General features: G+C 42.4%; 1 protein-coding gene across 2 annotated transcripts; it reads left to right on the top strand.

Annotated features, from left to right (window-relative positions):
- Window positions 1-82,312: 82,312 nt before the first annotated feature.
- On the top strand, window positions 82,313-142,606 carry RAD50 (RAD50 double strand break repair protein). Of its 2 annotated transcripts, none has more exons than XM_075900349.1 (26): window positions 82,313-82,556; window positions 86,431-86,614; window positions 90,931-91,014; window positions 94,969-95,120; window positions 96,252-96,437; window positions 96,604-96,808; window positions 98,634-98,762; window positions 100,709-100,874; window positions 104,478-104,671; window positions 105,694-105,900; window positions 107,103-107,285; window positions 107,843-108,000; window positions 111,175-111,350; window positions 112,845-113,082; window positions 118,108-118,297; window positions 118,988-119,114; window positions 119,384-119,577; window positions 119,992-120,102; window positions 120,688-120,780; window positions 121,358-121,471; window positions 127,916-128,043; window positions 130,854-131,078; window positions 138,206-138,291; window positions 138,693-138,835; window positions 140,032-140,165; window positions 142,118-142,606. In XM_075900349.1, the coding sequence occupies exons 2-26, from the start codon at window positions 86,486-86,488 to the stop codon at window positions 142,293-142,295; spliced, it is 3,930 nt and encodes a 1,309-aa protein (XP_075756464.1). In that variant the 5' UTR covers window positions 82,313-82,556; window positions 86,431-86,485; the 3' UTR covers window positions 142,296-142,606. The 2 variants fall into 2 exon arrangements, with proteins under 2 accessions (XP_075756464.1, XP_006128577.2); XM_006128515.4 differs by lacking the exon at window positions 82,313-82,556 and adding an exon at window positions 82,627-82,998.
- The last annotated feature ends 1,573 nt before the right edge of the window (window positions 142,607-144,179 follow it).

Here is a 144,179-nt window from a genome sequence, read left to right as displayed (position 1 = left end):
CAACCCAGGGCCCTAGCTGGCCCTAGCTGGGTCAGTGGGGATCTGACCTTGTGCTGGCCAGCTCTTAACCAAACTGTTGTCTAGTTTCCTGGCTCCCTGGATCTGCAGGGGGTCCTCTGAGTCTTCAGTATGGAAGGGCTGCAGCAGTCCCAGCAGCTCCTCTGTGGCTTGCTTAGCTCAGTGGGTGGTTCTAGTAGCTTTGGCCTATGCTCAGTACTGCAGGAGCCTGGAGCAGTCTCCCAGCAATCTCCCTGCTGTGGTGCCTGGAGTCAGAGTACCACACAGCACACTCCAGGCAGCTCTGAGCACTGTGGGGCATGCTGCAGTCTGGGTGGTGCTGAGAGCTGACTGGCCTGGCCTAGCCCTGCCCCTTCCAGGAGTACAGAGCTGTCCCCCCCCCTCCACACACATACACACACACACACTGCCCAAGGGCCTGCGAGGCTGTTTGCTCCACTGGCCACTCAACCTCACTACACCTCTCCCCACATCAAGTCCAGCTCCCGGCCTTTGAGGCTGGCCTCTTGGTTTCCCCCTAGATAAGATAAAAATTGGACATTGGCATTTTCCTTACCTACCTGGTGTCTGACTATAAAGGTGTATTGCTGGAGAGTAAAATACCAGTACATCAGCTTAGTGTTGGCGTTCTTCCTTGTTTTTAGTCACTTGAGAGGCACATGTTTGGTGATTAGCATGAAGAGGGGCCCCAAGAAGGTAATGTCCGAGTGTGTCAATGGCCCACTTGATGGTGAGGGTCTCCTTCTTGATGACCGAGTACTTACGTTCTCAGGGGAAGAGTTTTTGACTGAGATAGAGGATAGGATGCTTGTCTACATTCACCCCCTGAGAGAGGACTGACCCGAGCCCCACCTCCGAAGTGTCTGAACCAGAAACTCACGGTTGAAGGTCGGGCTGAAGAAGATGGGTTCCTAACACAGTTTTACTTGAAGCTCCAGAAGTCGTTTCTGCACTTGACTGACCAACACACCCAGCAAAGGCTGTCCTTGGTCAGGAGTGCCATGAGGGGCACCATGACTGATGTAAGTTGGGGCAAAACTATTGGCACACCCAGGAATTGCTGCATCTGGCGCTTTGTCATTGGCATTAGGCATCATAAGCACCTTGAAGGTCTCAGAACAGTCATGTACCTCATGGCTGTGTCTAGACTGCATCCCTTTTCTGTAAAAGGGATGCAAATTAGACATATCGCAATTGCAAATTAAGCGGGGATTTAAATCCCCCCCACTTCATTTGCATAAAAATGTCTGCCGCTTTTTTCCAGCTCAGAGCTTTGCCGGAAAAAAGTGCCAGTCTAGATGCGGATCTTTCAGAAAATAAAGCCTTTTCCAAAAGCTCCCTTATTCCTCTTAAAATAAGGAATAAGGGATCTTTCAGAAAAGGCTTTATTTTCCGAAAGATCCACGTCTAGACTGGCACTTTTTTCCGGCAAAGCTCTGAGCTGGAAAAAAGAGGCAGCCATTTTTATGCAAATGAAGCGGGGGGGATTTAAATCCCCGCTTCATTTGCAATTGCGATGTGTCTAATTTGCATCCCTTTTACGGAAAAAGGATGCAGTCTAGACACAGCCATGATGTACATGACTGTTCTGAGACCTTCAAAGTGCTTATGGTCCTATATATTTCATAGAATCATAGAATAATAGGACTGGAAGGGACCTCAAGAGGTCATCGAGTCCAGCCCCCCGCCCTCAAGGCAGGACCAAGCTCCACCTACACCATCCCTGACAGATGTCTATCTAACCTGTTCTTAAATATCTCCAGAGAGGGAGATTCCACCACCTCCCTTGGCAATTTATTCCAATATTTGACCACCCTGACAGTTAGGAATTTTTTCCTAATGTCCAATCTAAACCTCCCCTGCTGCACTTTAAGCCCATTACTCCTTGTCCTGTCCTCAGAAACCAAGAGGAACAAATTTTCTCCTTCCTCCTTGTGACACCCTTTTAGATATTTGAAAACCGCTATCATGTCCCCCCTTAATCTTCTTTTTCCAAACTAAACAAGCCCAGTTCATGAAGCCTGGCTTCATAGGTCATGTTCTCTAGACCTTTAATCATTCTTGTCGCTCTTCTCTGTACCCTTTCCAATTTCTCCACATCTTTCTTGAAATGTGGAGCCCAGAACTGGACACAGTACTCCAGCTGAGGCCTAACTAGTGCAGAGTAGAGCGGCAGAATGACTTCACGAGTTTTGCTTACAACACACCTGTTGATACAACCTAGAATCATATTTGCTTTTTTTGCAACAGCATCACACTGTTGACTCATATTCAACTTGTGGTCCACTATGACCCCTAGATCCCTTTCTGCCATGCTCCTTCCTAGACAGTCGCTTCCCATCTTGTATGTATGGAACTGATTGTTCCTTCCTAAGTGGAGCACTTTGCATTTCTCTTTATTAAACCTCATCCTGTTTACCTCTGACCATTTCTCTAACTTGCTAAGGTCATTTTGAATTATGTCCCTATCCTCCAAAGAAGTTGCAACCCCACCCAGTTTGGTATCATCTGCAAACTTAATAAGCGTACTCTCTATCCCAATATCTACATCATTGATGAAGATATTGAACAGTATGGGTCCCAAAACAGACCCTTGCGGAACTCCACTTGTTATCCCTTTCCAGCAGGATTTAGAACCGTTAACAACAACTCTCTGACTACGGTAATCCAGCCAATTATGCACCCACCTTATCGTGGCCCTATCTAAGTTATATTTGCCTAGTTTATCAATAAGAATATCATGCGAGACCGTATCAAATGCCTTACTAAAGTCTAGGTATATGACATCCACCGCTTCTCCCTTATCCACAAGGCTCGTTATCTTATCAAAGAAAAGAAATTTGTTAGTCTCTAAGGGTATGTCTACACTACCACCCTAGTTTGAACTAGGGTGGTTAATGTAGGCAACCGAAGTTGCAAATGAAGCCCGGGATTTAAATATCCCAGGCTTCATTTGCATCTTGCCGGGCGCCACCATTTTTAAAGCCCCGGTAGTGCGGACTCCATGCCCGCGGCTACACGCAGCACGGAGTAGGTAGTTCGGATTAGGCTCTCTAATCTGATTTACCGGTACACCTCGTTCCACGAGGAGTAACAGTAGTTCGGATTAGAGAGTCTAATCCGAACTACCTACTCCGTGCCGCGTGTAGCCGCGGGCACGGACTCCGAACTACCGGGGCTTTGAAAATGGCGGCGCCCAGCAAGATGCAAATGAAGCCCGGGAAATTTAAATCCCAGGCTTCATTTGCAACTTCGGTTGCCTACATTAACCACCCTAGTTCGAACTAGGGTGGTAGTGTAGACATACCCTAAGTTAGGCCTGGTTAAAACGCCATCTGTGGGCTGGATTCGGCCCACCAAGCCACTGGATCCAGTCTGTGGTTGCAGCAGGGAGCCTCAGGCAGAATCCCCTGCTTGCTCTACCCCTGCACACCTCTAAGAAAAGCTGCTGCCAGGCCATTTGTTTTTCACAAACTGTGAGCAGGAAGGAGTGGGGAGTGGTGCTTCACAAGTTGCTCCCACCCCCAGCACAGTTCCATTAGCCAGTTTCTGGCCAGTGGCAGCTGTCTGTTTCAAGAATAGGAAACATGCAAAGGCACCCCTTCTCCCTCCCCTCAGGCTCTTATTCACAGAGCACATGGCCTTGCAGCCTGTTTGGTGGGAGGGCAGGTTCCTGCCTCAGAAATGTGCTGGGCTGCTGGCTGAGAATCTCACTGATAAGTATTCCAGCTAGAGCCTGTCTCTGGCACATCAGCTTTTCCCTCCCCCCGAGCCCTCTACTCCCCTAACCCACGAAACCCAAATTCTCTGTCCCCCTCCTGAGCCCATACCCCCATCCAGACCCTGCACCCCAATCCCCTGCCCTAGATCACAATCCCCTCCTGCCCTAGGTCACAACCACTGTTCCCTCTAACATTTTCCATCCTTGGGTGGGTTGAATTTTCTTATGTGCACCACCAATACTGAGGTTGTGTGTTTGTGGATGTGCAAAACAAACAAAACACACGCACAATTTTAAGCAGTCCATATGTGTGGAAGAAAATATATTAAAACAAGGGATATTTAACAAGGAGCAATGCATACAATATTTAATATGAAATTGATTAAAAAAAGAAAATTAACACTACCCTTGGAGAGTACATGTATCAAGCTTTCGAAGGGTATGTCTACACTGCCACCCTAGTTTGAACTAGGGTGGCTAATATAGGCATTCGAATTTGCAAATGAAGCCCGGGATTTAAATTTCCTGGGCTTTCTTTGCATGTTCCCAGGTGCCGCCATTTTTAAATGCCCCGTACTTCGAACTATCTGCCCGCGGCTACACGCGGCACGGACTAGGTAGTTCAAATTAAAGCTCCTAATTCGAACTACCGTTATTCCTCCTGCAAGGAGGTTTAATGGTGGTTTGAATTAGGAGCTTTAATTCGAACTACTTAGTCCGTGCTGCGTGTAGCCGCAGGCAGGTAGTTCGAACTACAGGGCATTAAAAAATGGCGGCGCCCGGGAACATGCAAAGAAAGCCTGGTATATTTAAATCCAGGGTTTCATTTGCAAGTTCGAATGCCTATATTAGCCACCCTAGTTCGAACGAGGGTGGCAGTGTAGACATACCCTAACAGCTCAAACCAGTGCTTGCTGCTTCTGACTCATAAGAGCCAGGACGCTACCAAACAGCAGAGATCTGGTCTTCATGCAATACAATATACCATGTATTAATTAGTAACACAGATTTTTAAAAAATCATTAAGTTTAGAGTTTTAGATATCTGTAAGACTCCAAAAACATGCTATTAAAAGAATCTTTTTCTTTCTTAAGCCATTAACAACTATGCAAACTTTGTTTGAAATGTAATCATGCAAATGTCCTGGCACACACACACACACACACACACACACACACACACACACTTCCCTTGAAGCCTGCTCCCCCCCGCCCCTTAACTCAGTCAGACAGAGAGAGCTGCAGTGAGTCAGACACCCCAAACAAACTGCTCCCTGCCTCTACCTCACAGCACAGACACCAGCACCCGCCCACCCTTTCTTCCCCCCATTTACCTAACCTCATACAGTCAGCCCCTTAACCCCCTCTTCGCAGGAGGCTTGAGAGTGAGTTTCTGCCTCTCTCTCCTCCTGCAGAGGGGATGCTCTAAACTCCTTTCCTCTTGACTCCTCATCAGCCAGTTACTTATTTACTCACTCTCTTCCCATCCCCCCCAGCCACTAATTTTCTCATTATCTCCCTCTTTACTGCTAAGGTTGCCAGGTATCTGGTTTTGAACCGCACAGTCCAGTATTTGAGCTTTCTGTCCGGGAAACAAACTGAGAAAATATAAATGAGACAATATAAATGACAATATAATTTTCTAAATCAGATGTAATGTAAATTGTGATGTAATGTCAAGCGTGTCTGGTCTTTTTGTTGAAACCATCTGGCAACCCTATTTATTGGCTCTGGGAGCGCCTCAGTTCAAGCAGGCAGCAAGCTCCCTTTAGCTGCTTGCTCAGTGAGATGCCCCTCCCCCAATCAGCTGAGCTCCCAGCCTGTGCGGGAGCTTTGAACTTCTGAGCGGAGATTAGAAAGCTGCTGCGCAAGTGCACGGGTGCACAGCTTAGTGGGAACCTTGGTCACAACCCAAACCACTGCACTGTAATCCCCTGCCCTAGGTAACAACCCAAATCCCTGCACCGTCTCCTGCATCCCAACCTCTGCCCTAGGTCACAACTGCCTCCTTCACCCAAACTCCCTCCCAGACCTCACAGGCCCTCCTGCACCTGAATCCCTTATCCAGGGGCAGATGACGATTTTGCGGGGCCCAGGGCAGCACAATTTCACGGGGCCTCCACTTTGACACGGCACATGCGCGGGGCTCACCCTGCCCTATATCCGGCCCTGCCCTTACCCCAAGCTCTAAGCCTTGGTCTACACTAGGGTATGTCTACACTGCCACCCTAGTTCAAACTAGGGTGGCTAATGTAGGCATTTGAAGTTGCAAATGAAGCCTGGGATTTAAATATCCTGGGCTTCATTTGCATCTTGCCGGGCGCCACCATTTTTAAATCCCCCGTAGTGTGGACTCCGTGCCCGCGGCTACAAGCGGCACAGAGTAGGTAGTTCGAATTAGGCTCTCTAGTTAGAGAGCCTAATTCGAACTACCGTTACTCCTCATGGAACGAGGTGTACCAGTAAGTAGTTCAAATTAGAGAGCCTAATTCGAACTACCTACTCCATGCCGCGTGTAGCCACGGGCACGGAGTCTGCACTAAGGGGGATTTAAAAATGGCGGCGCCCTGCAAGATGCCAATGAAACCCGGGATATTTAAATCCCGGGCTTCATTTGCAACTTCGAATGCCTACATTAGCCACCCTAGTTCGAACTAAGTTGGCAGTGTAGACATACCCCTAGGGAGTTATTTTGAAATATCTCCCCTTATTTTTAAAGAACAAGTGGAGCATCCATACTACCAAGCCCATTATTTTGAAACTAGCCAATTAGCCTGTAATAAAACGGGATTTTCAGGTCTTCTCTCCTGAGCTCTCTCGCTCCGTGTCTCTCTCCTCCTACTGCCTTTCCCCCCTCCTCAGCTCTCCTCCACCTCCTGCCTCTCTCTCCATCTCTTTCTTTCTCTTCTTCCCCTCCTGCCTCTCTCTCCCCTCCAGTCTCTCCCTGCCCCCCTTCCCCTCCCCTTCCCTCCCGCTGTGGCGCTCGCCGCTCAGCTGGGCCCCGGCCGGAGGTTAAGGGGGGTGGGGCGCTGACGTACACGGCCGGGGGCGTGGCCATGTATGTCAACGCCCCCCATTCCCATCCCGCCGTGTCGCTGAGTGCTGCGCCCCTCAGCCGGGCCCCGGTGGGAGAGCAAGCAGCGGCAAGTGGCCGTTTGGGGTCCGCGCTCCCCATCCATGGGAAGCGTGGACCCCAAACGGCTGCTTACCGCCGCTTGCTCCCTCTCCGGGGCCCAGCTGAGCGGTGCAGAGTGCCACGGCGGAAGGGAAAGGGGGGCGTGGCCGTGTACGTCAGCGTTACAGATGCACAGACACTGGGCTGCTATATATTTTGAAATAATGGGCAGGTTATTGTGCAATAACAACTCCTGCTTTCCATGAGGAATAGCGCTTATTTCGAAATAGCAGTAGTGTGGTTGCTCCTACTGCTGCTATTTCAAAATAACCACTCCCCAGAGTAATTCAAAGTAATTAGTCCCCAGTGCTTCCTGGGGCTCTAAGTCGAAGTAGCTCATCCACATTAATGGAGCCTGCCTTGGACTAATTTCAAGGCTTCCCTGTAGTGTGGACATGCTATTTCAATTTTGTTATTTCAGGAGTTATTATTCAAATTTAATTATTTCAAAATAATTTCCTAGTGTAGACATACCGTAAGGTGCCACAGGACTACTTCTTGCTAGTAACTGTATGAATATAAAGATACTAACAACATTGCTCAGCTCTGCATATGGATTCATTGTGTTGACAGTGATCTGAAAGTGTCAGAAGAATTTTTAGATCTCTTGGGCACACACAGGCAAGCATAAGGCTCGGCATTTTCTGAAGCATTTACTGGTTTTTCAAAGAGTTATCTTTGGGGGGAAATGTACTAGTTGCAATAGATGGGTGCCCCTCCAAGACAGGAATACACCATGGATTTGTGGCTTTGTTGTATACCTGACATATTTGGTGTGCATTGCATAATATACCAAGAAGTGTTCTGCGCACTTGACAAGGGAAACAGACTGAAAACTGTAATGAACAAAGTGGTTCAGACTGTTAACTTCTTACGTGCTTGTCCCCTACATTGCCGTCAGTTTGTGGAACTTGTGGACAAAATTGAAACAGAATATGGAGACCTCATTATGCACGCTGAAGTATGCCGAGTAAGCCATGGTAAAGTTCTGAACCACTTCCTGGCACTTGTACCAAAAATCAAGCAATTTCTTGCTCAGAAATCTCAAATGTACCTAGAGTTAGAAGATGAAAACAGGATTTTGGATGTGGTTTTTCTCATTGACCTCACTGGTCACCTGAACATGTTGAATGAGACGTTGCAGGGGAAAGATCACCTCTTGGCCACACAAATTGCTAATGTTAGAAAATTCATGCTACACCTGTAGCTAATGTCAGCTCAGTTACCTTCATGTACCTACTATACTCATTTCTAAATTTGAAAAAAATGTTAGACAAACATTCTGATCAAGGAAATGAATATAATCCATCATTTCACATACAAGTGCTGTCTACATTGGCAAAGTATTTCGAGACCCACTTTTCTTCTCTGAGAGATCCGAAGCCCTTCCTTTCATTGCTCTCAAATCCTTTAGAATTTGATATGAGCAAATGCAGAGAAGCATGTCAAAGGCTTGGGGTTGGTAAAAGGAAGTTTGAGGAGGAATTAATTCATGTCCATGCCCTGGATGAAGATGAAATTAACCAGCTAAAGAGAAAAGATGTATGAGAACTTTGTTTGAACACCCCTGGTCTAGTTCTCTGGCATTGGATTGCAAAGCTGATGTCAATTTTTGGATCAACATACACATGCAAGCGGACTTTTTCTGCTATGGGATACATGAAATGCAAGAAGTGTAAGAGACAAATGGATGGAAACCTCAGTGCTGAATCTCAAAGCATCTGTATATCCCTTACTCCTAATCTAAGAACGCTTGTGGAGGCCAGATCCAACTGGAAGTGGTACTGAGTATGATGTAAAATAAGCATACATGTTTCCTTTTGTATTATTTGAAGTGGATGACAGTTCTATTAATATATAAATGATTAAAGCATTTCTACTTGTTTTGAAATAGTGGGCTGTGTATTAATGTATTTAGTCTTTTTCTTGAGGTTATGGTTAGTGCACTTGACCAGTTTCAATCTTGCAGCCCTCTGTGATGGAGGGCCACTCATGTAGCCCCCTCACTAGCCTGAGTTGCCTGTTGATGGTGGAAGACATATTGCAAGAGCCCTTGGGAGGCTGACAGGGTGTGTTTCCAGTCCTCTCTCATTAGATCAAGAATCCCATGGGATTGTCAGCCATACAGGAGTTCAAAGGGTCAGAATTTGGTGGACTGGGGTATTCGTTGGATGTCTAACAGCAAAGGCACTGCCTTCCCCAATGGGGTCTCCTCCCAGGACCATCTAGGGAGGGGCCTCCCTAAGCCTGGCCTCACACAGAAAATGGGTAAAGTTCCTGCTCCTGCACTAAACTGTTAACACTTTGTGCGGATAGGCAGACATCAGGTTGGTTGTCCTCCATTGTTTTCTATGTTTGTTTGGAAACGGATGTTTAACAATCGGGTGCACCAGCAGATGGCAGACTTGTGCACTCTTGTCTTTGATCTGCACAATTCTTTATCTTGCCTCAGGTGCTGTTCCACAAGGTTAGTGGTCGAATTGCCCGTTATGATTTCTAAGAATGTTGACTCATAGATTTGGTTTTGCACTGGAGCAGGATGTACAACAATGTTCACAGCCAGCAGCTGGAAAGGCATAGAGTGACCCAGTTGCTGAACTTTTCTGACTAGATTGTTCTCTTCCTTCGAGGGCCTAATTGAAAGCACATTAAAGTCACTATGAGTCTTTCCACTAACTTGCTGTTTGAATCTTAAACTTCTTAAACCGCTGTCACTGGCTCACTCTCTGTGATAAGGTACAATACAAATTCGGTAAGTGTTAAATCAGTGTTTTTCAACCTTTTTTTTTATAAAGTACTCCTTTTAAAAAAAATTATAAGAAGCCCCTTAAAAAAAATTACAAGTACCCCCAGTAACGACAGTTTTCAGACACACAATTTTTTTCTACCATTGCAACACATTTGTTTAAACAACTTAATAGTAGCCAGGTGGGCGATGAAATTTGTGGGTGTAAAAAGTACAAAAATAATAAAGCACTCTAAAACTTAAAACAAAAATTCAGTTTTCTCAAAGTTTTAGTAGTGTTGATGTAACCCCCCCCCTCCCCCAGACTTCTCTCGAGTACCCCTAAGGGTACTCGTACCAATGGTTGAGAAACACTGTATTAAATCACCAGGTACTGTTTTTTTTACTAGTGACTAGCAGATTTGCCTGGTCGTGCCAAAACAGCACTACTCTAAATTTCTCCATTTTATCTTGTTTCCGTAAGGGATATTGAGAAGCAATCCTCCCAGTTCATCCTATTTTCCTGGCTCATCTTGGTTCAGTCTCTTTTAACATTCGCTTAGTTATGTCAGTTATTAAGACTGTACTTGCTTTGGTGATTCTGTCTCTTTTCTGTTTGGTTTTATGAGAAGCAATTCCATTTCAGGCACATTCCAAACCAAACACTTACATTGCTTTAAGTTATGATCAGAGCAACAGTTCCCAACTGCTGATCTGTGGACCAGTGCCGGTCTGAGAACTGCTGGCTGCTGGGCTATGGCACCTGCCAGAGATTTTGCCCACCGGTGGCGCTGAGGTGACGGTAGGAGGAGGCAGAGCAGGAGGCATCTCCCTTTCTCCTCCTCCCATCCAGGTAAGATGGCAGCCTAGCTTGGGCTCCACACTCTCCCCACCCCGCTTCTACCCTTGGGGGCGTGAGATGTACTTGGGGAAAGAGGGGTGTGAAGGAGAAGGGAATGTGCGCACTGCCAACGGCCGCTCCCCCTGCCCGTGTGGGCAATTTTGCTCAGTGGCGGTGCTGGGGCTGAGGCAGCAGCAGAAGGAGGCGGAATAGGAGGCACCTCCCTCCTGCCTTCCCCCTCCCACCCAGGTAAGATGGCAGCCCAGTCGGGGATCCGCACTCTCCCCCCCCCCCCCACACCTCTACTGCAGAGGGACACACAGTCACAAGCACGGAGGTGACTGAGAGTCAGTAGGTTGGCGGCTCCTAAGTGCCTCAGTCACTTGTGGAAAATTTTACCCTACATGACTTGCCAAAGGGCACTCAGGAAGTTTGTGGCAAAACAGGGAATCCAACTCCATGGGCATCTTTCTGCTGACTGGATGGGGAATTGGACACGCTTGAGGAGGAAGGGAATGCAAAGGAGAAGGAGGGAATGCACGTGCTGCCAACGGCCACTTCCTTCACCCACTTGGCAGTTATGGCCATGCTCCCTAGAGGGGTCAGAAGTTAAAAGGTCAAAGGACCCGGGGCATAAGGGTGGGGGGCCAAAGGGTGCTAGACTCTGGGGAGCAAGGGGCTGAGTTGGGGATAAGCAGATAGGTAACATTTTATTTGTATAGTTATTATTTGCATAACGAATATGCACATGTGCAAATATAACGTTACTGGTCTGCCAAAAGTTTGTGAATGGGTTTGTTGGTCTGTGGTATAAAAAAGGTTGGGAGGGAACCACTGGATCAGAGGAAGCTGTATACTGAATTTGGTGGTCCTAGCTCTGACCGTTTAGGCGTTCTTGATCAGACAGACAGACAGCTCTCTAAAGTATATAGATGACCACAAATGAGAACAATGGTCATAATCCTCCTGAACTTTGGTGAGATTTGGATCTAAATCTGAATTTCAAAGCTTCAAAATCAGAATAGAAAATGTTTATTTAAAATTGGTTTGAATAGCAACTCTCTGTCTTCTCATTTCTAATCTCATCTAATGTTTGTACATTCTCCTTTCCTTAGATTGTGGAGGGAAACTGTATAGCTTATAAATTCTTCAGTGCAGGGGAAGTCTTCTGTACAAGAAAGTCCAAAATTCAGAAGAGATGGGGAAGGAATATAAGCAAATTATAGCAGTTACTTCAGCTTTTCTTTAAAACTCTTTCGTGTTTCAGAGTCTGTGCAACTGCCACAAGACAAATAAGTCTAATATTAACAGTGTAAATGTTTGTTTCACTTGCTTGTCAATATTTCAGCATAAATTGTTACATTTATTTCATAGTGGATGTTATATCTTATTCATATAACCTTTAAAAAAATCAGGTTCCATTTGTGCAGTATGAAACAATTCACAGCTTTATACCTATAAAAAGTGGTACATGCTACCCCATGCTATTTAGTTGTACCTCAGAGGCCAAGATAGCCATTGCTTTCTTGTCATTAGCCATGAGCTCATGATTAATGAAACAAATAGTGTTTATATTAAATAATCATAAGTATCAATGAATAGGGACCATTTTATTTCAACAGCCACACAGAAATGCCCTACTATATCCTTGCTGGTGATGTGTTTTCCCATGCTCATGGCAAGGACTTCTGGGGACTTCCATGGTTCTTTACGCTACAGTGAACACTCAGGATTTTTTTACATTCTTTCAGCAAAAGGTGCATGTTACTAGCCTGAGTGAAATCAGCACTCTGGTTTTAATTGATAACCCAAGTAGGGCCATGCAGCCTGAGCTGAAAGCACCACTCATTTCAGGTGTGTGTTTTGTGTAGCGACTTGAAGGGAGTTAGAGGAAACTCCAAGTCAGAGCCTCTGTTAACTGCAGTAATTTGAAGGAAATCCTCCGCAGGCATTTTTCTTGATTGCTGTTTACATTGGCTGCTGGAAAAAAATGAACTCACTTGAACAAGTGTGGTTTTGTTAGTGAAATCCCCAGGACCACATATACTGTCTATGTGGCCTCTCAGAATAGTTTTGTTGTCTCACACCTCTGCCCTATCCCTGCTTCTCACCTCCGAGCAGTGTTTGGTGCCATTTTGGCAGGGGCTGCAGGAAATGTTAGATGTACTGATTTAAATGTAGCCTTTTACTGTCTGTGAATCACTTGACATTTGAAAAATACTTTAATTCTCTTGTGCTTGTCAAGAATCAACACTCCACTGGTTCTGTAGGAATGTGAGTCTGAGGCTATTAGATTTTTTAATCTGTGTATTGATGTCAGACTGCTGAGTAGTGAGCATCCTCATTGCATGTGAATAAAGGCTACATTCAGCAGTTATTAGCAAAAGGGAAATACAAACCCCATGTTAGAATTCTGTACTTTTGACGAAGTTCCAGACTATTCAGGCTCTAGATCCCACTGACCATCATGCTGTCAAAGTGTCCTGCAGTCATTGTGTAACAACCAGGACCAGCCCAACTATATAGGTGAACTATGCGGTCACTAGAGCACCAGGCTTCAAGAGGGCAGGGGGCCAATTCAACGGACATGAATTTTTTTCTCTATTTAAAAATATATATTAATGTTATCTCTTATCAATGAAAATGTCAAATACTGTAATTGTAAAACAGTGCATCATTGCCATGCCGGAAGTTGAGTTATAGTATTTATTTCACATTGTGGAGCATGCCTGTTTATGTAAATACAGTTAAAATATGTCACAGGATTACTCCAAAAGAGTTAGCTGCGGGGGATGGGATCTGGCAGTTCCGCCATTCTCAGTAGCCCCGTGTTGGCCAATCATATAGTTGAGATGGTGTTGCTCGACACTTAGTGAACACCAATTATTAACCCACAACAGTTGTTCTGCCATGATCTTGAAGATGCTGTGCCCACAAAGAATTTGTATTGTGTTGGACTTGGAAAAATTTGGTAAGAGATTTTCTCAAGATTATAAAAGGAGAATCACAAATATTTGTAAGATTAAGATTGTGTATTTATTGCAGACTGTAACTGCTAAAGTAAGAGTAAAGCCCTGTTTTTTGAACACCTGACTGCTAATGTTAACAAATAACACTTAACATATATATCCCTTTGCTTGCGCCAATGTTTGATAATAATAGAGATTCTGGACTTTCATTCTAGCCTTCTCATTTTTCTCTATATTGAATATGGGGGAGGGGAATCGCCAAAGTCATAATTTGCAAAGATCACCAGAAACCTTTGGGCCAGCTCTGGAAACAAGTCATGTCTCTCAAGTGAAGTTCTCCGTTCCTCTTGGAAATGGGATGCTCAGTTACTTGATACTTCTCTCCTTTAACCTACCAAGAAGGATAGAGGTCTGTGTCACAGCTAGTGGGCCACATCTTTTTTAGAGGATCTGCTTTTTGGGACTTCCATAAAGCTCCTCATTTCTATTCTGTCCAAAGCCATGGCCTTGTTGGTATAACTGCTGCAGCAAAACCTGCTTGGATCAGAAAATGTTCTGAGGAAATTGTAAAAAGTGACACGAATTCCTAGAAAATCCGTTAAAATTCTGCCAACCTAATGAAGGGAACTTTGGGTTGAAATCCCCAAGAAGGATGGAGAGAGGACCTAGCCCTTTAGAATAGCTGTTCACCTGACTGTATCAAATGGAAGGTATTTTCAAAACTCTTTCCTGAAATAGAATCTGTCCTCCAAGTCTCCCTGAAGGCTTTACATCTTCCCTACATTGACCCAACCAGTGTCAAATAATCAAAGCTGATTCTTCTGCTATTCTGTGACTATTTTTAATATGTATTTTCAGGAATAAATATGTATTTTCATTTCCAGGGAGATGCTTTTAGCAAAAGGCTGGCTATTTGCCTGCCGACTGTGCTATGTTGAAATAAGAAAATAAATGAATAGATCAAACAAATGGCCCAGTCCCTCATTAGTCCTGCCTGGAGGTATGTTCATGTACAAATATTCAGGCTTATAGCTCAGAACACGTGAGGGAGAAAATTTTGGTGGAATCTGTGACAGTTTCCCCTCACTGTGTCACCTAGAACTGGGGTACACCAGGGGTGAAATTAACTTAAATTTCTTATGGCTATTGTTGTATCGCACCCCCCCCCCCCGGGGGAGGTCAGGGTTGGGGGATGAGGGTGCGATACAACAGTACCTGTAAGAAATTTAAGTGTGGGGGGCTTGGGGCAGGCGGTTAGAGTTGGGGGGTTTAGAGTGAGAGTACAGGAGTCAGGGTTGTGAGGTATGAGGGGGGCTTAGGGCAGAGGGTTGAGTGTGGGGGTGCAGGAGTCAGGGTTGGAGGTGAAGAGGGGTTTGGTGCAGAGGGCTGGGTGTGGGGGGCAAGGCATCATGGTTTGGATGTGAGGCCTCAGCATTACACTGGGGTGCATATAGAGGGTAGAGCAGTGCAAAAGGGCTCCATTTTGGGAGAACGGTGTGGGTGAGATGCAGCCACACAAACCAGGAGGTTGCTGCTTTTCTTCCCCTTCCCCTGATAATCAGGGAGTGAGGGGAATGTGCACAGCTTGTGTGCACTCCTTCCCTTGTGTGTCCCTACCCTTGCCAGCCAGGAGGAATGCAGCAAACGGGGCACTTCGCTCACTCCCTGATTATCAGGGGAAGAGGGAAGAAGAGTAACAGAGTCCTGGGTACACATGGCTGCAGGCCCAGCTCCTCCTCCCCTTCTCCTCCTCCCCTCGCTAAATGACATCTGGGGTCAGTGCTGAGGCAACCCTGGATAGGGAGCACACCCTCAGCCAGCCCCTTTCACCTGCCTGCTGGTTAGCATGGCAACCTGCAGAAGAGCCCCCAGAACCCATCTGGAAGCACTACTCTTCCTCCTGCAGCCAAGTGCCCCAGCCAGCTCTTACTGGAGTGGCCCATTGGGTTGCACCAATTTATTTCACCCATGCCACTGAACCTTCTGACCCACCAGCCTGGGTTCCCTTTCACACTGTACTGCTGCAAAGCCCTTCAGCCTGCACTTTCACTAGTATTCACGCAGTAGGGATGCACCCAGTTTGCAGTTACACACAGAGTCTGTAACTACCAGCTTCCCAGCCTAAGACCCCGTAGCTGCACCTTCCTGCCCTGGTCAAATCTGGCCACTATATATGGATTTAATACCCAAGGTATGTCTATACTGCAGAGTTTTTTCAGAAAAACGGCAATCACTTACAATCACACTGTAATCACATTCTTTCGAAAAAATGGAAAGAACAGAGGGGGTTTTTTGACATTGGTAAACCTCTTTCTACGAGGAAGAAGCCTTTTTCCGAAAGAAGTCTTTCAGAAAAAGGCATGTGTGGACAGGGAAGAGGGAGTTCTTTCACAAGAAGAGGAAAGAGGAAAAATCACTGGTGCCCTGGTGGCCACTCTGTCCATAGTAATCACAGCTTAAATGTGAGATAGCGTCCATTCAGCGTGGACGCTATCTTTCGAAAAAGCAGATTGCTTTTTTGATGCGCTTTTGCTGTGTAGATGCTCTCTTTTGGAAGATCTTTTCTGGAAAAGCTTCTTCTGAAAGAAGCCTGCAGTCTAGACATAGCCCCAGTCTGCTCCTCCATCAATGTGAAGAGAACAACGTACACTTGTGGTAACTAAGCAGAGATTTATCCCATGCACTCCAGTCACAGATCACCAAGTTTATTACTGTAAAAATAGATTTGAAGTGATTATAAGTGATAGCAAACAGATCAAAGAGATTGCTGGTAAATAAACAAAAAACACAAAGTAAGCTTAAAATACCAAATAGATTAGATATGAATGATCAGATTCTCACCGTGAGAAATTATACAAGTAGGCTGCAGATTCTTAAGGGCAAATTACACTTGCTTTACAGCGTGGAGTCCCCAGATGATTGATACATACATTAGAAATCCCTTTAGCATGGGTCCAGCACCTCCTCCTGTTCAGTCTTTGTTCCTTAGCTGTTTCCAGAAGTCTTCTTGTGTGGGGACTGAAGAATCATGGGTGATGTCACTGCCTGCCTTATATAGCTTTTGCATATGGCAGGAACCCTTTGTTTCAAAGCTTGCTTCCCAGACCAGTTTGTGGAAAAATACTTCTATCCCAAGATGGAGTCCATTGTCATGCAGCCTGGTAACATGTCCTTGTAGTAGCATAGTGGCCAGTACTCATAGGCTGTCTATAGCATTCTCAGGAAGGCTCACCAGGTGGAAGATAAGCTTCTCCCAGGGCATATTGTTTTTCCTAATGCCCTATTATGTTGAATAGGCCCTTTCCCACCTTCTATCTGGACTGAAAGCATATTGTCTAGTGCAGTGGTGGCCTGAGGGCCGTGTGTAGCCTGTTGGGTTCTAAGTGTGGCCCATGAGACATTTTATGTACTGTTGACCATGGGCAGGGTTGCCAGATTATGCTGGTTTTCATCTGTGCAGGTTTTTTGCTACCAGTATTACTAAAGTGACACACACATGCAACAAGGGTATGTGAAGTGAGGTGCATGCTGATTACACACAACATTGCAAGAGCCATGTGTTTCTTCTGCATCCAGTCAAAGTGCTGCTACGGTTTAATCAGCACACGCCACAAATTGTAGATGCACAAGTGCAGTTAGCAAAACTACTCTGTTCTAGGAGACTGTCTTGGTTATGACAGTCTTGTGGCAGTCTTGGTGATGACAATCTTTAAAGTACAGATACATAGTCAATATTCATAACTTGTATGACATGTTCATACAAATAAGATAATCATATTCAGCAAACCATAACTTTTCCAGTGACAACTCACATGACTTGTTTTGCAGAAATACATCACAATTATGCTATAATCATAAAATATCACTATGAAGAATAGGGGCTGCAGTGTCATGGAATCCCTTTTTAAAAAATTGGCAGCAACTCACTGGGAGGGAAACAATAGGGATGCGTCTACACTGCACTATTATTTCGAGATAACTAGCTTTTTTTTCAAAATAACAATGCGAGCATCTACACAGCCATTCTGTTATTTTGAAATAATTTCGAAATAACAGACGGCTTATTCCGAAATCTGTAAACCTCATTCTACGAGGAATAAGGCCTATTCTGAAATAGCTATTTCGAAATAAGGTGTATGTAGACATTCCACTTCTGGTATTTCAAAATAGCCCCTCACCAGGGTCATTCTAAGTTATTCCTCCCCAGTGCCTTTTGGGACTCTAAATCGAGATAGCACATCTACATTTAGGGAAGCCTGTCTCGGACTAATTCCCTGCAGTGTAGACATGCTATTTCAAAATAAGATATTTCGGAATAACTATTCTGGAATAGCTTATTTCGAAATAAGCATGCAATGTAGCTGTACCCTAGGGCTACGTCTAGATTGGATCCCTTTTTCGTAAAAGGGATGCAAATTAGACGTATCGCAATTGCTAATGAAGCGGGGATTTAAATCTCCCCCACTTCATTAGCATAAAAATGGCTGCCGCTTTTTCGGCACGGAGCTTTGCCGGAAAAAAGCGCCAGTCTAGACGCGGATCTTTCGGAAAATAAAGCCTTTTCTGAAAGATCCCTTATCCCTTATTTTAAGAGGAATAAGAGATCTTTCGGAAAAGGCTTTATTTTCCGAAAGATCCGTGTCTAGACTGGTGCTTTTTTCCAGCAAAGCTCCGTGCTGAAAAAAAGCGGCAGCCATTTTTATGCTAATGAAGCGGGGGAGATTTAAATCCCCGCTTCATTAGCAATTGCGATACGTCTAATTTGCATCCCTTTTAGGAAAAAGGGATGCAATCTAGATGTACCCTAGGTGATTAGAACATGGGAATTAAGGACTGTGCAGACCTGAGGGCCTTTACAGAGTGCCAACAGCTATAAACAGGGTCAAGAAACAAGCCAAGCCATCTGTCCCTATGGCGAGTTGCTGGAGACCACACCAGAAATGTGGTGGAGTATCACGACCTGCTGTTATACCATAAGAAAGGGAAAAAAGGACCAGGAAAAAAAGCAGACACACATACCATATATCCCTCTAAGCAGTGAGATACAAGAGCACAACCAGCAGCGCAGATCTAGTCTTTAGTGTACTGAGTGTCTAAGCTATGCAGCAGCTCGTTCTGATAGCTTGATTGCTAATGATAATACTAGGTAACAGATGTGCTGTGGCCACGTATTATCAGTTTGTGTTCTTAGCTGTGTAATCTAGCATTGTTCCCACATCCCTTTAGCGTGCATATGCTCTCTTAACAAAATTCCAAAACAAAACACTTCCCTGCACACACTTCTCTTCCAGGAAGGAGGATGACAAAACAAACACATGGCAGGTTCAGGAGATAGCCAAGTTAGTCTGTACAGAAAAAAACAACAAATGGTTTGGTAGCACTTTATAGACTTACAAAACACGTAGATGTTATCATGAGCTTTTGTGGACACAGCCTACTTCTTCAGATGACCGGAGTTTTGAGGTTAGGATGTGCAGACCCAAAATAAATAGGAGAGAAGTGGGGGAGGAAAAAAAAGGAGGGGTGGGAGACAGGGAGCAGAGGATTTCGAAAATTCAGGAAGGTAGAGGGAATCAGTAAGTATCTGAAGATTGGGTAGTTAAAATGAAGTAGATAAGAATCAAAGTCAACATGTGGCAGGTATTAGTCACAACACGTATGCTAGAGTAATGAGTGCAGTATGAGAACTTATCAAGGATAGACTAGAGTTCACCTGAAGGTATATAGTAAGTATGCCTACCAGATGGGGCTTTTTCTTCTTTTTTCTTTTGGCAACATCTACTTTTCTGGAGTGCTGCTGCAGAGTGCCCTCTTCCTTGCAATGTGTCAATCTGGAGCAGCAAAGCAGGATGGTACTGCTAATTTAGCCAAAGTTGCTCATATTATTCTGTGTGCTAGTTCACCTCACATTTGTATCCTCAATCCATGTGAGATTCTGTTAGGAAATCAGATTGCTTCCTAGTTAGAAATAGCTTTTTGCCTTGTTGAGGTACAGTGGAGAAAGGTCTGAAAATTCCACATACACTTCCAAAGATAATTTTCTTTGGAACTAATTTCTTACGTTGAATATATTCATTGCCTAGAAGATTTGCTTGGTGTTGTTCGGGTCCTTAACTCAAATACATTTTGTTTTTCTTCGTTTAAATCAATGCTCTGGGGTGGGACTGGGGATGAGGGGTTCAGGATGCAGGCTGCCCGGGGGAGAGAGGACTACTCTGGCCCTCTCTCATGGTATCAGCTTGGAGCCAGGTGAGAAATGCCCATCCCTGGCTAATGCAGCTGCAGCAGGCTCAACAGGGGGAAGGGTGCATGTCCCCCAGCTGGGAGACAGACAGACATATAAACAGACAAACTCACCCCCCGCTGGCCCAATGGGTTATAGTTGCCCCAGTCCCCATCTCTGGCCCCTGTGGTCATATAGGGTACATGTACACAACCGGGCTAAAGTCAAATTAAGCGGCACAATTCAGCTATGTCAATTGCATAGCGTAAGTCAAAATAGCTTATGCTATTTACTTGGCTTTAGGTGCTGTCTACAGAACAGGAAGTCGAAGGAAGAACATGCTTCCTTTGACTTCCCTCACTCCTCATGAAATGAGAGTTACCACAAGTAAGAGTAAGAAGTCCTCCAGCTTGATACTATTTTGAAATAAAGGTTTCTGAAATAAAGGCTCTTTGCTATTTCAGAAAAACATCAGTTATTCCCAAATAACACTGCTGTGTAGCTGTACTACAGGCTATGTCTATACTGCGCTGTATTGCACAAGAAATATGCAAATGAGGCGAAGCGTGGAATATCACCGTACCTCATTTGCATAATTAATAAGTGACTGCTTTTTGCACAAGAGGTTTTTGCGCAAGAACTGTTCTTCCTGAAAACAATGTGGAAGAGCAGCTCTTGCGCAAGAGGAGGTAAAATACAGAGGGATGGCTCTTGCTTAAGAGGGGGATTTTGCACAAAAGCCTCTTGCTCAAAAAGCAGCCGCTCATTAATTATGCAAATGAGGTGTGGTGATATTTCATGCTTTGCCTCATTTGCATATTTATTGTACAAAATAGCACAGTATAGACATAGCCCTGGGCTGCGTCTAGTCTGGCCAGTTTTTCCGGAAAATCAGCCGCTTTTCCGGAAAAACTTGCCAGCTATCTACACTGGCCGCTTGAATTTCCGCAAAAACACTGACTTCCTAGTGTAAGAAATCAGTGCTTCTTGCGAAATACTATGCTGCTCCCGTTCAGGCAAAAGTCCTTTTGCACAAAAGGGCCAGTGCAGACAGCTCAGATTTGTTTTCCACAAAAAAGCCCTGATCTCAAAAATGGTGATCGGGGCTTTTTTGTGGAAAAGCGCATCTAGATTGGCCATGGATGCTTTTCCGCAAAAAGTGCTTTTGCGGAAAAGTGTCCGTGCCAATCTAGACGCTCTTTTCTAAAAATGCTTTTAATGGAAAACTTTTCCGTTAAAAGTATTTCCGGAAAATCATGCCAGTCTAGACGTAGCCCTGGAGTATAACTGTCCCTCTTACCAGACCCTTCCCTTTCCATTTAATTAGAAACAATCAAATTCCAGGAACTTCCCATTGTCCTGGCACAACCAAACCCTGACCCTGCTTTGAGTTATGATAAGAAGAAGCTGCAACCCAAATTTGGTGGCCCTCTTTCTTACTGGTTAGGCGGAGTTCTTCAACAAATGAACTCACAGACGGAACACAAACAGATGCACAAACTCTCTCAAGTATAGAGTAGATTATTATGATAAATTGGGGGGAAGGGAATAGGTTCTAAAGCATTTTCTTTGTACAATATATAATCTTAGGGTGTAAGATTAAACATCTATTGTACAGAAAAGATAGCTTTAACTAGCTACATGGGAGTGTATATCCATATCTTAAAAGCTGAATTACTTCATATTGGTGTCTGTCATTAGAGGAGCTGTTTTAGTGCAACTGTCTTTGGATTCTCTTTCAAGTCTTCAAAGTAGCTAATAGAGGAGACAGTTATGGTCAAAACCATAAAATAAGTACCTCTTTTGACAAGCATAGAGACTGGCATTTCAGTTGCATCTGATAAAAGCCAAAGGAAGAGGAAATTATGAATTCTTTTCTTAACCATTACTAAATAAGGAATTATTTTTTATAGAATAATAGCAAATCTTTTTGACAGTGCACTCAGGTCCAAATTTTCAAAGCTGCATTCCTAAAGCATATTCCTAAATATATAAAGGAGAATGTTTATAAGTTTATGCGCTAATAACTTGGACACTATAAGAGCTACCGCAACCAAACTGCATGGGATAACCTTTTATCCAGGAGAAGGTTTTAAGGTACTGTGGGAGGGAAGAGATGAGAGGCGGATGCCTCCCCCCTGGGCTGCATGGAGCTTGGCAGTGCGGGGAGCATCGTGCTTCAGTGTCATACTTCGGTCTGTACTTCGGTACCTTTGGTGGTCTGAACTGTCAGTGTCAGCGTTGTCTGGCCTGGGTCACCCTGGTGCGCTCCTGACAGGACCTCTACACCGTTGGTGATGATAAACTTTCGGCTGTGTGCGTAACAATCGGTGCTCCCTTTATCTAAAGTGTTAGACCACATGCACTTGGGACAACACAGGAGATCTCTGAAAGCCCCCAGAAACGACAGATGCAGGCAAGATTTGAAATCAATTGAGCAGGTTTATTGTCAAATGCGAAGCTCTAACAGTTGGTAACAGAGATCCTACAATGTTACACCACTGTGCATTATGGCCTGCGTTGACAAGGTACCAACACTGCGCAGGCCTATTGCCATATAACAGATATTAACAGCGGTTAGTCAGAGTTAAGCTACTGTGCATTCTGGAAGTTTAGGCAATGACACATGCCGTTCAGGCACCTAGCGCGTCGTCCCCCCCAAGGTCAGCCGGAGAGCACCCTTTGAGATGTTCTTTTATAGATAGGTACAAACAACTTACATCACTTCTTTAAGTTCCAGGTTGCCGCCCTCTGTTGCCTAGTTACCACCCCTTACCTGGTGCAAAGGGGGCTTGCCTTCTGTTCATCATCTTGTCAGTTCTGACCTGGTCCTGAACCTAGGTTGGTATGTGCATAACTCCTAGGGAGTTCTTGTACCAGGACATTCCTTGAGATGTTCCGTTACTCCCTTTTGGCTTCCAGTCTGTACTTGGTGCTTCCCTGTGTCCTTACAAGCTTCATCTAACTCTTACAATTATGTTATCAGTAGGGCCTCTTTCTTGGCTCCTGTGTTTCTGAACCAAATTCTTGCTTACTAGATTCTAGGCCTGTTACTGCTTTCATGTTACAGGTCTCTATTCAGTCCTGCTGACTCCATGTTACCGACCCCCAACTTACTACATTCCCCCACTTTTTGTCCTTTTATGGGGAGGATGTTTACACATCGTCCCAGAAAAGCATAATGCATGAACTGAAGGTGACCCAGTGGGCTAAACACTGTTATGTGGACACCTTGTTTTCCTGTTCGCACATTCATGCCCCATATGTCCCTTAGTCTGCACATTCCGTCGTACGACTGATGGACAGATTTTATTTCCCAATTCTGTTAGGTCCCCTATGGTGGGCCTGGGAATGTTAGGCCTGGGACCATACTGAGGAATGCCATTTTTTGATTGAGTTTTAACAGCCTTCTCAAATAATTAATATGGAAATGGTGTATCTTTTTGTAGAGTATTTAGGCATTTTTGCACAGTGTGTATATGTATAAATGGCACAACCTTATAACAATTTGTTTTGTGACTTGGTATTGTGATTTAGCCTTGTGGTATTGCTGATAGCAACACACTTTAATTAGGGCATTATAGTTACCGTTTGTACTATTATTAATAGTAGACTGTGTGTTTTTTAGTGATTTCAAATACTGGTATGGGTATTGTTACAGTGTGTCCCACAAGATTATGTATATAAGAAGAAAACAGAAATTTGGAGTAGACACATTATAAATGAGGCCTTTTATAATAAATGTTTTGTATACTACCCAGTACTGTCCATTCAAGTTATATATCAACTTTACTGCTGGTGGTCACCCTCTGGAATAAGCTTTGCTGGATAGGAACCAGGAATGGCTAGAATCTCTGTTTCAGTGGTTGCAATGCTTTGTGACACACCAGTCAGTTGTTTCTTATGGATGCTGTCTTCCTGACAGTTTCCTGAATGGACAGAGACCAATTTATTAATTATTGCTGTGTCAGGATTTAGTGTTGGTTCCTAGACACTGAACAAAATTGTTTGGAATAATATGTGCCTCAGTTTGGGTCCAATGTCACTGATCCAAATCATGATGGGTAATAACAGGGATTTTATTTTAACCCAAGTTGTAGTTTTATGCAATTAATTTCCTTTTGTGTTTCTTTCTCTATCCCTTTTTTAACCCATTTTTTAATTTTTGCTTCTATTTGTTTGTTGATTTTTCACCTATGATGGTTAAACAGTTTAGCAATGCTATGCATGTTGTAAGTGGTGTACAGCAAAAATATAACAATAATACAGTGATACAGCAGCAATAGTGGTACAGCAAACAACAATTGGTTTTACATTATAGCCAAGTTTAAATTAACTAACAATGATTTCTAGCTGATTGCCAACTTAATTGTCCATATATGGGACACTGAAGTGAACAGTCTTTTATTTGTAGAGCACTTCATTTTTCTTTTCTTTTCTTGATGCTTAGACATTTCTTCATTGTGTGCTGATATCTTCTAGTATTTTTGTGCTGTGGTATCTTCTGGTGTTTTTGATCTGTAGGATAAAACCTTAAAACACTTCAGTTAGTTGAAATAATACAAGTTTTTGCTTTACATCTATCTTGTTTTTAGTAACCCAAATTTAATAAACAGGTTAGTTGAGTTTGTTTATAATAGGGACCAAGTCTTTTATAATACAAACTAAACTTTTGCAATTGTTGTATAGACATCTATTTTCTCTTGAGATTTATTACCAATGTTGACCTTCAAACATAACGCTTAACTGCTAAAATAGATACTCACAATGTTCCATGAGATGGTGTATTGCTTTTCCCTCAAAGTGTTTAGCAATTTTACCAAGTTTATAGAGTAAATGTGCTTGTGATACCAATTCCATTTTTGTTAACTGTTTAAAAGCACAAAAGTTAACTGCTATTTTCCTTTAACATGCTATAAAAGAAAACAGAATTTATTTCAAAATGAATTTTTAAAACAGGTGTACGTAAATACTTTGAGGATATTAAACATGCATAATGGTTTGTTGTGTTAGGTGTTCAAGGTGGAAACCTGTTGAAAAAGTTTGGTTAGCTTTAAGCATTATTGCTATACCATTCTTTTAACTGCATTTAGAAGTAAAAACAAGATTATAAAATCCACACCAAAATTGATATTTTGTCAATATCATCTGAACCTTAATATTGGACCTTTAATGTTAAGGGTCCGGATTCCTTTACATTTTCTTTGAATTAAAAAAAACAACCTTTGATTAATAAAAGAAAAAAAATGGTTCGCAATTGCATTCTTTGTTGTGGCATGAAATATATGTACATATATTGTACCTGAAATCTTTTTGAACTTTGAAAAAAATTGTATTCATAAAATGATTATACGCCAAATATGGTAATAAAATAGCGTGGTACCACATTTTTTTTAAAAAGTATAAAAATTGACTTTTGTTGCAACACAGTAAAAATATATATTTTAAAAAAGTCACGTGACATACAACGTACCAAAAAAACAACATATATGACTTACAGGACAACTTACAATTAAAAACAAATGGCGCCATTATTACATTTATATTTATACAAAATAATAAAATAAAAGAGAAAAAATAAAGGGTTAAACATTTAAATCAGCAAGTCATTTAAAACTATTAATAAAAATCCTTATTTAAAACTATTAATAAAAATTATATAAATTTCTATTAATATTTGCCAAATATGTTGTATCAATTTAGTAACTTATGGCATTGCCCATGATTTTATATTAAGCTTTATTTTAAAACTCTGCTATACAGTTGTATTGAAATAAAATAAGCCCATGTTCCAAATAAAAGTTAATAGTTAGGATTAGAAGCAGAGTCTGCATGTCTGTTACCTAACAATCTTATCTTCAGGAAATTTGGGAGTCATTCTAGCTGTTGCATTCCTGAAGGGTTAAAATAATTAATTTATGGGAATTGTTTTTAAAATAAAGTTTTACCTTATTTTTTTCTTATTTTGTTCTATTTTTAACCACTTTATAGTTTAAAGATTTCTATAAAAACTAACTTTTAACAGAAAGAGAAAAAATCAAAAGGCGGAGGGTTCGGAGATGAAGATAAAGAGACTCGAGTCAAGAGAGTTTAACTCTTAAAGTTCTCATAAAGTACAGGCAGTAGCAAATTAAGCAAACTAAAAAAAGGCTATAAAGGAAAACATACCTGTACATAAAAATATCTCAAAAAGAAGAATGCATTTTTGCTGAGCGCAGAGTATTCTTCCATGGATTAGAGTAGTTGGAAACCTGCACCCTGGATTTTTATCCTGACTCTAAGATGAGAGTGAGGGTTCTTACCTGCTGTTCTAAAAAATGAATTTGTTCCCCCAGTGGCTGTTGCTGTTGTCTGCATGTTAGATCAATTGCAGGAGTGCTCATTCATGATGCACTCAACTGTTTTGGGGCAACTTCATGAGTTAATGCATCAATTATTGCTAGCCTGCTTAATCTTGCTTTTTCACTTTGAAATTCTTTTTTACTCACATTCCTGTGAGCAAGTCGCAGCTCCTGTCTCTTAGTGTGCTCTGTGAACTGATCCATTTTTTCCTTCATTTTATTGACCAATTTAGTGAAAGTATTGTTTGCTACTTCTCCCTCCTGTGAACTTCATTTTCCCATTCTGACAGGCACTAGTCTAGTTCTTAGTTTAAGTTCAACTGGAACCTGGCTTTTATCATATGGTTGTGGTTACAATGCAGTGGACCCCATCTCATCTTTCAAATTTGCCAGGGCCATCGTTGTTAATTTCTGTCCCATGGCTTCAGGTACTGTGAAAGTTCCCAAAGGCTGTTGCTATGCAAGGGATGGCACTTCTCTCTTTTGCAAGGTTCCTTCTTTTACTTACCTAGTCTGTTCCATTACTCAGGAGGCTAGCAGTGTTGCATCCTCCTTAACCCATCTCACTGCCATAGACATAAGTTGCAAAATCCTAGGCATTTTAGTACTATTACTCTTTTTCAGTGCTTCAGTTTCTGCCATGGCTTCACATACACTGGTTTCTCCATACTCTTTTTTAAATTCAAAACCTGTCGGGATTTTAAGGGTATGTAGATGGGGGTTACCTAACTTGTGATTTTTTGCCATTTTAAATGTTAGATTGCAAACAGATAAACAGAAATGTTCGCCTTCTTACCAGATCAGCGGTCGGGGTCACCAGTGTCGTACTTTGGTTTAGTACTTTGTTGTCGTACTTCGGTACCTTCAGTGGTCTGAACTGTCAGTGTCAGTGTCATCTGGCCCGGGTCATCCTGGCATGCTCCTGATAGGACCTCTACTCCATCGGTGATGATAAACTTTCAGCAATCGGTAACAATTGTAACAATCGGTGCTCCCTTTATCTAAAGTGTTAGACCCCATGCACTTGGGTCAACACGGGAGATCTCTGAAAGCCCCCGGAAATGACAAATGCAGGCAAGGTTTGAAATCAGTTGAGCAGGTTTATTGTCAAATACGAAGCTCTAACAGTTGGTAACAGAGATCCTACAATGTTACACCACTGTGCATTATGGCCCGCGTTGACAAGGTACCAACACTGCTCAGGCCTATTGCCATATAAGAGATATTAACGTTACTCAGAGTTAAGCTACTGTGCATTCTGGAAGTTTAGGCAATGACACATGCCGTTCAGGCACCTAGCACTTCGTCCCACCCCCCCCCAAGGTCGGCCGGAGAGCACCCTTTGAAATGTCCTTTTATAGATAGGTACAAACAACTTACATCACTTCTTTATGTTCCAGGTTGCAACCCTCTGTTGCCTAGTTACCACCCCTTACCTTGTGCAAGGGGGGGGCTTACCTTCTGTTCATCATCTTGTCAGTTCCGACCTGGTCCTGAACCTAGGTTGGTATGTGCATAACTCCTAGGGAGTTCTTGTACCAGGACATTCCTTGAGATGTTCCGTTACTCCCTTTTGGCTTCCAGTCTGTACTTGGTGCTTCCCTGTGTCCTTCCATGCTTCACCTAACTCATACAATTACACAGTTATCAGTAGGGCCTCTTTCTTGGCTCCTGTGTTCCTGAACCAAAGTCTTGTTTACTAGATTCTAGGGCTGTTACTGCTTTCATGTTACAGGCCTCTAGTCAGGCCTGCTGACTCCATGTTACCGACCCTCAGCTTCCTGGAAGAAGTGGCGGGGCCAGTCACTCACTAAGGCTGACCTAGGGATAACCTGTCATCCAGGAGAAGGTTTTAAGGGATTGTGGGAGGGAAGAGATGAGAGACTGTGGCTCCGTTCCCCCTCCCTCTCCTCAGGCTGCTCACCACAGTTATATCAACTGTCGTGAGCAACGCCAGGTAACTCCAGCTAGTATATATATATATATATATATTTTAGAAGGTGTCTGTCTGTATTTCTGTCTGCAAGTCTGTTTGTTCAAGAACTCTTCCTAAACGGTTAATGCTAGAGTTACCAAATTTGGTATGCAGCTTCCTCTTCTCCTGACTTTAAGCAAGGTCAGGGTTTGGTTGTGCCAGAAAAACCAGAAGTCCAGGAAAAAGAATTGTTTTCTATAACATGGAAAAGGAGTAGGGCTCGGACTTGACTGTTCAGATGGACACAATACTCAGAGTGACTTCTAGGAGCAGTGAGCCTGCAGGGAAGAGCTATCCTGTAGGGAAGGGTTACTCGATTTTGGAAGCCCTGGTGGCCACAATGATACCCAGAGCACTTGCCGAGGGCTGCAACTTAAATGTGGTTGCATATACATAAAAATATATATGCAAATAGCTTCTTTTGCACAATAGAATCATAGAGCTGGAGGAGACCTCAGGAGGTCAAGTCCAGCCTCCTTCCCAAGGCAGGACCAATCCCAACTAAATCAACCCAGCCAGGACTTGTCAAGCCGAGACTTAAACACCTCTAGGGATGGAGATTCCACCACCTCCCTAGGTAACCCATTCCAGTGCTTCATCACACCCTCCTAGTGAAATTGTTTTCCTAATATCCAACCTAGACCTCCCCCAGTGTAACTTGAGACCATTGCTCCTTGTTCTGCCATCTGTCACTACTGTGAACAGCCTTTCTCTATCCTCTTTGGAAACTCCCTTCAGGAAGTTGAAGGCTGCTCTCAAATCCCCCCTCACTCTTCTCTTCTGCAGACTAAACAAGCCCAAATCCCTCAGGGTATGTCTACACTACCCCGCTAGTTCGAACTAGCGGGGTAATGTATGCATACCGCACTTGCTAATGAAGCCCGGGATTTGAATTTCCCGGGCTTCATTAGCATAAGCGGGGAGCCGCCATTTTTAAATCCCCGCTGCTTCGAACCCCGTGTAGCGCGGCTACACGGGGCTCGAACTAGGTAGTTTGGACTAGGGTGCCTATTCCGAACTACCGGTACACCTCGTTTCACGAGGAGTAACGGTAGTTCGGAATAGGACCCTAGTCCGAACTACCTAGTTCGAGCCCCGTGTAGCCGCACTACACGGGGTTCGAAGCAGCGGGGATTTAAAAATGGCGGCTCCCCGCTTATGCTAATGAAGCCCGGGAAATTCAAATCCCGGGCTTCATTAGCAAGTGCGGTATGCATACATTACCCCGCTAGTTCGAACTAGCGGGGTAGTGTAGACATACCCTCAGTCTCTCCTCATAGGTCATGCGCTCCAGCCTCCTAATAATTTTGGTCACTCTCTGCTAGACCCCCTCCAATGCATCCACATTCTTTCTATAGTGGGGGCCCCAGAACTGGACACAATACTCCAGATGTGGCCTCACCAGAGCTGAATAAAGGGGAATAATCACTTCTCTGGATCTTTTGGCAATGTTCCTCCTAATGCACTCTAATATGCCATTAGCCTTCTTGGCTACCAGGGCACACTGTTGACTCATATCCAGCTTCTCATCCACTGTAATCCCCAGGTCGTTTTCTGCAGAACTGCTACTTAGCCATTCGGTCCCCAGCCTGTAGCAATGCTTGGGATTCTTCCATCCCAAGTGCAGGACTCAGCACTTATCCTTGTTGAACCTCATAAGATTTCTTTTGGCCCAATCCTCTAATCTGTCCAGGTCACTCTGGACACTATCCCTGCCCTCCAGCTTATCTACCTTTCTGTGGCAGCGCGTTGGGGTTCCCTCGCCTCCTGCACCCCCATAGTGGCACGAACATACTCCACCAGCCTGTTGAATAGAGGGAGTTTATTGCTTGTCCAGGATACAGCACAGCATAGATGTAATCTGGTTACAGGGCAGGCCTAGGATGCCACAGCCCCCCTTGAGATGGGGGAGACTGGGCCCCTAAATCCCAGACCCTTTCCTAGACTGCTTCCTCCATGATATCAGACAGACACTAAAAAATCCCTTCCAGTTCTGCCCCCCAGCCAGGGTTTGGCCTCCCCTCCTTCCTTTGTTTCTCTCCCTTGGAGGTAACTGGTCGAACAGGTTACCTCCCTGTTCCATCAGCTACTCTGCAGGGCCGTGGTACAGACAGCAGCCAGTGGGGGTCACCCACAGCCCCAGCCTAGCAACCAGCAAGGTACCAACACTACATCACACTCCCCCCTAGCTTAGTGTAATTTGCAAACTTGCTGAGGGTGCAATCCATCCCCTCATCCAAGTCATTAATAAAGATGTTGAACAAAACCGGTTCAAGAACCGATCCTTGGGGCACTCTGCTAGAAACCAACTGCCAACCTGACATCGAGCTGTTGATCACTACCCGTTGGACCCGACAGTCTAGCCAGCTTTCTATCCATCTTACAGACCATTTATCCAATCCATACTCCCTTAACTTGCTGGCAAGAATATTGTTGGAGACCATACCAAAAGCTTTGCTAAAGTGCATATCACATCCACTGACTTTCCCATATCCACAGAGCCAGTTACCTCATCATAGAAGCTAATCATATTGGTCAGGCACAACTTGCCCTTCGTGAATCCATGTTGACTATTCCTGATCACTTTCCCCACTTCCAAGTGCTTCAAAATGGATTCCTTGAGGATCCCCTCCATGATTTTTCCAGAGATTGAGGTAAGGCTGAATGGTCTGTAGTTCCCTGGATTGTCCTCCTTCCTTTTTTAAAGATGGACATTACATTTGCCTTTTTCCATTCACCCGGGATTTTTCCAATCTCCACGAGTTTTCAAAGATAATGGCCAAAGGCTCTGCAATGACATTTGCCAACTCCCTCAGTACCCTTAGGTGCATTAACTCTGGGCCCATGGATTTGTGTATGTTTAGCTTTTCTAAATAGTTCCTAACTTGTTCTTTTCCGACCAAGGGCTGTCCACCTCCTTCCCATACTTTGTTGCTTAGTGCAGCTGTCTGGGAGCTGACCTTGTCCATGAAGACCGAGGCAAAGGAAGCATTGAGTACTTCAGTTTTTCCCACATCATCTGTCACGAGGTTACTTTCCTTATCCAGTAAGGGCCCCAAACCCTCTCTGATCATAGGTTGTGAATTATATGGGCTCGTGGTGCTCATGCTCCAGGAATATTCAGAGCCAGGGGCTCTGCTCCACCAATATTTGGATCTGGGTCTCTCCCCCGGTCCTGCCTGGAGTTGACCCCGGACCCCACCTGCCAGCTCCCCCGCTCTCCCGTGTATCCTCCCCCCACCCCAGAGCATCCCCCCCCCCAGCCTTGGAGCTCATGCGCTGCATGCTGAAACTCCATGCAACAGCTGAGAGGGGAGACGCCTGGGCGTGGTGCAATGTCACGGCTCTGGACTTTATAACCGCGCAACCCAGCTCCAGGCCCAGCAAGTGGTCTGGAGCCCCGGAAGCAGCTGGGGCCTGATCACAGACTCCAGCACTGCAAACTGGAAGGAAGAAGGTAAGGTGGGGTGGGGTGGAGGAAAAATAGGGGGATGGGGTGGAAGAGGAAGGGGCTTGTGCTGAGGAGAAGGGGGCAGGTCAGGAGAAGAAAGGGGAAGGTACCAAAGGACAGGGTGGAGGAGAGACAAATGTGAGGCGTAGGGTTGCCAGGTGTCCGGTATTCTTCCGGACAGTCTGGTATTTTCACTTCCTGTCCTGTAAAAAAATTCAGAGAATACTGGACGGTATCTTCTGATTTTTTCCCCGGCCAGGAGGCAAAAATGCCGGGCACCTGGCAAACATACAAACACTCAGTGCCTGGCCTCCCCCACGAGCTGCCTCCCCGGCCCCCAACACCTCCAGCCCCATGCTTACCTGGTTCCCCAAGGCTGCCGGCACAAAATGGCTGCCAGCCAAAAGACCTAGAGGAACCAATTCTTCCCATTCTGGGCACCACCAAAAATTATACAAACCTGCCACTCCTGTCTCTGATCACTCTCTTATCACTAACATGCCTGCAGAAACTTTTCTTGTTACCCTTCACATCCCTTGCCAGATGCAATTCCAATTGCGCTTTCACCTTCCTGATAACTCCCCTGCATTCTCAAGCAATATATTTATACTCCTCCCTAGTCATCTGTCCAAGTTTCCACTTCTTGTAAGCTTTCTTTTTGTGTTTAAGTTCACCAGGGTTGTCCCCGGTAAGCCAATCTGGTCACCTACCATATTTGCTTTTCTTGCTGAGCAATGGGATGGTTTCTTCCTTTGCCTTTAATAAGGCTTCTTTAAAATGTTCCAGTGCTCCCAGAACCTCCTCCCTGGGGACTAGAAATGCTGGCACTCTGTACCCATCTGTTCCACCAGCCCATCTGCTTACGTCTTTTAATGCTCCTCCCCCGCCCCCTCAGGGAGAGACCTCACCGTTGTGAAGTGTGTACCCAGTGGAGGCCATGTTCGAAGGATCCCACATGTGGGCCACTTGTTGAGCCCCACATAAACCCAAATTGCAACACGGGCCACAAACAAATGGGAGCTCTTTTGGAAAAAGTCTTCTTCCTCGTAGAAAGAGGTTTACCAATGTCAGAAAAACCCCTCAATTCTTTCGATTTTTTTCAAACGAACATGATTGCAGTGTGGACATAAGTGAAGTTTATTTGGAAAAAGCACTGTTTTCCCAAGAAAACTCCGTAGTGTAGACATACCCTTAGGGCTAAATTAGAGCTAAATAACAGCACAGAACACTGAGAGCCAGAACTGGTGGCTATAAACAAATTTTATGGAACTGCAGGAAACTTGGCTACACCCATTATAAGTGGACATTCTGCTAACTAAAATTATGCCAGATCATGGATGTTGCTGGACCAGAGAGTGCTGGACTAGAGGGGTATGTCTAGACTACATGGCTCCATCGACGGACCCATGTAAACTAGTTTACCCGACATTGTCAATGAAGCGGGGATTTAAATAATCCCCGCTTCATTAAAATAAAAATGGCCACCGTGCTTTGCCGACAATCAGCTGATCCGGCACAGCGCGGCAGTCTAGACGTGGATTGGTTGATAAGGGAAGCCTTTGTCGACCGCTCCTTTAAATCTCGTTTCATGAGGCATAAGGGAGCAGTCGACAAAGGCTTCCCTTGTCGACCGAGCCGCATCTAGACTGCCGCGCCATGCTGGATCAGTTGATTGTCAGCACAGCACGGTGGCGATTTTTATTTTAATGAAGCAGGGTTTATTTAAATCCCTGCTTCATTGACTATGTCGGGTAAACTAGTTTACATGGCTCCGTCAACAGAGCCATGTAGTCTAGACATACCCGAGAGGTTCAACTTGTACTGCATTCTCTTAGGCTGTGTTTACACTGGCAAGATTTAGCACAAAAGCAGCCACTTTTATGCAAAATCTTGCCACCTGTCTACACTGGCCGCGAGTATTTGCACAAGAATACTGACATTCTTCTGTATGAAATCAGTGCTTCTTGCGCAAATACTCTGACGCTCCCGCTCAGGGATAAGTCCTCTTGCGCAAGTGTTCTTGTGCAAGAGGCCAGTGTGGACAGGTAACATCAATTTCTTGCACAAGAAAGCCCGATGGCTAAAATGGCCATCAGAGCTTTCTTGCGCAAGAGAGCGTCTACACTGGCATGGATGCTTTTGCGCAAAGGCACATGCCAGTATAGATGCTCTCTTACTCAAATACTCTAACGCAAAAACTCTTGGGTTTAGATTATTTGCACTAAATCCTGCCAGTCTAGACATAGCCTTAATGTGTCTCTGTCAAGTGTCTTCCTTCCAGCACTTACTGCCTGCTTCTAGCTCCCTCTCAAAAGGGTTTTAATGATTTAGTGTCCTTTGACCTTAGGTGCTGGTCTTGAGAAAACAAATCTGTTTAATTGTTTGGACCCAGTTAGGTGGCATTTCCTAATTAATAACCCTCCATGTTCTCTTAAGGACCATTGGTATTCTCTGTGGAGGAATCTAACCTTTGTCATTGTTTTGTTGCTTGTATGGGTCCGCCCTCCCCAACCATTTCCTTTAATTTAATTCTATTCATTCATATAGAATAGTATCAAACAGATAAGCTGAAGTGCATATAATAATCATGGAGATCTCCCACCTTCTTCCCTATTAGCCTTCTACATATTATAGGCAAATGCTAATTCTGGTAATGTTAAAAGGCCACTCTGAAAATCACATTTCCTTGAAAATTCTAGTGACACATAGGATAACTAAAACTGAAAGATGGTAATAAGAAAAACATTTTTTCCCATGTTCTGTGTGGTTGTCTTGAGTTTTTAAACTCTGTGCATTTCCTGGGTAGTCTCTGTCTCTGGATTCCCCTTTATAGTCCCTCTGTTGCTGAGAAGACTCTTATAAATATCAGCAGAGCTGGAATAAACTTTTTAAACAATTTAGAAATATACATAGCCTAAGAAGAGACTGCTTCGTATTCAGCAACATACTGAACCAGGTGTCTAACTTGAATGACTCTAATGTAGTGGGACTGCTCACAGGCATTAGGTTGGGTATATGCATAGTAACTCATGGAATCAGAAACAAAATACAGGACTATGTAGCACTTTAAAGTCTAACAAGATGGTTTATTAGATGATGAGCTTTCGTGGGCCAGACCCACTTCCTCAGATCAAATAGTGGAAGAAAATAGTCACAACCATATATACCAAAGGATACAATTAAAAAAAAAAAAGAACACTTATAAAAAGGACAAATCAAATTTCAGAACAGAAGAGGGATGCGGGGGAGGGAGGTAAGGTAAATGTCTGTGAGCTAATGGTACTAGAGGTGATAATTGGGGAAGCTATCTTTGTAATGGGTAAGATAACTGGGGTCTTTGTTGAGACCCACGCGTAGAGTGTCGAATTTTAGCATGAATGACAGTTCAGAGGATTCCCTTTCAAGTGCAGATTTAAAAGGCTTCTGTACTGAAATTTAATTTGTCCTTTTCATATGTATTCTTTTTTTTTTAATTGTATCCTTTGGTATATATGGTTGTGACTATTTTCTTCCTCTATTTGATCTGAGGAAGTGGGTCTGGCCCACAAAAGCTCATCATCTAATAAACCATCTTGTTAGTCTTTAAAGTGCTACATAGTCCTGTATTTTGTTTCAGCTACACCAGACTAACATGGCTACATTTCTATCATTATGGAATTAGGACCACCATATGGATAGTACTTAAGCAGGAACTGTGATGCTTTAAATTAGTTCATTTAAAAATTCAAGTTGACAGCACCCTTTACATTTTGCCCCCATAATAGTTTTGTTCTAACCCCTTTTATTATGACAAGGCTTCACTTACTAGCCCTGTATCCACCTGCTAAAGAGTGATAGAGACAGTTTAATGCCCCAGAAGTAATGCTGGCAGTAAATTTGCTTTAATGGGTTTTTGCAAATGTGTTTTCAACTAACTTAGGTACTTCAGACTGAAAGCTGAGCATTTGAAATGCTTATTTAAGCATGCTTTGAAGTGTTCTATTGATATAAGGTTACTGCCAACCAGTTTATCTAATCTCTTGAGGTGATTATGAAATGAACAATGGATTTAAACAGTTCTAGTATGGTTTTGGATCTATTGACAAGTTTAATGAATATTATACCTTTTAAACTGCCCCTCCCATCGGGTTTAGATACCATGTTATCTTAGACACATCCAAGATAGATTTACCCATGCCTTTCAGCATAAGAGTCTCTTATAGTTGTATGCATGCTACCACAAATCACTGGTGAAGGATAACATTTTAAAAAGTGGAACGAGGTGTACCGGTAGTTCGGAATAGGAAGCCTAGTCCGAACTACCTAGTTCGAGCCCCGTGTAGCCGCGCTGCACGGGGTTCGAACCAGAGGGGTTTTAAAAATGGCGGCTCCCCGCTTATGCAAATGAAGCCCGGGAAATTCAAATCCCGGGCTTCATTTGCAAGTGCGGTATGCCTACATTACCCCGCTAGTTCGAACTAGCGGGGTAGTGTAGACATACCCTCAGTTACTTGTCAAAATGACATGTGGGTTCTTAAGAGCCATATTTTCAAAGGTATTTAAATGCCTAGAGATGCAGATAGAGGCCTTGTGGGATCTGTAAAGATCCAAAATACATAAGCAGATTAGGTGACTACATCCCATTTGAACATGTTCAAAACCTAGTAGTTTTTGGTTCCGTGCAGTGTTTGGGAATTTTCTTTCTTTGTGTATTGTACATAGAGCTAGAGAATAAGTATTCCCACTGAGTCATCATTCCTGATAGAATTTCATTAGAAAGTTATCTGATTCTGGGCCTTTCTTTGACATGGCATCATCAGACTCATAGACTTTAAGGTCAGAAGGGACCATTATGATCATCTAGTCTGACCCCCTGCACAGTGCAGGCCACAAAATCTCACCCACCCCTCCTAGAATAATCCTCTCACCTATATCTCAGATATTGAAGGCTTCAAATACTTTGAAGACCCCAAGATGCAGAGAATCCTCTAGCTGTGATCTGTACCCCATGCTACAGAGGAAGGCGGAAAACCTCCAGGGCCTCTGCCAATCTACCCTGGAGGAAAATTCCTTCCCGACCCCAAATATGGCGATCAGCTAAACCCTGAGCATGTGGGCAAGACTCATCAGCCAGACACCCAGAAAGTTCTCTATAGTAACTCCTATCATCCCTCCATTGACCTATTTCCCACTGATAATGAATGGTCAATTAGTTACCAAGATCATGTTATCTCATCAAACCATCCCCTTCATAAACCCATCTAGTTTAATCTTGAAACCAGATAGATCTTTTGCCCCCACTACTTCCCTTGGAAGGCCGTTCCAGAACTTCACTCCTCTAATGGTTAGAAACCTTCGTCTAATCTCAAGTCTAAACTTCCTACTAGCCAGCTTATATCCATTTGTTCTTGTGTCCACATTGGTATTAAACTTAAATAATTCCTCTCCCTCCCTGGTATTTATCCCTCTAATATATTTAAAAAGTGCAATCATGTCCCCCCTCATCCTTCTTTTGGTTAAAGTAAACAAGCCAAGCTCCTTGAGTCTCCTTTCATAAGACAGGTTTTCCATTCCTCGGATCATCCTAGTGGCCCTTCTTTGTATCTGTTCCAGTTTGAATTCATCCTTCTTAAACATGGGAGACCAGAACTGCACACAGTATTCCAAATGGGGTCTCACCAATGCCTTGTATAATGGCACTAACACCTCCTTATCCCTACTGGAAATACCTCACCTAATACATCCCAAGATCGTATTAGCCTTTTTCACGGCCATGTCACAATGGCGGCTCAGAGTCATTCTATAATCAACCAGGACTCCGAGGTCCTTCTCCTCCTCCGTTACTTCCAACTGATGTGTCCCCAGCTTATAACTAAAATTCTTGTTATTAATCCCTAAATGCATAACCTTACACTTCTCACTATTAAATTTCATCCTATTGCTATCACTCCAATTTACAAGATCATCCAGATCTTCCTGTATGATATCCCGATCCTTTTCTGAATTGGCAATAGCTCCCAACTTTGTGTCATCTGCAAATTTTATTAGGACACTTTCACTTTTGGTGCCAAGATCAGCAATAAAAAGATTAAATAAAATTGGCCCCAAAACTGATCCCTGAGGAACTCCGCTAGTAACCTTCCTCCAACCTGACAGTTCACCTTTCAGTATGACCCGCTGTAGTCTCCCCTTTAACCAGTTGCTTATCCACCTCTCAACTTCATATTAATCCCTATCTTTTCCAATTTAACCAATAATTCCCCATGTGGTACTGTATCAAATGCCTTACTAAAGTCGAGGTAGATTAGATCCACTGCATTTCCTTTATCTAAAAAATCTGTTACTTTCTCAAAAAAGGAGATCAGGTTGGTTTGGCACGATCTACCTTTTGTAAAACCATGTTGTAATTTGTCCCAATTGCCATTAGCCTCAATGTCTCTAACTACTTTCTCCTTCAAAATTTATTCCAGGATCTTACATACTACAGATGTCAAACTAACAGGCCTATAGTTACCCGGGTCGCTTTTTTTCCCTTTCTTAAAAATCGGAACTATATTAGCAATTCTCCAGTCAAATGGTACAACCCCTGAGTTTAGAGATTTATTAAAAATTTTTGCTAATGGACTTGCAAGTTCATGTGCCAATTCCTTTAATATTCTTGGATGAAGACCATCTGGGCCCTCCGATTTACTCCCATTAAGCTGTTCAAGTTTGGCTTTCACCTCGGATATGGTAATATCTACCTCCTTATCCTCAGTCCCATTTGTTAACTTACCATTATCCCTAAGATCTTCGTTAGCCTCATTAAAGACTGAAGCAAAGTATTTGTTCAAATATTGGGCCATTCCTAGATTATCCTTAACCTCCACTCCATCCTTAGTAATTAGTGGTCCTACTTCTTCTTTTTTTGTTTTTTTCCTATTTATATGCTTTCTGCTTTTTCTTAATCACCTCTCTGAGATGCTTGCTCATCCAGCTTGGTCTAACACACCTGCCTATAATTTTTTTCCCTTTTCTAGGGATACAGGCTTCTGACAGCTTCTGCAATTTTAACTTAAAATAATTCCAGGCCTCCTCCACTTTAAGATCCATAATTTCTTTAGTCCAATCAACTTCCCTAACGAATTTCCTTAATTTACTAAAGTTAGCCCTTTTGAAATAAAAAACCCTAGTCTCAGATTTATTTTTGTTTATCCTTCCATTTAATTTAAACTGAATTAGCTCATGATCACTCAAGCAAAGGTAGTCTCCTACAACCATTTCATCTATGAGGTCCTCGCTACTCACCAAAACCAAATCTAAAATAGCATCCCCCCTTGCTGGTTCAGCAACTACTTGATGAAGGAATTCATCAGCTATCACATCTAGTAAAATCTGAGTCCTATTACTATTACTAGCACTTGTTCTCCAGTCTATATCTGGAAAGTTGAAATCTCCCATGATTACACAGTTTCCATGAGTATTTACTTCATTAAAAACATTAAAGAGGTCTCTATCCATATCCAAATTGGATCCTGGTGGTCTATAACACACCCCAAGCACTATCCCAGGGGAGGATCTGATAGTTTTCTTCCCCAATGTGATTTTTGCCCAAACGGACTCTGTCTTCTCCATTCCATCACTTTTTATTTCTTTTACAATCTACTTCATCTTTGATATACAATGCTACTCCACCACCTTTACCCTTATTTCTGTCTTTCCTAAACAGCACATACCCTTCAATACCTGTACTCCAGTCATGCCTAGTATTCCACTATGTTTCTGTTATTCCTATAATATCTGGTTTCACTTCCTGGACCAATAGCTCTAGTTCCTCCTTTTTGTTACCTAGGCTCCTCGCATTGGTGTACAAACATCTTAATTTTTGCTGTTTGGCCTCATTCACATTCTTTACCCAATTTGGCACAGATGTTATACCTCCAATATGACCTATTAGATTAGTATCCACCCCACCCTTCCTCATGTTCATTCTCCTACCCCCAGCTATATCCTTTCTTACTTCGTTTTCCTCCCTCTCAGTGTTAAAATCTGGCGTAGAGATTACCTTGGCATCTCCCAACCATCTCCCCCAAATTCCTAGTTTAAAGCTCTCTTAGGGTATGTCTACACTACCCTCCTAGTTCGAACTAGGAGGGTAATGTAGGCATACCGCACTTGCAAATGAAGCCCGGGATTTGAATTTCCCGGGCTTCATTTGCATAAGCGGGGAGCCGCCATTTTTAAAACCCCGCTGGTTCGAACTCCGTGCAGCGCGGCTACACGGGGCTCGAACTAGGTAGTTCGGACTAGGCTTCGTGGAACAAGGTGTACCGGTAGTTCGGAATAGGAAACTTAGTCCGAACTACCTAGTTCGAGCCCCGTGTAGCCGCGCTGCACGGGGTTCGAACCAGCGGGGTTTTAAAAATGGCGGCTTCCCGCTTATGCAAATGAAGCCCGGGAAATTCAAATCCCGGGCTTCATTTGCAAGTGCGGTATGCCTACATTACCCTCCTAGTTCGAACTAGTGGGGTAGTGTAGACATACCCTTAATAAGTTGAGCCAGCCTCCATCCTAGAAGTCTATTTCCCTCCCTACTTAGGTGAAGCCCATCTCTAGAGAACAGTCCTCTTTCCATAAATGCCTCTCAGTGACCATACATCCCAAAGCCCTCCTTATAGCACCACTGCCTAAGCCATCTATTGATCATCATAATCCTGTCACATCTTTGTTGCCCTTCTCTAGGAACAGGCAGAATTCAACTAAAGATCACCTGAGCCTCAATTTCCTTGAGCATCCTCCCCAGCCTAGCATAGTCTCCCTTAATTCGTTCCAGCGAGAATCTAGCCGTATCATTTGTTCCTACATGAAGGATGATCAATGGATTCCTTCCTGCTCCCTTAATAATTCTCTTCAACCTCAGTTCCACATCTCGTATCTTAGCACCTGGTAGACAGCACACCCTTCTATTCTCTGGATCAGCTCTGCTTACAGGCCTATCTATTCTTCTCAATAAGGAGTCCCCAATCACATAGACCTGCCTTTTCCTAGTGACAGTGAAATTCTCTGGTCTATCTCTAGCTTCCTCTGGCTGCAAGTCCTTACCATTCCTATTTTCCCTTGTAATCCTAATGCTCATTATTGGTGTTGTCTCCATTAAGTCTTCCCCTTTATCTATGGGACTAGCCACTCTTCTCTTCTTCCTTACCCTTCCATCTTCATTATCTACCTGCTGTACCCCTTCTTCATTTTCCAACTCCACATACCTGTTCTTGAGCTCTATTTTTCCTTCACTGACCCATCTTTTCCTCTGCCTGGTCCTCTGAGTCACATGCTTCCACTGTCCATTTTCTTTCTCACCAAAGCCTATTAATCCGGTGAACACAAAAACAAACCAAAACACCCCCTCCACAGCAAAAACAAACTCCAAACAAGTTCCAATATCCAAGCTTCACCTCCAACAGAACTCCCACTCAAACTCCCCTGTTTACAGCTCTGTTTGTTTGGCTCCTGTGCTGCTGCAGCTATCTGATTATACAATATTTCAGAATAGCAATACCTCAGAATGGTAGAAGATGCACACAATTTAGACACAGTGAGACTAATTCAGTTCTTCTAAAGCAGGGGTTCCCAAACTTTTTGACACGGGGACCTGTAAATCCATTCATGAGGTTTTGGAGGACCAGTAACGTTCCTTTGCATATTTGCATATTCATTAAGCAAATGATGAATATTCAAATATAAGTTGTTTCTGGTCCTCCCAAAGCCCCCGTGCCAGCTTTAGCAAAACTTTTGATACAGTCACCCATAATATTCTTGCCAACAAGTTAAGGGAATATGGATTGGATAAATGAACTGTAAGATGGATCGAAAGATGGTTAGACCAGGGTTTCCCAAACTTTATACTTTAGTTGGAACTCGTTTTTTTTCAGTACTGTTTTTTGCAGCCCAAAAATATAAACGCATATAAAAAAGAGAATTAAAAATGAATAAATTTTCAGTGTTTCACCTGGCTGCATCCTCTGCCCAGACTGGGCCAGGGCTTAGGGGACCCGGCGCCACATGGGCACTCCAGGAGGCAGGAGCAGGAGCAAATTGGGGGTAGGATATCTGGCTAGGAGACAGGGTGCAAGGAGGGGTAGGGTTGCCAGGTGTCCAGCTTTGTACCAGACAGTCCAGTATTTGAGGGTTCTGTCTGGGAAACAAATTGAGAAAATACCGGACATATAAAATGTCCGGTATTTTCTAATTAGGTACATTTTTTTATTATTAGGTGTATCAGTCCATAGCTGCGAACTGCCTGGCTGGTAGATGTGCTCATGCTGCACGAGTGTGTCTACCAGCCAGGCAGTTCGCAACTACTCGAGGGAGGGTATGTGGGATGGGCGGCAAAATGGAATCCCCAGAGCTGGAATCACTTGTGTGCCCAGGTCTGCATGTGCCTGGGTCAGTCCCGCTTCCTATTCGCTCTACCCCCCACTTCTCCTCCCGATTTCCCCCGTCCAGCCCTGCTTCTCTCAGCCGGTTCCCTCCCCCCCTGCACTCCACTGATCTCCTCCGGCCAGCCCTGCTCCCCCCGACAGCACCCCTGACCAGCCCCGCTTCCCCCGACCCGCTCCCAGCCAGCAGGTTCTCCCCCACTTCTCCTCCTAATCTTCCCTGGCCAGCCCCATCCACACCCACCCCGGCCAGCCCTGCTTCTGCTGGCCATCTGCCCACACCCCAATCTCTGCAGTACAGCCCCACTACCTCCAACCCTGCTTCCTGGAGGCTATTTCCCCCCCACACACACACGCCTTCTCCCAGCCCATCCCGCTCCCCTCCCGTCAGCCATGCTGAGGCCTGGTATTTTTTTCCTGCAGCCCAGTACCGGGCCGCAGCCCATAATTTGGGAAACGCTGTTCTAAAGGAAGAAGGTAGATCATCACATAAACAGCACATGAAAAGAAGTGGATCAATGCTAACACAGAGCGGATATGATAAACAAGGATTTGCAGTGTCCAGATTCAAGTATTGAATCCAGTATTGAGTACTCACATATGCATACATACATACTCACATGCACACATATTTGGTTTGTAGTCCCAAAATAAGTACATGTAGAAAATTAAAGATGTTTTTGCAATTCTGCAGGAACAGTTAAAAATCAAGTCCTCCTTGTCCCAATCTGTGCTGTAACGGCCTTTCCTGTGGTCTTTTGGAAATGTCAGAGCGGTACACCAACTTCCAGGGTATGTCCACACTACAGAGTTTTCGGAAAAACAAACGTTTTTCCGAAAAACTTCCATTATGTCCACACTGCAATTGCGTTCTTTCAAAAGAAAATCGAAAGAACAGAGGGGGGTTTTCTGACATTGGTACACCTCTTTCTATGAGGAAGCAAGTGTTTTCTGAAAGAGCTCTTTCTTAAAAACCATGTGTGGACGGGGAAGAGGGAGTTCTTTCTCAAGAAGAGGAAAGAGGAAAAAGCACAGGTGCCATGGTAGCCATTCTACCCAGGGCCAGCTCGAGCCCTTTTGGCGGCCTGGGCCCAGGCACGTGACACCGCTCCTGGGCACATGGCGCATGCGCGGGCCAGCCATAGCCATTGGTGCGCAGCCTGGGGCCCGCCCCTGTGGCGCACGGCGCATGCACTGCCCAACCCGGCCAGCGCTGCTGGCGCAAGCACCAGGCCATGCAGGGCCCCGCGGCCATGGGGGGGAAGGGCGCTATTGGCTGGCACCACAGGGCCGGTGCTGCAGGAGCTGGGCGTGTGGCGCCTGATGGCAGCTGTAAGAGACGCCGCACGCCCTTTGCAGCTGCCATCAGGCGCCTCCCATTGGTTGGTGCCCTGGGCAACTGCCTGGCTCGCCCATGCCTCCGTCCAGCCCTGATTCTGCCCATAGTAATCACAGTGTGAATGTTATCTGTCGAAAAAGCAGATGTGCTTTCGCAATGTGGATGCTCTCTTTTGGAAGAAGTGTTTTTGGAAGATCTCGTCCGGAAAAGCTTCTTCTGAAAGAAGCCAGCAGTCTAGACATAGCCCCAGCAATTTCAAATGATGAAAGGAGTCACAAACTCAGTCAATGTGCCTTAGTTTAATTTCCAACACCACAATATTCCCCTGCTGTTTTCCAATCTCCTTCCATAGGGCTATTTTGTGCTACAAACCTGTAAAGTGATAGAATTGCTCATATGAGCACTGCATTAAGCTTCTACTACTCAGTCTTTGTTTGGTGGACTTCAACCCCTCGTTGGATGCTGCTTAGTTATGTATGCCAAATAACTCACCCTTGGGTCTCCTAAGAATACCACACAAATTTTGCCCATGGAATTGACCAGAATGTACAAAGTGGCAAGGGGTTTTCCCGACTTTTCTTGGAGCAGTGGATCCTTAGAATATCCCATGTGTTCTTCATACCTGTCCCATACTTCCAACCATGTAAGTTGGATGTTGTGCTGAATTTACCAACAAACTCAGTGCTGGTCTCTGAGACCCATGAAGCTATTTCAAGGAGTTTGTGGCACAAAGATTCAGCTTCTTGCCTTATTGTGGGTGCAAGACTCCTTTTTTACAGTATCTGCAAACCTATTGCATTGCATATACTAAAGCAGGGATGAAGAAGCTAACGGCTTGGGGCTGGATGTGGCCTCCGGCTTGCCAGCAAGGCGCAGGGCTCTTCCTTCCCCCCAGCATTGGGGAGCCCATGCTGGCACTCCAGTCCCTCCCGCCATCCCCCTGCGAGACTGGAGCACACAAAATCTACTAGCCTGAGACCCCCCAGGCTCTGGTGTGTATAGAGAATGTGGGAAGTATCTTTCTCCTTCTCAGTAGGGAGAGACGGGGAGCATGCACCATAGTGTACATCCTCTTGTTACCTATTGCTTAATCTGTGCCTCCCTAAAACTCTAGCAACCACTTGACTCGTGTGTCTCAAAAACCAAAAGTCTAATGCATGGAAGTGATTTGACAATTGCTAGACATGAACATATAGAACAGCAGATTTGTTGAGAGGCAGAACCATTTTATTCAGTATTTAAAAAATAGCAAAATATAGAATAAATATTTATCCACAAAATACATATACCTGTAAAACATAAAATAATTAAGTTAACTTAATAAAATAAGGTTTCTCTTATCTGAGTGAGCTGAGCACTTAGAATCATAGAATCATAGAATACTAGAACTGGAAGGGACCTCAAGACGTCATCAAGTCCAGTCCCCTGTCCTCATGATGGCATCAAGCACTGTCTAGCTCATCCCTGACAGATGTTTTTCTAACTCACTCTTAAATATCTCCAATGATGGAGATTCGACAACCTCCCTAGGCAATTTATTCCAGTGTTTAACCACCCTGACAGTTAGGAAGTTTTTCCTAATGTCCAAACTAAACTGCCCATGCTGCGATTTAAGCCCATTGCTTCTTGTCCTATCGTTTGCAGTTAAAGAGACTTATTTTTCTTCCTCCTCCTTGTAACATACTTTTAGGCCTGGTCTACATTCCAGCAGAAGGTCAAATTAAGATATGCAGTGCCAGGTATGTTAATTACATAGCTGGAGTCAATGTACTTAAATGGTGTTTCTGCACCTTCCACACAGTGGGAGGTCTATGGGAATATTTGCACCCATCGGCTTCCCTTACTCCTCATAAGGAACAGGAGTACTGGCACCAAAGGGGGGTGCCAGCTGAGTTCAATTTAGTGGGTCTTCACTAAGACCCGCTAAATCGAACTGGGAATATTGACCGCAGCAACATTGATCTTCTGTGTAGTGAAGATGTGGCCTTCGGTATTTGAAAGCTATTATCATATCCCCTCTCAGTATTCTCTTTTCCAAACTAAACAAACCCAGTTCTTTTAATCTTCCCTCACTAGTCATGTTTTCTAGACCTTTCATCATTTTTGTTGCTCTTCTCTGGACCTTTTCCAATTTGTCCACATTTTTCCTGAAATGTGCCCAGAACTGGACACAATACTCCAGTTGAGGCCTAATCAGCTCAGAGTGGAGCAAAAGAATGACTCCTGTTGATGCATCCCAGAATCATGTTTGCTTTTTTTCCCCCTCTGTTGTTCATATTTAGTTTGCGGTCCACTATGACCCCTATATCTCTTTCTGCAGTACTCCTTCCTAGACAGTAACTTTCCATTTTGTATGTGTGAAACTGATCTTTCCTAAATGGAGTACTTTACATTTGCCTTTATGAAATTTCATCCTGTTTATCTCAGACTATTTCTCCAGTTTGTCTAGTATCATATAACTCTATCCTCCAAAGCACTTGCAACCCCTCCCAGCTTGGAATCATCTGGTAAGTGTACTCTTTATATTATACTTATATTATACATATTATATACTTATATTATTTCATTGCATTCTAAGGATATGTCTACACTACACACTTATTTCAAAATAGGCTATTTCAGAAAAAATACTCCAAAATAGCTTATTTTGAAATAGCACGTCTACACAACAGGGAAGCCTCAAAATTAGTCTGATGCAGCCATCCTTAATGTGGATGTGCTGCCTCGATTTAGAGCCTAAGGCGGCACTGAGGAGTAATTACTTTGAATGGCTCTGGGGAGAAACTATTTCAAAATAGCAGCAGTGAAGCGTCCGTACTACTTGGATTCTAAAATAGATAATTTGGAATAGGCCTTATTCCTAGTGGAATTTATTTCAAAATAATGGAATTGCTGTGTAGACGCTCACATTGTTATTTCGGAATAACGACTGTTGTTCCAAAATCACACTGCTGTGCAGACACACCCTAAGTCATTTAGTGCTTATGAAAGTTGTACATCTGACAGCTGAGTTCTCCATTTCCCCACAGAATTGGTAGAATGCAAGCTTTCCCCCACCCAAGGTGCTGTCCATCTCTTTCTTGAAAGACCTTTTCTGGAGGAGTTCAGTCTTGATGTCTCATTCAGTCCCTGACTCCCCTGAAGAGACTGCTGCCGACAGTTGGTTTAGTGGTGGAAAGTTCTATAAGGTGGCACATGTCCTTTAGCACACAGTCTGTACTTGCTCTTCATCAGTGGATACTGTAGCACCACCTTCAACATCTAAAACAGTCAAATCTTTTTGACGCAGGTCTGCAACAGGCTAACACTGACTATGCCAACACCTAAGCCATTGTTAACAGCTGTGTTCTTTTACACTTTGCTGGTCATTGTACAAAATAAGTTCTACAATCAAGGCTAGTGAGACCACCAAACAAATAGCAAGTGAAAATGAATTTTTCTTGTTATCCTCAGTTCATTTCAAACCAGTAACTGAGGCCAAATCTACCATAGAAAAGTTTTGCCAGTACAGCCATACTGATTAACTCTCCTAATACAGTCTGCATCAGCAAAAGAATTCTTTAACTAGTATAGCTTATACCTGTTCACTGTAAATATATAGTTATAAGTATACCAGAAAAAGCACTACAATTAATTAAGTTATACCAGAAAAAACACCTTTATGCTGGTTTAACTTTATCAACTGCTGGGGTTTTGTTAGTGTAAAAATACAGCAAAAAAATCACATCCCCCTTAATGATACTGCTACATACTCAGGCACATATTTCTAATGTAGACTTGGCCTCAAACTTGAAAGTTTCTGAATCCATTCACACCCTCCTCTACATTTGGGCCCTTCATGAAACATATCTCAGTAAATAAATAATCTCTGTAAGATTAAAATGCAAAGTAAGTATATTTATATCACAGTTTATTATCCAAATCATTGTGTAAGACGGAAACTTTATGCTGTAGTTTACATAACACAAGAGTTTATGCAATAGTTCTCATAATAATGTAAGTTGTATAAATATAATTTGTTTGTTTGTGTATGTGTAATATTCAAGTGGAATTTATACTGCATTTGTGGGCATTTCTAAGCCCACAACAGTTACATTATGGTTTCTGTCATAAATAACGCTATTCAAAATCAAGAAAAATATAAATATTTTACACAATACTAAGCCAAATTCATTCTCTGAGTATCTGTGCTGAAATTATAGTTATACCAAAGTGAGTTTGACACATTTCATGAGATAAAGCAGGTATTCTGAGCAGGACATGATAATATGCCACACTTGTATTTTTCTGTAACTGCAGCATTAAAAATTCCATTTAAAAGCAAAAATTACATCTTTGGTCCAGAGGGTTGCAAAGGTAATATTCCAAATACAAATCAGTACAATGCCTGTAATGGTGAACATAAACATGTCTCCTATGTCTTCAGACAGAGAAAGAGCAACTCTAAAAGAAATAGGAATATCCACTGTTCATTTAAGTTTGTGTTGACTCCAGAATCTAACAATGTCATTCTGAACGTGTTCTTAACAAATATTTTACTCTGATGAACTGTTGTAGTTTGAGTATGAATTTACTCACGGTCACATTTTCTGTATCACAACTTTCCTGCAAAATGAACCCAAAATTAGAAATTACCTAATAAATATTTGACACTTACAATACTTTATTTCTTGAAAAATTGGACAAACATTCATGAGTACTAATAAACTTTACAGTCATGTATGTAAGCACACAAGTACAGCAGAATCCTATTTATTTGATCTATTTGGGACTAGATTAGATTATTAAAATTATGGATAATCCAGAGAAGGGGCAAAGAGATTTCTAGTTGTTATTTTAAGAATTAGAGTTCCTTTTAAACTACTTGACCCCTGTCAGAAAAACATGAAAACTGACCCTTTCTTTATTTACAGGATGCATGAACTAGTATATCTAGTAAAGAGTACAGTATCACTTTTTAAAAATGCAAAAATGATCATTTTAATTTGCAACAACCACAATCCTGAGCTATTTTTGAGTTGCTTCAGTTTATTATTTCTTCATTTTTAAAAAGTTGTACTGTACTCTTTACTAGACATAATAATTTGTGTACACTGTAAGTGAAGAGGGGGAGCTAGGTTTTACTGTTTTTTGATTATCCTGTGTATACACTGACTGTCAGTTAGGATTGCCAGATACTTAAAAAAAAAAAAAACCGAACACAGCAGGAAAAAAATTGATTGAGGAAAAAAAAATGGGGGACCAAAGTTATTAAGCAAAAAAAAAAAAAAAACAAGGCACAAAAGAAAGAGGCACTGCACCTTTAAATCCCCACACTGACCGCTCCCCTCGGCCCCACCAGACACGCTAGAGGGGGAATGTCCCAAGCAGCCTTCTGTCTGAGAAAAGTAGAAAATACCGGATATTTTACATGTCTGGTATTTTCTGTTTTTTCTTTTACTGGACAGAGGCCACAAATATCAGACTATCCGGGCCAGTACTGGACTCCTGGCAACCCTATTGTCTGTATAAAGAGCCAGATAATTGAGAGTCACAGGAACTGAGCTCTACTGTATTTATACTATTCCCTCTTTCTGCAGAGAAGTCAAAGTGAGGTGTAGAAAAAGGGGGCTAGAAATACAGTCTGACACGGTAGCAGAAATAACTGAAATTCATGAAGTGCTTTAAACTTTTAGTAGAAAGAGAGAAAGAGCAACTAAAAGAGGAAAAAAGACAACTAAATATTCTGTCCAACTACAACAATCTATACTGTGATCAGCTGAAGCTGGAGTCACGAGCGGTTTAGTGACTTGTGCATGCTACAGAAACCACAGAGCAGAGTCAAAATTTGCTATCTTATTCCACACGACTTAGTATTCACTCAGTCTGCAAGTCAATTATATGCTAAGTCCCTAGAAGTTTCTGATCAATCCACTAAATTATGCTACCTATTAAGAATGTGTGATCTCTGGAAGAATAAACATAGCCAGGAAACTAAAACCTACCTGAGTTTTCATCTTCTGTTGGAATGTTTTTAGTATTTTGACATTGAGAAAAAAATTTGAGAATTTTCCCATTTCAGGATGTTTTTCCAGGTGGTCCACACCTTTAAAGATTATGCTGGCACAATCTCTAATCTAAGGGGGAAAAGTTAAAAGAAAAAGTAGATTTATTCAAAACGAATACAAGAATTGACAACTGTTAAATGGCAAGGTGTAGTTAAAAGTATTGACTTCGATTTTACACAAAAGGATGCCAAATGGATTGTGATATTTGAGGAGCATATTTTCAAATAATTGAGGCAATAAATTGTGAGCCTAACTTGTATACATATTTACCGAGCCTGCGGGGACAAATTAAATACAATGTGAAAATGGCTAATTTGGCATGCAGGTTTTGTGGTAATTTCTTAAGCAATTTAGGTGCATGACTACTTGAAAACATGGTCCTCAGTCACTGCCTCAAGGTCAGATGAATTAAAAGCACTACAGTTTATATCACAGGAGGTTATGGCCTAGTGGCTGCAGTTTCAATTTAAGGGTCTTCACATATTTTAAATTGACAATGACTGATAAAATACTACATGGAGTTTTAAAGGATAGAATGTGTGAGAGAGGAATTAAATTATTTGAAATTAATCAGTACTATTGAAATAACAACATTACATACAGAAGACTTAGCAATGTTTTACAAATATCTTTAAGCCACATATCTATTACTTAGGGAAAAAATGTCAATGTCTAATACACCTTGATATCTCATTTTTTTACAATTACTTTATTAAACCCTCTCTTGGGTGTCAGCATACCACTAGCTAAGCAATATTAAAACTACACTAAACAATTTGAGGCTCTGTAGTTTTTTGAATTATACTGAAAATATATTCGCGTGTGCAGAACATCTATGCATATGCAGGGAAATGTGATGACATTTTTAATTCTTATTTTCCTTTTTGCTTGCCTTTTGTTGTGATAAGTATTTTATAATGTGGTTGTCTTCTGGGAGCTGACTCAAGATATCTGCATTTAAAAGTGTAACTTCACATAATCACTTCTATACAAAATATGGGTGAATGTTTATGTAAAATATAGAAACAAGATGTTCACTGTCCTTGCTTTTCTTTCTTACCTCCAAATATTTTTCTTTGAATTAATACTTATTCAAGGTTTATTTGGAGCGAGTACTTTTTAATTTTAGGAAACTAATAAAATAACTGCCTTAAAAAGGCAAATATTAATTTGAAAATTAAATTGAAATAATCCGTTATTCTAAAATACTGGCTGTATAATAGCACTTTACAACTTAATAATGCATACTCCTTTGTGTCATGAAGCTCATTTTAATCAAACATTTACTTACATTTAGATGAACTGGGGTTGGTATCCTGAACTTCTGAAAGAGAAAATAGTAAGTAAAGTCTTAAAATACTGTTTTCACGAACACAGATAAAACATGTGACAGCTTCAGTAAGTTGGTTAACATCCTCATGTCTCAGTAAAAATTAAATAATACAAAGATAACAATGACTGCATGTATCAAATCATAGAAATATTTAAGTAGAAAGTTACCTCATCTTTTATGGAACTTCTAATCATTTCTGTTGTATTCAGAATTTCTTGAACTGCTGTCATCAATTCAGGAGCAGCATAGACACTCAAAGCTAGCAAAAGAAAATATACATTCACCATCATTGTTCTGAAATGCTCAAAGAGGGTCTGAAAATGCATGCTCCTAGACTTATTCGCTACCATTTTATGGCTTCTCTATAAGGAAATGAATAATTTCTCTTGATTTTGAGGCTGATAAAACAATCATCTGGTGGCATTTTCTAGAACAAAAGATTTCCAGTTAATTTTTTTTCCACCTTCATGTTCATGCCTTACTCAGGTAAAACTTCCAATGAAGTGACTAGCAAAATGTGAGGAACTAGATGTTTGCTCTACTTATTGTCAGTTAAATAAAATATTGACCTGAACTGTGGTTGAGCTGCTGCCACTCTGATTCATTTCTCAAAACACCAAGCCAACCTATTTAGTAATGAGCAGCAGAGCACAATGGTTTTAATGAGTAAAGAGGCTGTGCCAAAAAGGAATTTTATGCAAAACACATGGAATGTTGTCCAAGGGAAAAGAGTAAGGTAGCAACAGCCATTTGAGAGGGTTTTGCGAAATTTCTGTTGGACTAGCAGAAAATTTGCAAAATCTCACATTTTACAAAAACTAACATACAGCCCAGAATTTGGAAGAGGTGGGGAAAGTAAGGCACAATGCCCAATGTCCCTAAGGATAAGGGACTTGCCTGGGATCACACAGGAAGCCTATAGAACGCTAGTCTCCCTCGTGCTAGTGCCCTAACCACTGGACTGTCCTTCTTTAGGGGATAGTTAGAGGGCACTCCTTGAGTCACATCCTTTTCACCAGTTACACTACTGCCCAGCAACCTGCTCCTCCATTGTAAAGGGTGAAGCTCAAGGACTGTTGGGTTCTGGCAATCCTAAGTTTGTGGATCCACCCATTTGGGTCAATACAAATCAGTGCAACTTGTAGCAGATCTCAAGTAACTACAGGAATATGTTCACCCGGCAGTCATTCTGTGTGGTCACAGTTCATGCAGACATACCGAAACTAGCTTTCATCTGGTAGAGAAGCTATAGCAGCACAGGTTTCTCTATGGACTAGCCACCTGATTAATTACCCAGGGTTCCAGGTGGGTTTGTAGAGCCCATGTCATGGCTCTGATGTTATTGGGACCAGAACTAACTAGCTAAAAGCTAAGTCAAGGTATGTATATGTGGCAATCAAGGCGTGCACCTGCAGCTCCTACAGACCTGTCTGAGTTGTGCTAAGAGGCAAAGCATCTATCAACTTATAGCCACCTTTGCCCCCACTTGCTCAACTCTGCCAAATACATCTTGGATACTACAGGGGCTCCATCTTAAGACCTTAAGCTTCAGCATGGTCTTGTTTGGACAGTGTTCTTGACACCACCATTGCTTGGGGGCAGTTTGGGATGGAAAAATTACAGCTGTAGTACAGAAAGACTCTTGAAGTTACTTAAGAACCATGAATTTATCATCACGACACCCTATTGAGAAAGGGAATTAATTGGTACCCACATCTACCTGATCATGAGAGCTGTTGCAGTGGCTGGGTTTGTGATCCCTTGTTCTTTAGGAGGAGCACTATATTTCATTTATTCATGCTTTGGGCTGTGATCAGGAATTGGCCCTTCTTTTTCATCAGCACAGGCGCTGATGGGAGCAACATATAAAAAAGCAAGGCCACTGGATTGGAACTATAACACCACCTGAAAGCAGAAAAAGCTCTTGTGCAGGCATTTGAAAGGTAAATAGATGTTCACGGGAGAATGGCCTCCACTCTCACTGCTGGAGGTGTTGCTTTCAAGGCATATTGGTGGGGCAGCTGAGCAGGATACATACGAATGTGAGCCCAGTGCAAAGTGTGGATTGAAATGTATGACTCTTAAGTCTTTTATTGTTAGTGTCCTAAGAAATCCCCTGTTCTTGTTTTTGTGCAATGCTTAAATGCAGACATAGACAAAACCAGCAGTGCAGTATGAGCAAGCACAGACCCCATCCTTGCTGACACTTGTGCATGTAAGTGAATGTAAGCACAGTGATAGTCCCATTGAACTTGATGGTGTGTAAAGCTATTCTGATGTATAGGGTCAGCAGGATCAGGGTCTTAAAGCCCCAGACCCATAGAAATAGGAAGGAAAAAGAAATGTTTCCAAGTTGAAAAGCAGAAAAAGGAGCACAGGGCCCCAATGGAGGCTGGCATTTTGGCCCGTGATGATCCAAAGAAAATTCTGAATGAACCACAATATTATATAAACTAGTGAATGATACCAAGACCTTAGTAATTGGTGTCAAATGAAAAAGTTCATAAAGGGAAACTGATAAACATCAACTCAAGTACGGATGAGTGATTTCCAGAGCTGATAAAACTGTGTGACATAAAAGAAATCAGATAATGATCGAAATACGAAAATTATACAGGGATTGGATGTCTGATAAATGCATGTGATGCCAGCTTCAGGGGCATGTGGGGCAAACTGCTGCCTGAGATCAGAAGTCTTGGATACAGCAGTGAATCAAACATAATAGAAGCTCAGCAGGAGTACATCCAAGAAGTTTGATATACTCAGTATAATTGAAATAAGAATATACTTAGTAGTCAACTAATTTAAATCTGACACTGAGTTTTATTTACAAAATCTTCGTAACTATAAAAACTAGGCAGCTAAAGTATAGGGCCCAATCTTGCTAACATTAAAGATAGGGCATTTGGCTGAAACAGAAGCATGCTTGGTCCCTAACATATTGGTCTGACCCTTTTAGTGCCAGTTGCCTGGGATAGTAGAGTGTGCAAGCTTCTTGAACTCTAACACCTACATGTCATAAGAACAGCCATACTGGGTCAGACCAAAGATCCATCTAGCCCAGTGTCCTGTCTGCCAACAGTGGCCAATACCAGATGCCCCAGAGGGAGGGATCATGACAGGTAATCCCCATGTGATCCTTCCCTGTCACCCACTTCCAGAGAAACAGAGGCTAGGAACACCATTCCTACCCATCCTGTCTAATAGCCATTGATGGACCTAACCTCCATTAATCTATCTAGCTTTTTTTTTGAACCCTGTTAAAGTTCTGGCCTTCACCGTATCCTCTGGCAAGGATCCACAGGTTGACTGTGCGCTGAGTGAAGTAAAACTTCCTTTTGTTTGTTTTCAACCTGCTGCTTATTAATTTCATTTGGTGACTGTCGAAGCAAAACAGTGACCCCTAGTTCTTATATTGTGGGAATAAGTAAATAACTTTTCCATTTTCACTTTTTCCCTACCAGTCATGATTTTCTAGATCTCTATTATATCTCCCCTTAGGGTGTGTCTAGACTACAGGGTTTTGTCAACAAAAGTGGACTTCTGTCGACAAAACTATACCTGCGTCTACACTGCCGCTGAGTTCTGTTGACATAACGTCAACAGAACTCATTAGTTTTGTCGATGGCTGTAAACCTCATTTTATGAGGAATAACTCCTTTTGTCGACAGAGTTCTTTCAATTGAAGGCGTTATTGCATCTACACTGTCCTTTGCGTCTACACTGTCATGTTGACAAAGCAGTTTGCTTTGTCGACAGAACTGGATGTAGTCTAGATGCTCTTTGTTGACAGACGCTTTGTCGACAGCATCTGTTGACAAAACTTCTGTTGATAAAAGCCTGTAGTTTAGCCGTACCCCTAGTCTCCTCTCTTCTAAGATGAAAAGTCCAAGTCTTTTTAATCTGTCTTCATATGGGACCCATTCCAAACCCCTAATGATTTTTGTTGCCCTTTTCTGAACCTTTTCCAATGCCAATATATATTTTTTGAGATGAGGCGACCACATCTGTACACAGTATTCAATATGTGGGTGTACCATGGTTTTATATAGAGGCAATAAAGTATTTTCTGTCTATTCTCTATCCCTTTTTTAATTACTCCTAACATTCTATTTGCTTTTTTCACTGCCGCTGCACACTGAGTGGAGGTTTTCAGAGAACTATTCACAATGACTCCAAGATCTCTTTCTTGAGTAATTGTAACCAAATTAGTCCCCATCATATTGTAGATATAATTGGGATTATGTTTTCCAATGTGTATTACTTTACATTTATCAACATTCAATTTCATTTGCCATTTTGTTGCCCTTAGGCTGTGTCTACATCACTTAGGCTGTGTCTACATTGGCACCCCTTTCCGGAAAAGGGATGCTAATGAGACCAGTCAGAATTGCAAATGCCACGGGGGATTTAAATATCTCCCGCGGCATTTGCATGAACATGGCTGCCGCTTTTTTCCAGCTCGGGGTTTTGCCGGAGAAAAGCGCCAGTCTAGACGGGATCTTGCGGAAAATAAGCCCTTTTCCGCAAGATCCCTTATTCCTACTAGGAATTCCCTACTAGGAATAAGGGATCTTCAGGAAAAGGGCTTATTTTCCGCAAGATCCTGTCTAGACTGGTGCTTTTCTCTGGCAAAACCCCAAGCTGGAAAAAAGCGGCAGCCATGTTCATGCAAATGCTGCGGGGGATATTTAAATCCCCTGCGGCATTTGCAATTCCGACTGGTCTCATTAGCATCCCTTTTCCAGAAAGGGGTGCCAATGTAGACACAGCCTTAGGGTATGTCTACACTTTCACCCTAGTTCAAACTAGGGATGCAAATGTAGGCATTCAAAATAGTCAATGAAGCTGAGATTTAAATATCTCGTGCTTCATTAGCATAATCTCGCCCGCGCGCTATTCCATACGCCAGCAGATTTGAAAGTGAAAGCGCGCTCTGGGCCATGTTAGTTCTAATCAAATCCCTTGGTTCGAACTAATGTTACTCCTCATTTTTTGAGGAGTAACGTTAGTTCGAGCCAAGGGGTTTGATTCGAACTAACGCGGCCTGGAGCACACTTCCTGGCTCAAATCAGATGGCGATCGGAATAGCGAGATTATGCTAATGAAGTGCAGGATATTTAAATCCCCGGTTCAGTAGCAATTTCGGTCAGCTACATTTGCATCCCTATCTCGGGTTAGGAAGCAGGTGTAGACGTACCCTCAGTTTGGCAAGATCTTTTTGAAGCTCTTCATAGTCTGCTTTGGTCTTAACTATCTTGATCAGTTTGGTATCATCTGCAAATTTTGTCACCTGACTGTTTATCCCTTTCCTCTAGATCATTTATAAATAAGTTGAATAGGATGGGTTCCAGGACAGACCCTTGGGGGATCCCACTAGTTATCTCTCTCCACTCGGAAAACTTACCATTTATTCCTACCCTATGTTTCCTGTCTTTTAACTAGTTATCAATCCACAAAAGGACCTTCTCTCTTATCCCATGACAACTTACTTTATTAAGAGCCTTTGGTGAGGGACCTTGTCAAAAGCTTTCTGGAAATCTATGTATACTATATCCACTAGAGCCCCATTTTCCACACATTTGTTGACCCCTTCAAAGAATGTTTTCATATTTTCAAAATAATGTCAATACAGTTTTGTAATAACGATTTTTGGAGTCATGAAATACTCAAGTGCTCCTCCTTCTGGATCCTTATTTTGAAAGGTCCCATCCAAGTCATAGGTTCACTGGAACTCTGCTGTAATGGCACAATATGACAAGTGCTGGCTTTGAGCAATGGTTGAGATAAAGCAGGTCAGCTCTATGACAAGAATGAACAAGAGTATATGAAACCTAAGCAGTATACTTCTGACACATCTTTTGTATGGTAGAACTTCAGCATGATGAACAACAGGGTTGTGAACTGACTGGTTGACCTCATTTGGCACCAGAAGGTCACAATCAAGTCACAAACAAGTTCTGTGCTTGTTTCATTTAAATGAATATGGTTAAAAGCAGCATTTTCCTTCTGCAGAGTAATGTTTCAAAGCTGTGTTAATTCAATGTTCAGTTGTAAAGTTTTGAAAGGCCAGCTATAATGCTTTGGATAGTTATCAACAACCTCCAGCATCAGAAACCCCCTGGCGTGCAGGGGAACTACCAGGATGCTGGGCACAGGGCTGGCAGCAGAGCTCCCTGGCACATAGGGCCAGCAGCCAGGACCTGCATGCTAGACCAGGAGCCTGGGGGTGCCCCAGATCACTAGTTCACAGCTTACGACCACTATATGGAAATTGCAACTATATGCAATGGCAGATTTTGCTCACTTCATCTAGATAAGCATACAGTTTTGTGGGTGAGATAAAGTATACCCACTGACAAAAAAACACTTAGTCAACACAAAGTTAAAGTTGGCCCAGGGATATCTTATGCCCTTCCAAAATACTGATTTTAGCACAACACAAACCTCTGGAAAACAGGAAATAAGGTTTCAGTACATGCTAATGCAAACTTATCTGTACCTGTGACGAGGTGTCTGCTCCTCACTGGCCCTTTAAGGGTTAAAACCCAGCCCTGGGAGCGGTTTGGCACTGTGGAGCTTGCAGCTGTGGCAAGTATTAGCCGATTAGAGCCCAGCTGAGGACAGTATAAATAAAGGCTCTTGGAGGGGCAGATAGTCTCAGACTAGGTCTTGCTTCAGCTGCAGAGCAGGAGGGACTTAGCTGCCAGAGACCTGGAGGTTTCCTGACTTAGAGCAGGGCTGGGAAAAGGCAGGCAGAGTTGGGGAAGCTCTGGCTAAGCAAGCTCCCAGGCTGCAGGGCCTGAAGCAAGGCCTGAGGATACTAAGGGACACAAGCAGGATAGGCAAAAGCAGCAGGTCTATACCCTCAGGCAAAAGATGAGTGGCCTGCGGTAAGGGGCTAGATAAAGATTGGCAGTCACTAAGGCAAGGTGGGCATAAGGGTTTGGGGATGCCCTGAGGGGGAGGGCCCCAGAGTGTGGGGGCACTGTGGAAGGGCAGTATCCAGAGGTGGAGGAAAAACAGGTAACAGTGGGTGAGACACCAGACGAAAGGGGCTGCTCCAGAGTTGAACAACTAATTCCCAGTGTGTCCAGTAGGAGGTGCCCATAGTGGTGAATTGTGCTGTGTTACACTGCCCCCCCACAGGGTTGCTGTTACCACTGATAATTGCAACATCAGTGTGTTAGGTGTAGCTAGGCAAGGGCAGAATGCAAGATGTTTTATTATAGGTGTGTTGGGTGAAGTTAAAGCTGTGTCTGCATCTGATTTCTTTATTTTCTACTTTTCAGAGGTTTGGTTTGCTGATGTTGACGTTCCAAAAGAGCATATAATTCCTTAATTCGGGATCTACAAGACTTATTTTCAGTGAATTTCCCTTGTTTGCTTTTTTGTTAGTGGAAAGAAAAATGTGTTTGTAGCAGTTGGTAGTCATTTAGAAAGTTGTGGCTGTCAGTTTTCAGCTGAAGTGTTGGTATAGTTAGGTAAAGATACAGGATATTATGTGAATCTTACCACCATCCTGCACCGTTTGTTATGGTGGAATGATGATAATGATCATGCTCTGAACTATTTGGAGAGGGGAGTTTCTGAGAAGTCCAGTACGAGAAACCACAACATGGTCAGCCTGATTGTTCTTATAGTAACTCTCCTTTCCCCTCCCTTTTCCACTCCCCTCTCCAGCCATCTCCCACAATATAGTTTCTCCTTCCTGCCAACATTTCCAGCTAACTCTCTCCTTCCTGTCCTAGTGTTTCCAACTTGAGGCTTTTTTTCACAAGTTATGGAATTTCAACTGGGGCTGGAGATGGTCTTGACGTGACACAAGACTCTCCAACCCCATTCAGCAATTTCAGGCCTGCCTTGTGGGAAAATGCTTTTGACTGGCTGCCTTCTCCGCTTGTCCACCCCAGGCTCTGCTTTCTCTCTCCTGGCAGAAACTGACACTATCCTTACAAGAGAAGATGGGGAAGTAGGTAGCATAAATCCTAGGAGTTCAGAGTGACTCTGCACCCAATATTCCTCTGCTTCCTCTGTCTTGTCTGCTTCAACGTCTCCCTTTCACTTCCTGCAACACCATGCCAGGACTGGGGAGGAGAGAACCCCTTTGAGCTGCCCCCACCCAAGCTTTGGAGGACAGAACTGAGGTGGGTGGGCTAGGCAGATGGAGGGGCAGAACTAATGTGGGAGGCAGGATTGATGTGGAGACCAAGGTCATGGGTGGCAGGTGATATTTCCCCTGGGTGAGGTTAAAATCCCCTGCTCCTTCTCTTTTGGCTGAGGCTATACCCTCATTTGCTGGTCTCAGCCCCTCCCCCCTGCTTCCTCAGAGCCCCTGCAGGGGAAAAGGGGCTGAGATCTTAGCCCTGGCCTGGGCTGAGCTCTCCTCCTTAGCTGGGACCATAGCAGAGCTTTTGGACCTGTCTGGAGTGCTGAGCCTGGAACTCCTCCCTTGTTCCACCCCTACTTCCCACAGCCCCACACATGGCCCCATCCCATTCCACCACTACCCCTGTGGCCCTATCTCCTTTCTGCTTTGTGGCCCTGTACCATTCCACCCTTTCTCCTGTGGGCCTGCCCCACTCTGCCTCTCCCCCGCCCTGAAACCCTGTCCCTGCTTGCTCCTTCTCTCCTCCTTGCTGCAGTCCTGAAACTGGTAACTCTGTGCTCTCCTGTGGCTTCAGGTCCATGGCAAGCAGCAAGAACTCAGGCCTGTGTGTGGGGGAGGGGGATGAGAAGATTTTTTTCAAGGTCCCCAAATCACCCATTTTTTTTATTTGTGCATTTGATTTGGCCTTAAGTGTAGTATGTGGCACTTGTCTTTATAGAATGTCATGTAGTTGATTTCAGACCAATTCTCTAATTTATCAAGGTCATTGTGACTTCTAATTATGTTCTCCAAAGTGGTACCAGTCCTGCCCAGCTTGGTGTCACCTGCAAATTGTATAAACATACTCACTACTCTGTTATCCAACCTATATATGACCTCATCGGGTAGTAACAGACCCAAAATAGATCTCTGTGGGGCATTTCTAGAAATGCCTTCCAAGTTTGACGGCAAACCACTGATAACTATTCTTTGAGTATGATCTTTCAATCAGTTATGCACCCACCTTCTAGCAATTTCATCTAAACCACACTTCCCGAGTGTGTTAATGAAAAGGCCATGTAAGATTGTGTCAAAAACTTTGCAAAAATCGAGATGTATCATATCTCTCTTGATTTTAGTAAGGTTTTTGACACAGTCTCCATGATCCACCCAATTTATGCCCCTTCTTCAAGCAGGCTACCTCACCTCCCACTCCAGCCAGGCATGTACCTTGACTTTGTATTTCCTTAAATTTAAGCCTTAAATTTGTGCAGCCTTATCTGTACATTTTCTGGCTTTTGTCTATCTGAGGCTACATCTACACAGGGCTGGCCTTACCATGAAGCAGACTGTGGTGGTGGGGGGAGTGCCACTAGTTTACACTTTTTGAACAAGGCATTTTAAGTTGTTAGTTCTCCTTTATTGGGGTAGGTAGCAGAGCAGTACCATATGAGGGAGTAAAACAGGAAGAAGGCAGAATTGAGACCTTTCAAAGTTTTGGCCCAAACGAGGGGACACGGGGGCGTCATTTGAGCTCCCCGCCTCAGGTTCCAAAATGTTGTGGACCTATCCTGCATCTACACTATAGCAGAAAGTCAACTTAAGCTACACAACTCTAGCTACGTGAATAGATCAAGTTACCACAGGCTGTATCCCATGTGGGGAGGGGGTCGATGGGCAAAACTCTCCCGTCGACTTCCCTTACTCTTCTCGTCTGGGGTAGACTAACAAGGTTGACAGGAGAGAGTGACCTGAAGTCGGTTTGGCAAGTCTTCATTAGACCCACTGTCAGCTGCCGGTGGATCAATCTCAGGGTGTGGATCTGGGCTGTAGTGTAGATATAGCCTCAATTTAGCCTTTCTTTATGTGAGGGTATGTCTACACTTGCTCATTAATTTGAGCTAGGTAGGCAAATCAGGCAACGGGAGTTGCAAATGAAGCCCGGGATTTAAATGTCCCGGGCTTTATTTACATGTTCCCGTCTGGCCGCCATTTTTAAATTCCCCTTAGTCTAAACTAACTGCCCATGGCTACACGTAGCAGTTTAAAGTTAATCCAAACTAATTCCTTAGTTAGGATTAACTGTTACTTCTCAGTCTATGACTTAGTTCGGATTAACTTTGCCACATGGTTTGCCGCATGTAGCCGCAGGCAGTTAGTTCAGACTAAGGGGGATTTAAAAATGGCGGCCAGACGGGAGAAATTTTAAGAGTAACAATATTTTCTTTGGAAGTACTTGAATGAAAAATGAATAATACATATTGTGAAGGCCATCTGGATGCTTTGCCCCTTTTCCCTGGTACAAAATAAAAAGATGTTAGATGAACCTAAAAGGCAACCATTTCAAAAGGAAAAAGGTGTTTTTGTGCAATGTCACATAAGCCCCACCTTATACTGGAAACCTACTGACCACTATTCTTATCTACATGCCTCTCGCTTCCATCCAGGACACCTCACAAGATCCATTGTGTACAGCCACATCCTAAAATACAAGGATTTGTTCTAGTCCCTCAGGGTAGTCCCTCAGGGTATGTCTACACTACCACCCTAGTTCGAACTAGGGTGGTAATGTAGTCAACCAGAGTTGCAAATGAAGCCCGGGATTTGAATTTCCCGGGCTTCATTTGCAGGTTGCCGGGCGCCGCAATTTTTAAATGTCCGCTAATTCGGACTCCGTGCCCCGCAGCTACACGCGGCACGAACTAGGTAGTTCGGACTAGGCTTCCTATTCCGAATTACCGTTACTCCTCGTGGATAGGAAGCCTAGTCCGAACTACCTAGTTCGTGCCGCGTGTAGCCACGGGGCACGGAGTCCGAACTAGCGGACATTTAAAAATGGCGGCGCCCGGCAACATGCAAATGAAGCCCGGGAAATTCAAATCCCGGGCTTCATTTGCAACTCCAGTTGACTACATTACCACCCTAGTTCGAACTAGAGTGGTAGTGTAGACATACCCTCAGAGACAAATACCAACAAGATCATTATCGGGCATCCTTAAATGTTAAATATCCACCTGGGGAAGTGAGGAAAAAGCTTGACAGAGCTGTGGAAGTTTCCAGAAGTCACCTACTTCATGACAGGCCCAACAAGGAAAATAACAGAACACAACTGGCCATCACCTACAGCCCTCAACCTAAACCCCTTCATTGACAATCTACAACAGTGGTCTCCAACCTTTTAAAGCATAAGATCACTTTTTGAATTTAAGCACAATCCAAGATCTACCTCAAACCCAAACACCTTTGCCCGCCTTGTTCGTGCCCTTTCTCCAAGGCCCCGCCCCATGCTCACTCCATCCTTCCTCCCTCATCCTCCTTCCCTTTCACTAGGCATTGGGACACAGGCTCTGGTCTTGGATTAAGGGATCTGGAGTGTGAGAGGGGCTCTGAGCTGAGCTTGGGGCAGGCAATTGGGATGCCGGAGGAGGTTCTAGGTGCAGGCTCTGGGAGGCTGTTTGGATACATGGGTGCTTGGGACTAGGGTAGGGGTTTGGGGTGCAGGAGGGTGTTCATGGCTGGGGTAGGGTTTCAGGATGTGGGCTCCAGCTGGGCACTGCTTACCTCTGATGGCTCCTGGTTGGTGGTGCAGGGGGCTAAGGCAGGCTCACCCCTGCCCTGCACCTGGTCCACTCCCTAAAGCAGCCAGCAAACTCCCTCCCAAGTCCTGTTGTGCCCCCTGCTTTGTGGAAATGGGATACAGAGTGGGAAAGGGGGCACCTTAGTATGAGCACCCCTCACCCTCTCCTGCCGTGTCCAGAAAGCCGGAGACTCCTGAGCTCCAAGGCAAAGGGCAGCAGATGCACAGCAGTCTGGGGGAGAAGCTGAAGTGTCAGCGCTTGATAGCCACTTGGCCAAACCAGTCAGGATCCCCTCTCAGAGGCTCTAAGATCTACCAGTAGATCCCAATCGACTGGTTGGTGACCACTGATCTACAGCCTATTTTGGCAAACAATCCCTGACTTTCACAAACCTTGGGAGACAGGCCAATCCTCACATACAGACAACCTCCTAACCTGAAGCAAATACTTACTAGAAGCCGTACATCACACCTCACGTACATTCATCCAGGAACCTACCCCTGCAACAAACCCTGTTGCCAACTCTGTCAACATATGTATACAAGCGACACCATCACAGGACTTAACCACATAAGCCACAACATCAAGGGCTCATATAACTGCACATCCTCTAATGTGATATATGTCATCAAGTGCTAGAGGAGCATTGGCTCCTCTACCATGAATATTGACCAAATGAGACACAAATCAGACATCAGGAATGGCAATACACATAAACCTGTAGAAGAACATTTCACCTACCAAGACACTAAATAATGGATGTAAAAGTAGCCATTCTTCTACAAAATAATTTTACCACCCAATTACAGAGAACTAAGCTAATTCGAACTAACGCGTCTAGAACTAAAAACTAGTTCGAATTAGCGTTTTTCTAATTCGAACTAGCAAGTCCACATTGAGTGGACTCTGAACAGGGCTTAAGGATGGCCGGAAGCAGTGCCGGCAGGGCATCAGAGGAGGACTTAGAGCGTGGAGATGCTGTCTCAGGCTAGCCGAGGGCTGCGCTTAAAGGGTCCCGACCCCCACCCCGGACAGACAGTTCTAAGGGGTGCCCCGTTTGAAAACCAGTCCTGGCTTGGATTGCCCGGAGTACCCACACTGGGCACATCACACCACTTGGCCATCAGCCCGGCTGCACTTGCCGCAGGCTGCCATCTGGGGAGACGGGGAAATCGGGGGGCTGCAGGAGAGCTTCCACCCCCAGAAGCCCACAGAGCCAGCCCAGTCCTCCCCATCGGGGGCTCGTACCCCATTCCTCCCTCACCTCCTTCCACTTACCCTTCCCTAGCCCCCCTTCCTGATGTACAAAATAAAGATAACGTTTCTTCCAACATTGACTCTGTCTTTATTGAACAAAACTGGGGAAGACTGGGAAAAGGAGGTGGGAGAGGGGAGGGCAACTAACATGATCAGGGGTTGGGAACAGGTCCCAGATGAAGAGAGGCTACAGAGACTGGGACTGTTCAGCTTAGAAAAAAGGAGACGGAGGGGGGACAGGATAGAGGTCTCTAAAAGCAGGGGTTGGGTGGAGAGGGTGCATTCAGAAAAGTTCTTCATGAGTTCCCATAAAGAAGGACTAGAGGACACCAAAGGAAAGGAATGGGTAGCAGGCTTCAAACTAGTAACAGAAAGTTCTTCTTGACAAAGCAAATAGTTAACCTGCGGAACTCCTTGCTGCAGGAGGCTGTGACGGCTAGAACTAGAACAGAGTTTAAAGGGAAGTGAGATCAAGTCATGGAGGTTGGGTCCATGGAGTGCTATTATCCAGGGGGTAGAAATGGTGTCCCTGGCCTCTGTTTGTGGAAGGCTGGAGGTGGCTGGCACGAGACAAATGGCTTGGTCACTGTCTTCGGTCCATCCCCTCCAGGGTTCCTAGGGTTGGCCGCTGTCGGCAGACAGGCTACTGGGCTAGATGGACCTTTGGTCTGACCCAGGACGGCCATTGTAAGCTCAGGGCTCAGGGTCGGGGGTCTCAGTGGACCCCCTTGATTTTCATGCACACCTGCTCCTGGGTGGCCAGGCTGGCAGCTCTCCTGCCCTAGACGGCCACTTTCCTGTGCCTAGTGCGGAGATCATGGACGAGGTCCACGATGTCCACACTAGCCCAGGAAGGTGCCCGCCTCTTGCGGTCCAGGGCAAGCTCCCGGGAGCCGCCAGCCTGGTCCTGGGAAGAAGGGGTGGGCGGGGGACATCGGGTGGGTGGCTCTGTGCCGTGCCAGGTGCAGGGTCTGCTGGCTGGGTGCTGGCAGGCTTGCACCTGGCACGGGCACCGTAGCCAGCCCGTGCCCCTTTAAGGGGTCTGGGGCCGGGAGGGGGGCATAGAGTTTCCCTGGTGTTGGCCATAGCGGCCACCAGGGAAACCTGGGGAGGACTAGCCTCCCACTAGTTCGAATTAAGGGGCTACACACCCCTTAATTCGAACTAGTAAGTTCGAACTAGGCTTAATCCTCGTAAAATGAGGTTTTCCTAGTTCGAACTAAGCGCTCCGCTAGTTCGATTCAAATTCGAACTAGCGGAGCGCTAGTGTAGCGGCTATGAATGTTAGTTCGAACTAACGTCCATTAGTTCGAACTAACGTTGTAGTGTAGACATACCCTAAGGTGCCACAGGATTAGTCATTGTAATTAACACATGTAACTCGTTACCACATAATATTTATTTTATTTATTCCTTTATGTATCTGTTTGGATTATTTATATACTTAACACTGAAGTATCAGAACACAGTTAAAAATTAGAGGATACTAGAGTACAAGTTACTCAGAATGGATGTTTATTTGGCGCAAAATTTGTCTGTTTTATTTTTTCAGCAATAAGCAAGTAAAAAAGGGCAAGGGTAATTTGTAATCAAACACATACTTTTAAGTATATACAATATTCTTACAAACTGCATGTGACATAACATTTCTCAACAAACTTGCCCTCCACTGCAACATGCACTACAGTATTCAGTGCACCTATATCCTCAACCACTACTACTCTGTATCTATATTATGCTTTCTTAGCAAAATAGGGGAGCAGGCCTCTCCATTGTCCACAAAACCCTTGATCCATTCCATTCTAATTCTTTCTTTCCATTCTTCCAACATGAGCTTGGCTATGGATGGACCTGGCACCCTCGGGACATAGGACAGATAAGGGGGGCCCAGATTGTAGCGAGGCAGGGGCTCCTCCAGTGGCTCAGTAGATAAGGTGCCTGCCCTCAGAGACCAAGGGCTCAAGCCCCACCCTCAACCAACATAGACTTGGCATCCTCCCACACCATGCCCCCTCACACAACCCACCCCCAGGCTCACCACCATACACCCTAAGGGCCCCCAAACCTGGCTGGCTAGACAGAAGAAGAAAACAATGCCTTCTGGCTTGGGGGGTGGAGGGGAGACACACAAAAATCTGCTGCAAAAGCAGTCAGTGTGGTGGCTAACTCATCACCCAAGAATGAGGGATTAAAAAGGGTCAGCCTGTGCCTTTACCCTCCTCTCCTCATATGAAGCAACCTAAGCAGCACTCACTCTCCCTCACCATTCAGGTGATAAATATATCACCTATATCTGCTTGGGCATTATGCTAGATGCTCCATTGAGAGGGGGAGCTGGAAAGAAATTTTTCTCTTACCACCATATTGGTCAATATGCAGTTGGTGTTTTTTGACCTTCCTCACAGCAGGTTCAGGCGGCTCTGTTCATGCATGACTTGACAGGCAGTAGGTTATATGCCACATCTCATTATTGAAGTGTATAGTGGATGTTCAGTGCAGGTGCTCCATAAAGGAAGTACACAGTAATGGATAAATGGCTCAGGAAAGGACTTGAGAAAAGGTGGTTGGTAACTGAGCAAGTTAGGGACAAGTGGGAACTCCTATGATTGATACAGCAGGGAGACCATCCCCCACCTCAATTATTATAGCCCATGTTAGCCTTCTTATAGGGGGAGTGTTGGTAAGGTTCTTGTTGGAGAGAGCTGGTACAATTCTTCTCCCCCTTCTTCCTCCCCCTCCAACAGTTAATTATGAGATAATAACCTGCACTGTGCATTTATCTACCGGGTAGTCCCAGACATCTAATAGTAAAGTTGTGGTCTGATTAAACTCATATCAAACATCTCCTCTCCTTTTGGCATAGTCAGACAACTTCTCTGAAGCATCTGGACCACACCTTATATGCCTTGCAATTCCCTGAATGCCTTAAATACTAGTCTTGTTTTGATGGCTCTCTCCTCATTTGGGTTGTTCCCTTTTCTCCACCACTATCTTAATCTCTAGCTGTGATCTCACTATGAACATTAAGCTACTCCTTAGTGGGGATTCTCCCAAGTTTCTGCACTCCTCCTTCACGTCGGTGTTTCTTTCTTCCCATGTGGTCTATCATTTTACAAGTTCAACCCCCAGCTTCCACTTTTACTCTAATGGCACAACGCCATTGACGTTCCTCAAATCTGTCTCTTACAAAGGGTCCTGTCTCCAGTTTAGCTTTTTTCAGTTGCAAGTCTCAATGTCCTCAGCTGGACATCCTCAGCTTTGATCTTCCTTTTGTCTCTTTATCTGTAATCTTGGAGTCATCTTTGAATCTTAGCTTTCCTTTTCTCCTCCCATTGCTCCATTCTACATGGCTGCCGATTTGCAGCATAGCCTGAATCAGCTAATATCTTGATTCCTATGGCAACAGGTCACTAATTGATACATTTGTTCCTTTTTGCCTTTGTTGCTGTCTCTCCTCTGTAGCTTCTGAAAATCACACCTAGTCCAAGTCCATCCTGCTTAGAACTCCACAGCCTGGTCTGGCATCCATTCACACCAATGTCACATCATGCCCAGTCACTACAAAAATTAATGTAATTGTATCAAGCCACTCCATGCAATACTCTAGTCCAGTGGTTCTCAAACTTTTCGGCATCACGCCCCTTTTTTGAATTTTGAGAAACCCTCATGTGTCCCCCCCCCCATATCATCAAAACTTTTTGAGCAAAAAAAAAAAAAAAAAAAAAAAGGAACTGACCAAAAGAACAAAAAACAAAAATAGCAGCAAAAAAAAAAATCGCCACATGCCCCCCCAGTTTGGGAACCCATGCTTCAGTCACTTATGTGATTTTCTGTTGCTTCGCTGATTATTTGGAACATAAAATCCACCTCCTTTCCTACTGTAGTCCTAGTCTCCACCTTTCCTAAAAATGTAGCTCAGTCTCCTGTTCTATATTATCAATATCTGAATAGCTATTGGTCAGTGGCATTATGCTAGTACTTAGTGTTACCCATAACTGGTGTAAGAAAATCTGAAGCAGCCTGCAAACCTCTTTGATTTGACTGCATCAGACTTTCTTTAGTGCTTTCCTTCCCCCTATTTCAGCCCCAAATCCTGAGACACCTGGAGGGTGAAAAGGGATCTGGTGCAGCCTGGCATGAGGAACAGATAATACCTAGAAAATTGATAAAACAATAAGTAGTCCTGTAGTGCCCTAGGGTATGTCTACACTACAAAGTTAGTTCGAACTAACAGACGTTAGTTCGAACTAACTTTCATAGGCACTACACTAGCGCTCCGTTAGTTCGAATTTAATTCGAACTAACGGAGCGCTTAGTTCGAACTAGGAAAACCTCATTTTACGAGGATTAAGCCTAGTTTGAACTAGCTAGTTCGAATTAAGGGGTGTGTAGCCCCTAAATTCGAACTAGTGGGAGGCTAGCCCTTCCCAGGTTTCCCTGGTGGCCACTCTGGCCAACACCAGGGAAACTCTTCTGCCCCCCTCCCAGCCCCGGATCCCTTAAAGGGGCACGGGCTGGCTACGGTGCCCGTGCCAGGTGCAAGCCTGCCAGCACCCAGCCAGCAGACCCTGCACCTGGCACGGATTGAGCCACCCACCCGATGCCCCCCAGGCCTCCCCCTCTTCCCAGGACCAGGCTGGCGGCTCCCGGGAGCTTGCCCGGGACCGCAAGAGGTGGGCACCCGCCTGGGCTAGTGCAGGCATCGTGGACCTTGTCCACGATCTCTGCACTAGGCACAGGAAAGTGGCCGTCTAGGGCAGGAGAGCTGCCAGCCTGGCCACCCAGGAGCAGGTGTGCAAGAGAATCAAGGTGGTCCACTGAGACCCCCGACCCTGAGCCCTGAGCTTACAATGGCCGTCCTGGGTCAGACCAAAGGTCCATCTAGCCCAGTAGCCTGTCTGCCGACAGCATCCAACCCTAGGGACCCTGGAGGGGATGGACCGAAGACAATGACCAAGCCATTTGTCTCGTGCCAGCCACCTCCAGCCTTCCACAAACAGAGGCCAGGGACACCATTTCTACCCCCAGGATAATAGCACTCCATGGACCCAACCTCCATGACTTTATCTAACTTCTCTTTAAACTCTGTTCTAGTTCTAGCCTTCACAGCCTCCTGCAGCAAGGAGTTCCACAGGTTGACTCTTTGCTTTGTGAAGAAGAACTTTCTGTTACTAGTTTGAAGCCTGCTACCCATTCCTTTCCTTTGGTGTCCTCTAGTCCTTCTATTATGCGAACTAATGAAGAACTTTTCTGTATGCACCCCCTCCACCCCACTCATGCTTTTAGAGACCTCTATCCTGTCCCCCCTCTGTCTCCTCTTTTCTAAGCTGAAAAGTCCCAGTCTCTTTAGCCTCTCTTCATATGGGATCTGTTCCCAACTCCTGATCATTTTAGTTGCCCTCCCCTCTCCCAGCCTCTCTCTTCCCCTCTCCCACCTCCTTTTCCCAGTCTCCCGCAGTTTTGTTCAATAAAGACAGATTCCATTTTGGAAGAGACGTTATCTTTATTTTGTACATCAAGAAGAGGGGCTAGGGAAGGGTAAGTGGAAGGAGGTGAGGGAGGAATGGGGCACGAGGCCCGATGGGGAGGACTGGGCTGGCTCTGCGGGCTTCTGGGGGTGGAAGCTCTCCTGCAGCCCCCTAATTGTCCCCACTCCCCAGATGGCAGCCTGTGGCAAGTGCAGCCGGGCTGATGGCCGAGTGGTGTGATGTACCCAGTGTGGGTAGTCCGGGCAATCCTTGGCTCTGCGGGCTCCTCAGGGTGGAAGCTGTCCTGCAGCGCCCCCGATTGACCCCCGCCCCGGATGGCAGCCTGCGACAAGTGCAGCTGGGCTGATGGCCGAGTGCTGTGATGTGCCGAGTGTGGGCACTCAGGGCACTCCAAGCCAGGACTTCTTTGCTGTCCCTCATCGAGTCCAGGGTGGGGGTCGGGTCCCTTTAAGCACAGCCCTCAGCTAGCCTGAGACAGCAGCTCCACGCTCTAAGTCCTAATCTGATGCCCTGCCGGCACTGCTTCCGGCCATCCTTAACCTCGGTTCAGAGTCCACTCAATGTGGACATGCTAGTTCGAATTAGCAAAATGCTAATTCAAACTAGTTTTTAGGTCTAGATGCACTAGTTCGAATTAACTAATTCAAATTAAGTTAGTTTGAATTAGTGCTGTAGTGTAGACATACCCTGACTCTGTGCTGTGCTACCTTTTTGAAACACTGCCATGACTCGACTATCCAATAAGCATTTGCTTATCGGATAGTCAACTAGTCCTTAACAATCTTAGTTCTTATGTGCCTTCACCTTTCAAATCTTTCCCCTGCATACTTGCATTTGCTTATATTCATCCTTTGTAATTTGACCTAGTTTCCACTTTTTATATGACTCCTTTTTGATTTTTAGATCACATAAGAGCTCCTGGTTAAGCACAAGTGGTCTCTTAACATATTTTTTATCTTTCCTACATGGTGGAAGAGTTTACTTTTGGGCCCTTAATGATGTCCCTTTGAAAAACTGCCAACTCTTTTCAGTTGTTTTTATTCTTAGTCTTGCTTCCCATGGAACCTTCCTTACCAGCTCTCTGAGTTTACTAAAATCTGTTCTCCGTTCTACTATTCCTTCAAATAATGAACTCTGTGATTTCATGATCATTTTCACCCAAGCTGCCTTCCACTTTCAAATGTTCAACTATTTCCTTCCTATGTGTTAAAATCAAATCTAGAACAGTTTTCCCCCTAGTAGCCTTCTCAACCTTGTGAAATAAAAAGGTGTCAAACTATGGCCAATGGGAGCTGCAAGTGGCCATACCTGCAGATGCTCAGGTAAATAAAGCATCCAACGGTCCACAAGGAGCCAATCCTGGCAAACCATATCCAGCTCCTGGGCTGCTTGTTGCCCATCCCTGCCTCATAGCATAGGATACAGACAGTAAGATTAATGTACATAGCAATTTACAAGCAGGAGGAAAAAAAACATAGATTATTCATCTCACACTATAGTGTCCATAAAAAGCAATATATTTATTTATGTAAATAAATCATGAATACAGAATCCATTTTATAAAACTATTCCAAACAACATTTTAGATAAAATTATTGCATCCAATTTAAACATTAAACTTGACATAATTATTATTCTAATATAATATTTATACTGCAGTATTGCTAATATTTAGGATCAGAGCCCCATTGTGCTAGGTTCTGTACAAACAGATACGAAGACTTAGCTCCTACCCAAAGAGTTTACAATCTGACATCATTTGACAATAAATATAACTCTGGAATTATATAAAATATATAAATTCTGTTTCCACAATAGATATGTTGACATAAATATAACAGTGGTTTCCAAGTTGTGGTCTGTAGACCCTATGTCTAAGATTTGAAAAGGAGTCTGCAACTCAATTTGAAATTTTTTAGGGGTCCACAAATAAAGGTTGAAAACTACTGTGCTAGGACACTGATACTATACATATACTAAGACAGAATGGGTGCCATAGAAATGCAGTTGGGTCCATATTCAAGAAAATGCATTGATGTCCATGGGACTCAATAGGTAAGCATTTTTGTAAGTGTTTTTGTGATTTGTGGTTGTAATGATTATGCCAGTTTTTATTATCTGTTTTCAAAGATGTTGCATAGAACCCTCAGTTCTACCCTCTAATATGCATTTAAAATAGTTTTCAATTACAGGATTTATGACCATTTAAAAAGATACTAAATACCATAGTACCTCATCAAAGAATAAGATGGAATTAATTATTTTAATTGTCTCTTTCATTCAGTAATATAATTTAAATGTTATGGCTTTATATAAATATAAAGCTGCCATCTAAAATAATACAAATAAATAAATACATAAATAAATAAATACATAAATAAATACATGAATGAATACATAAATAAATGCACTATAAATTGAAGATATATGTGATATGTTTCAGATATTCACGTTATTGTTGTGTGTGTGTGTTTATGTATTTCCATTTGCAGTATTTTCTTAATACTTCACAGTATTTCCTAAAATACATTTCCAACTAGAATGTGTTGCTGGTCTCAATTCATTGGGATTTAGTGCAATTAAATTCAATCAGGTTTTCAAAGAATTTTGTATAGAAGCGCGATGCCCTCCTCAGTCCTACTTCTTTTGTCTCACAGCTTTTAGATGAATTTACCTAGAAACATTAAAAAGTTAATATTTGTGCTTGGGCAAACAATCAACATTTTGTAAAAGAAAACATTGCTTGAAACAAAAGAATGACCTTGAATAAACAATGGCCCTGGGACCCAGCTATTCAAAGGAGCCTGGGGCTCTGGCCACTACCACTGCTACTTATATTGCTGCCAGAGTGCCACCCACTCTGGGAAACATTAAGACTACGTCTACGCTACGAGTTTTTTCAGCATAAAATATGCTAATGTGGGAGTCATTAGCATAATGTGTGACATCATTAGCATATTTCCTGCTGGGTTTTTTTGTGCAATAGGTTTTTGTGCAAAAAGAAGCAGCGTGGATGGGGGGGTTTTTTTGCACAAAACTCCCATTTTGCTCAAGATCCTTATGCCTCTCCAGGATGGGCATAAGGATCTTGCACAAAACAGGGTTTTTGCCCCCCCAAAAAAAGTCCACACTGCTTCTTTTTGCGTAAAACCCCCTAGCGCAAAAAGAAATAACAGAAAATATGCTAATGAGGTCATGACTTATGCTAATGAGTCCCTCATTAGTATATTTTCTGCTGGAAAAAATTCATAGTGTAGACATAGCCTAAGGGCTGAAGAGGGGGCACACCATGGCATGGGCAGGGTTGAAGCTGGCTGAACTGCCCCGCCACTTCTGCCCAAGCCTCCCCCCCACATACCTTGCCTAAGGGCCCCCGGAGGCTGTCAGCTCTCCTGCCTAAAGCTAAAAATATGCAAAAGTGCTGTGTTGAGTGGGAGCCAGTGAACTCAGTACTTTGCAGGATAGAGCTCCTAAAGAATTTACAATGATAACTTAAGGTAAGACAAAACAGGTAGTCTGAGAGAAATGTGGTCAAACAGTGCTATAAATATAATTTTGTATAGACTAGCTGTCTGCATGTTTATAGGTACAGAGGTGAAATCTTGTTCCTTTGTAATCAACAAGAATTTTGCCATTGAGATCAAAGGGGACAGGACTTTGTCCAGAGTTGTTTTGTTTTTGTTAATTAACAAACTTATAGTAGCAATCTTAGCTTTTCACCTGCCTTTTCACCCATTATAATAAACATATCAATAAACTTACTGTATTTCCTTTCTCTAATCTATCCTTCAGATGTTGCATATTTAATTGCATCAGATGAAGATAGTGCTTCGCCTTTGACTCATCATTCAAATTTCCTTTTAATTTTTTCAGCTCTCTCACAGTATTACTGAGGTAATCATGAGCACATTTGCACTGAAATATAAAACAATAACAAAATTATATTCTACCCAAACAAATGAAATAATAATCACTCAAACAACTCAGTAACCAACTATTCATGCAGAGACAATGCTAGACAATTATTTACCTTCATTTGTATTGTGTATGATTTTGCTCAAGTTTTTTGCTTTCTTTTTTAAAAGGACATTTTTAATGTTTTTATTTTTCTGTAATTCCTATCACTGATGGGTGAGAAACTACAGGAAAGAGCAGGCTAGTGCATATAGTAAAACAAATTGAATAAATACAGTGGGACAAATAGAAAATCATCTCAGAAACCGCGGTTGTAAAAAGATACAGAATTCAGTGGAACTTCAGTGTTACAGGGTGGCAGCCAAGCATCCATGCTGATTTTATAGACTAATGTTGACTACAGACTTTTGCTAAAATGACTGAGATCCACTATGGGGATTAACAGAGTCATTCTTGAATTACTCTATTCTTTTCTGTCTAGATGGCTCAGAAAAATATTGTAAGATCACTTTTCATGTGCCCTCCTTACAACTGAATTCAGTGACAGTTAACAGGTATGCACTACAGTTTAGTAGATTATATTAATATAGACTACAATAGATTACATGCCGTTTACATATTTTTAAAGAATTAATCTATCATCCAAGTACATTTAAGATTATTTATTTATTATTTATTAATTTGTTACATTTTAATTGAATGAGTATAGACTTCAGGGGTCATATTCAATGCCAATAATATAGAGGACAGTAAATTGTTAAACAATACCATAAAAATATGATCCTACTCCATTGAAATCAATGAAAGTTTTGATGTAGCCTTCAATAGGACCAAGACAGAGATTCAAAAGCCCTGATCCTTTCAATACTTGTTCACTGGCCTAACTTTTTGTATGTGAGTAATTTAATTGCATTTGTTGGAACTATTCATGTAAAGTCAAGCATATGTGGTAAATCTTTGCAGGTTTGAGCCTTAATTTAATAATTTGACTCTTTTCTATTTTTCTCTTCTTTTTAACAGTGAAATAAGTTAAATATAAATAATTTGCATTAGGTGGACTTCCATAATATGAAATAATTATAACAATTTAAAAAAAATCTTACCTCATCAGTCCTTTTTAGTACTGGGAGAAAGATCTAAAATGTAAAAGAAATATATTATAAACAGATACTTCTAAGAGTTCATTGTCATTGTTCGTTTTCTCTAACTTCATATCATCTTCATCTACATTTCTATTTCTGAACTTCCTCTGATAAGCAATTGCCACACTGACTTCAATACCTTGTACATTTCAATTGTAACAAGCAAGAAACCATAGCTGTAAACCAAAGCTGAAAGCAGTAAACACCAACTTTATGCTACAATCCAAAAAAAGTGAAAGAAATTGAAGGACAAAAGTTAATGGCCCACCTCTTCTTTTTTCAAATTCATAAATATTTTCAAGTTTTCTTTAAATTCTTCTATCTCATTGCCCACAGAGAGCGACAAGCAACAACTCAGCAAGAACAAATACAGAAACATTTTCACTTGTAGGCAGCTTCTATTTAGTTCATGCATTTTTGATACCAGAACCTCTTTATATATACTCACCTACACCTTGCATATTTAAAAAAAAACTGTGTAGGATACAGGGGAAATTTTTCATATAGGAAAAGGTATAAGTACATAGTGCTCATTGTATTGTGGCTGACCTCACTGGGGTAGATGGGTGTTTCCTTTCACTCTTACATCAAATAAGGGAAAAATACCTTTGCAGATAAGATTTGTCATTTTGCCGCATGCCAAAAACTTTTACAAAGGAAATGCGAGTATTCCTCATGATGTTAAATATAGATGTGTGATTTTGCTCTTGCTTTAACATCACGGACAAAATGGAAGCCTGGGGACCTGGGCAGCTCTTGAGTTTTTGATGAGATCCTCCATTCAGTGGCAGTTTTGATGGCTGGATCAGTTGTAAAATCCTGTTCTTCTTCATAAGTAGTAATCACTCATTTCTAAACACCCAAAGAAATGTACGAGGTATTAATACACCTTGCAAATGGAGAAACCAAAGCACAGAAAATGAGTTGACCAATGATACAATCCATTTTATAAACAATAGTAGAAACTTACAGCCAAAGGCCTCATTCTCCCTAAAATGTGTTCCAGTTTTTCAAGGGAAGATTCACATGCTGAAAAGTTAGTGGATATCTTAAGATATTTGCCAAGTACTCATTAGAAGACAAAAATTGGTCATATAAAACTTAAATGGTTAAAGAGATACCTCTGAATAACAAGAGAAAAGAGTCACCCTATATTCTGAACTTTTTTCTAACTTATAGAACCTTTTAAAAGGTAACAGAAGATGTCACATGGAAAGTCCTCTATGCAGAGTCTGAACTTTTTTCTGGATACCATTCTAATTTTATAACTATGAATAGATAGATTTCAAGTCTTGCAGAATATGGTGGCTAAAATATTTAAACTTCAACACTATGTTTTTTACTCCCATAACTAACCCTGAAATTCAGAAAAATAAAGATTCACTGAAATGCAGAAACGCATGAATTGAATGAAAAGAGTCTTTTGAAATTCTGAAAGATAGCAATCATTGCCTACACCCATCATCACAGGTAGGATATCCTAGGTTTAAGGTAGATGTAGAAGGACAGAGAAACACCACAGTAGATTTGAGCAACTGGCAAGGAAGACAGAGATCAAAAACATATTCTCTGATTAGAAGAGATTTTCTTTTCCCAGATTGTAGACCTGAAGTAGGAACTGGTGTTTTATCTGTAGTATTAAAGCAAAAATAAATAAATAAATAAATAAAATGCTGCTTCTAGACAGATGGTGAACAGGTGACATGTCACGCTTTATTATTATTTATTGTCATCATCTGGATTACAATAGCATCTACAATGTGCTTAGTACTTTCCAGATATCTATATGCTTGCCCCAATTTCCTTACAATCTAAGATGACTAGTATTATATGGTGTACTTTCTATCTATCCATCATCAGTTGACAATTTCTTGTAGACATCATGGGTCTTGAAAAGGAATTTGAAAGAAACTAGGTGTCATGGCTTTTCTCCCACTCTGGCATGATAAATGCAGAAGTGGGGGCCAGCAAAAGTACCCCAAAACCTTCTCTTTCCAGGCTTTGGTATAAAGCTTCCCCCAAAATCTTAAAACCCTAGATTTTGGAGATAAAAAAATCTACTGCCACCACCCAAGTAATGATAAGAAAAATCAGGGGAAAGCTCACTTGAGAGATCTCACCCCTAAAGTAAAAACCAGGACACAAAAATTAACCAATATCAGGTTAATAAAAAGAAAAAAGAAAGAACTTTTATTATCATCACAATATTCCTGTTGCAAGCATAATGACTAGATGGAAAAGTCACAAATTAATATACTCATGGGCGCGGGAGGAGGGAACCCCACCATTGGTCAAGAGCTTAGTTGCAAAGAGAAAAAAACCCATTTCTAAATGCACAGACAACAGATCCTATTTTCCAAACCATAAAACAATAAAACCTAACGGATTTATCTAAACTTTATCCTGCTTACAGATAGTGAAGAGTCTTTTCTTGGAGGGAGATATAGTGTCTGTCCCCCTCAATAGCTGGAGAGAAACTCCTCAGGGACAAAGGAGGGAAAAAACCCCAAATTCCTTTGTCCCAGTTTGAAATTCCTACCTACATTCCTGGCTTCGGTATAGTTAACCCCTTAGTCCCCAAGCTGCTGGCCATCTCTCATGATCATGACACTAGGGTTGTTCTACTATGGGTTCATAATGAGATGGTATGGAGAAATGTACAAAGACAGTTGAAAAATATTACTTTTTGTAACTTTTTTCCTGTTGTGATGTCTGTAGAGTCCAGCCCATAGAGGAAAAATCCATATTTAAGTCTTTAATTGTCTGTATTAGTGCAAATGAGTGATTGTCATGGCTTTCAGGCCATACTCATCACAGTGGCAGTGTGAAATTATTCCACAATTCCATATATCTTGGCATGATTACAAATCTATTCAGCCTTTTAAACTAAAAACCTTTCTGGAAATCTGACTCGTTGTTTTTACAGACACAGACTAACACAGCTATCCTTGAGTCTTTTCTCATAAAAGAAACCTTGGTAGAAGATTGTTAAAGACACGGTCTCATCAATAAGCAAGCAATGAGGAAAAATGATGCCACTCAAAGATGGAAGAAATGGCATTGGGTTATGTAACAACTGGATCATGACTGCACAATAATGACAAATAGGCATTAGGGATCAAGCTCCAAACATAACATATAATCGTGTTCTGTGTGGTTTGTACCTGCCCTTGACAACTAATGGGTCTGACAAACTTATGTGAGGCTTGGCAGAATCCAATTTTTATTTCTTTATAATTAAAAAAATTAATCATTTTATGAGTATCCATTTAAATATTGCTAGTTGTATGAAATTACAGGGTGGTCCGACAATGGAAGGAGTCAGACAATAATTATTTAATGACAGTAGATGCTAAAATTCAAAAAGTTAAAACTCTGTAATATTAAAAAACAAAGTATTATCCTATGTCAAAATAAACAAAGTAAATATTCTTATATCAAACTGAATAAGTTCTCAAACAGTATTTTTCTTACTTTGCCTATCTTTGAATTTTTATTATTATAAATGTAAATACTTTTCATTAGTTTGTCTGTGGATGGTGAAATAGTCATTTACCAAAATTTCCAAGCCTATTCAAATGTCATGACTACCTTTTCACTATCACTCACAATGATTTCATCAATGGAGTTATCACTGGACTAAACTCATAATCATTGCCTGAATTACCAGCTATAAAACTAGACTCAGGAAGGAACTCATGATGAGGTGTAAATCTACCTCATCTGTGATTATCTATCAGTCTCTTAAATCAGAGATGAGTCTGAGATGGAAAATACAAATTCAGAAAGTTTGAGGTATTTAAATGTAAAAGATTGGTCCTCCCATTATAGAAATAAGTACCAGTTGGAAAACTCAGATCCAGCTTAGGATTTCAAATCTTACAGGATGTTAAGAACCAGGATTTTGGTTCAGGTCCATCTCTAGGATAAACCCAAAGTATATTAAATATATGTAACAAACTATAGTCATGAAATGTTAAGGTTACAAGCTCAAACACCAAAAGTCAGCAAATGTAAAAAGTAAGGTTTTCAGAAAAGCACTGGGAACAGCTAGGGACTTTCAGCCACCCAGGATGTGGGTGAAGCTCCTTGCAGTGGGGGCGGGAGTGCACTTTTTTTTTTCTTCTCCCCCTTCTGGGCAGGCTCAGACATTTAGGACAGTTGCTTGAACTCTTAGCTCTTCAGCAACTCTTGACAGTAACCAGCTGCCTCGCTGATTCAGCATCTGCCACTGTATCAACTAACATATTTGCAAGCTGTTACTGTTACAGCTTCTCTAGTTATAGCTCCTAGTTTGTGTTTTATAAATACCTGCTTTATTTATTCACTAAAAGTGGAATCCAAATAATGCTATTCATCATAGTTATGACTGTCCAAAACAGACTGTTACTTATATGGAGAGTTCACTAAAGTTATTTCTGGATTTGTTCTGTTCATCTGAAATAAATGATTCAGACTGAAAGTAGCTGTTAGCTGTTTGTGTATAGGGAAACATCGTAGATTCACTTGCAAAATTTGATAGGAGAAATTAATTTTGTGGCAATAAGATTACATGGGATCTTGACTGAGGCATTTTGCAGTTCCCTATTAGACAGATCAGGAAGCAACTTTTAACTATTTCTAATTTTCTTATAATTTAGTAAGAGTGTTTGTTTTCCAAATAAGGCAAAATACTAGTTTTTAATGAGAACTAGACAGAGAAAGATTTAAGTTGCTTTAGTTCAGTAATTTTAGAGCAGCTTGGCGAGCAACAGAAATCTTAATTTTTTGCAGTTTAAAAAGTTCAACTGTTGTGGTGTTTCTGTTTTATTTCCTTCTCTAATAACTCAAGCACAGCTCTATCTTTTATTTAAAAAACATCATTTTGGGATTGAGACCATGAAAAAATTCAGCCCACAAGAAGACTTTCAGAAAGTTATGAACAACTAAAAATAGGGATTTGTAACAGAGATGTTATTGCAGTCATAAGTATAGCGTTTAGGAACATGAAGATTGCCATACTGGATCAGACCAATGGACCATCTAATCTGTTACCCTATTTCTAACAGTGGTTGATATCAGACAAAGGTATAAAATCTACATAATACACAATTATTCAATAGTGTGCACATGGGGAAAGATGTGTGTGTTTTCATACTGATGTAGTGGTATTTTAGCACCTAAATAGGACAGGAATTAGTATTAAATAAGCAATGTAAGAGACAGATACTTGCACTGAAACATTAAGGGTTTAGATTCTTTATTTATCCTATGTAATATAACAAGAAGGTATTCTTAGACTATCTTGTTTAGGTTCTTATGTCTACCATCATAACATTCATCTAACTATTTAATCCTTTAAATAATCCTATTAAATCCTAAACTTCAATAACATCTCAACTCACTAAGATGCATAAATTAATTGCACTACTCTAATCTCTAAACACTATTTATTTTCCAGGTAGATTTAAAGGACCAGATTTTTGTCTACAAAATAAACATTTAAATAATAGTTTTACGATATGGCAATGTAATTTATTGTATCTTAATCCTACAATAAGTACTAATATTTTGAAATGGATTTTTTTACAGTTTTTGTATTAATTTATAGACTTCTCATTTAAGTTCATAAATCGCACATAGAACACTATTTAGACTACAATCTACAACCATTTCCTGGCTCAAGCCTGTCACTGAGGGAAAGCAGCTGTATGACTTACACTGACATCAGCGTCATGGTACAACAACTGCTCTGCCACGGATGTGGAAGCCCAGACTATTAATGTAGGAAAAAGTCCCTTCAAGTGTGCAGCATTACCAAGAATATGGTTGGGATTATTGTGCCAGGTAAGATGCATAGTTCACCTTTAAAGGTATTCTAGCCCACTGACCTGGAACATAAGTTATTTTAGATTTTAACCAGAATAATTATCTTGAGAGTACTTAAGTGCTGAACAGAGTAATTGAGTTTAAAAATAAAAGCTGTGTGTTCTTCCTTATCTTTAGTTTGATCACTTGAATTTTCCATATATAATTATCAGCAGGGCTCAACAAATAATACAATCTACTCGCCTATGACGAGTAGATTACAACCCGGAAGAGCTGGGTTTGGGCGATCTGTGCATGCACAGATCGCTGGACAGCACAGCTGGCAAGCGGAACTGGCCGCAGTTCAGCGAGCCCTGATTATCAGCATACAACCTGTTCGTTTAGGTAGACTTTCATGAAAAGGATGAGGTGTGCTGGATTCTGAAACTGGATAAACTAGAGCTGTGGTGTCCAACACACTAGCCACTAGTCATATGTGGCTATTTGACCAGGGTAGTGTTGCTAGTTGGCTTGAACAATGTGGCTATTTGGCCAGTTGGGTGTGCCTAGTTCGCTATAGAAGTAGCCATAACGTAGGGCCAAACGCAGATGATAGCTTTCCTTCAGGTCTGAATTGTCTTAGTGAGGGCAAACTGCTCTGGTTTTCTGATGAGTGAGGTACTCTTGGGGAGTAGAAGGTTGTAAATGATAAAATAATCTAGTTTCAGCCAATGAAGGACTTTAAAGATTTGGATCAGAATATGAGTAGCAACTAGCACAGAGTACAGAGCACTTGTCCAGTGTGTTCCTTGTGGTTCAACTCACTCATAAAGCTAGTTGCTATGTTTTGGACAATCTGGAGTTTTTGCCTGGCCATGGTTGCCAAAGCCAAAGTAGTGAGAGGTTAAGACTAGAGGTAACTTGACATCAAGGAGGCTGCATGTACTGATTTAAAATAATAATTAGTTATTTGTAGATAGTTTTAATACACCTATTCCTAGATCTTCAAAGTTAGATTAAATATCTTCTTCCAACAAGGAGCCCCCCGCAGCCCAAACAACCCCTAACAGTAACCCAAAGCTGGAATATAGCCCTGTGCCCAAACTGCTGTGGAAATCTGGTCAAGAAATTGTAGGGTTTTTGTTTTTAAATCACAGTTTCTCAGGATTTGTTTCTATTATTTTTTCCTCTCCCTTTCTCTTTCCTCCCACCCCCATTCCCAATGCTGACATGGAAAATGAGGGAAAATAAGAGGGGAGAGAAGGGAGTGAAGGAAAAAGATAGAGAAAGAGGATGGAGACTGACTGAACAAAGGAACAATTCAGAATATAAAAAAAAATTCTTAGCAATAATTCATTTAGAAAAAAGAGTATTTGGGGGCATTGTAGGGGAATGTTTGAGGAAAAAGGTTGACTTAGCCTTGTACAGTGCCCTGCTGAAGCTCATGGTGGAGGGTTGGGGGAGGGAGGGGGAAGGAATGAGGTAATTATACGGTGACCATATTTTCTGAACCAAAAATGGGGACACATGATATAAGGGCCCTACCATTAATCAAATGTTACCCATGCCCCGATGCCATTAGCCATGCCCCCTGACTCTTTAGGCCCCACCTGCCTGCCACAGGATGTCCCACCACTGGGGGTAGTAATTCCGGGGTCAAGATGGACACAGGACCAGAAGTAAAGGGTATCATGTGACCCCTCTAAGAATTCCTCCCACTATCCTCTACTAATATGGATGGGTTTGGGCCCCATAGGCCCACCTGAAGAGCAGATTTGTCCAATCAGAGGGAGTTCAGGGGCCGTGTGATGGGTTCAGAAGTGGGTCATGTGACCCCCCCTCTAAGAACGCCTCCCACCGTGTGTGCATGTGTGTGTAGATGCTCATGGCACTGCTTGTGGAGTAGGGATGTGAATGCTATCAGATAGTCCAGTCCACTAGTCACTTCTCTCCCACACCTTGCTGCCTCTATCAAAAAAGGAAAGGGGGGAAGAGAACAGGGTACTTCAAAGCGGAAGTGCCACATGGAGACTGTAGCCAGATCCTGGAGTCCATACAATGCTGATGCTTTGGGCCATCTGCAGGTGGCATTTCAAAGTGGCAGCGAGCCCAGGGTCAGCAGGGGAGTCCCCAGCTGATCCCAGGGCTCCACCTGCCTTTCCCCTTTGAAGTGTAGCAATAGCCCTACACTGCGGGACTGCTTGGGGGATGGAGAACTGGGGCCCTGTGGAGCATACAGATGGGCGACAAATCAATCAAGCGGTTGGGCGGGAGCTGCGCAATGCGGAGTGGGGGCGGGGCCGAGCTCCTGACGCTCCGCGGTGCTCGGGGCCGGGCGGGAAGGACACCCACCAATGGGCTTTTCCCCTCCTCCCTTTCCGTTGTGCAGTGATGCCGGGAACTAGGGGGGTTGTGGTTGGTAGCAGGGGAGCGATACAGGGAACGCTGGGTGCCGAGGGGCGTTCTGCGGGCACGTGGGGCGCGGGTGTACGCGCGGGGATCGCTGCGGGGGGTGCTTAAGACCAGTGTGGGAACCAGCAGCGCCTGGCCTGGCCTGGCTCTGGCCATGACGGCTCGGCGGGGTCCCGACAAACCAGGCGCGAGGCGGCGCGCGCAGACCGGGCAGCTCAACTGGGCAGGCGCGAGCGCGGGTTCCTTTGAACTGGGCGGGGCGGGGCCGAGCGCGCGCCTGAGGCGAGGCGGGGCCGGGCGCCGGCAACAACCAGCGCGAGCGGCGTGTGGCCTGTGGTGAGACGCGGGGGGGGGGATTCTGTGCCGGGGCGTTGTGGCCTACGCAGGCTGGCGGCGGGGGCGGGGCGGTGTTTCCCGAGAGGATGGGAAGCGCTGGGTGACCGTTCCCGCTCGGGCGCTCGCGGGGGGGCTGGGACTGGGGCATGATGCGTCTAGAAACGGGCCCTGCAGTCCCAGCCTCCGAGCTTAGTGCGTCCTGGGGCTGGGACCAGTTGTCAGCCCCGGAAATGCCCCGGACCCAGTCCCTCCCAGCCCCGGAAGTGTTCCCGTCCCTCCCTGCCACCCCCGGAAGTGCCCTATCTCACCCCCATAATATCCCATCCCTGCTAATGCTGGAAGCTCACTCCCCAACCTGCCACTCTCAGAGCTGCGCCCGGCCACCCCCGAAGCCTACCAGTGCCCCATACCTAAGAGATGCCGTGTGTCCGCCCCTGCCTTGGTAATTTGACATCCCTGGAAATTACCCCACCCACTAACCTGCCATTCCTGGAAAAACCAATGACTAACCACTATCCTGGTAATCTGACATGTTTGGAAAATGCATCATGCTCCACTCACCCTGATAATCTGCTATCTCGATAAAATATCCTGCACCCACTTGCAAGGCCTGGAAATTTTCCACTCTCACCACCTTCCTGCCATGGAAACCTGCTATAGGGAAATGCCCCTAACATGTTACTATTTTGATATCTGGATTTCTCTAAGAAATTCCCAGTACCCACTTTCACCAGAGGTACCTACTAGCATATTCTAGTGGATAGCTTACTGGACTGGGAGTCACAAAATCTGTGTCCTGTATGTAACTCAGCTATTGTCCTGTGCTGGGATGTTGGGCAAGTCACTTCAATTCTCTGCAGTGCAGTTGCTCCTCACATTTGATTTATCTTGTCTAGATTCCTGTTTGCAAGAAAAACTGTTTCTCACTATGTGGTTTTTCAGTGCCTTCCACAATGAAACCCTTATTTTATTTGGGGGTTTCTAGGAACCACTGTAGTATAAATAATAATAGTTGGAATTGAATATTTATAAATAATTGGTGGAATCAGGCACAATGATCTGTTATTGCTCAGAAATGCTTTTTTTTAAAAAAAAAAAACTCCCCATCTGTTGCTGCAGTAAATTGCCTGTCTTGGGGAATAACCTTTCATCCTCAAGAAATACCATGTTGCAGTGATCACTGATAAGGAATGATAAACAGGGAAAACAATGCTTCATGCCTCACCTAACAAAATAACAGCCAAACAACTAAAATGCACATTTTGATTCATCCAGCAGTTCCTTTCTGCTGGTTGAAAGAGATGCTTCATCTCTGGATTGTTGCCTTTGTTCTTGGTGCATTTATTTTTCTTAAATTGTAAATAAATCATATTGCCAAATATAGCTAGGTAAGAAACCTGCCCCTAAATACAGTGATCCACGCTCTTATAATATCGCTATATGTACTGACCCTGCTGCCTGTATTGACACCATTGATTTCAGTGAATTTCTTATGGTTGCCAGGCAACGCTGCATGATTGTAGTATTGTGAGTTTAGGTCTGTAAAACCAGCAAAGACAAAAATATCTCCTGATTCTAAGGCCTTATGTGAATTAAAATGTTAAATGTTGTAGAGATTATTGAACTCCAGGGCTACGTCTAGACTGGCATGATTTTCTGCAAATGCTTTTAATGGAAAAGTTTTTCTGTTAAAAGCATTTGCGGAAAAGAGCGTCTAGATTGGCACGGAAGCTTTTCCGCAAAAGCACTTTTTGCGGAAAAGCGTCTGTGCCAATCTAGACGCGGGTTTGCGCAAGAAAGCCCCAATCGCCATTTTCGCCATCAGGGCTTTTTTGCGCAAAACAATACCGCGTTGTCTACACTGGCCCTCTTGCGCAAAAGCATTTGCGCAAGAGGGCTTTTGCCCGAACATGAGCAGCATAGTATTTCTGCAAGAACACTGACAATCTTACATGAGATCGTCAGTGTTCTTGCGGAAATTCAAGCGACCAGTGTAGATAGCTGGCAAGTTTTTCCACAAAAGCAGCTGCTTTTGTGGAAAAACTTGTCAGTCTAGACGCAGCCCAGAGCTACTCAACTTCAGAAGCTCTGGGGACCACAATGATACTCACAGCACATGCTGAGGACTACAGTTTAATTGTGATTGTATATATATGCAAATAACTGTTCACACTGGTGGGTATGAATACAATTAAGGCAAGACTACACAACATGCAGACCCCATTTAAGTCAGTTCTGCTGATATTAATAAAATGCATTATTTACCCAATTTCCACCCATATGACAGCACTTTTTAAAAGAAAATTGTATACCATTGTTTTGGGTGTTTAGCTTGAAGCTTTAGGTTGTGCATTTCTTTAAGTGATTTTTCTCAGAAAAAGTTTCCAAGCCAGAGCACTCCAACCTACAGCAGGTGGGGAGCTGGGCAAGTCAGGACGGACTCGAGAGGTAAAAAAGGACAGGTGCCCAGGAGCTCCGTCGTGAATTCCCAGCAGGGCTGATGTCTCCACGCGGGAGTCCATCACTCCATATGGGATGAAGGCAGGGCTGCCTGGCTGCGGCACCAGACCCAAACATAGAGGCTGTGTCTAGACTGCATCCCTTTTTCGTAAAAGGGATGCAAATTAGACATATCGCAATTGCAAATGAAGTGGGGATTTAAATCTCCCCCGCTTCATTAGCATATAAATGGCTGCCGCTTTTTTCCGGCCCGGAGCTTTGCCGGAAAAAAGCGCCAGTCTAGACGCGGATCTTTTGGAAAATAAAGCCTTTTCCGGAAGATCCCTTATCCCTCTTAAAATGAGGGACAAGGGATCTTTCGGAAAAGGCTTTCTTTTCCGAAAGATCTGCATCTAGGCTGGCGCTTTTTTCCAACAGCTCCGAGCCGGCAAAGCTCCGAGCCGGAAAAAAGCGGCAGCCATTTTTATGCTAATGAAGCGGGGGAGATTTAAATCCCCGCTTCATTTGCAATTGCGATATGTCTAATTTGCATCCCTTTTATGAAAAAGGGATGCAGTCTAGACACAGCCAGACAGTGTGAGCCAGTCAGCAACTCGCAGGCTCTGTCCACAAAGCTAAGCAGCCAGCACTTCTGACAATGCCCCAGCACTCCTGGCACCTCCTTCCTGGGGGCTAGAAACGCTGACACCCTGTACCTGTCTGTTCCAGCCAGCAGATCCACTTGGGTCTTTCAGTGCTCACCACGCCTGGGAGATGCCTCACCATTATGGAGTGTCTTCCCAGTGGAAGCCATGTTCAAAGGATCCCACCTGCAGGCAGCAAGCATGTTGAGCCCTGTGTAAACCCAAACCATACCGCAGGCCAAAAACAAATGGGCCACGAGCCCATTTCAGTTCAGTAGCCCTGCTGTAGACCAACCTAAAATGCAGTCCATATGTGCTTTGAGTTTTGATGCTGTTTGTAGTGCAACAGCTTATTTTTTATTTTTTCAAGAAAAACTTAATTTCTATAACTTTTTCTTATACCTTTTTGAGCAAAAGCTCATAAAACTGTGTTGTAGTCTTTACTATATTTAATTCAGGATATTTGTTTTACTAAATACTCCAGGAATGTTAGAAACTTTTAGGGTGACTTTAGTTGATTAGTTGTAATGGGGAATAAGTAACAAGTAGTAACTTTCTTAATTTACCATTCTGTGTTTTGGTTGGTTTTTCACTGTAAAAGAAAAAATCTAAGATTTTAATTAAAAAATAATTTAAAGGAATCTTTCTAATGTACATCTTCAGCCATAATCAAAGAATCTTTGTTCTGCTTTCCTAAATTACACTCAACAAACTTTTTTTGATAGTACAGATTTTTGGGAAGAAATGGGATAATGGTCACTAAATCACTGAATTTACTATTTATTTTGTAGGATTTTTGAAAATTAATTTTTGGGATTCAGAAAAGAAGAAAAGTAGGTTGCAGAAATGTCTAAGATTGATAAGATGAGCATCCTTGGAGTGAGGAGTTTCGGGGTGGAGGACAAAGACAAGCAAGTTATCACTTTCTTTAGTCCTTTAACCATTTTGGTGGGACCAAATGGTGCAGGAAAAACGGTAAGACTTTTGTACAGTGCAAACAGGCTTCCTGTCATTATAAATAATTACAAACTCATACAAATGAGTGATTGTTTACATGAATTTATAATTATTGAAATTATAAAACCTAAACAGTTTGCATATTGTAACTATGATGGTTCCTTCCCCCCATGCTTTATGTAAAGTGGCTTATGAATAATATGCATAACTCAGAGATGCTTTGGACAAAATATTTCATGTAACCTTATACATTTTAATGTTAGAGTTGGATCTGTATATTCTGTTTTGGTGCATGTATTGTTCTTGTATGAAAAGTTAGAAATATGAAGTATGAGACTGTTTATAGTTTTAAATATGCTAATATGTTACTGGTGCTGGCCCCAAGCCTTAACAACTTGGTGATCAATGTGATGACTTGTAAACAGCCTTGTTTGCCCTAAGCAGTGGTTGGTCCTCGGAAAACATGACCATGGCACCTGGTACTAAATTCCATTTTGTCCCTGATATTTTTCCATGGAAGGTGGGATGTAGAACAAAGGGTTCCCACCTGCGGGAAGTCTAAGCAATGGGAAGCTATCAGCACTTTTTCTTCAGCTAGCTTGGAAAACCCCAAAAGGATAAAAAGAGAGCTGGAGACCCAAGTCAGGGTAAAAGAGTTTGTCTCTGACTTGAAGACTATGCCTGAAATCAGAACAGTTATTTAGGGTAAGAATTTGCTCACAAAATGTTTTTTAGTGCATTAGAACTAGCTATGTGCTTTCTTTTTATTTTAATTTAGTAATTTACTTTGATCTGCCAGCTCTGGCACATGGTCAGGGCACATGGCGTGGTGGCTGCCCCTCTGCCCCCACCCTAGCCACAGTCCCCAGCCATGGGGAAGTTGGTGGCAATTGCCCAGCTGCTTCCTTGACAGGCTGTCACGGGGTAGAGGTAGAAACTCAAACCCACTTACAACAACTAAAATCCTTCTGTTTATATTTAATAAAAACAAATTTGTTTATTATCAGGCCCGGTGTAAATGTTACCTGGTGGGGAATGACCAGTATGCAAATCTCTTTCATTGATAAAGAGGGCAAATATTCTCATGAGCTTTCCCTGTATAACTTTTACACACAGACAGATGGATTTATTTGGGGGTTTGATCCCTTTTTGGGTCGGTTTCCTGGGTGCTGTGCCTTAAAACTGCATCCTCCCTAGAGCTGAAGTAGTTCAGTGTCTGCATTGCTTTTCAGGGGGGCAGTAATCCCAACTCTGATTTGTCTGGGGAAGACTAGAGAGCAAAAAGGAGGGTGTCAGTGGTATGGTCAGCATACCGGGGAATAATCCCAAGCGGACTTCTGTGACTGCATCTCGTCACAGTGACCTTTTCATAATTTTTGCTCCACTTTCAGCCTTGCATTTTGCAACAATTTCTGTGTGGGCTCAGGTTTCTGTCTGCATAGTGCTCCTTGAAAGGTCAGAGCCTTAGTTGTTCTGCTGCTGTGGTCACCTGCCAATCAATTGCGGGGGCACTGCCAGTTGATCACGAGGCAGTGTTCTCTGCCCCTGCTTGTTTCCCCATGTCCCCAGCGAGGAGCCTGCACTAGCACTACAGCCTCTCACAAAAATAGAGCTAGTTCTGGCTTCCGACGGCATGAGAGGGAAGTCCTGAGGCTCCATGCTGGATCCAACTCTGTATCTGGATTAGAACTGTGGGACTTCCCCCCCCCCGCCATGCCACAGGAAAGAAGGAAGACAGCACGGGGAAGGAAGACAAGAAAGCGCACGTTCCTCCCCTGCCCACAACAGCGCACGCACACTTCTTTGTCTTCCCTGTGCTCCTGCAAGGTAGGGGGAGGGGCAGTAGTTAAGATGGCAGCACAGGAACCAGAGCAGCTGGATTTCTTTAAGGAGCAGCACGTGCACTCTTCTAGCGCTGCCTACAGATCCTTCCCCAGAGATCCTCATCCCTAGAGACCCCCTAGGTGCCAGCCAAGCTGCTTCCGCCCCCTCTTCCCTGGCCAGACCCCCACCCACTAACACTGTGCCCCCTGGCCAGATCCCCACCAGCGCCAGACTCCCACCAGCACTGTGGCCTCAGGCCAAACCCTCACTAGCAACCTGCCTCTGCTTCCTGGCCAGACCCCCACGAGTATCTTGCTCCTGCTCCCTCCCTCTTGGCCAGACATCTACCCCCAGCTTGCTCCTATACCCTATTTTCCACCCAGATTCTGCACCCCCATCCCTATCCCACTTACTGGCAGTCCTGTCCCACACACTGGATCCCTCATTTTTGGCCCCACCTCAGAGGGTAGAGGGGCCCACAAAATCCACTAACCCTGGAACCCCAAAAGAGTTAATCTGGCCTGATGCCGTGAACCTGTCTACCCTCCTCATGGGACTGGAGTACCAGGGGAGTGAGGTGTCTCAGTTGGGACCACATTAGTGAGGCTTGGGATGTTATGGAGGGTTTTTTTGTTTGGGGTTTTTTTGCATCTCACTTATGTGTTCACCAACTGATTTTTCTGTGGGTCAGTGGCCCCTGATCCAAAACAGGTTCTCTGCCCCTCCCAGAAATAAAGACAATTTTGAAATGTTTTGTGTTGGACATAATATTTTATTTAAAAATGAAGCCTGGTCAACAAGCCCCCAATTGGGCCTTGCCTGCATCTGGCCGCAGCATCCTAGCACCCGCACCCCCACAGAACCCAACCCTGAGCCTATCATACACCTGAACTAAGGATGTAAAAGACTAGTTGACTATCCGATAAGCATTGGCTTATTGGATAGTATTTTGACTAGTCAACTAGTCGATATCCCCACCCTCCCATTGCTGCCTCTGAAACAGGAGAAGGAGTACTTAAAAGTGGCAGCTGCTGCATAGCTGATCTGTGGATCAGCTGTGCGGCGGCTGCCCCTTTAAAATACCGCCTGTGCGCCTTTCAAAGGGGTAGCTGTGGAGCCCGGGCTCGGTTGGGGACTCCCCAGTTGGGGAAATGCTGTGGGGATCCCAGGGTCAGTTGGGGAGTCCTGGGCTCCATGGCTGCCCCTTTGAAAGGCACAGAGGCAGCAGTTTTAAAGGGGAAGCCACCTCACAGCTGAGCATCCCAGAGTCAGGGGGACTTCCTGCTGGCACCGGGCTGTACACAGAATTCCGCATTCCTTCTTTGAAATGTACAAGAGCCCCTGCTGGGAGGAGCCTCTACTGCAAAGGAGGAATGTAGAAGTTCCTGCCTATCGACTAGTTGATGGAAATTCCATTGACTAGTCAATAAAACTGCATTTTAACATCCTTAACCTATCCTTAACCTGAATCCCCTGTCCTGATCTCACAGCCCCAAACTCCTACACCACCCACATCCCCAATCTTGTGCCACAGGACTCCTGCACCATCCACACACCACAAACTCGTGCCCTGAGCCAATCACACACCCAATCCCCTCCCCCCCCCCGCCCTGAGCCCCTCTTATACTCCAACTCAAACTCCTGCACCCCCACATCCACAAGCCTGCGGCTTGCTCCAGCAGCCCAACCCTCCATCTGACCCTAACACTCTCCAGCCTGGAGCCCCTCCCTGAGCCAGCATTACCTTCTCCACCTTTTCTTACAGCCATATTCCCTCCCACAGCTTGCACCTCTTATCCCTTCCTGCACCCAAATCCCTCCTTCCCAACCCAGAGCACACACCTTCTGTCTCAACCCAGTGAGAGCGAGTAAGGGATTGGGACAGCAAATGATGGAGAGGAGGGGAATGGAGAGCATGGGGTCTCAAGGAAGGGGTGGGATTTTGAGGAAGGGATGGGGTAGATCTTGGCTTGTCCTGACATTTAAAAAGTGATCTTGGGTGTAAAAAGGTTGGAGACCACTGTTCTACAGATACCTGTTTATGCCCTAGGTATTAGAGCCATAAAAGTTAGAGATGGGAATGATCTTTTTAGTGTTACTCAATGACCATTCTGTGGATTGGCGCCAGTTCCTAGGGTCTCCCTGCTATAAAATGAAGGAAGCAATCCAGCTCCTTGTATCAAAAGGTTGAAAAACACTGCATTAAATCATCTAATCGGGCTCTTTGCTAATGCAGAATTATGCCATATTGTACCTTATTGTGTCCAATCTAATTTTAATCTGCCATTGTTTGGAATATCTCCAATTTGAGGGACTGATCCACAAGCAAATTAGAGCTATTGTCATTAACCTTTTCCCAATACTCAGAACGCTTTCTCTGAATTGAATGTCATTATGTTTCCTTTCTTGGTTCTCAGATATTTGCAGACTAACTCTGTTCCCTTTTTAGTCCAGTTTTTTATTTATTCTACATTAATATTACTGATTCATATTTATTTTCATTTCTGTAGACTATCATTGAATGCCTTAAATATATTTCCACTGGAGATTTCCCTCCAGGCACCAAAGGAAATTCATTTGTTCATGATCCAAAGGTAGGAGTCATGGTGGCTAGCTAGTATGTCTAACTGATTTTTAGTGAACGCTGAGTGTGCCACTATGGGGGTAATACAATAGGAGTTAATTATTTAAATCGCCCATTTTAATGTAATACAAAAGAAAAATTGAAGAGGAAGAAATTACAAGAAATTAGTTGCCAACCTTAAATTTGGTTGTCTTTCATAAAATTAAAGGTTTCCACATGTGCATGCATAACATCCAAGGGACTAAATTGGTTTATTTGTTTAAATATTTAAAAATGATAAATTCATGTTCGTAACTATATTTAGTTTCAATGTGAGAATATCTATTTCATTGTTTTCTGGCTATATATTATACATTTTAATTGCCAGTAAATACTGACACGAAAATAAGTAGCTTGTGACCTGATCACTTTTTATATTGTCTTTTGGTACAAATTTCTGTCAGTTATTTACTTGGTCTTGATAAATTGATGGTTTTAACTGTAACGTTTTGAATATGGGCTATGCTTTCCAAGTTAATGATAAATTAAATACGATTTTATGGTGAGCTAAACTTTCTATATATTCTATTATATTTAATTATGGGTCAAATCTACAGTAGAGATATCTGCTGTCTGCATGATTAGGTCCAGATTCTATAATGACTTTAAAACTATGAATAGTCCTTTTCACAGAAATAAATGCTTGGTATCAGACTTGGAGGTGGTTATTTTTCTGTTCTGTTTACTTGAGGGAAGATTCTCTGATAACCAGGGCTCGACAAATAATGTAATCTATTCGCCCATGGCTAGTAGATTACAACCCGGAAGAGCCAGCACAGAGCGATCTGCGCATGCGCAGAATGCAGAACCGTGCGAAACCGCGTGGCTGGCAAGTGGGGCTCACTGTTGCTTGCCGAGCCCTACTGATAACTGTTTATCAGATGTGGGTGGGACAATATTTGTGTAAGGATAGCCAAAGTAGAAGGTATTTGTAAGGACTATGGATAGAAACCGTAGACCAAAAAAAAACCAAAACAAAACAGATTTTGGGTAAAATCCTGGTTTCATTGAAGTCAATGGTAAAACTAATTGGTGTCGTTCAGACAAAATTTTACTTATGGAACATATGCTTGGATGACAGAGGTGATTAATGACTTCCTCGCTTTGGATTTCACCAAGAAGGTTGGTAGCAATTGGACACCTAACATAGTGAATGCTAGTAAGGATGTTAAGTATCAATTCATTTACTAGTCGAGTAGTCAATGGAATTTCCATGAACTGCTCAACTAGTCATTAAGGAAGGGCACTTTAAGTGCTCACTTCTGGCTCAGACTGTGTCTGAGCATAACTCCCGGCTGCCACTCTACACTGTTAAAGGGACAGAGAGGATCTGGTGTGCAAAGACGCTGGCTCATTCTCTGGTCCTCCCCTCGCCCCCAGGACAATCCTTACGCTGTCCCTCTGCATTTTTAAAAGGGATGCAGCAGCGGCAGCTGCCCCCGCCCTCCATCACTCTCACGCTGCCACTGTGCATTTTTTAAAGGGACACAGCAATGGCAGCCTGTCCGCCTGTCTGTCTCAGCACAGGTCGGCTACCACTTTTAAAAAAAAATGCAGAGGGGCAGCGTGAGGGTTGTCCTGAGACCCGGCGGGGGCCCAGAGAATGAGCCAGCCTTTGCACGCCTGCTCCTCTCTGTCCTTTTAAGAGTGTAGGAGAGAGCGGGGAGAGACTGAGTAGTTGATAGTGCTACCCATAGGCTCCTGCTTATCAGGTAGACGACTACCCGACTACTCCTTCACATCCCTAAATGCCAGTGAAACATAGGGTAGGTTGAGAAGCTAAAACAGGGAAAGAACAAGTTAAAAATTACTTATAAGTTAGATGTCTTCAAGTCACCAGGGCCCAATGAAATGAATCCTAGAATACTCAAGGAGCTGACTGAGGAGATATATGAGCCATTAGCTATTGTGTTTGAAAAGTCATGGAATGTCCAGAAGACTGGAAAAGGACAAATATCATGCCTAGCTATAAGAAGGGAAATAAGGACAACCCAGGAAATTACAGACCAGCCAGTTTAACATGTGAACTGGCAAAGGCAATGGAGCAAGTATGTAAGAAATCAATTTGCAAACATTTAGAAGATAATAACATAAGTAACAGTCGGCATGGAGTTGTAAACAACAAATTGTGCCAAACCAACCTCATAGTTTTCTTTCATAGGATAACAAAATTGGTGGATAAGGGAGAAGTAGTAGATGTATAAGGCTTTGGATACAGTCTCACATGACCTTCTCATTAACAAATTAGAGAAATACAACCTAGGTGGAGCTACTATGATGTAGGGATGTGAATGGTTAAGGGTGATGCTTTCCAGTTCCGGTTCACTGGTGGGGACTGGAGCAACTCCTCTCCCCCCCCCCCCTCCCCCCCCGCGCAGACAGGAGCTGTTACAGCCCTGCGGGATCCGCCATAGACAGGGGCATTTCAGCCCAGCTGGAGCAGCTGCTGTCTGAGGTAGGCCCAGGCACACCACAGGAAGGGGCTGCTCCAATTGAGCTGGAGCAGGCTTGGGCACACTGCAGGCAGGGCCTGTTCTGGCCAGGATGGAGCAGTCCCTGCCTGCGGGAGGCAGGGGCCACTGCAGCCCAGCCCCGGTCGGTGGGAGGACCATGTCAGCCCACCTAGGCAGGAGTGACTTCCCTGTCCCCCTTTAATTGGGTAACCGGTCAAACAGTATGGCTAACCGGTTAAACAGTATGGTTAAACAGTCAACCAATTGAATGGAATCTTGCATCCCTGCAATGATATGGGTGCATAATTGGTTTGGAAGATAGAATTATAATTCAAAGTGATCTGGACAAACTGGGGAAATGGTCTGAGGTAAATAGGATGGCATTCAATAAGGATAAATGCAAATACAGGCAGTCCCCGGGTTACATACAAGATAGGGACTGTAGGTTTGTTCTTAAGTTGAATTTGTATGTAAGTCGGAACTGGTACATATTGTAGGGGAAACTCTAGCCAAACATTTCTCCAGAGCTCAGTTTTATTCTCCCACACCTCACTTCCCTCAGTCCTTTATTCTCAAGCTGAGGTGTCTGCTGAGAAAAGCCGCTCCGCGTCTCTCTGGTCTGCTGGGGGAAGCAGCTAGTGCGGGGTTGTCTCACCCCGTTTGTAAGTAGGGATCCGATGTAAGTCGGATCCATGTAACCCGGGGACTGCCTGTACTCCATTTAGGAACAAACAGTCAGTTGCACACACACAAATTTGGAAGCAACTACCTAGGGAAGAGTACTACAGAAAGGGATCCAGAAGTCATCGCGAACCACAAGCTAAATATGAGTCAACAGTGTAACACTGTTGCAAAAAAAGCAAACGTAATTTTGGGATGGATTACCAGCGGTGTTGTAAGCAGGACAGAAGAAGTAATTCCTGTACTCCATGCTGATTATGCTTCAACTGGAATATTTGTCCAGTTTTGGGCACCACATTTCAGGGCCGAAAATCTAGTTGGAAAAAAATACAGAGAAGAGCAACAAAAATGATTAAAGGTCTAGAAAACATGACCGAAGAGGAAAGGTGGAAAGAATTCGGTTTGTTTATTTTGGAAAAGAGAAGACTGTTAATAGGAGAAGAGGGAAAAATTATTATCAAAGGTTAAGGAGAATAGGACAAGAAGCAATGGGTTTCAGTTGCAGCAAAGAAGGTTTAGATTAGATTTTAAGAGAAACTTCCTAACTGTCAGGGTGGTTAATCACTGGACTAAATTGTGTAGGGAGCTTGTGGAATCTCCATTATTGAAAATATTTAAGATCGGGTTAGACAAACATCTGTCAGGGAAGGCCTAGATAGTGCTTGGTCCTGCCTTGAGTGTAGAAGATTAGACTTGATTATTTTTTTGAGATTCCTTCCATTTCTATGACTCTCTGACTATAAACGTTTTCTTTGTTAAATAGGTTTTTCATATTTTTTTTCCTGCCAAAGGTTGCTCACGAAACAGATGTCAGAGCTCAGATTCGACTGCAGTTTCGTGATGTTAATGGAGAGCTTGTAGCTGTCCAGCGATCCATGGTTTGTACTCAGAAAGGCAAGAAAACCGAATTTAAAACTCTTGAAGGTGTCATTACTCGAACAAAGTACGTTTTAGATTTTTTAAAATATTGCCTCATAGTATGAGTGTCCATATGTTTTGTAACATGGTAATTTGTCCATTTAAACCTCCACCTCCTCTTCAGATTAAATTAAGTATAAAAAAAGTTACACGTTATCTCACTTCATTGTTTGTTTTATGTGTTACAAGAAATCTGTAGATTAATGGGTAAAACTTTCAAACTGGCCAAGTCTTATTAATTTTTCAGTGGATTTAGATTCCTAACTCATTCAGTGATAATTTAGTTGTGATTTTTATGCACTATATTCACTTTGTTCTATTGGCATTGATGAAGTCAATGTAATTAAATGGAAAAGTAGTTCCCTTGCAATTCATTCAAGTATCTAATTTATTCGACTCTCATCTCTGACATTTTTTTAAACGAGTATTTATTTTTCATTAATCACTATGGTTTTTGCTCCCTCTGCTGGCTGTGCAGTCACAGTTAGAAAACTAGTGCTAAATACATGGCTAACATTACATTAAGTTATAGAAAGATGGCTTTAAATCAAAGTAATGCTGTATCGAAATATTTGGAAATGGTTATTTAGAGTTAAATGGAAGAGAATGAGGCTATGTCTAGACTGCAAGCCTCTTTCGAAAGAGGCTCTTTCGAAAGATACTTTCGAAAGAGCCTCTTTCTAAAGAGAGCGTCTAGACTGCACGCGGAATTTCGAAAAAGCAAGCCTCTTTTTTGAAAGAAAGCACCCAGTGAGTCTGGATGCTCTCTTTCTAAAAAGCCTGTTTGCTTTCAAGAACGCCTTCTTTCGAAAGAGCACTTTCGAAAGAAGGCGTTCTTCCTCGTGGAATTAGGTTTACCACCGTCGAAAGAAAAGCCGCATTCTTTCGATTTAATTTCGAAAGAACACGGCTGCAGTCTAGACGCAGGTGAAGTTTTTTCGAAAAAAGGCTACTTTTTTTCGAAAAAACCCCTGAGTCTGGACACAGCCTGAGAGAATAATGAGGGGCAAAACATTTACCAGGGTTTAGCACCTAAACAGGTGTGCTTAGAATATTAAAATTATACAGGATATTAGTTAGTTATTTTTTTTAAAAACTGTGTACAGCGTCCACTCGTCATTTTATTGTTTTGCATTTTCTTAATCTATGTACACAGGCATGGGGAGAAGGTCAGTCTCAGTTCCAAGTGTGCAGAAATTGATCGAGAGATGATCAGCGCCCTTGGTGTTTCCAAATCCGTGATTAATAATGTAATATTCTGTCATCAAGAAGAATCCAACTGGCCCTTAAGTGAGGGAAGGGCCCTAAAACAAAAATTTGATGAGATCTTCTCAGCAACAAGGTTTATTTCTTCCCATAATTAAAATAATTACAGTAAAATATTCCTTTCAGGAATTATAATTGTTTAAATGCTCATTATAAATGTTCATTTTAAAGTGTTGATTTCATTCATAAAACTGCATGTGCCTATACAATTTGAAATGTACACGTGGTTTTCTTTTTGAAAGGTATATTAAAGCACTGGAAACACTTCGTCAGGTACGTCAAAAGCAAACCTTGAGAGTAAAAGAGTGTCAGATGGAACTGAGATATCTAAAACAAAATAAAGAAAAAGCACGTGAAATTCAAGATCAACTTAGCAATAGGGAAGCTCAACTGGCTGCTTCTAAGGAAAATGTAAAATCTATTGAGAATCAACTTGAGCCTCTAAAGGTAAATTTGTTGGTATGATCATGTAATTCAAGATTTTACTGTAATCCTGTACATATTTACTAGGAGAGGCAGAGTGAAGGTTCCTTGTTATGGCAATTTCCTGACTTCTGTGTGATTTAAAAATCTCTCAAACTGAATGTTGTATTATCAGGGGATATCTTTTGATTTAACTACAAATCTTACAGGATATTTTCATCATAAATAATGAAATAGTGAGTAGAATTTATATTCAAAGATGTAGTGGAAATTATCTAATTTTATCTTCACAGAATTTTGGACCAATTTATTTTTTCTTTTATTTAAATTAGTTTACTTCCAATTGGGGGATTTTCAGGTCAGCCTTGAAAGCAACATGTATCTTTCCTCTGTTATGCTCTCAGTTTAGTTAAGAAAACTTTTGGAAAAATGCAATTTTCAATATTTATTCAACAGTTTATTTTGGAAGATAGATTATATTACAGTAAAACCTGTGTTATCCGGCACGCTCGGGGATTAGGGCGTTCTGGTTATCTAAAAATTCTGTTTATCTGAGGGTCCCATCAACCTAGGAAAAACCAATGGACAATAATAATAAAACTCAAGTTTTTAATATTGGTAGTTTTGTAGTGGGAGGCAGTTGGTCTCACATTTCTATTCTGAGTTAAAGATGATTAGTACTTCTTAAATAAAAAATTGTTATGCCAATCATGGTAAGCCAAGTCAGGCCTGTATGCCTGCAGATGTGACAGTATAGTGGCTAGGGGCAATGCTGGTTAACAGAGTGCCGGATAACAAAGGTTTCACTGTATCTGTTTGATTTTACAGGATGGCACATTTTCATATTACCTTTACCTCCAAGTATTATATTACAACTTGAATATACTGTCAGAAATGGGGAGAAAAGCACCTTTACAGAGCCCTCCCTTGCCTCTACGTAAATAATACCTAGTGTCTGTATTTACTTTTACACTTCTGTTTACCATGGTGCCATGACATATTCAATAACTACAACAAATTCTGATAAATAATAGCAATGCTTGTCCCTATAACTCTTCAATTAATAGTACTGTGCATGTTTTTTCTGGTATACCCTACCTACTGCAGTAGTTTTTAACCACTATGCAAAGTACTGACTGTTAACTATCTTTAAAAGAAGTTAAAATACATTAAATACATTGTTTATGTATTGTGTTGCATCTACATAGCACAAGCAAGTCAAGTGTATGAGTTTATGCACCTTAACCATTCAACTGCTAAGTACAGATCATTATTTTTCATGCAAATCCATGAGGGAATCAGGCATTCCTTGGCAGTGAGGGCAGCCAGTAAGTATGTGGCTTACATATTCTAAATGGCCACAGCAGGAAAGGAAGAAGTTACAGAAACCCTCCTTATCATCATTAGCAGCACATTTGATCACTTCATATCTGAAGTGTTTGAGCATCACTTCCATATCGGTGCACCTACCAAAATTCATTCCACGCTTTCATGAGAAAAATTATAGGGAATGTTGGGATGATCTGCTCTCAAATGTAGAAATAAAAGATAAGCTTTAATATGATTTGCTAATATTACTTTTCCATGTAAGTAATTACTGTAGTTGCTGCAAGAATGCTATCTCATCAGGAAGGGGAAGTGATCCACAAGATGCTATCTTGACTAATACGTGGGACATGGGGTGAAAATATTTGCGGACCCTTGTACTAGTATCTCAAACTCATTATGAACTTGTAGATGCTGGACATGATCCATGTTTTAAAATGCATTGTATTTAAATAGAAAATGTGATTATAAGATCCATAAACTGCAGTGAAGTCAATTTATTTTAGAATTCTTTCCTTTTCAGAACCGCCTGACAGAAATTGAACAGAATCTTGCAAAAGTAATGAGACTTGACAATGAGATTAAAGCTCTGGACAGCAGAAAAAGACAGATGGAAAAAGATAACCAGGATTTACAACAGAAGATGAAGAAGGTTTGCTTTATAAATCCTATGTGTTACCATCCTTCATCCTTTAAAAAAAAGCAATCATGCATTACAGATGAAAAATATATATGCTATAGAGTAAACATTAATTTTTAAAAAACTTGTATATCCATACCGAGAACAGTGCATTTTTATTTTGCTGGTTTTATTTTCCAAAGATTTTTGACCACGGTTGTTGTAAGACTGGATGCAGAAAGATAGGAATGTTTTTAGTGTAATCCATGGAGTACTACTCTTCAGTAAATAATTCATTAACATTTTTATTAAAAAATCACCCCACTAATAAAGTCTCAATCCATAAAAATGGTTAAAATATGAACAGTCCCATTCAGTTCATTGGGACAATTCACAAGTGTTTTTCTGGATTGGGGGCAACGTTTATAAAAGCTCAGTAAATAAAGTGCAGAGACACTATGAAAGATGGTGGCTATGGTGTTAAAATTGACAAGTTTACTAAGAGTATTAAGCAGCTAAGTGTGGCAGACCCTCCAGATCAATACTGTTTTTATAATTAGTCGCCATTTGTTGATATCTTCAATCATGAAGATGCAATAGTTTGTTGCAGAATGGTAGTTAGGTAGCAGTACAGATATCCATAAATATTATTCTGCATGTATGATTTGAGAAATTTACAATGGCACTACAAAGTGAGCTGTCAGCATGCTACAGCTTTTACAGTAAAGAGCAGCTAGACAGCCATATGTATTAAGGAGCAGCCACCATTACCAATACAGCATCTAAAAATAAATGGTTTAAATATAGTAAATGCAGTGCCATGAAGGTGTATTTCTTTTTGATTTAGTAGAAATATGGAGATTTAAACTGTTACTATTACCTTTCCCTCTCAGATCTACAAGTACAATGAACTGCTCAGTGTGCAGATGATTTTATAGAATAAGTGACTGATCATGTTTTATCAGTATGAAAAAGGGGAATCCCTTTATGGCACCCAGATAATTTTACTTAGGTCTTGTGACTTAACTCCTGCAGTAAGTAGTAGGAATGTAAAATCCCATTTAAATGGCTATGGGGCTGGAGCTCAGCTGCAGCTGCTCAGCTGGAGCAGCCCCTGCCTGCGGCAGGCCAGGGGACCCCTCAGGCAGGGGCTGCTCCAGCATCCTTGTCGGAGAAGCCCCTGCCTGCAGGGTGCTCAAGCCATTCGCAGACTGAGGCTACTCTGACTGGAACACCAGAGCAGCCCCTGCCCATGGCAGCCCCTGCCCATGGCAAACCAGTGCTTAGGGCGCCCCACAGGCAAGGGCTGCTCTGGTGTCCCAGTTGAAGAAGCCCCTGCCTATGGGGCACCTTGACCCACCACAGATAGAGGCTGCTCTAGCCAGGATGCTGGAGCAGCCCCTGCCCACAGCAGACCCCCCACCCCCACGAGGCAGGAGTAACCCCCTGTACAAAACAGGCGGGTAGCTGCTCCAGCCCCCACCAGTTAACGTTAACCAGTGCTTAGGGTACGTCTATTCAGCCTCTTTTGAACGAGCTCATTATTTCAAAATAGAGTTTGAAATAACAGGCTTGCTATTCCGATGTCCCTATAACCCTCGTTCCACGAGGGTAAAGGGATGTTTTGGAATAATGATTTATTTTGAAATTTCGGCACTGTGTAGATGGCGCCAAATTTCAAAATAAGCTATTTCAAATTTAGATCAATATAAGATACACAATTTGCGTAACTTACTGATTAAACTTCCACATCCTTAGTAAGTTTATTAAAGCTAACCCAAAATACCCTTTAGTGCTACAGTTTGAGTGGTCTTATGGTAATAATTACACATCTGGTTATATTTTATCCTTTATGATTTATTCTGTGTTTAACCTTTGGAAGATGCGTTGTATAGTTTATAAGCATGGACAACGTATTTTGTTATAAATCAAGTAAAGAACCTAACTTTTTAATGGGACAGTATACTCTGACTGCATAGGTTTTTCAAGGAACAGATGACCAACTAAGGGATATGTACCAGAACCATCAGAGAACAGTAAAAGAGAAGGAAAGGAGATTAACAGACTGTCAACATGAGCTGGATAAAGCAAGCAGAGAGTGTCAGAGATTCAACAGAGAGAAATCAGAATTACTTGTTGAACAAGGTACAATAGGCTCATTTAAAAAAAAATGCCAGAATCACCATCTCATATAATATAGACACTTGTAACAGGATGATTGACAGAATTTCTGTGTTTGAGTCAGATGAAAATATTGAAATTTAGTATATTTACTCAGTATTGTCTGCTTAGTGCAGCAAGTCTAAGTCTCAAATTTGAACTTTTGGTTACCTCTGACAATGAAAAAAAAGGTCATTAGTCTTCTCCACAGTATTTCAATTTTACACTTGCCCTTTTGACCAATAATATTGATGTTGGCATATTCATTCATTTATGGATTTTTTGCAGGAAAGGGGCCACTTTAGGTCACCAAGACGTAATTAGTCTAAATATTTACAAAGTATATGTTTGGTCTGTAAGCTGGGTGCATTAGCATGAGTCCTCCAGTTTGGAGGAATAGAAATGTCACTCATTTTAGTTAATGGATTTTAGCCAAGAAAATCATTAGGCAGGAAGTGAATGCAAGATATGTACTAAAAGGTGGAATTCAGACAGGTTGTATTTCATGTGATTTCTCTAAAATTCCCTAAATACCAAGTATCTTGTTCTGTACAGCTTATCAATTATTTCAAGATACATACATTAATTGCAAATGTCATCAGTACAGTTATAATACCAATATAGGGTAGAATAGGTAATTATGATCTTTGGAAAGATTAAAAATCAGAACATAATTACTCAGTTAGTAAGAGCATGACCCTTTAAATCAGTGGTTCCTAAACTTTTCGGCATCATGCCCCCCTTTTTCATTTTTGAGAAACCCTCATGCCCAACCCCTCCCCCACCAAAATAGCAACAAAACTTGTTGACCAAAAAAAAAAAAAAAAGGAACTGAGCGGGGGGGAAGAAAGGCAAGAAACAAAAATAGCAGCAAAACTTGTTGAGAAAATGAAAAAAAAGATTGCCCTGCCCTTTTAAGAACAGAGCAGGCATTGCCCTTTTAAGGTGGCCATTTTGAAATCTACCCCAGCCAGCCCGAGCTGCACCTGTTCCAATAGCCAAGCAGACAGATGGACTGGGCTCTTTCTTGAGGATGGGAACTGATGGGGGGAGGGGGGACTGGGTCGCCTCGTGCCCCCCTGGAATTTCTTCACACACCCTGGGGGGCATTCCCCCCCAGTTTTGGAACCCATGCTTTAAATAATGGACATTATTTTTGGTGGTGTGGTAATTAACCCTTTAAGTTCTGTGTTCTTAGTTCAGGTGATTACCAACATTTTAATACACATGGTTTGGAGAGAAGTTACTACTTTTCTACTTAAAACAATTTTTAAAACTATATACTGAATGTTATATGAATTTAGAAAGAAAAAACTGTAGCTGGCAATTTTAGTGTAATTTTCAGAAGTAATTTGAATTGGCTGTCTGATTAAGGTCACAAAATAGGCACTTGTAACAGAAAAGTAAAAATAATCTTAAATATTGGTGGCATCTTATAGCCTGCTGATCTGCCACTGCATTATTTTGTCCCACCAACTAGAGATGTGAAAGACTAGTTCACTATCCCATAAGCAAATGCTTATCAGATAGTTGATAAGCCTGTCAACTAGTTGCTCTGCCCCCTCCCCCCCCACTTTGCTGCCTCTATCAGAAAGAGGCAGCAAGGGGGAGAGGAAAAGAGGGAGTACTTCAAACGGCAGCGCCACGTGGAGCCTGGGGTTGAGTTCCTCGCAGCATTTCAAAGCAGCAGTGCTGCGTAAAACCCGCGGTCAGCTGGGGACTGCCCTGCTTACCCCAGGCTCCGTGCAGCACTGACGCTTTGAAATGTTGCAGAGAACCTGACTCCAAGCTCCCACATCATTTCAAAGCAGCAGCGCCGCAGGAAGCTTATCGTCAGTGGGGAGTACCCAGCTGACTCTGAGCTCCACCTGGTGCTTTCACCTTTAAAATGTAGCAACATAAATATCCTAGGGCAAAATAAATGGACTATTCGATTAGACAATTACCCGCAATTTAACATCCCTACCACTGACTAGCATTACCACATTTATAATAAATGGCTTTTTCTTAACTTGGTCTTAGAAAAACATTTTGTTTTTGAAGTTTTTAAAAAAAAATCTGTACAAAATGCAGACAGAGAACGCCAATGCCTTCTTTCGTTACAGAGCAAATAAAAGCTGTGATCTGCTATTAAGACTTACTAGTGCAAACTCTTCTGCCTTCAAGTCCAAATGTAGATCTTGTTGGAAGTCTGCAAATGGGGCCTAAAATAGGTGGATAATAAAATGTTGCAAAATGTGGGAACAATGGGAATGGCAATAGACTTTTTAAAAGGCATTGCCAGATGGGTTAGACACAACATTAAGTTTTAATGTTTTTTTATTAAAACGGGAATTTCCAAGACTATTTGTAAGTGTTTTCATGATATTTTTTAAAAAAGTCAGTTAATATTTTAATTTTCAAAGGGTAATATCAGACTTGAAATCTAGCTTTAAAAAGTAAAGTTAAGTGGTTTTAAATACTGCACGAGACAGCCATCCCACTTTTTGTTGATTCTGCAGTCACATTTTCCTATTTTAAAAAGTTGGAAGAGGTAATGAGTTCTCCCTTTGTGTTGTGTAAAAGGCCTTGCTGAGGAAACAAAATAAAGGTTCAGTCCTACAAACACACTCACAAGTAAATAAGCATAGTCCCACTGAGCTCATTTGATAGGTTCAGCCCATGCGGGGGGGGGGGGGGGGAGTGACAAAGTGCTGTCAGATGTGCAAAGTAAAAACCAAAAAAGAGAGACATTATTTTCTCTGTCAATTTTAGAATACTTATAAGTTTCTTGTAACCAAAGTGGATACAAACAAATTTCCAACAGAAATGAGTTGGACTTTCTGTTTGCTTGTTTTTAGTTTGTTTTTCAGTGTTATCCCCCTTATGAAACTGAAGTTACATAGGTTTAACATTAATCAGCTTAAAACTAATTTAGGAAAACAGTTCCTACAGATTGGGCTTCTCTTGTCCAGCACCCTCGGGACTTGACCAGTCCTGGATGAGGGAATTTTCTGGACAAAGGGAGGTGCTCACACCAGTCCCTTTAGCCTGCTGCCCCTCCCCGCTGCTGGCTCCTTCAGCTGGGCTGTCTGCGGGCCAGCCCCAGCCACAGGTCTGCTGCCAGCTAGGTAGCTCCAACCCCACTGCTGAACAGCACGTTGTCCAATCAGGCTGTCGCAGCCCCAACCCCACTGCCGGACTGCCGCGGCCAGCTTCCCCCTCTAGGGCTGCTGTGGCCGCAGCCCTGGCCCCACTGCTGGGTGGCAGGCAGCCACAATCACGCTGCTACCACCACTGCCTGGGCTGCTGCAGCCCTGCCTCCTCCCAGGACCAGTTTCCCCTCTTGGGCTGCTATGGTCCCAGCCTTACTGCATTAGTAATATAAGAAATGACACTTATATCTTTTAAAAAAGACCTTTTAAGAGTCTCTTCAGCTAGAAACTGCTAAAATTCAGTAATTAATGCATGCAGTTAAAAAAAATTGAGTTAGAACCATTCCTTCCAAGTGATTTGCCATTGAATGTAATCACATATAAGTGACATAATATGTTCTTGATGTGTACAATTCTCAATGTGTAAACCTTGTGTATGTATATATGTGTAAAGGCCGTCTTCAGCTGCAAGCAGATCGTCACCAACAAGACATCAGAACCAGGGATTCATTAATCCAGACTTTGGCAGCACTGTTGGAATTAGATGGTTTTCAGCGAGCACCTTTTAATGAAAGGCAAATTAACAGTTTTCACAAGCTTGTGAAAGAGAGACAAGAAAGAGAAGTGGAAGCTGCCAGTCAGTTAATGGTAAGATTTTTTTCAGCTTAATGCATTCTTGTAATTAATTCTCATAATATCTGGTTTCATAATGCATGTGAATTGACAGCAAATTGTGTTCTTTATTCTTAGTCAAATGTTCACAAGGAATTTAGGTTACCATTATGGGCATGCTTATCTCCCAATTCCAATATTATACACACAGTTGTCAACAATTTTTACAGTATACTTGGTATTAGAAGATGTTTCTATCAGAAGGACACCTTATATTGTTTGGAGTTTTATTTTTTAATTACAGTTAGTTCTAATGTGGTGAAAAATCATTTAATAATTACATTTTCATTTCCCTAATGAAGGGACATTTTTTGTTGTTGTTTATACTGTGCCTAGCACAGTGGTATTCTGGCACATGATTGGGGCTCCTTGGTAGCATGGTAATACTAATAGTAATAAAAATAATTCTGTTTAACATGACTGTCTAGAATTGGTTGGAAAAATTCCTCACCTATGAAAAATTTTGGATCTTTGGGGAAAAAACAACAACTTTTATCCCCACACCAGGAGAAGTGAAATGGAATTTTTCAGTTTGCTCAAAAGACTGCCTAATTCCTGCAAGGATGTCTGACTCCTCAAAAGTATAGCTGTTTAGACTGCCCAGTTTAGGAATGCCCAGGCATTCCGGCATCCCAAGCTCTCTGCCAGGTGAACTGCTGACTAGCTAGGAAGTGGATAGGTGAGCTAGTGAGAAAACAGGCTAAGTTTTTGTTGGAAGCCTACCTGGTTCTGTCAAAAGATTTGTGAATATCGACACACTCCTGAAAAATGGTTTGATTTCAATGACTCAGTATTTTCCAACAGAAAAATGTTTTGTGGAAAATTTCCAGCCAGATCTTTTATTGTTCCACAGTATTTCAATAGGTTGCATTAGACAGATGCCAATCTGGTCATAGTGGTCTGCTAATAGAGAAAAAATGTTTATGTGGGGCTCTCTATAAAATAATTCACATGTAGATAAATGCTTAGTGACTCTTTTGGATGATTTCTTTGTTCAGAGAGAATTTACAGAAAAAGAAACAATGAAACAAAAGCAGATTGATGATATAAGAGATAAGAAAACTGGACTGGAAAAAACCATTGACCTGAAGTCAGACATTCAAAATAAGAAACAGCTTGAACTGAAGAATGTGAAATATGAACTGAATCAGTTGGAGGAGTCTTCAGACAGGATTCTGGAACTGGATCAGGAACTCATCAAGTCTGTAAGGTTTTATATTTGAATAATTTAAATAAATGCACAAGTGAAAGCATATTCAGTTGTCTTGATGCTTCTAGTCATATAAAGTATTGAAGATGTGGACATCAGTGACATAATGAAAAAACCTGTAAACCTATTTCATAATCTGTGAGAGTAAATTGTATTTTACTTGTAGGACTCAGGGACCAAAAAATTAATGACTTAAATATATAGGATGCTATGTTTTACACATTTACAAACTTATAACAAGCCATCCCTAAAGGCAAGTTATCTAATTGCTAACTCCTTACTTGTGCCTTTCTCGCAAAATGATTTATATTTGTTTGTTTGTACAGGTTGGATCTCCCTTGTCTGGCACCCTTGGGACCCAAACAGTCCTGAACCATAGAGTTTGCCAGACCACGGGAGGCCAGTGAGCCGCTGCTGACTCCCGGTCCTGAGCTCCCTCCCAGGCCATCAGCCTGCTCCCAGCCACCAGCCCCGGACACTAGGCTCTGTCCGATCCCACCGAACCTACAGCCACTGCTCAGCTGGGGCTCTCCAGGGCCAGGGCTCACCAGCAGTTCTCCTGCTGCTGGCTCAGCTGGGGCTCTCTGCCCTGCCCCCAGTCCTGCCTGGGCTCCCCATTCTATCACTGGCCTACCCGAGGCTTCTGACTCCCATGTGGTTCTTGCTCCCAGCTGCTGGGGCTCTTTGGTCCTACAACATCCATGGTCCTGCCAGATCACGATGTTGCCGGACCAGAAAATCCCAGATTTCAGAGGTTAAACCAGTAATTGAAGAATTTAACGTATCGTGGTATTTTTCCCCATAGTGTTTCCCTTTAAGAAAATCCTCAAGTATATTTTATTATTCAATGGATGCCAAAAAGCAAAGAATAAACTGGATACAGATAAAGCACATTGAAGCATGTTCTTTTGTATTAGCATTCATCAGTTTAGTAGATGAGCAACTGGGGAGGCTGTGCAGACTTTCTGGCATCTTAGCATCAGTGCCCTCTGCCTTGCTTACAGCCCTATTTCACACCCTTCATCCTTCTGTATTTAGTCTTTGCAGATTATGTAACTGTCATTCCTTTATCCACCGGAGTTATTGCTGTTGAATAATGAAAAGTACTCCCTTCTTAGTCTTTTGTTCCCTACTTGGCATAATTATAAATCACATTTTTAGAATAAATTCTTGGTTGATTTTATTTTTTCTGTTTAGGAACGTGAACTAGAGAAGACTGAGAAGAACAGCAGTGTTGAAGCTCTTGAATCAGAGGTACAAAAACTTCAAAATGAGAAAGCAGACGTGGATAAGGTTCTTCGGAAATTGGATCAGGAGATGGAACAGCTAAACTTGAATACCATGGCAATCACCCAAATGGATATGTTGAAAAAAGACAAAGTAGTGTATTTCTTTTTATTTTTCTAATATTACTTCATTATTAAGAAATTTACATGAAGGTAATATCTTTCACTGAGGCTTTATGAGGAGCAGTTATTTCTCAGGGTACGTCTACACTGCATGGCTATTTCAGGATATCAGAGATATCCCAAAATAGCTACCCCATGTCTGCACAAGCCACCTCTTATTTTGAAATATGTTTTGAAATAACAGGTGAGCTATTTCACCATCCCAGTAAACCTTGTTGCACAGGGATAAGGAATGGCGCGAAATAGCATGTTATTTCAAAATTTGACACTGTGTATACGCACCAAATTTCAAAATAGTCTATTGTGAAATAGATTCAAAATAAGATACGCAATTTGTGTAGCGCAAGTTGCATATATTATTTCTAATTTAGGGTGCTGTGGAGATGTACCCTCAAAATCTTACATCATTAATTGGATAAAAAATCTGTGCCTTTGGGGGGGGGGAAATGTAACTTTATAAGTACACTAAATAAAATAACAGTTTGTGAATATAAAGAAGTGTATTTTAAGAATATTTTGTTCTCCTAGGTGGACAAAGAGGAGCAGATCAGAAAAATAAAATCTAGACATACTGATCAATTGACCTTATTGCTGGGATATTTTCCTAACAAAAGACAGCTTGAGGACTGGCTTCATGCTAAAACTAGAGAGATTAATCAGACAAGAGACAAGCTTGCTCAGCTTAAGTAAGTATTAATTTACTCGATTCTGGCTTCAAAATTAATTTCTGAAGTTCATTTTGAAGTTAGTTTAATCCATTCTTTTGTTCCCTTGCTACAGTTATGTCTTGTTTGATTTACTATTGCTATTATTTATTGTTGCATTTAAAATTATTGCATACTGGCAGACTTACCCCATGTTGCCCAGGTCTTCAGAGCAGGGGACTGGCGCTGTGGGTGGGGAGCAGGGTTGTGGGGTTGGTGGAGGGTGCGAGAGTGAGGGTTGGGGCGCGAGGAGGGATTTAGAGAGGGAGGGGTCCCATCCAGCAAGGGCCTCAGATCTCTCCCCCACCACCACCACCACCCCCAGTCACCAGGGGCGTTTTCTCTCCCTGGCTCCCCCAGTCTCCAGGGACATTTTCTTTCCTTCCAGCCCCACTTGCCAGTTGCCAGTGGCGTTTTCTCTCCCTGCAGACCTCCTTCCCCTCCCAGCTGCCAGGGGCCAAGGCAGGGGGGCTCTTTACCTGGTGTGCTCGCAGGCAAGATGGTGAAGCCCCAGCTCTGCTGGACACTCCCTTGGTGGTACAACTGTCCCCAGTGGACACTGTACAGCAGGGCTCTTGGGTGGGATCCTTTGAACATGGTCTCCACTGGGAACACGCTCCACAATGGCGAAGAGTCTCCCAGGTGGGGTGAGCACTGAAACACTCAAGCAGATGGGCTGGCTGGAACAGATGGCTACAGGGGGTGCTTTGTATTCATGCCTGTCAGTGTGAAAGAAGCTATTTGCATATATTTGCATTTATATGCAGCCACACTTAAGTTACAGCTCTCGGCATGTGCTGTGAGTATCTTTGTGGCCCCCAGGACTTCCAAAGTTGAGTAGCTGTGCTCTACAGGATAGCTCTTTGTTGCGAGCTCGCTGCCCCTGGTGGCCCCCCTCATATCACATCCCTCCAAACAGCAGCCCCTCCCTCTGCATGTTATGGAAAACAGTCCTTTTCCCATGGCTTCTGATTATCCTGGCACAACCAAACTCTGACCTTGCTTTAAGTTAGGAGAAGATGAAACGTCATACCAAATTTCGTAGCCCTAGCTCGTACCGTTTAAGAAGAGTTCTTGTACAAACAGACCTGCAAACAGACACACAGACAGGCACACTCTAAAATAAATATGTGGATTTAAGATCAGAAGAGGCCATTATGCTAATCTGATCTTCTGCATAATACAGGCTAAAAACCTTACCCAGAAATCTCTATCAATCCCATAATTTCTGTTCGTAAAATTTTTGAGGCCTCAGTCCTTCAAGGGAGTACATATTGGCAAACCTCTTATGATGGGTCAAATCCAGTTTGAGACTCCATACAAGCATAAGGGTGCATCCATGCAGATCATGAGGTTGAACCTCTCTTGTCCGGCACCCTTGGGACCTGACCAATTCTGAACAAGAGAACTTTCCAGATCACAGAAGGTCAGTATTGTCTACCAGCACTACCAACACTTCCACTGCTTATAGGCCTGTTAGAGGACATTTAGGGGTAAATTAGAGCTAAACTACAGCACAGAATACTGAGAGCCAGGACTGGTGGCTGTAAGCAAACTTTATGGAACTGTAAGAAACTTGGCCACACATATGGTAAGTGGACATCCAGCAAACTAAAATCATTCTGGACTACAAATGTTTCTGGACCAGAGAGTTCTGACCTAGAGAGGTTCAACCTGTACAAGATATGGGACTCAGTGATACTGCAAATTCAGAAACAAGAAACACAATGATCAGCCCAGAACAGGGTCAGATTTAGAAAGGGGCATTATAGGTTGCAGTCCAGGGTGCTGGACTGCAGCAACTATAGCCCCTTCGTGCTTCCTTCCAGGCTGGCTCTGCCTGGAATGGTGGCGAAAGGGAGGTGCCAACACACTGCTGTTTATCTTCCCTTTCCTTACAATGATTCCATGACAAGCACTGCACTGGGGAGCTCTGTACTGGCGCTAGCCTTGCCTGCAGGCTCCGTTCTCCACATCTCCCATTTGCTGCGATTCCTGGCTAATGGAAACTAAGGAGACTGAGGCCTGCAAGCTAGTGCGGGCTGCACCATCACCAAATGGGATCTGCCCCAGGTAACTGCCCAGACCCCAACCTCCTACCTTAGCCCTCTGTACCCTAACTGCTCTCAGACCTACATCCCCAGCCCCTTCTCATACTCCAAATCCCAAACTCCCTTCCAGATTCCACACTCCAACCGTGAGCTCCCTTCCGCACCCAAACTCCTGCCCAGATCCTGCACCCCCAACCTCCTGCCGAGCCCACTTCCACACTCCCAATCCCTTAATTGCAGCCTTAAGCCTCCTGCACTTCAAATACCTCATCCCTAACCCAGAGCATACCAGACAGAGCCCTCAACCCTTCTCGCACTGCACCCACCCTCCTGCATCAGCATGCACCCCCCTCCTGTACACTGATCCCCTAATTTTTGGCTCCACTCTAGAGTCTAGGGGCTCCACAAAATCTAATAGTCCTCGGCCCCCTGAAAAGTTAATCCAGCCTGATCAAGAAATACACTCTTCTTGAAAAGAGTGACAATTTGAGTGGATTTTTCCCCCTTGTGGTCGTAGAATAATGTTTTATTCAATAATATAGATCTGAATTTTTATATTGGAAATATCCATGTACCAAGTATGTTGTGTAATGAACTTGAAGTTATATTCTTATAACTATTAGAAAGCAGTCTAATTTTAGGATTCCTAACAAAGATATTTTTTGCTTATGTAACTTAGCCCCTTCTCACAAGAATACTTAAGACAAAAGCCAGATCAACATATTTTTAGAAAATGGGTCAGTACACAAGTGGAGTTAACAACAATAAAAATGAAATTCAGATTTCATTTTTAGGAAGTAGTGACCATGGATTTATCATTTAGAAATGGTCTCTCAGAATAAGCTACAAACAAAAATGTATTGTTAGTAGACTTTTGAAGTGCAACATATTATCCCAGTATTCAAATTCGCATATAAATATTGTTATGTAATTCTTATAGTATTGAAATTATTCCGTATAGATTAGTTTTTCAGCCAAACTGACAGGAATTTGTCCAATATGAATTTCAGATTCGAGCTAACCTAATAATTTCTGGGCTATGATGGTTTGTAAACTTATTTTGGTGTCACTCTTTAATATAAGAATTTTCGTGTTCTTGTTTCAGCAAAGAACTCGTTTCAGCTGAACAAAATAAAAATCATGTCAGTATTGAGCTAAGAAAAAAAGAAGAGCAATTGTCCAGTTATGAAGACAAACTTTTTAATGTTTGTGGAAGTCAGGATTTTGATTGTGATCTATATAAACTTCAGGATGAAATTGAAAAGACTTCAAAGCAGCGAGGTATGTTTATGTATTATGTTTATGCTTATGAATTTCTTTACTTTCTTTTAAAACTCTTTTACATTTAAATTCCAGCTTTTGAGACCATAATACTGGCTGTTATATGCAATCCTTATTTTTATTTGTCATATGACCAGTAGTTAATATACATTTTGATATTAATCTGAAGGTGCCACGTTTAAGAATAAAATTATATTCAGTTTTCTTTAGTTTTATTTTTTTACTTATGTACTGCATGTAAACAGACATACAAATATTTTCTGTTCTTTTAATGAATTTGCTACCTTATTACTTCATTCTTATAAATTTAGTAGTAACTACTTTGACATAGAAAATATGTAGGTTCTGATCCTGGATTGTGTCAAAGCTGGAGAATATTCCGCTACCTGGAACGGCCAGATATACAAACCAATGTAAACTAGCAGCTGCAGCGTAGCTAGTTGTGCCTAATATTAGCAGAAGAGTCTGGTAGTAGTCAAAGAAAATTACAGTCAATTTCACAATTCATTTATTTAACAGAGAGAAAGAACAATTAAAGATCAAATATTCCCTTGTTCTGTTAATTTCACAGATATCAGCTCTGTTTCCCTCTACAGGCAGTCCCCGGGTTACGTACAAGCTAGGGACTGTAGGTTTGTTCTTAAGTTGAATCTGTATGTAAGTCGGAACTGGCGCCCAGATTCAGCCGCTGCTGAAACTGATGAGTTTCAACAGCGGCTGAATCTGGACGCCAGTTCTGACTTACATACAGATTCAACTTAAGAACCCCAGGCATCCCCAAGTCAGCTGCTGCTGAAACTGATCAGCGGCTGATTCCAGGAAGCCCGGGGCAGGGGCTTTCTGTAGTCAGCCGCTGGTCAGTTTCAGCAGCGGCTGATTTGGGGACGCCTGGGGCAGAGCAGCTGGGGTGCTGCTGGGTTGGTCCAGTAGCGCCGCCGCTCCTCGGCGCTACTGGACCAACCCAGCAGCACCCAAGCTGCTCTGCCCCAGGCGTCCTGATTCAGCCGCTGCTGAAACTGACCAGCAGTGGCTGAATCAGGACGCCTGGGACAGAGCAGCTGGGGTGCTGCCTGGTTGGTCCAGTAGCGCCCAGAGCGGCGCTACGGGACCAACCGGCAGCGCCCCAGCTGCTGTACCACAGGCATCCGGAGCAAAGCCACGGAGCACGGGGGCAGCGGGACAGCCCAGACGCGCCGTGGCTGTCCTGCTGCCCTCGGGCTTCGCGGCTTTGCTCTACTTTGCTCCCCGTCTCCCTGGTCTGCAGACCAGGGGGACGGGGAGCAAAGCGGCGGAACACGCGGGCAGCGTGCTCTGCCACTTTGCTTCCTCTCCCTGGTCTGCTGGAGACCAGGGAAACGGGCCCCGTTCGTAACTGCGGATCTGACATAAGTTGGATCCGCGTAACTCGGGGACTGCCTGTATAGTGCTACAAATTATTGTAGATTTGATTGTTCATTGCTTTAATTGACAAACTTCCATTTATTTTTTTTAAAGCTATGCTCGCTGGAGCTACAGCAGTTTATTCACAATTTATTACCCAGCTGACAGATGAGAACCAGTCATGTTGCCCAGTTTGTCAGAGGTTCTTTGAAACAGAGTCAGAACTTCAAGATGTAATTAGCGATCTGCAGTCCAAGTTACGTCTTGCTCCAGATAAACTGAAGTCAACAGAGTCTGAACTTAAAAGAAGAGAAAAGAAGCGTGATGAAATGATGGCACTTAAACCAATCAGGTAAGGTACCAAGCAGAGTATACTCCACCTCTTGTTACACACTTTTAAAAGGAAACATATTATCCTATTATTCCAAATGATGACAGTTCAAGTGCTTGTTCATGTGTATTTCAATTAGGTATGTGCAGATTGACATGCACAGTAGCTGAAATATGTTTTTCTCCTATCAGCTAGCTGTAAGATCAGCCCAGGTGCCCCCTGAAATGGTGCCAAAGCAACTCCTGTGTGAGTCACTAACTGGTACCCAGTATAGAGGCCTGCCATTCCAACCCCTCCTCAGTTCCTTCTTACCAGCAGTGATGTTAGCTGGAACTTCCCCTTGCTTGTCTCTTGCTTTCACAAGCAGATAAGTTTTAGTGTTAGTAGTTGTGTGTTTCGGTTACGGGAGTCCCTTCCTCCATTTTTCCTTCCGTCTCCAGAGCATGCCTCATTTTCCCAGTCTTCAAAATCTGCCAGTTGTGCACCAAGTGATTCCCACTCCTGTTTAAAGTGCCAGGGTAAGGGTAAACAGAAGGTCCACTGCAAGATTTGTCAGGAATTCTAACCAAGGACAAGTAAGGAAAGAGGGCAGCAGCTTAAAATTCTCCTTACGGAGATGGCACTCCTGCCACAGTTGGACCCCAGCACTGGAGACCTGGCACCTAGTACCACTTCCTCCATTAGGAGCACACAGTCAATGATATTGAAAAATGTGGCACTGAAGAAGGATGCAAACAGGGAGTGGCACCACCATGCAACTTCTTGGGAGCATTCCAGCCTATAGCACCAGTCTTCATTGCTGGTGCATGAAAAGAAAAGACCAGACAGGAGGTGATTTCCCTCTGCAAAAATGGGAGACCAGCCAGTATTGGCATCACAGATGGACCAGTGCTCTGAAATTTGAACTGAGGCTATGTTGACGCCTGTCCAGGGAAGGCAATCGAGTCTGGGCTAGCCGCAGTCACTGAGACCTTTGGAACACTTACCGCTCCCATCCATGCCAGAAGCTTTCCATGTGGTACAGGATTTGATGCACCACATGGCACTGTTCTCGCCTCCTAGACAAGACAGTGCTTCAGCACTGCCAGCTCCCTCCCAGCCCCCTGTGCAGTCCAAGGCAGAACTGGATATGGTGACACACTGGTCACAGTCCCCTTGGCAGAGGTCCATTGGATACCAACCATCTGGGAACTGTAGTTGATCACCTGTTTCTTTCCGATCTGCCTCACAAGGAGCGGCTCCACCATATACCTACTTAGAGTTGGACTTGTGCCACTCCTGATGCAGTAGCAGCAGGAGATCATCCTCCTGCTCTGTGTAGTGTGTCTCACAGTGGCAGAACACCTTCCTCCCCCATCCCACAGTAGGGGCCCTTTTGGACAGTCTGGGTCTTCCATTAAGCTCAAGGCAGGAGCCAAGGGTCTTGCTCGGGAACAGCCTTGGTGGATTCTGCAACGTTTATTCCATCACATGCGTGACCTCAATTGCTGATTCTGGCACCAAGGGTGGCAGCGGTTCTGATCCCATTGGCACTAGAGACAATTAAGGCCCCTGCTTTGTTCTTGGGGACAGACATACAAGCCAACATTGACAATGATGATAACACGGGCACCAGCACTGACATCAGCTCTAATGCCATCACTGAAACAGTTGACCGCCAAGCCTAGAGCACTGCAAGACATGCAGGCACAATCTGCGGTGATTTCATTGGCACTAGCACCTTTACCATTCCCAGCACTCCATCCACTAGGCTTACCACCCGGGTTAAGGGATTCTTTTGGCCACGATGAGAGGGAATATCCTCCCCCCTTTGGTAGCCTCCTTCTCTTTCTCACCAGATGAGATCTTGTCTTGGCCACGATGAGAGGGAATATCCTCCCCCCTTTGGTAGCCTCCTTCTCTTTCTCACCAGATGAGATCTTGTCTTGGTCCTCAGTAGCCCCAGCCCTGAAGAACTCCCGGATACTGCAGCAACTCTTACGTCACGTTGACCAGGATTGGGCATTAAAGTGAAGGAAATGGCTGATGAAACTGACCCTATGGTTGACATCCTAGTTTCCTCGGTCCCATCTAGACTTGTGCTGGCATTAATTGAAACAGTCATGGATATGACAAGGACCTTGTGGCAGACCCCAGCCACATTGCAACCTACAGCCAAGCTCTATGAGCACTGGTATTTCGTACTCTCCAAAGGGGATGAGTACTTTTTCTCATCCACAGTCTGATTGTCTGGTAGTAGATGCTGCCAACCAAAGAGAAACACAAGGTTTTCAGGGCCTGCCCAAAACAGGGGTGCCAAGAATTTAGACAGGTGGCCTTTAATTGTGCCTCACCAATCAGCAAGCCATCATCAATAGGTATGCCTATAATACCAGTTGGCAATGGCTACATTTACTGAGCTGCTCCCTTTGGACTTCAGTGCCAAGTTTTCGGCTTTGATCAAGGAGGAAAGGAGATTGATTTTCCAGGTAGCATTAGACTCAGCTGATGCACTATTAAGATCATAGCTACAGGGGTAGTCATGTGCCTGGGCTTATGGCTACAGGTATCAGGCCTCCTCTATGAGATCCAACAGACTATACAAGACCTCCTGTTTGAGGGAGAATCTCTTTTTGGAAAAAAACCAAGAGATTCAACAACCTCATGTCTGTAGTACCCTACATTGTGCGGCATGCCAGGCTCAGGCCACTTCAGTCATGGATGGCATCAATCTATCATCCAGCCTAGGACGATTTGGACAAGGTTATAACTCTGCCTCACCCAGTACTCGGTTCCTTCCTCTGGTGACTAAACCCGCAGGAGGGCTACTTATGGGTTCCCGTCACTCCTCCACAACCCATGTTGTCACTAATGATGGACGCATTGGACTTGGGATGAGGCACTCATTTGGAGGATCTCAAGACTCAAGGCCTCTGGTGTCAGGCCGACTTGACTCTCCACATCAACATCAAATGGTTAAGGGCATCATGCCGGGTGTGTCAAACCTTCTAGACTCACCTGTCAGGACATTGTGTATCAGTTATGATGGACAGTACACTAGAAATGTTCTATATCAACAAAGAGGGGGTGCATGCTCCTTTCCCCTGTGTCAAGAAACCTTTTTGCTGTGTAGAATGCTCAATTCTTCTGCAAACTTCCTACCTCCTGGGGTGCAAAAAAGCTGGTGGACCACCTCAGCAGGTTGTTTCATGGCCATGAGTGGTGCCAGATGTTTCCACATGTCACAAATTCTGTCTTCCAAAGGGGAGGCTTTCCTCAAATTGATATGTTCACCTTGTAACACAACAGGAAGTACCAATGGTTCTGCTCCTTGCAGGACCATAGCTCAGGCACCAGCACAAGGATGTTCTTTCTCCTGTAGGAAGGCAGCCTCCTGTACATTTCCCCACTCCTACCACTTGTACACACGTTTCTCCTCAAGATCCGGAGGGAATGAATTAAAGTCATATTGATTGCGCCAGCATAGCCCCATCAGCACTGGTATACATCTTTCTTTCCTACATGTCTGTAGAGACCCTGAACACCTTACCACTCTTCCCAGACCTTCTAATGCAGTGGGATCCCAATGGAGCAGCCGCGCTACTAGACCAACCCAGCAGCACCCGAGCTGCTCTGCCCCAGGCGTCCCCAAGTTAGCCGCTGCTGAAACTGACCAGCGGCTGACTATAGGAAGCCTGAGGCAGAGTTGCTCTGCCCCGGGCTTCCTGGAATCAGCTGCTGATCAGTTTCAGCAGCAGCTGACTTGGGGACGCCTGGGGTTCTTAAGTTGAATCTGTATGTAAGTCGGAACTGGTGTCCAGATTCAGCCGCTCTTGAAACTGATCAGTTTCAGCAGCGGCTGAATCTGGATGCCAGTTCCGACTTACATTCAGATTCAACTTAGGGACTGTAGGTTTGTTCTTATCTTGTACGTAACCCGGGGACTGCCTGTATGTACAACATTTCTAATTAAATCTACACTTTTCTACACTACAAACTTTTCAAATCAGCAGGTTACAGATATTACAGGAAAAGTAACCCTGAAATATTTTATACAGAGCCAGTGAGGGTATGTAAAAGACACAACAAATAGGAGCAGCTACATGCTTAGCTATCTTTTTAGGCTGCAAAAATGAAGGGAAAGAACACATTTATACATCAGAAAGTACAATACCTGCTTTGGCCAGACTTTTAATCTGTCTTTCCAGACTGCAGAAACAAAGGGGGGAAAAAAACATGTTTAAAGGCAATGCCTATTGTGACTGACCCCTTACCACTATCCCAGACCCCTATTAAGTTTTACATATCCCAACAACCTATTAACATCCCTAATCTATCCCTGCATGTATTGAATTTTATCCCTTGACATTAGATATTTCATTAGATACTACTAATTGTTGACATCTTTGGAATTTACTAGATGGCACCAAATAGCAGTTAATGCTTAAAAAAAATCACCAGGATGATCCTATACAAAGATTAATTCTCCTTGCGTCAAAATTAGCTGCATCATTTCAACTGGAAAAAAATGATCATGCAAGGCACTTTGAATTACTTTCCTTTTCTTCTCTTCCTGAAAGTAAAACCCAAAACAAAACTGAAAAAAAATAAGGTTAGCATTCTTGTCAGTACATCAAATAGGGGTTGAGGAAAACACATGCATTTTGCAAAGAGAGAAAGGGTCTCCAGGCTCAAGAAGCTTTGGGAACTTGTTTTCTGTTATTAGCTCAGGGCTTAGTGGCTAAGAGAGGAAAAAAAATAGACAATATAAAAAGCTGGGCTCCTTTTCCTTCACAAGATGGTAGTATTGCATGGTGGTTTTCTGTAAGATATGAGACTAGCATGAGCACATTGCTTTGATAAGTTTCCTTGGTTTTGAACTGACTTAGTTACTGTAGACTGATGAATGAGATGACCAGATGGTCAGGTTTCAGTAAGTGACAGTTTATGTAAAATAGTTCCATCTATTCCAATTTTAAATCCTAGCACAACTTACCCATTATATTGAGCTTAAGCTACTATTTTAAAATGGTCAATTGTTGTTATAAATTTGTATTTTATATTAAGGCAGACCATAACTGAACTTAAAGAAAAAGACATACCAGACTTAAGAAACAAGCTACAGAATATAAATAGAGATATTCAGCGCCTAAAGAGCGATGTAGAAGAGCAGGATACTCTCTTAAATACTGTTATTCCTGAGGAGGAAAGTGCCAAAGCATGTTTACAAGACATAACACTTATGGAAAGGTACCAGGTAAGTTTACTAGACTTTTGAATGAATAACTCAACACTCTCTTAGTTATGCAGTCAGTCATTGTTCCTTGAAATTTTGGAGGATCTCAAAGCCAATATATCAAAAAAGAATTTAAAAAAAATATCAGACTTATCACAGGGTGATGATAATAATACAGTATATATTTGTATAGTGCCCTTAATTTCAGATGATCTAGAAATGCTTTACAAACAATTCACAAGCATCCCTGAATTTTGTAGAGTTCCATGGTGGAAGTAGGAAAGAGATCTTTTTTTCCTATGTTCTTCGGGCCTTCAAGTGGGAACAAAAACTTTTGGAAACTATGGAATAGTGACTGAACTATCCTTGAAAGCCCTAACCTTCTGCCACTGTATTCCAATTCTTCTTGCATCTGGGTTTCATACTGTGTGCCTCTCCAAATATTGTCCCTTTGCTATAGCGCCATTTGCCCCATAATTAAGTGAAAATACTCATGCAGCACAATGTTCCTTTTTAAAAAAACAACAAAAGCTGATATTTAGTTTCTGTTGTATCAAACTATGGCATTTTATTTAAAGAAGGTGTCAAATGTTCAGTTCAAAATAAATTATGCAATTTTGGAATTAGAGTTGTACCGTCTATAGTATAAACTCAATTTCTAATACACTAATATTAGTGTCTAATATTTAACTTTTTTCCTGTTACTTTCAGACTGATTTAAGGGATGTTGAACGAAAAATTGCCCAGCAGGGCACTAAACTGCAAGGAGTAGACTTAGGTCGAACTGTTCTACAAGTAAGCCAGGAAAAACAAGAAAAAAAACACCTATGGGATACAGGTAAATCATATAAGAAATCTGGTAGTTTCCCATTCCACAGCCTTAATGCATTTTAAATATTGAAGGTAACTTTTAAAAACTTATTTTATTAAAATCTCTGTTTTAAGGAAATCATATTTCAGGCATATGCACTGCTCATTTTTCATTGGACTATTTTGTATGTTATGATTATCATCTGATTCTAAGAGAAAGATTTCAGTTTTTGTAGAGTAACAGGTTTTGGTTAATGTAAGATTGATTAAATGTGGAGTTTTTTTATTTTTATGCAGTTACTGGTAAAATTGAGTTAAATCAAAAACTTAAACAGGACCAACAGACTCAAATCCAGCAGCTAAAGAGCACAGTGAATGAACTTAAAGCAGAAAAGCTACAAATTTCCAGTAATATGCAGCGTCGACAACAACTGGAGGATCAGACTGTAGAATTATCCACTGAAGTTCAGTCTTTATACAGAGAGCTCAAAGTAAGAAAATCCAATTGTAATACTTTTATTTTTGCAGAATACTTTTATTTTTGCAGAAGTATTGTTAAATATTGAATTTAAGTGGAGTTACACAGATATTAATTTTGTTATAACATTATCAGTTATCGTGGAAACTTTTTTTTTAATTCCTACTTTTTATTTTGCCACCATATAAATTTAAGGTCCTATATTGCTTGCTTTGTCTCCATAGTAACAATTTCATTCCCATTGAAGAGAGAAACATTCTTACTTTAAAAAATTCCAATGACAGAAAGCCAATGTTCACATGGATGCATGTGTTATTTTCACAGTTTTACAAGCAATAACAGGAAATATTATCTAAGGTATTGAAAAAGTAAAGATAGATTTCTGATGGAAGTTAGGCATCTTGGGTTTTTTTTCTTTTCTTTCCAGGAAGCGAAGGATCAGCTATTTCCTTTGGAAGCAACTTTAGAAAAACTTCAGCAGGAAAAAGTAGATCTAATCAACAAAAAGAACACAAGTAACAAAGTAACACAAGAGAAGGTTAGACTACTTATCACACATTAGTGAAATGTATTTTGCTTAGGTTGGAATAGTAGAAATTCAGTCAATTAAAATGACACTTCTTAATGCAGAGGTGCAGGGCCTTTGTCATACAGAAATTTGCCTTGTTGAGGATTGTGGTGGATTTACAGAGTAGAAGATTAATGTGAAGCAAACTGTTAGATATGTGTGATTCTTTATTTAGAATTTATATTAATACCATTGCCAAGCCACCTGGCTACTTAACATTTCTGACAAGTAATTAAAATTGATAAACTGTAGTGATAAAATAAATAGTCTTGTTAGGAGAAAAAAAATTCTAACAATAAAAATAATTATGCATCTCTCTACTAGAAAATATACATTTTAATGTGTTTTGAAAAATGTGGTAATATGAGGTAAATTGGATTATACCTGGTTTTTAATAACTATATGGTTTCACAGTTAAGTAAGCGTTGGCTGTGATGATAATCTTCACTTTGGAAATGGTATTTAAAATTTGTGCAGTTCTGTGAAAAAACACACACACACACACCCCTTTTCTTTAGACTAAAACCTGTATTTCATTTGATAATTTTCCCACAGATAAATGAGATCAAAGAGAAAGCTAAAAATATCCATGACTATGTGAAAGTAATTGAGAACTATATTCAGGGAGGAAAAGAAGATTATAAAAAGGTAATTTTATAATAAACCTAAAAAATATTCTTAAACTTTATTTTTTACTAGAAGATTTACCTGGTAAATCTCAGATCCTTGTCAGTTTTTGTTTTTTGGAAAATAATATGAAAATGTACGTACTTCATTTAAATCATTGCTCTAGGGTTGGCCTATGGATCAGGAGCTCAGAGTGAGGAATGCAGCAAACTGTGTACTTCTGCTTTGTCAGAGAGTGAGGGGAACAGCCAGCAATGTCCCCATACAAATCCCCGCCTTCTCTAAAGGGCACCTGGGTGGTTTTAGGTTCGAGTCTGGGGTAGTCCCATATGAGGGAGAAGGGCGCATCCCCATCCAGCCCCTTTCACCTGCCTAATGATTCTTTCTCTTTTCTGTATGGTTTTATGAGAAGCAATTCCATTCCAGGCACATCCTATTTTCTTGGCACGTCCAAACCCTTACCTTGTTTTAAGTTACGATAACAAGAAGCTGTATATCAAATTTGGTGATCCTATCTCTTACTGTTTAGGAGGAGTTCTTGAACAGACAAACTCAAATATATAGTAGATGAAACTAACAAAGTTTCCTTTTTCTATAGCAAAAAGAGTCTGAACTTGATGAAATAAAAACTCAACTAGCTGATTGTGAAAAACAGAAAGAAAAGATAAGTAAAGAGATGGGAACAATTAGACAAGACATTGATACTCAAAAGGTAGGTTCCTATTGGTCTTGGTTTATAATAGTGAGTATACTGAATGGTTAGGCCTTCATTATGTGACTGGGCCCAGCCAAGTAGTTCCAGCACTCATGCAGAGCTGCAATGACTCAGGAGCAGTGTTCCCTCTAAGATTTTCCATCCATAGCGGAGTAAGTATTGTCTTGTGCACCAATATTGAGGTCATGTGCGCTTGTTTGGATGTGTGCCATGGTGGCACCCAAGTTATTAACAAATATATTATAAATATCTTATAAACCTCTCCCTTTTCCCCTGTGCTGCAAGTCTCCCACTTTCCCCTACCCCCATCTGCTCCCCTGGTGCCTGCTGCTGCCCCTCACCCTTCTCTGCTGTTCTGGCTCCTGCCCTTCTCACTCCCCTCAGCCCTCCTGGGATCTGACCCCTTCCCCATCCTCTCTGACCCCTGCACTTGCCCTTTCCTCATGTGCCCACACCGCCACTAGCCCCACTCTGGTCATTTGTAGTGGCCCCTCCCCTTCCCCTCTCCTAACACCTCCTTTTGCCCACCTGCCCTGCCTCTGCCCTCTGGTGCCCCTCTACTCCCCTCCCTGTGTCTGCCCTTTTGCTTTACCCTCACAATCCCCCTGGCACCTGCACCTTCCCTTACCCTGTGCACCCTCCTGGTGCCTTCCTCTTCCCTCACTGCTCCTGCCCTCCCAACACCTGCCCTTCTTGCCCTCTTCCTCCGTGGTGCCCACCCCCTCAGCACCCTCTTCCCCAATTCTCATTCCCCTCTCTGTCCTTCATCCTCTGCCTTCCTCATCCCCATCCCTTTTTTCAGCCCCTCTTCTCCTGGTATCCTCTCCTCCCCTCTCCTCTTCTTTCCTCTTCCCCCATTGTCCCTCCTCACAACACCCTGTCCCCTCCCTTCTCCCATCCCCACTGACAACTTCCCTCTCCCCTCTCCACTCCTTGTGCCATTTCCTCTCATTGTCTCCTCTTGGACCCCTAGCATTTGTCTCTCCTCCACCCTATCAGTTGGTGCCTTCCCCTTTCTTCTCTGCCCGGACTCCCTCCTCTTCCCTCAGCACAAGCCCCTTCCTCTCCTCACCCCCACCTTCCCCTTAGTTCTCCGCCTGCTCCTTCCACCTTTCTGACACCTGCACCCCTCAACCACTTGGTGCTGGAGAAGGGTAGCATGGTGAGCGGCTTCCCTGTATCCTGGGACTGGAACTGGGGTCATGATGCTATTTTTAATACCCTGGCCCTGGACCAGGAGTAGCTGCATTGTGTCCCGGCTTCAGTCCCAGCACACAGGGCAGCCGCCTGCCACACAGTACCGCCCCAGGAGCAGGTTGGGCTGGGGCTGCATGGTAGCTTCTGGGGCTGGGACTGTGGTACTAAAAATAGCACCACAGCCTCGACTCCAGGCCCGGTACATGGGGTGCGGCCATGTGATGGACAGCTGCCCCGTGTGTCGGGACTGGAGCTGGGATTGCAGTGTAGCTACTCAGATCAAGCAGCCGCCTTGTGGCCCACCCTGCCACAGCTGCAGTCCTAGGGAAGGTGGCTGCCCAGCTGCTCCTAGGGCAGGGCAGCTGCCCATCCCGCCACCCTGCTCCAGTTGAGCAGCCACTGCGTAGGTCTGAAAGGAGATGGGCAGAACTCAAATTGTTGGCATACGCTCAAGTAGGCATGCACCTTAAAGGGAACTTAGCTCAGAAGTGATCCACACAGGCACAAGAGTATTTCCACATAGATCAATTTAAGAACATAAGAACAAGGCCAGGTAGGCAGGCAGAACTTCAGAGTCTCAATGCGTGGATGAGACGATGGTGTAGGGAGGAGGGGTTTAGATTTATTGGGAACTGGGGACACTTTTGGGAGAGGGGGAGCCTATACAGGAAGGATGGGCTCCACCTAAACCAAAGTGGATCCAGACTGCTGGCACTAAACATTAAAAAGGTCATAGAGCAGTTTTTAAACTAAGAGAGGGGGGAAAGCTGATTGGTGCGGAGGAGTACGTGGCTCAGATGGAGACTTCTCTTGGAGAGTCCATTGATGGAGATTCTCTAGGTTTTAGTCAGAAAGGGTATGTCTACACTACCATCCTAGTTCGAACTAGGGTGGTTAATGTAGTCAATCGAAGTCGCAAATGAAGCCCGGGATTTAAATATTCCGGGCTTCATTTGCATCTTGCCGGGCACCGCCATTTTTAAATCCCCGGTAGTTCGGACACCATGCCCGCGGCTACACGAATTAGGCTTTCTAATTCGAACTACCATTACTCCTCGTGTAGCCTAATTCGAACTACCTACTCCGTGTCGTGTGTAGCCGCGGGCATGGAGTCCAAACTACTGGGGATTTAAAAATGGCGGCGCCCGGCAAGATGCAAATGACTGCTTCTTGGAGCAGCTGGTACAGGAACCCACAAGGGGAGAGGCAATTCTCGATTTAGTCCTGAGTGGAGGGCAGGATCTGATCCAGGAGGTAACTATTACAGGACTGCTTGGGAATAGTGACCATATTATAATAACATTTAATATTCCTGTGGTGAGAAGAACACCTCAGCAGTCCAACACTCTGGCATTTAATTTCAAAAAGGGGATTTATGCAAAAATGAGGAGGTTAGTTAAACAGAAATTAAAAGATACAGTGACTAGAGTAAAATCCTTGCAAACTGCATGGAAACTTTTTAAAGACACCGTAATAGAGGCCCAACTTAAATATATACCCCAAATTAAAAAACATATTAAGAGACCAAAAAAAGAGCCACCGTGGCTTAAAAACCATTTAAAAGAAGCAGTGAGAGATAAAAAGGCATCTTTTAAAAAGTGGAAGTCCAATCCTAGTGAGGTAAATAGAAAGGAACATAAATACTACTAAATTAAGTGTATAAATGTAATAAGAAAAGCCAAAAAAGATTTTGAGGAACAGCTAGCCAAAAACTCAAAAAGTAAAAGCAAAATGTTTAAGTACATTAGAAGCAGGAAGCTTGCTTAAAAACCAGTGGGGCCCCTGGATGATCGGGATACAAAAGGAGAAATCAAGGACAATAAAGCCATTGCGGAGAGACTGAATGATTTCTTTTCTTCAGTCTTCAGTGCTGAGGATGTTAGGGAGATTCCCAAACCTGCACGGTCCTTTGTGGGTGATGAATGTGAGGAACTGTCCTGGATTGAAGTGTCAGTAGAGAAGGTTTTGGAACAAATTGAAAAACTTAATAGTAACAAATCACCGGGACCAGATGGCATTCACCCCAGGGTTCTGAAAGAACTCAAATGTGAATTTGTGGAACTATTAACTGTGGTTTCTAGCCTATCCTTTAAATCAGCTTCTGTACCCAAGGACTGGAAGACACCTAATATAATGCCAATATTTAAAAAGGGCTCTAGAGGCAACCCTGGCAAGTACAGACCGGTAAGTCTAATGTCAGTACTGGGCAAATTAGTTGAAACAATGGTAAAGAATAAAATTGTCAGACACATAAAAGAACATAATTTGTTGGGCAAAAGTCAACATGGTTTCTGTAAAGGGAAATCATCTCTTTCTAATCTATTAGAGTTCTTTGAAGGGTTTAACAAACATGTGGACAAGGGGGATCCAGTAGATATAGTATACTTAGATTTCCAGAAAGCCTTTGACAAGGTCCCTCACCAAAGGCTCTTGTATAAATTAGGTTGTCATGGGATGAGAGGGAAGATCCTTTCATGGATTGAGAACTGGTTAAAAGACAGGAAACAAAGGGTAGGAATAAATGGTACATTTTCAAAATGGAGAGGTGTAACTAGTGGTATTCCCCAAGGATCAGTCCTAGGACCAATCCTATTCAACTTATTCATAAACGATCTAGAGAAAGGGGTAAGCAGTGAGGTAGCAAAGTTTGCGGACAATACTAAACTGTTCAAGATAGTCAAGACCAAAGCAGACTGTGAAGAACTTCAAAAAAATCTCACCAAACTGAGTGATTGGGCAACAAAATGGTAAATGAAATGTAATGTGGATAAGTGTAAAGTAATGCACATTGGAAAAAATAACCCCAGCTACACATACAATATGATGGGGGGCTAATTTAGCTACAACTAATCAGGAAAGAGATCTTGGAGTTTTTATGGATAGTTCTCAGAAAATGTCCATGCAGTGTGCAAAAAAGCAAATAGGATGCTAGGAATTATTTAAAAAGGGATAGACAATAAGACGAAGAATATCTTACCGCCCCTATATAAAACTGTAGTATGCCCATATCTTGAATACTGCATACAGATGTGGTCTCCTCACCTGAAAAAAGATATTTTGGCATTAGAAAAGAGCAACTAAAATTATTAGGGGTTTGGAACGGGTCCCATATGAGGAGAGGCTAAAGAGACTGGGACTTTTCCATTTAGAAGAGAGGAGACTGAGGGGGGATATGATAGAGGTGTATAAAATCATGAGTGGTGTGGAGAGGGTGAATAAAGAAAAGTTATTTACTTGTTCCCATAATATAAGAACTAGAGGATACCAAATGACATTAATGGGTAGCAGATTTAAAACTAATAAAAGAAAGTTCTTCTTCACACAGCATACAGTCAACCTGTGGAACTCCTTGCCAGAGGGGGCTGTGAAGGCTAGGACTATAACAGAGTTTAAAAAAGAGCTAGATAAATTCATGGAGGTTAGGTCAATTAAAGGCTATTAGCCAAGGGGTAAAAAATGGTGTTCCTAGCCTCTGTTTGTCAAAGGCTGGAGAAGGATGGCAGGAGACAAATTGCTTCATCATTGTCTTTGGTCCACCCCCTCCGGGGCACCTGGCACTGGCCACTGTCAGCAGACAGGATACTGGGCTAGATGGACTTTTGGTCTGACCCGGTATGGCCGTTCTTATGCTCTTGTATATATGTATTTGTATATCAAAAGAAAGGAGTTCCCATTCGAGTGTAGGACCAGTGTTAACGAGGCCAATTCAGTCAAGATGAATGTGGCTCACTAATCACTCCAAATCTTATTCAGTCCTCATTTGATTGTGTTACATTTGCAAATGAACTGCAGCTCTATTGTTTCTCTTTGTAGTCTGATTTTGAAGGTTTATGTTTTGTTTTTTGTAGAAGAATGGCTTACTTTAACCTCCCTGGACACTCAGTAATGGATTTAAAGTGCTTGCCTACTGGTTTATGTATATTAACTTTCTTGATGTCTGATTTGTGTCTATTTAATCCTTTGGCACAGAGACTGTTCATTTTGGCCAATATTCATGGCAGAGGGGCATTGCTGATATATGATGACATATATCATGGTAGTAGATGTGCAGATGGATGAGCCCCTGATGGTGTGGCTTATGTGGTTGGATTCTGTGATGGTGTCGCTTGTATAGATATGTGGACAGAGTCAGCAATGGGATTTGCCAGAGGGATAGGTTCCTGTGATAGTGTTTCTGTCGTGTGGAGTGTGTTTGATTATGAGTATTTGCTTCAGGTTGGGGCTCTGTCTGTAGGCAAGGACTAGCCTATCTCCCAAGGTCTGTGAGAGTGAGGGGTCATTTTCCAGAATAGGTTGTAGGATGCGCTGGAGGGGTTTTAGCTGGGGGCTGTAGGTTATAACCAGCAGTGGTCTGTTATTTTCCTTGTTGGCCTGTCCTGTAGTAGCTGACTTCTAGGTACTTTTCTGGCTCTTTCAATCTGTTTCTTTGCTTCCCCAGGTCGGTATTTTAGTTTTAAGAATTTTTTATAAAGATCTCGTAGGTGTTTGTTTCTGTCTAAGGGATTGGAACAGAGAGGGTTGTATCTTAGGATTTGGCTGTAGATAATGAATTGTGCGATGTATCGTGGATGGAAGCTAAAGACATGTAGGTAAGAATAGTGGTCAGTAGATTTCCAGTTTAGGGTGGTGTTTTTGTGACCATCTTTTATTTGTACTGTGACGTCCAGGAAGTGGATCTCCTATGTGGATTATTCCAGGCTGAGGTTGATAGTGGGGTGGAATTTTGGGTTTAAAGCCACCTAAGAATGAGGGCCCTTTAAGGAAATACAGAAATCAAGATATCAGAAGCCACTAGTCATTCTTGAACATGTTCATCAGCTTGTACTTGTGTTTTTTTTAATATTTGAAATACTTTGGTGATGTATTTATCAAATACTGTTTACATTCTCAAACATTAGATTGGATTTATCCCATTTTCCCCATCATATTATCTGTTTTATCAGAATAAAATATTACTGACATACCTAATTTTTGATTGGAAAGCAAAAATACAATTGGCATGTCTGATATTCTGTTATTAATTAATAATAATAATAATAATTGTAATAGACATTTTGAGGCATACATGGTTCATGGAAAATTTCTTCTAATATGATTTATCTCTCCAGAGCCATTGAATGGAGAAAATATTTCAAAGTAATCTAAGCTTTCATTTAGCTATTGAAAGTTATGGATTTTTGTAAAATCATATGGAATTCAAAAACGCATCTATCTGTTGGACCATTTGACTTTATTTGAATTTAGATTCAAGAAAGATGGCTAGAGGATAACCTTACATTAAGAAAAAGAAATGAAGAGCTAAAAGAAGTTGAAGAAGAACGAAAACAATATATGAAGGAGATGGGGGAAATGAAAGTTCCACAACTAAAAAAGTAGGGTTATTATTATTATTATTATTTTTTTTGATTTCTTAAATGTTGAGCAGGAGTCTTCAAAAAATTTAACCGCATCTTAACAAAGAGATTGTTTCATGAACCACTTTACTGTCCACTCACACAATCTACTTCCCCTCCACTATGTCATGTACAGCATAAACTAATTGTTTAAATTGAAAAGTGATGCTAATTAAAAGAACATTAAATATTTTTCTGTATATTTGTGTCATTTAGCACTTGGAAGTAAGAAGGAGGCAAGCAAGTTTTTTGGATTTTGGCCAGCAAATGTTCCAGAAAGTGTAGCTTTGAGGACTGCTGATTTACATAATCTCCAAAGGTCTAAAGTTACATGTACGCATAAATCCATTTGATGTTGGTGGGACTCCTCATGCAAGTAGTCAGTCATTCATGCATGTTTGCAGGATCAGTCCCCAATTTAATTATACAGGCAGTCCCCGAGTTACGAACGGGGCTTTTCTCGCCCTGGAGGACGGGAGCGGCGGGACGCCCACATGCGCCGCGGTCCGCCGCCCCCGTCCTCCGGGGCGAGAAAAGCTGCTCCCCGTCTCCCTGCTCTGCAGGGAGACGGGGAGCTAAAGACTTGGAGCACGCCCGCAGCGGGACAGCCCGGGCGCGCTTGAGCTGTCCCCCTGCGGGCGTGCTCCGTGGCTTTCCTCCCCGTCTCCCGACCAGCAGACCAGGAAGATGGGGAGCAAAGCCTCGGAGCACGCCCGCAGTGGGACAGCCGCGGCGCACCTGGGCTGTCCCGCTGCGGGCGTGCTTCAAGGCTTTGCTCCCCGTCTCCCTGGTCTGCTGGCGGGGGGGGTGCAGCTAGTGCCTCCCCCCCAGCAGACCAGGCTATTCTTGCCTACCCCTGGGGTAGAGCAGCTGGGGGCTGCCGGGTTGGTCCCGCAGCGCCGCTCCGGACCAACCCGGCAGCACCCCAGCTGCTCTGCCCCAGGCGTCCTGATTCAGCCGCTGCTGGTCAGTTTCAGCAGCGGCTGAATCAGGACGCCTGGGGCAGAGCAGCTGGGGTGCTGCTGGGTTGCTCCAGTAGCGCCGAGGAGCCGCGCTACTGGAGCAACCCAGCAGCACCCCAGCTGCTCTGCCCCAGGCGTCCCCAAGTCAGCCGCTGCTGAAACTGACCAGCGGCTGACTATAGGAAGCCCGAGGCAGAGTTGCTCTGCCCCAGGCTTCCTGGAATCAGCCGCTGATCAGTTTCAGCATCAGCTGACTTGGGGACGCCTGCGTTTCTTAAGTTGAATCTGTATGTAAGTCAGAACTGGCGTCCAGATTCAGCCACGGTTGAAACTGATCACTTTCAGCAGCAGCTGACGCCAGTTCCGACTTACAAACAGATTCAACTTAAGAACAAACCTACAGTCCCTATCTTGTACATAACCTGGGGACTGCCTGTATATACTTTGTGACTACAGGTTTGATCTCCCTGGTCCAGCACCCTTGGGACCTAAGCAGCCTTGAAAAAGGGCGTTTGCTGGACCAGGGGAAGTCAGACCTCTGAGCTCTCCCAGGGGTCCCCTTCTGTCTGCTACTTCAGGAGAATCTGGAGGCTTCACCTCCTCTGGCCCATCTGCCTGGCTCTGATGCCCCCAGCCTGCTCCCAGGGCTCTGCTGCCTGACCCAATGGCTCTCTGCCACCAGCCCTGTGCGGGGTGGCAGCTGCTCCTGGCCACCCAGTTCCGCACTTGGCAGCGGCTATTCCCAGGGCTCCCTATCCCGGCTGCATGTGGCGTGGCAGCTGTCCCAGGACCCTCTGCCTCCAAGTCACCAACCTTGTGGGCTGCCACCCACGAGACTGGCTCCACTCCCTGCCACACTCAATCTCTGCTGCTTGGACTCTCTGGTCTAGCAACATTTGTGGTCCTACCAGATCACGGATGTTGCCAGAACACAGAGTCCTCGATGAGAGAGGTTCAACTTGTACTAGCAACCAATATTGCAAGCATCATTTCAGATAGAAAATAAAATGAAAGTGGTAATATTGTTATTTTATAATTCTATCCCATGTCTATGACAGGTAAATATCTTATGAGCAGTAAATCGTTTCTGATTGTTTTTTAATATGAAATTTAAAATGCTATGCAGTTTTTAAAAATGTAGCTGTATCTTTGCTGTCTTCGTTGTTGCTGTTCACACTGAATTTTTTCAATTACTTTTCCATAATAAATCCAAACAATGTGTGGGGAATTAATTATTTTCTCCAGACAAGTATATTTTCATGTTTCTTTGTCATGCTTAGTCCTGCTTTTGCATTAAAGCCAATGGCAGATCTTCCATTGATTTCAGCAGTTTTCATATTAATCCCTTGAACTGTAAATTCTTTGGGGCAGTAGCTATCTTTTATATTTGTACAGTGCCAAATACAGTATTGGCATTTAACAGATTATCAAAATAGTCCTGCTACTGAGCAGAAACATGAATAATTAGATCCATAATATATGGCTAGTTATTTGTTATATCTCTAGTATTCCAGCCTCCAACACTGCTAATTTGTTTTCCCTAATTAAAACTTTTAGGTTTACAGAATAACCTTAAATCCATTATTAATCAGAAGTATTTTCTCACTTTTTGCCATAGTGAAAATATTTCTTTAATACATCTCCAACTTTCAGACCAATAAATATACTTTAGGCCCAATGGATTAATTTTTAATACTTAAGTTTGGACACAAAATGTTACTTTCATGAACAAATAGCAAAATATATCCGTTTTTTAAAGACTTGTTTGTATGTAAAGCCGAGAATTGAAAACACTTTATGTACTTTGATTCCACTGTTTCCTGACAGTGAACAACAATGTCTGGAGAAGAAAATAGAGGATTTAAAAAAAAATCACAGTTTGGCATTAGGTCGGCAGCGTGGATTTGAAGAAGAGATCATTCGATTTAAAAAAGAGCTTCAAGAATCTCAATTCAAAGATGCTGAGGAAAAGTACAAAGAAATGATGATTGTAATGAGAACAACAGAGCTAGTAAACAGGGACCTTGACATATACTACAAGGCACTTGATAAGTGAGTATTGTAATATGATTATGCTCACCAAACATTTGGAGACTTTTAAACTTAGTAACATCACACGCCTCTCTTTAGGTTAGCCTGAAATTAAAATAATTTTTGAAATTTAATATCTTGTAATGCAAATGTATCACATGTAGTTACAGGAAAAAGTCTGATCAATATTCTTTTCTCCTGAAATAGTAATTTTAGAAAGACATTGTCATGGTTGATTAGGTCAAAATTAGTTACGTTTTGATAAAGCAAATTTTTTAAAATGAAAATAAATTATTCATAGCTTAGTCCAGCACTTAGAAACACCAATGAATAACAAGTCATTGGGTGAACATAACAGGAAAGAGAAGAGTTTTGGTATGGAAACAACTTTTAATTTCAAACTTTCTACGATAAATTTAAATAGTAAATAAAACAATTCTTAAAAATTCTTGGCAAATTCCATGATTATTTCCCTGTTATTAAAATCAGTTATTTAAATTTAAAGTTCTTACAAAAATGTGGGGTATTTCTTTCTATAATATTTGTCTTGAAAACTTCCAACCAGAAAGGATTCAAAATAGTAAGGAAACATAGGGCTTCCATGCAGATTTCCCTGTTCTCCTATGGATCCTTTCACACACAAAGGAATTTTTAGGAAACTGTATAAGGAGAGGCACACACAGTTTTCATTTTCTTGTAACTCTCTCTGATCATTGGCACACCTCCCACTGTTTTTTTGAGTGGCTGGGGGCACAGAGACATAGTAAACTCTAGACTTGGGCTTTGTCTACACTTCTAAATTTAAAGTGAAAGTGTAGCCATGACACCAGTGATGCAATAAAGTTCTCCCAGCGCTCTACATAAACCACCTCTGCAAGGGGAGTAGTTAACAGAGCTGGCAGACCATTTACACTAGTGCTGTACAGTGCTGTAACTTCTGCGCTCAGGGGGAGGGTGTTTTTTCACACCCCTGAGCTAGAAAGCTGCAGCACAGTAATGTGGCAGTGTATATTTAGCTAGTCAAGATACACAAGGTATAACTGTGTGGCAGCATGTTGGGTACCCCCTGATCCTGCACCCCATCTGCAGCAAGATGAGACTCTGCCAGCCAGTAGAATAGAGAGGGTTTATTGCTTCTCCAGGATACAGCACAGCATAGGCGTGATGTGGACATAAGGAATCGGGCTGGCAGCCCTAGACCCCTTCGCATAGGGGTCCACTGGCAACCTTGACCTCCAGTACTCAGCTTACTCTCTTTTCTTCATATTTTCCCAGCCAAAAACTGCCCAGCTCCCAGACCCTGCCCCCCAGCCAGGTGGCCGTCTCCACCTCCCTTCCTTTGTCTCTCCCCGTGGGAAGAGCCTTGTTATCTGCTCAGGCTGAGACTAGATGTCTGGGCCAATACACATGTGCGTGAGTCAGTGGGAATCACACATCACAGCATAGGGGAACCCCGGTTACAGAGCAGACAGCACCCCCACTACGTCACACTCTGTATTATGGATAATCATGGATTTCTTTCCGCAGTTTTTCGTTCAGATAGCCTCTTAAAAAAAAAAGTCCAGAACAACAGTTATGAGCAACATGGAATCTGTTTCAGTATTTGTATGCCAAAACTGTTTTTTTCTTTTCTATATATAAAGTATTTCTACTACTATCATTTCCACAGTACCTTAGCACCGTCTAGTCATGCACTGAGCAATATAAGTGGTTTTCTCTCTCTCACTCTCAGTGGATATGTTTGTTCAGTATAGTGTTTTGATTGGGTGGAGATTAAGGATTTTATAAATGTACATGCTGTGTTTTTTTGTTAGAGAATAAAAGATTGAACAAGTGCTCCATAAAGTACAAGTTGGACCTCCATGGTCTAGCACCCTCAGGGCCTGAGTGGTCCTGAAGGAAGGAGTTTTCCAGACCAGGGGAGGTCAGGCCTCAGGCTCTCCCAAGACTCCCCTCTTGGACCAGGGGAGGGTAGATTACATGTGCTTATGATAGCTCATACTGCTGAAGAGATATGACGAAGCATTCTATACAAATGGGAGTTTCCTAAGGGCTGATGACTTTATGCCCAGGCTTAATGTTAAATGAATGGTAAAAGTAAAGCAAGTTGTTGGGGACAGTTTTCCTTCCATAATTTTTATTAAAAGCAATAAACTAGTTTTCCTTTCCATTGGGCTTACAGTTTTTCACAACCCAGGTATTCTATATGTTTATTTTACAATGGAATTTAAACTAAAACCAGTATTCTTTAATGTCTTTTGTATTTTACGAAGATTTAGAGACACAGACCACTGTTTGGGGCAGATGGTATGCTATTTAGCATATTATAGTTAATTATCACAATTATAATAGTTTTTATTGGTATACTGCAGACATATAAATGTTAGTCTTCCATAGATTGTGATGAACAAAAATTAAAGTTTAACTTTATTACAATTTCATTCCGTACTTTTTACTTCCGTTCATTGTTTTTGTGCTGTTCATTGTTCAAAGCTTGATTTTTAGTTAGAGTATATTTTCTCTACATACTGATCTTTTTTCAGAATACTAAATGAGTAAAACAGAAGTAATTTTATTACTAAAACCATTAATTTCAGTTAAAAATATGTTAATATTCCACTGTAAGATACTCAAATTCAGTAAACGGTGAGTGTTGAAATTGTGTGTGAACAATTCTTAATCTTACAACCTAAATGGACGTGCTCTCCAGGAATTCCCCTGCAGTTTTCCCTTTTTTAGTGCAGAACTCACAACGTATAGATTCTATTGTGTGTCTGTTTAAGGCAATACAGGAAATCCAGTCACGTAATTTCAAGAAAAAACAGATAAGCATCACTTATTGGTAATCTGCAATAATCAGTGAGAAGAAATGTTGCCTCTAATGGTCAGATTTTGAAATCTCTACATGTAGGCTGGAAAAACAAGCATTTTGCATGCCCTTTTGTGCTCTCAGGGTTTCACTGTAAGATTCATTCTTCATAAAGTTTTATTGTTTTGACATTTTAATATTGGTAATAAATATTGATAAGAACTTAGGAATTTGTTACTCGAGAATGTTTTGAACTATTTTTTCCTTCATTTATGTTTAGTAATTCGTATAAATGGTATTGGGAATTTTGTGTATCCCAAAAGAGATAGAAACTGTTCCTGTAAATAAGCAGGTGGGAAAATATTTGTTTTTAAATAATACACTTTATTACTCCAGTTTAAAAAAAGAAAAAAGAAACATTCATGTAAATGACGTGAGCCAGCACTCTCGTTCTATTTCCATGTTCTTATCTGATATTATAGCAAAGCATCAGGTTAAGCGTTGCTTTCTATTTAAAGGTCAACTCAGAAATGCATTTTTCCCTTGGTGCTACTTCTTGCAGGGTTTTGGCTCACTGCCAAAAAATGATTCAACTTTAAAAAACCTACACTTTATATTAGATGGAGGATTATAATAAGAACTTCACTGATTATATATTTTATACAAGACATGAGAAGTCATTCTTCTGCTCTACTCTGCGCTGATTAGGTCTCAATTGGAGTATTGTGTCCAGTTCTGGGCACCACATTTCAAGAAACATGTAGAGGAACTGGAGAAGGTCCAGTGAAGAACAATAAGAATGATTAAAGGTCTAGAGAACATGACCTATGAAGGAAGACTGAAAGAATTGGGCTTGTTTAGTTTGGGAAGGAGAAGACTGAGAGGGGACATGATAGCGATTTTCAAGTATCTAAAAGGGTGTCACAAGGAGGAGGGAGAAAAATTGTTCTCCTTGGCCTCTGAGGATAGGACAAGAAGCAATGGCTTTAAACTGCAGCAAGGGAGGTTGAGGTTGGACATTAGGAAAAATTCCTAAGTGTCAGCGTAGTTAAACACTGGAATAAGTTGCCTAGAGAGGTTGTGGAATCCCCATCTCTGGAGATATTTAAGAGCATATTGGTTAGGCATCTATCAGGCATGGTCTAGATCAGGGTGGGCAATAATTTTTGCCCAGGGGCTACTTCAAAAAATTTTGAAGTAGCCCCAGGTCACCCTGGAAGGGGTGGAGCCTAAATGGGAAGGGGCCGGGCTACTCCACCCCCAGACTATAATTGGTCTGGAGGTGGGGGAACCCCTTGCCCCCCCTTCCCACTAGGCACCCGTGCCCTGGAAGAGGCTTGGCACGCTCCCCCACCCCAGGCCAATCAGTTCCTGGGGGCGGGGGAGTGCGGAAAGCTTCCCCCCTGCCCTGCGAGCAGCACACGGCGCTTTGAAGTGCCGCGGGCTCCTCACAGGGCTGGGGCAGGGCGAAGGAATCTTGATGCAGCTCCCCCACCCCCAGGCCCTGATTGGCCTGAGGGTGGGGGAGCAGCAGGGCCTCTGCAGGCCAGCTCCACCTGCTTCGGGGGGGGGGGGGGGGGGCTGGGTCCAGCCCGCGGAGGCCCTTTTGCCCACCCCTGGTCTGTATGGTACTGGGTCCTGCTGTGAGGGCAGAGGACTGGTCTCAACCTCTCGAGGTACCTTCCAGTTCTAGTGTTCTATGATTCTATGTCTGTTTTATTACAGTAGGACAAGGTGGGTGGAATTTATTACTAGAATTAAGCATTTCCAAATGATTGAAACAGTATTCTTGGTAGAGGCAGAAGGAAAGAGTCTGCTGTACTCTGTAATAAAAAAAATACTCTGTCTCCTCCTCAGTGCCTGCTGCCTCCAAAGCCTAACATGTTAGTGATTTGACTTCTTGACTACAGCATGAGTGTCTGAGTTGATTTTTCAAGCATATGCTTCCTTCAAAGTATTAACGGGGCAAAAATGTTCCTTTTTTTTTCTAGCTAAAACAAAGAAAAAGAGCACAACTTTCTATATATGTATCAACTAAAGATCCAAGTTTATTTTTTATCCTTTATGACTATTAATACAAAAAGTCATCCCACCATTAGAATTATGCTCACAACTCGATGTTCCGTTCCACCTGAGAAACTCCTAACAACAATAATAATAAAAAGGAAATTCATAATATCTAGGAAAAAGAAAAAACTCACCCAGTTACATCAAGCAGCGGTTTTTGCCTTAAAAAGGGGAGCATGCTAAAGATTACTTTACATTTACTAGTGACTTTGCTTTTGCTATCATCTGGGCTAAGAGTCAGGAGTGGTGAACTATCACATGCAGTTCTAGAGTTGCTTGCTCATTTCAATGTAGTCGTTGCTTACAAGTTTGCCTAGTGACTGATCCATAATTTTAAACTCTATAGTGTATACTGAATGTACCCCAAACTTCAAATGCTCTTTAGTTGTGATATATGATGTGCATTAGTCTCTTGCGAGATCTTGTTCGCTTGTAAAAAGATTTTATTTTGTTTGATTTGTATTTTTAAAAATGAAGGCATATTTGTACTTTTAAATTTTATAAAAATGGACATTTTTAGTGAAGGAAGACAAAATTATTACAAAGTTAACTTGTAAGACTGACTGATAAGTCCCTAAATGAGACTTGAAATGCCATTCTTTTGACACATGGTGTCATTCCCCACTCTGCTAGTCTGCTTTGTTTTGGTAAACTGCCAAAAATACAGTAATTTTCCTGAGTGCTTCAAAAGTAGGATTCTGATCAATTTTAGTACCTTGAAAAAGTGCATAGGAGGTATGACGACATGTATATGCACATTCTGTCACATGCATATGTGTTCCTGCAAAGCAAGATGTGGCTGAGAAGTGTTTTGGGGACTTTCTAAGCCCAGCATTCTTAATGCTTTCTTTCCCTTTGCTTTCCTGTTAGGCCTAAATGTTGCATGGTTTGCAAATCAGTGAATAAGCATTACCCATGTACTTTAATATTTAGAAATATTGATTGAGATTTTCAAAGTCCAGGATACTTAACCACAATCTCCATTCATTTTATATTCCTTGAACCTCTTTGAAAATCAGAACCATTACATAGAATCAGCCATAAAAGTGAAAGGTAGTGCAATTTGTTTCTGTACTGTCAATACTCTGTTCCTTTAATTAAAAAAAAGTTAAAAAAAATAAATGTTAGCAACATAAAAAAGTTTTAGTAAAATTGAAATTAGCACTGTCATTTTTAAAAATGTACCCTTCTGAATCTGAGCTGTAGACTTGGTAGTCTGCCAGAATGATAGACATCAAGCATTTATAAACAAAAGGGAATGCCACTAGAAATTTAGAATAGAAAGTTTCTTTCAAATCTCTTCTTATGATTGTTGTGATCTCATTTTTTGGAAGGAGAAACTAAGAAAGACCAATTCTATAGACATGTATGCACTTGAGTAACTTTGTGTATTGAACTGAGTGAGGATACTTACATATGTAAAGATAGTCACATAATATGTGTTTTCAGGATCAGGGCCTAAATCCATAGTTCATTCCTTTCAGAATTTTAAGCAGGTGTCATTTTTGTGAAAGTTCACTGAGATTTTTTTTTTAACAAGTGTGGTACACCCATCATGTTGGATTTGTTTTTGCTACTTTAATGCTTAATAGAACTTAATATCCTTAATATAACTTAATCACGATTGCTTCGTATTCACAGCAAATTTAAGGAAACTTCCATTTTTGTTGGTCAAGGTTTGAAATACAGATTTTACATGTGAATTATGACTACAGTACAAGTCAGTAACCTTGTCCTTTGGTGAATGATTGCCATATAAAAGTTTTCCACATGGGAAGTTACTGTGTTTCAAGTGAGGATGTGAAGCTACTGTAAGTTTACCATGTGATACAGTCTCATGTGAACAGCCACAGTGCAGTAAAAGTTGTGGAATGTAGCAGCTTTAATGTACTGCTTCATGGCAAGCTGATGCACAATAGATTCACATCCTGGATTGCTGGGCAGCAAATTGCTCTGTAGAGAAGTCATAAGAAGAGCAGACAAAGAATTTTGCTTCCCTTGCTCCCGTGTGTCTCAAGATGAAAATGTTATCATTAAAAAATAAAAGGTGCTTAAGAGTGGCCATAGTTACTTGTTTGTAATGTATTTATTGTATAGCTATTGATCCTACACTCACTACTAGAAATTACTATTTTTAGAGTATTTGAGTACCAACAGTTTGCTTAGAAGACATAGAAGGAAAAGTGGTGCTTGCTCCAAGGAGCTTGCAGTCAGCTGCTGTACAGTTTCACCCAAAGCAAATAGACTGGGTCTTTTTCCCCCTTTTTTTTAGAGCAATTATGACATTTCACAGCATGAAAATGGAAGAAATCAATAAAATCATTCGTGATCTTTGGCGAACCACCTACAGAGGGCAAGGTACATACATTATTCTTGTAGTTTCAGAATTTGTATCTGTCCCACTTTAAAATATGAGCAGATTGTAGTAATAATAAAGAATTATGTGATTAACTATGATTTTGTATAATGATTTGGAAGTAATTCATTCCCTTCCTATATTTTCCAAAATTTAGGCATCCTTCGAAAGAAAAAACTTGTGCCATTTAAATACACTTCTTTAGTTTTGAATAAATTAACCTGCCAGTGTCAAAGATTCTTCTGTTGGCACTTCTAAATATGTTTTGTATAATTATATTGCCTATAGTAGGACTCTTCTTTCCCAACTGTGTTTTAACTATTGCGCATGTTATCACCTCATTGTCTCAATCTGTTGTTTTAAAACATGTTTTTATAATGAAATTACATTTTTCTCATATTAGATATTGAATATATAGAAATTCGTTCTGATGCAGATGAAAATGTTTCAGCATCTGATAAAAGGAGGAACTACAATTATAGAGTAGTAATGATAAAAGGAGGTACTGCTCTGGACATGCGAGGAAGATGCAGTGCTGGGCAAAAGGTATGTTATGGAATTTTATTGCACAAAAAAGACAAGAACTCTTTGGGAAGTTTGGATGATTGGGAGAATAGGCATATCCTGAATTTTTAGAAGTAAAGATAAGGAAAGGAAAAAATTGCCCCAAAATTAAAATGAGTGATGCAAAACATTTCTAGCTGTTACATGGCATTGATGCAATGAAAGGATATTCTATTAAATGATGTATAAAACAAATCGCGCTCTCATTTGCATATCTTCCGATTCTTTTTGCAGAAGAGGTTTTGCCAATAAAAAGCCCCATGTAGACAGGGCCATTTGTCAGGAAAAACCCCTTTTTTTGCAAGATCTTGTAAACCTCTATTTTTGAGGAATAAGGGATCTTGCAAAAAAGGAGGTTTTGCTGACAAATGGCCCTGTCTATACAGGGCTTTTTATCGGCAAAACCTCTTCTGCAAAAAGAATAGGAAGAAGATATGCAAATGAGAGCATGATTTGCATATCCTCTTCCGCAAAAAAACAGCAGTGTAGCTGTAGCCTGAGAGTGGAACATCTTCATCTCTTCTTCTTAGTCATTTTCTTAGAACTAGTTCATCGGGGAATATGATGTCTGCATCTGTGATTACTGGAAAGTATCCTTTAGTAGAGTATATTCCTGCTACCGTTCCCATGGTGTGTTTATAATTTTCACTTGGTCAGACAGTTTCTTGAAAACCTAATCAGCCAGACTTAATAACACAGTATCAGCCTATGGAGTGATAATTCAAGTGTTTCAACTTTAGAAAAATAATCAGTGATTTGTTAGCACACAGAGGGGCCAGGTTTATTGAGATATGCACACACACCCAGATCTCAACCACCCATTGTCAAAAGATGTGATTGTCTAATTTGACTATTTTATAAAGCATTCTTAGCTGCAGAATTAAGGTTCCTGGGATATACTTAATGCTGTTATAGCCTAAATGTTTAAGTGCTCAACTTTCCAACCTTAACATTTTTAGCATAGCTTTTTTTTAATTGTTTAATTTAAATTGGAATTGTTTTCATTTAGTTCTGTTTAATAGTGAATGAATTTGTTAATAGGCATTTTCAGACATCTGATATGTTGTGTTTTAACTCTAACACCTGTATCTGCTATTCTTGGAATTATAAATTGAACAGTTATGTAGTTCAGTGCTTTCTAATTACATACTGAAGAGTGGATTTGTATTTTCTTCTAGGTGCTTGCTTCCCTCATTATTCGTCTTGCTCTGGCAGAAACATTCTGTCTCAACTGTGGCATTCTTGCATTAGATGAGCCTACTACCAATCTTGATCGAGAAAACATCGAGTCTCTTGCACATGCTCTGGTGGAGTAAGTTTGGGATGGATATCCTCTGAGTTTTAATAGACTTGGGGAAGACTTGGATTCTTTGTTATAAATAGATTTGGTTTTACTGTGTGTTCAATGACATACATAGTTTTAATTGAGAATGGAATCAGGTCCAGCATTTGCAGTAGTTTTGCTACTTGCTAGAAATTATTTGTTTTTTAAATCCTGCCCAATGGCTTGCTAATTCTGTCATCTCTTACCATATTTTGGACAAGAAAATCTTTAAGTTCTTGCTTCTTTGTGGAAGAGAAGAGAAGCATTGTATCAGTTTTCTTTCATTTTGCACATAGCCAGGAATAGTTGTGTGAGAACATTTTTAAGGCAGGAGGTGCTGACATCCCTCCCCTTATCCCTATTCTACACCCCCTTCCTAACTGAGGACAGGAGCAAAGCCCTGGCGTGCACGGCCCACAGCCGCTGAGCCTCCTGCACACAGGGCTGAAGAAGAGCTCTTTCCCCTCCACTCTGCGTGCAGGACCAGCAGGCAGGACTCCAAACCAGGAGCCAGCAGTAGAGCCCCCAACATGCAGGGCTGGCAACAGAGCCAGGTGTGTGGGGCAGCAGCTAGGACCCTGGATGCAGAGCCCCCAGAATGCAGGGAAACAGCGCCAGGACCTTGGGTTTTCAGCCGGGAGCCTGGAGGTGTCATAACACCCCTGCATTCCTAGTTCCCATGCTGTGGCCAAAAAGTAACATGAATGTTAGCTGTTAGATTGACAGTTCATTCTTCTTGTCTTGGTGCATCCACATTAGGGCTACCATAGGACCAGGGAAGAGCTTTTTAGTCATGCGGTTAATATGGTTCTTTATTATATTTATCTTTTCTAAGCATTCACTAAATCCATGATACTCAGAGCCAAAGAGTATAAACTATGAAGCGTATTACTAATCGACAGATTCATTAGATATCTGACAGATCCTGCCTTTCTTTCCAATATATTCCTGTTTTGCCCAAGTAGTTAATCACATTTTCTTATATAAGAAAAATTATATTAAAAATCAAGATATAATAATAAGGATGATACCTTTTATTGAATATGGTATTAATAAGAATAGTGCACTAATTATAGAATACTAGAACTGGAAGCGACCTTGAGAGATCAAGTCCAGTCCCCTGCCCTCATGGCAAGACCAAGCACCATTCTAGATCATCCCTGACAGATGTCAATCCAAACTGTTCTTAAATATCTCCAGTGATGGAGGAGATTCCACACCTCCCTAGGCAATTTATTCCAATGTTTAATTGCCCTGACAGAGAGATCCCAGAAAAACTCCATAGTCTAGACATAGCCCTAATGTCCAACCTAAAACCTCCCTTGCTGCAATTTAAGCCCATTGCTTCTTGTCCCATTTTCAGAGTCCAAGGAGAACAATTTTTCTCCCTCCACCTTGTAACAACCTTTTAGATACTTGAAAACTGCTATTACATCCCCTCTGTCTTCTCTTTTCTAAACGAAACAAGCCCAATTCTTTCAGTCTTCCCTCATAGCTCATGTTTTCTAGCCCTTACATCATTTTTGTTGTTCTTCTCTGGGCTTTCTCCAATTTTTCCACATCTTTCTAGAAATGTGGTGCCCAGAACTGAACACAATACTCCAACTGAGGCCTAATCAGTGCAGAGTAGAGCAGAAGAATGACTTTTCCTGTCTTGCTCATAACACTCCTGGTAATGAATCCCAGAATCATGTTTGGTTTTTTTGCAACAGTGTGACACTGTTGACACATATTTAGCTTGTGGTCCACTAATGATTCCTACATCCCTTTCTGCAGTACTCCTTCCTAGACTGTCTCTTCCCTTTTTGTATGTGTGAAACTGATTAAAACTCCACTTAGGAAGGAACAATGTTTTAGAGTTTTTTATTTTGTGTATTTGCAAATTATGTAAAATTAGTATGCCACTTCTATAAGTGTCCTAACCTTCAACTCCTTTATAGGTTAATAAAAAGTCGCTCACAACAACGCAACTTTCAGCTTCTTGTCATAACACATGACGAAGATTTTGTGGAGCTTTTGGGCCGTTCTGAATACGTGGAGAAATTCTACAGGATAAAGAAGAATATTGACCAGTGTTCTGAGATAGTGAAGTGCAGCGTCAGTTCCTTAGGTTCCTAGCACTATCGAATAATTTTGTATTATAGGATGACTAGGTAACAATGCAAAATTAAGATACTGAATATGAAGAAATGAACTATATTTTCTGACACTGAAAAAGTTATAGCTTACTACTTAACTAGAATTTTAACATTATCAAACGATTGTACTGTTTAACTCTGCATCTTTAAAAATGTAAAAGATACATATTTCTGTGCTTGTTTTAAATATAAAATAAAAACTTCAGAGGATTTTGAATTATTACAAAATGCTTAGATAGCACTAAAAATGTACTTGGTGTTCTGAAATATAAATAAAGGCATGTTCTTTGAGTATGTGTGAGCATGGATTCCAGTGTAAGTGCATGTGTGTCTTAGGGTCAGATCTTTTGAATAGCAGTGTTTGTTAGGGCTGTGTACATGTCCTGTGCCACATAAAGAGAAGAGTGTTCCACCATCCCTCAGTTCCTCCTATGATAGCAAGATTGAACCCAGCAGGTCTTCAACCTTCTACTTTTCAGAGCTTCAGACTTGTCTTTTTTCACTTAAATTGCTGAAGAACATTTATCTTCGTCCATATTCCATGTTTTCTTTGATTGGATGTCACACACACACAAACACATAGCCTTGAATAGCGCGCACGCACAGACACAGAGCCTTGAATATCAGGGCATGATTCTGTATGCCAATAGGTTGACTCTAAATTGAGTTCAAATCTTGCTCTCTCTGGAGATAGGAGTTTGGAATTCAGGTAATTTTTCTTCAGAATCTGCATGTCAAGGACATTCAACTCAAGTTCCACGTGCTCAAGGAACTGATATGGGCTTACTTGAGCAGATGTCCACTTCAGACTCAAAGGAAATGTCAACTAAGGTAGAGCCAAAAGAACAAGCATCAGTCAGTGCTCCTCCAAGCAAACACCACATCCTAGGATCAGGCAGGGAAAGCAGGGAAACAAAGAGGACATAGCCAAAACCAGAGTCAACCCTCACAACTTTGGCACCAGTGTCCTCAGAGGCAACTAGCTCCAGAACTGATGTTGAGGCCACATTACTTTGTGGCACTGCCATTTCAAGAGATTTACTGGTACTCACTCTCACTAGCTTACTCTTTTCAAGCATTGAGTGGGGATGTCTTTCCTCTGCCTTCAGAGAGCAACCCCAAGGACAGCACCACAAGTCCCTTGCTAACAACTCCATCCCAGGTGAGACAGATGGCAACTAGCAATAAGCCAATAAGTATTCTATGCTATAACTTGCCTAACTGGGGATCATCATTGCATGTGCTCTGGAGCAGATTCCCCTTTCCCACATCCAGGAAGAGGCATTACTGTCCAGACATCATCACTTAAGTCAGTGATGATAGCTCCTCCCCTGAGAACTGCTGACTTCAAAGCATTTTCCAGTTTGACATTGCAGAGACTCTACACATTGAAATAGTAACGTGAGAGAAGTTTTTAAGTTTTTGACAGTTCCCATCAGGATTTCCCTCCCTATGATGTATACTGCAGCCAACTAAGGTGTTCTGTCAGAATACATCCACTGTCCTCCAATATCTCAACAGGTGGGAAAAGTTACCAGGTGTTTCATAACTTTTGAACACTTTTCCATCCACTAACTTCAGGATTTTCTGGTGTTCACAACCCACGAGAAAAATGCATGTCATAACAGGTTACACCTAATGATGACAACACAAAAAATTAGATCTGCATGGGTACAAACCATACACTTCTGCCTAACTCCTGTTCTATTTCTCACCTCTGAGAGGGTCACTCCCTTCCTGTTACTAATCTGACAGTTGAAGAGATAGGAGTTGCAAGAAATCACAAGAGTCTCAAATGGTTGCTAGAATGTCACTGCAAGTGGCTGTGGCCATCAAGATGATATGAACCTCTTGGTTGTTAGCA

The sequence above is a fragment of the Pelodiscus sinensis genome, chromosome 17 (genome assembly GCF_049634645.1).
Source record: "Pelodiscus sinensis isolate JC-2024 chromosome 17, ASM4963464v1, whole genome shotgun sequence".
Taxonomy (NCBI): Eukaryota; Metazoa; Chordata; order Testudines; family Trionychidae; genus Pelodiscus; species Pelodiscus sinensis.
This window is presented reverse-complemented; position numbering and strand designations above follow the sequence as displayed.

Excerpts from the sequence above, each read along its gene's own strand:
- RAD50 (XM_075900349.1), top strand. The coding sequence starts at position 86,486 with ATGTCTAAGATTGATAAGATGAGCATCCTTGGAGTGAGGAGTTTCGGG. Across the intron at positions 100,875-104,477 it reads AGAATTACTTGTTGAACAAG|GCCGTCTTCAGCTGCAAGCA; the intron begins GTACAATAGGCT and ends ATATGTGTAAAG. Across the intron at positions 118,298-118,987 it reads CACTTATGGAAAGGTACCAG|ACTGATTTAAGGGATGTTGA; the intron begins GTAAGTTTACTA and ends TGTTACTTTCAG.